Source organism: Condylura cristata, unplaced genomic scaffold (assembly GCF_000260355.1).
Source record: "Condylura cristata isolate star-nosed mole 26May11 unplaced genomic scaffold, ConCri1.0 scaffold00005, whole genome shotgun sequence".
Lineage (NCBI taxonomy): Eukaryota > Metazoa > Chordata > Mammalia > Eulipotyphla > Talpidae > Condylura > Condylura cristata.
In genome coordinates, this window is record NW_004567106.1 from 16,634,219 (window position 1) to 16,778,397 (window position 144,179).

At 37.4% G+C, this 144,179-nt stretch overlaps 2 protein-coding genes across 5 annotated transcripts; both read left to right on the forward strand.

Moving 5' to 3' along the window:
* The first annotated feature begins 24,864 nt into the window (after positions 1 to 24,864).
* SCIN (scinderin) lies at positions 24,865 to 88,869 on the forward strand. The gene is made up of 16 exons (XM_004676726.2): positions 24,865 to 25,232; positions 30,713 to 30,867; positions 33,401 to 33,562; positions 47,085 to 47,234; positions 62,661 to 62,753; positions 64,705 to 64,834; positions 65,264 to 65,352; positions 66,157 to 66,372; positions 69,378 to 69,499; positions 75,262 to 75,352; positions 77,215 to 77,385; positions 80,785 to 80,962; positions 81,221 to 81,342; positions 85,388 to 85,465; positions 87,174 to 87,234; positions 88,120 to 88,869. Exons 1-16 carry the CDS (start codon positions 25,034 to 25,036, stop codon positions 88,245 to 88,247), a joined length of 2,145 nt encoding a protein of 714 aa, XP_004676783.1. The 5' UTR covers positions 24,865 to 25,033; the 3' UTR covers positions 88,248 to 88,869.
* A 17,650-nt stretch (positions 88,870 to 106,519) lies between these two features.
* On the forward strand, positions 106,520 to 108,813 carry ARL4A (ADP-ribosylation factor-like 4A). Of its 4 annotated transcripts, none has more exons than XM_012720728.1 (2): positions 106,520 to 106,675; positions 107,816 to 108,813. In XM_012720728.1, the coding sequence occupies exon 2, from the start codon at positions 107,905 to 107,907 to the stop codon at positions 108,505 to 108,507; it is 603 nt and encodes a 200-aa protein (XP_012576182.1). In that variant the 5' UTR covers positions 106,520 to 106,675; positions 107,816 to 107,904; the 3' UTR covers positions 108,508 to 108,813. The 4 variants fall into 4 exon arrangements, with proteins under 4 accessions (XP_012576182.1, XP_012576181.1, XP_004676784.1 ...); XM_012720727.1 differs by having other exon boundaries at positions 107,819 to 108,813; XM_004676727.2 differs by lacking the exon at positions 106,520 to 106,675 and adding an exon at positions 107,197 to 107,383.
* Positions 108,814 to 144,179: the final 35,366 nt, after the last annotated feature.

Below are 144,179 nucleotides of genomic sequence, written 5' to 3' on the forward strand. Positions count from 1 at the left end.
TGTTGGACACTTTCATTAACTCTTTAGAATTCCTGCTCGAAGGCCAGGAATAATATGTCAATAATATGTTCTTTACCTTATTGAATCTCTACTATCACAGGAACAATATTTGTCTGCTGTGCTCAAACCAGGTTAGGTGGCATCTGAAAGAAGTCAGTCCCTGATCAAATAGCTACTAGCTAGGTTTCAGTGGAATCCTGCAAAACTACCAGTAATGATATCATAATTTCATATTTTAGAGATACTCTTTGCGCCACTTTTTCTCCCTTATCATTCAAGCGCATTTCTGCATGAATTCCGGCAGCCAGTTTCTGCATGTCTGAGGGTTCCTGGTCCTTCGCTGTTGCAGCTGCCAACCAGGTTAACAGAGCTGAGGGGTTCTGTCTCTCAATAGCTGCTCTAAGCAATGACAGAGGTGACTGTTTTGTGTTGCTCCCACAATCCTCAAGGGAATTAAATCCCAGTTGCCCCAGTAGTGACTCATAATGTATTAGCTTACATTGCTTTCCTTTTTCATTTACCCACATTCACAGCTTGGTTTTGGGGATCACCTCTAGTTTCATTCAAATTTTGTTCCATGATGACTTCTGGAGTGGCCTCAATCAAGAAGCAGTACAAAGTTCCTAGAGGGCAGAAAATCCTGCCTTGTAAGGCTCTTAGGCAGATTACTTAACTACACTCCTTCAGGTCTTCACCTGGAAGACAGGGATCATGTTAATATCTTCACTTACAGGTGAGGGGCTGGGTCTGTGTAACATTATGCCTTACAACTTCTCTTTGTTCACTTGCCCAAGTCATCTACAGGAAAGGTGTGGAAGGACAGATTAACATAATGCATAGAGTTTAGATTCTGAGCTTGGTTAAAATAGCTTTAAATTCTAGTTGGATTGCTTATAATTGTGTAATCTTAGATATCATGCTTAAATATTCTTTTTTTAATATTTATTTATTTATGCATATAGAATTGGGGTACAGGCCAGAGGTGCAGAACTGGGGGACAGGCCAGAGGTGTGGTGAGTGAGAGGATTCACCAGAGACAGAGTGGGGAGCTGAGCAGAGAGATTGACAAAGTACACTGCTGAGGGGAACAGTGAGTAGTACAGGAGAGGTCTGCTGTGCCATGCTACACCTCCAGAGCCGGGGATCAATCTTGCACTGAAGCGGCTAGCTTCACAGTGCTGTGCTTTAAATCACTGTACCACTTGGGAGGGCCTGCTTAAATTTTCTCAAGCCATTTTTTCTTAAGTTTTAAGAGAATTGATTAAGATAACATATCTGGGCTCTCCCTTGTGGTCCAACAGATTAAAGTACCTCACTATGAAGCTTTCAGAAGCTGCTGCCGCATGAGTTCAATCCCCAGCCAGGGAGCTGACCCACATGGTGCGGCAGGCCTCTCCTGACCTGCCCACTGCTCCCCTCACAGTGTATTTCAGTAGATCTGCCTGTTCTGCTCCCCACTCTGTCTATGGTAAATCCTCTCACCCACCACACCTCTGGCCTGTATCCCAGTTCTGTAAGCATAAGTAAATAAATCGTTAAAAAAAAAAAAAAAAAGATAACATATCTAAGCTGCTGGCATAGGACCTCATCTACTGGACTGACCTATTATTTAAAGGTAACATAGAGATATGTCTTCACATGATCATGGGCAATCTATTTAATTGTCTTTTATTCAGTTTACTTATAATAATCAAAATTAATTTCATAAAGTTGTGAAAAGTCGAGAATTTGAAATTTTAAAACAGTTGTAATATAGCACATGATACATAGTAATTCTATATGAATATTTTGTGAACAAAAATTGACACAAGCTATGCAATGTCTATAGTCTGCAACGTCTATCGTCTGACAGATTCCGGGTAGATCGGGATAAGCTCTGAAAAATCAGACTTTCCACTGCTAATTTATGTTATGACCTCCCTTTTTTGTATAATCATAATATCAAATATTCTGAGCAACATTCAGTTTACAACCGGATTGTCTTAGCCACACAGGCAGCTGGGCTGCCTGGTTCAGGCAAGCTGCCCCACGAGGAGAAATTCCTCTGTCTCCTGAGACAAAAGGCAAGCCCCAGGAGAAATAAGACCCCAGGACATAAAAACTCCTGGGAAGCTTCCTTGGTTTCTTTGAATAAAAAGCAAACCTTAGATAAGGCTCCCAGGGCATAAGGACTCATGGACAAATTTTAACCTTGACTACGCAGGTGTTGTTTGATACACAACTGTACAACTTTCTCTTAATTTTTAAAACAAGCACTAACTACTCTCTGCTAGCTTTAAATTAGCCATTAGCTTTTCTTTAGACAATCACTGATAACACTGCTAACACAATTTATTACTATCCCAAGACCCCTAACAACCTTTTGCTAACAAGCTCACCCTTTCCCAGACCCCTCTTCCTTTGAGTGATAACTAGACAGCTGTATACATGATAACTATCACAAAAACATATAATCTAGCATACCATAAATTATTAAAAGAAGAATGGTTTTTCCCCTTGTCCTTGAGAATGGTCTATGGTGATATCTCATTAACTCACCCTATGCATTATTACAATTAACTACTTGCTACACAGTATAAATAAAGACCTGCTGAAGGAATGGCAGGAAGACTTCCACCCAGTCCTGACTCCTGCATCTTTCTCGCACTCGCTCCTCTCTCCCTTTTTGGAATCTCCGCTTGCCTACGCCTTCCCATCTTAGGATCCTGCCTGTGCTGCCTCCAGACACCTGAAAAGTTGGAGCTGGTCTCCAACAAAAAATTTTTGAATATGCACATTGTGTGTATACTGTAAAAGCTATTGTATGTCCAATGACCAGAAATGTCAAAAGTTGGCTGAAAGATGAGAGGGGGGAGAGAGGCTATTACTAAATAAGATTAATTTATGGACTTAAATAAATCAGGGGAATCTAGAGAGTAAAGCTGCTATAGGTTTGGGTGAGGAGCACCCCAGAACCACCAGATCTTCTTTTCTATATAGGTTCTGCCATCTACCATATCAAGACAGATATACTCTAGTATTTAAGACCTTTAATGGAAAGGAACATTAATGCAATTAGTGTGCAAAGAATATAGTTCCCAAATCAAGAACTCGAAGTTACCCATCCACTTGTGGGCAAATGCCCAACCAAACAGGGTTGGCTCAAAGCAGGACCACTGGAGCCCTGCTACAATTCTAAAGCACCTTCTGGTGGGGATTTATAAGGAAGTGGTCTAGAACATCTGCGATAAAGAAACAAAATCAATGTAAAAGTTGCCATTGTTAATCTCTCCCATGGGCCTCTCACCCACATGTATTTCAGCTAGTCCAGGACCAAGAAGCAAGTGTCTCTCTGCTCCATGAGTCTCCTCAGGGTCTCCTTGGCTCTCCATCCATTTTCTTTCTTCAATCTCCTTTCCAGATTTGTTTCCTACCCCCTGCTTGGCTTCACCTTTCCTTGAGTGGGCAAAGGAGCCTGAGATCTGCCCTACCCTAGGGACCCCCTTGTTATAAAGAGTTAGCAGACAGCTGTCTCTAAAAAGACAAGCTTATAGGTGAATATAAGGAAAGAGATGGCCAAAAAATAATCTTCAAATACTTCAAAAACTCAAATACTCATTTTGTATTTATGCGTATTGATGTGAAGTCACTCATCATAGAGTGTAGATTCACTTTTTACAAAGTTTTAAAATGGTTATTTCAAATTACAAAGATCCTGCTATACACATGTTAAATTTCTGTTTGCATACCTTATCTGTAAGGTACTTATATTTAATTTAGACCTCCCTTTATCTGCTCTCTTGCAACTAACCATTAATTCCAACCACAAAGGAAATCACATGGTGGTTCATCAGCACTGACTGAACCAGTGACAAGCAGCCTTATAGATTACTGCTAACTTTAGCTCTGTGAGTTCAGGGTTCTAGCCTCAACTAAAAACCTCACCCTTTCTTGCTGTCCCTGCTTTTTTTTAAGATTCATTTATTTGTGCATACAGAACTGAGGTACAGGCCAGAGGCTCAGGGGCAGAGAGAGGCTTCACCAGAGACAGAATGGAGCACAGAACAGGCAGATCGACGAAGTACACTGCTGAGGGGAGCAGCAGGCAAATCAGGAGAGGTCTGCCACACCATGTGGTCACCTCTGGGGCAGGTGGGAATCGAACTCATGTGGAAGTGGCTTTAGCTTCTTACTGCTGTGCTTTAACCCGCTGTGCCACCAGGGAGGGCCAGTCCCTGCTTTTGAGTAACATCAAGAGCAGATCTATCTCCGTACCCCACAGGTTTCATAAAGTAAACATGTTATAGTGTGTACACAGTTTTCTTTTAACAATATTGTACTGACTTAGTGAATTAAGCATTGTGAAGGTTTGAACAAAATGGCTTTATTTTTCTTGAGCCATGACTGCTAAGTTGGTTCTCCCTCCCCATCGCCTGAGAACACCTTTGCAAGACCACAGCTTTGCGGTATTATTTCTATCACCTAAACTCAGGATTGGTTATAGAAAACCTCAGAGACAGAATATTGTCTCGCATTGTATAAAGAAATTAACTAACATAGATTGTAGAGCTACATCTGAAAGAGGAAAAAAAAATAAAGCTCCTAGAATAAATTTGGAAAATCAAATGACAATTTAAACAGAACTTGGCCCAAATGGTATCTATATATATAGAAAAAAAAAGTTATAAAGTGCTTTACTTAAGAATTAAAAATCCAGGCCTCCCTAGTTACACAGGTTTGGGCTCAGTACTGTGCAGCTGTCTGCAGCCGCTGCAGCATGAGGTCAATCATAGGCCAGAGAACTGACCCACATGGTACAGCAGACCTCTTCTGTCTTGCCAGCTGCTCCCTTCAGGAGTGTATTTCAGTCAATCTGCTTGCTCTGCTCCCCACTCTTCTCTGGTGAATCCTCTCATTCCCCACACCTCTGGTCTGCACCCCAGCTCTCATATGCATAAACAAATAAAAATAATAAATCTTTAAAAAATTAGAAATCCAGTGTCTTTTTAAAGTGTCTTCCCAAGACACTTTAAAAAGTGAAAAAGGTAGATAAAAAGTTCAGAGAAATTATTGCTACTTCATATCACAACAAAAAGGTTTTTACTAATGGTTTATAAAGTACTCATGCAAATAAATGTGAGATGCACCAGGACTCGATAAAGCATAACAGATTCCACACAAGAGGATATCTAAATAATACAACTTATGAAAGTGTGTTCATCTTCATAAGCTGTCAGATACACAGTGGATTGCCACTACCCTCAGAGTAGCTAAATGACAAAAGATGAGAAATGGGAAGCATTGGCGGAGGCATGAAGCAGCTTGAACTCCCATATACTGCTTGAGGAAGTATAACTTGGACAAGTACCTTAGAAAACCAGTTGGCAATATAGTCTATTCTACAGTTGAGTGTACAATGTAATTTATGATACATAATTCCATGCTTAAGTTTCTTTATTAAAAAATATGTAGTATAGGGCCCTCCCTGGTGAAGCAACGGGTTAGGATGCAGCACTGCAAGCTAGCCGCAGCCGCTTCAGTGTGAGTTGGATCTCAGCTCTGGAGGTGATCCACATGGCTTAGCAGACCTCTCCTGACCCGCCCACTGCTCCCCTGGCAGTGTGCTTTGTTGGTCTTCCTTTTCTGCTCCCCAGTTCTCCTCTGGCTTATACCCAAGTTCTGTAAGAATAAATAAATAAATAAATAAATAAATCTTAAATATGTGTGTGTATGTGTAGTGTATTGTAGTGTAGTGTATAGGGGCTCTCCCTTGTGGCACAACGGGTTGAAGCTCTTCGAAGCCCCTGCAGCACAAGTTCAACCCCAGGCCAGGGAGCTGACCCACCTGGCATGGCAGATCTCTTCTGACCTGCCAGTTGCTCCCCTCAGCAGTGTACTTTGTCAATCTGCCTGTTCTGCTCCCCACTCTGTCTCTGGTGAATCTTCTCACTACCCCTGCACCTCTGGCCTATACCCCAGTCTCTGTAAGCATAAATAAATAAATCTCTAAAAAAAAATAATAAATCTCTAAATATAAATAAGTAAATCTCTACTATTGCCTGGGGCAACCTTCAAAGCCCCAGGCAATAACTAGTGGAATGAATGAATAAAGTGTGGTGACTTTACACAGTGGGCTACTATAAAGCAGAGAAAATGAACAAGTGTTATTAAAAGAGAAAACATGGATGAGTTTCACAACTGTTCTGATGAGTAAAATTTAAAAAGATGTAATGAATGGATATAGTATTCATTTATATAGATGAAAACATGTGTCCTGTGTAAGATTCAGGAGGCTGGCTTCCTTCAGCTTGAAGAGGCATATAGCAAGGACCTTCTGGGTCCTGAAATGCAGTATTTCCTTACCTTCTTCCCTGACAGGTGGCAGTTATACTGACGCATTGCCTGGGAACGCTGCATAGAAATACTGACTTAATATCTGCATACTGTACTGCATAAATGTAAAACTTTAAAACAATTTTTTTAACTTTAAAATTTTTAACAGCTGTAAGCTTTCTTGGAATTGCCTAAATTCTACAAATAAATGAATAAATAATAAAGTCTCACCTGTTCTAAATTAATACTTTTACAACTTATTTGCCCTTCTCAACAGGCCAGCTTGCACCTCAGGAATTTACAGTGGGGAAAGGAACATTTTCTCTTTTTCTTTCTGCTGCTTCTCCTCACCATATCCTATGCAGCTTTGGCCTGCCTTTTATCTCCACAATGTTGGTACCCAGAGGAAAAATAGCAAGAACACCAGGAGCAATCTAGCTAAAAGCAGAGGGATGCCACTCTGTCCTACCCAGGGGTCTTCTTTCTACACAGGCCCTTGTTATAAGGACTAAACCCAAACAATTTGCCCTCAGGCCGACTTCAGCATTGATCCCACTGTAACCTACAGGGAGATCTGAGTCTCTTGGGGGTTACTCACCAAGTACCCACCAAGAAGGCTACCTCTTGAGTAGCAGAGCCCTACAATCTCATCAACCCACAATCCACTGTGTTCTCAAAACACTCTCTATGGCCTGCAGTATTGAGAGTGACTATAGGAGAGTTCATATTAGCCTTTCTGTTTTTGACATTTGAGTCACCTCGCTTTTAATCGCGGGTAAAGAATTAGGGGCCATTCTCTAGAATTAAAAGCACAACTGAAACCACTTGGGGGATCTATGAAACCCCTGTCCATAGGAATTCCCACAGGACCTTGTGCTGGGGGATACTGTAGGGGCCTTTGTATTTTTGCAGCTCAGAAGGAATTCACCCAGGGGCCCCTTTTGGTGGTGCAGTGGGTTAAAGCACAGCACTGTGAAGCTATCTGCAGCCACTGCAGATCTATAGCAGTATATTTCACTTGATCTGCCTGTCCTGTCCCCACTCTGTCTCTGGTGAATCCTCTCACCCCCCCCCCCCGAATCCTTGGTCTGTACTCCAGTTCCTGTATGCATAAATAAATAAATCTTTTTAAAAATTCACCAAGGTTTACTTTCCAGTTTCTTACACTTTTAGGCACCCTGATCTCTGTTCTGATGAATGCTCATTCTGAGCACTTCAGAACTGTCTTTCTAGGGTTCAGTCATCTTTCCTTCCTCACAGGAATCAGAATGGGAATTTTGCAGCACTTCCTCTTCCCAAGGAAAAGACACTTAAAAAAAAAAAGCAAAACCAAACAGAAAACTGCCGACTTCAGAGTTTCATTTTCTTCATTTGTCTGGAATAGATAGCATGACTTTTTAGAAGGCCCTGTAGGGATTGAAGCTTCTCTGTGGAGTAAAGAAGTATTTGTCTTATATTTTCATTTTTAGGGCTTTACTTCATATCAAGACAAGAAACGTCCATTTCCACATCCTCTTACTATGTGTTCCTTGGGTAGTGAACTCTTACCTTCTCCCTCACACCCTCACAAGTGAGAAGCCTGGGTACAGTCCTAACTTCTCATATGTCTTCATCCATTTCCTGGGAGACTCTCCTCCTATATCCCTACTCAAGCATTCCCTCCCCACCAGTCATATTCAAACACCCCTATTCATTTAGGAACCAACACTACCAAAGCATACCTCTAGCAGAGTTTTTACTATATGCTTAAAGGTGAGGTATTGCTCTTTTTCCCCAGTGGGTAATAAAACATTTCAGTATTGCTTGTTTTTATTTGGTAGATGAGTACTTTACTTAATGAATGAGTACATGAATGAATAGAAGTAACTATTAAGATTCATTGTAATGGTTTGAGATAGATGACAAAAAATTGAACATCAAATGGTCCATTGTAACAGTTCTCACACTCTTCCACCCCACTGTTACGGACTGAAGAGATATCCACCTGTTTGAAATGGAATATATTTAAGTGTCCTTGATTTTTGCATCCTTTAGTCATCTTTTACAAACTAAATTCAGCAATCTAGAATCACTTTCATAAGCGTAACTTCACTCATTTCCAAAGGATGCACTGTTTAGTCAAGTATTATTCTTACCATCATTATTATTCAGTTTTATAAACTAGAAAGGTGAAATCCTCATTAAGAGAGTAATAGTCACAACATTTCTCCATGATGCTCTGAAATATAGCATGTTGTAACACACAACAGCATATGCATATCTTGATAAATAACCAAAATAATTTTGATTCTTTAGTTACTGAATATGTGGCAAATCTTATTCTGTATCATAAGTATAGTCATACGCAACTATTCCTGTTTGTTATCTTGTTTAGTTTAGGTGGTGATTTTTATAATGATACAAGAGGGCTAAGCAGATGACTCCTAATATTTGCAGTCAATTTTCTATTCCTGGGAATGAAGCATCAAGTTTCACCTTTCATAGAAACTCATTCAGGCAATCTGGCCTCACACATGTGTTTTTTTGTTCATTTAGGTAGGTGACAGACCAAAACAACCTAAGAATCTCTCCCAAATGTCCATTTTCTGTATGTTTACTTACCCAAGCATTTGGCATCATACTGGATTCTATGGATATATGATTCTCCTAGCGGCATAAGAAGTTCTCAAACTCCAAATTTTTAAAACTAAGTGGTTGAACCTGTAATTTTCTTAATAGAAGAGAGATAAGAATGCTGTCATGGGCTTATGATTTTTTGAAAATAGGATCTTGCAAGTACAACTGAAAATGCTGATACAGTTTGTGGTTTCTATGAATATTCAGCATTAAAGAGATGCTCTAGTCTCAGCTAAGAAGAAAAAAATAAGATTAATGCTTACTAATTTGATCACTAAGTTTGTCTAAGGTATACATTGTAAGTTTTGTAATCACCCTTCATAGTAATAAGAATTCCCTATATGTTGCATCCTCTTACAGGATGAATTGGAGTATACAGTGGTTAAAAGTAAAAAACTTTAGGCCCTCCCGGGTGGCACAGTGGGTTAAAGTGCAGCACTGAGAAGCTAAAGCCACTTCCACAAGAGTTCGATTCCCTCCTGCCCCGGAGGTGACCACATGGCGTGGCAGACCTCTCCTGACCTGCACGCTGCTCCCCTTAGCATTGTACTTCGTCCATCTGCCTGTTCTGCTCCCCACTCTGTCTCTGGTGAAGCCTCTCACCACCCCTGAGCCTCTGGCTTGTACCCCAGTTCTGTATGTACAAATAAATAAATCTTAAAAAAAAACATTAATTAGAAAAATATAACAGAGCTCAAGAAGCTTACAGGCAAATATGGCACTATTCCACAAAGATATTTTTCAAAATAGGAAAATTTAATTTGTACTAGAGTAAAAACTTAAACTTTTTTCCAAAAAATTAAGTTTTTGGAAACCTCCCTGGTGGCTTAAGTTTTAAGCCTGAGTTTGATCCTGGCCATGGAGCTGACTCACATGGTGCAGCAAACCTCTTTTATCTCACCCGCTGCTCCCCTCAGCAGTATATTTCAGTAGATCTGCCTGTTCTGCTCCCCTCCTCTGTTCTCCTACGTTTATGTTAACCAGACAGTCTTTTTTTGGTTAATTATCAGAGATGAGGACCAATAACTGAGGCATTCCATGTGTTCTACTCACATGGCTTGAATAAATTTACCTGTCTTATGACTAATCTAGTATTTACAACAAATATTGTCACAAAGAATGTACTTCCTTCTCGTGGATCACCTGCTACAATTCCAAGGAACTTGAACAATGCAACATCTTCTTGGGGAAATGAGCTAATCATTGTATCATCTTTCCACTTCATGTTGCTTTTGTAAGCATAACTATTAAACCCTTACTTGACTTTATTCCAATTACCTTTCATAGTGAAATTAGGTTGTTCCATACCTTGATTATTATTAATAATGCTGCAGTGAATACTAGGGTGCATAGTACATTTTCCAGTTAGCATTCTTGTGTTCTTTGAATATATGCTCATAAGTCAAATAGCTGAACCTTATGATTTTTCTTTTTTTTTAAGGATTAATTTATTTATGCATACAGAACTGGGATACAGGCCAGAGGTGCAGGGGCAGTGAAAGGATTTACTAGAGACAGAGCGGGGAGCAGAACAGGCAGATCAAGGAAGTACACTGCTGAGGGGAGCAGCAGGCAGGTCAGGAGAGGTCTGCCACACCACGTGGATCAACCCCAGAGCGGGGATCAAATTCATGCTGAGGTGGCTTTAGCTTCTTAGTGCTGTACTTTAACCCGTTGTGCCATCAGGGAGGGCCACCTTATGATATTTCTAATCTTAATTTTCTGAGGAATCTCCTTGCTGTTTTCCATAGTAACTGCACCAATTTATATTCCCAGTAACAGTGTATGACGTTTCTTTTTTCTCAGCATACTCACCAGTACTAGTTTCTTCTCTTTTTGACAATAGCCATTAATTGTAAAACAAAACACTTGTATGGAAAAACTGACAGTGTACCAATGTAATAATATAATCAAGAATAGAATCAGGGGCTTCCCTGGTAGCCTAGGGGTTAAATATCAGTGTTATCACCACAACAGCCTAAGTTGGATCCCCATTCTCAGCCAGGGAGCTATACCCACATATGGCACAACAGACCTCTTCTGTCTCACCCGCTGTCCCCTCAGCTGTGTATTTCACAGCTGTTCTGCTCCCCACTGTCTCTGGTGAAACCTCTCACCCTTTAACCCCCACACCTCTGCCCTATACCCCATGTCCTCTATGCAAAAATAAAATAAAGAAAATCTTAAAAAAAAATAGAATCAATACTGTGTGCTTTAAGACTGCAATATGTTAGTGGCATATATATACATGTACTTTCTTGAACCCTTAGTAAGTAAAAATTGCAAATAAAACAAAGCCATATCATTTTCATGAATAAATGCACATTGTATTTATGTATGTATGTGCGTGCATGTGTACATATATGCATTTATATATAGTTGTTATATTTCATGTAGTCAGTGTTAATAGGAATAGTTAATATTTACTGGATCCTTATTTTGTGGTAGACAGTGTCCCTTAAAATAAGTGATTCATAATCCCTGACAAGGATGTCGTTTTTTTTTTTTTTATTGTCACTTGATTGCTCAAAGCTTTCACAAAGAGAGATACAAAAAGCAGATTGTATCTGGCCTTCACCAATTGTTAATGAAATGATTTGACCCCTAAGAATGTGAACTATTTTTACCTTACCCAGATTGTACAACCTTACATTGAATTACTCTACAAAGCCTCAAAACAATCCTATGAGCTAGATTAATATTCTCATGTTTGTTTTTAAGGATTTATTTGTTTATTCATGCAGAACTGGGGTAAAGCCAGAGGTGCAGGGATGGTGAGAGGCTTCGCCAGAGACAGAGTGAGGAGCAATACAGGCAGATTGAGGAAGTACATGGCTGAGGGGAGCAGCGAGCAGGTAAGGAGAGGTCTGCCACTCCATGTGGGTCACCTCCAGGGTGGGGATTGAAATGATGCTGAAGTGGCTTTAGCTTCTTAGTGTTGTGCTTTAACCCGCTGCACCATCAGAGAGGGCCAGTATTCTCACTTTTTAAAGAAACCACGAATGTCTTGTTCAGGTTATACAGTAGTTGATAGAGCTGGAATGCATTTCATGCTGGTTGCTAGAATATACCTTTTAAAACTTCCATTAAAAATTCTCAGAGGTGGGGCCCTCTCTGGTGGCACAGTGGTTTAAAGCACAACACTAAGAAGCCAAAGCCACCTCAGTATGAGTCGAACCCCACCTGCCCCTGAGGTAATCCACGTGGCACAACAGACCTCTCCTGTCTTTCCCGCTGCCCCCCCTCAGCAGTGTAATTCATCGATCTGCCTGTTCTGCTCCCCACTCTGTCTCTGGTGAAGCCTCTCACTTTCCCTGCACCTCTGGCCTGTACCCCAGCTCTGTATGCACAAATAAATAAATTAAAAAAAAAATTCTAAACATGTCCAGCCTGAAGCAGAACAGCGGTTCACATGGTCTGTGGACAAATTTTCAAAATATATAAATAATAGACATTTTTCCAAATCATCCATGAACATTTTGAGAGTTCTTGCACAACTTGTTAATGCTTGGATTCCTTTTCCTCTCCAGTAATAGATAGTGGAATTCTATTTTCAACCTCTCAATTGATACCTCTATGGATTAAAATGAATGGTCAGTGAAATTTATATGTATTAAAGTCTTATTAGATAAGAAATAACTTTATAGAAAAATTTATTTATTTATTAATATAAGAACTAGGATATCAGGCCAGAGGTGTGGGGGGTGAATGGATTCACCAAGACAGAGTGGGGATCAGAACAGGTATATCTGCTGAAATACACTGCTGAGAGGAGCAGTGGGTGAGACAGGAGAGGTCTGCTGTGCCATGTGGGTCAGCTCCCTCTCCAAGGATGGAACTGGTGCTACAGTGGCTGTGGGTAGCTTCAGAGTGCTGTGCTTGAACCTATTGTGCCACCAGGGAGACCCAAGAATTAACTTTTGGAGAAAATATTGGCACTTTACCAATTTGAATTGAAACTTTTTATAAGAGCCATAATAATGACTCAATTCCAGGGTTAGTGAAAATATTGATAATTTAGAATTTGAAAGTGCACAAGAAAACTTTTCTGTATTTGCATAAGGTTATACAATTTGGGTAAAGTAAAAGTAGTTCACATTCTTAGGGTCAAATCATTTCATTAACATTTGGTGAAGGCCAGATATGATCTGCTATTTGTATTTCTCTTTGTGAAAGTTTTGAGCAATCAAGTGACTATAAAAAAATAAAATGGCATCCTTGTCAGGGATTATGAATCACTTAATTTAGAGGGGAAAAAAAGGAATGATATCCAAGATCCAAGGAGTATTCAAATCTGATGCAATTTAAAATTCTAACAAAGTAGTTTCCCAATGAGACAACTTTCATATCATCACGTGGTGCAGGTCCACAGTGCTTTCTACCACATCCTTACAATATAACTTCTTTTCCAAACTATTATTTTCCAGTCATACATATTCATTGCTATGGGTTTTAAATTAAATGCAAATGCGGTTGTTATTTACTACCTTTTTATTTTTGTATATTAATAAACATTTTTGCTGAGCATATTTTCTAAGTGTTCTAGTGGGTATGTACTTTTTATTTATGTACAGAATAACTTTCATCACAAGTTGTTCATATTTTAATATACATGTGTTCAGATTACATTCAGTTTGTATTTCTCATTACCATTTTATGGATAGGAAGGTTGAGGGGGTTACTAATATCTTTCATACAGCTTACAAATGGTACAACTGAAAAATCAAACAAAATTTTTTTTAGGCGAGTGTCCAGTTTCCTAACTACTGTACTTATGCCTCTAGAGTTACAAGGAAAAAGCAGGATACAGGTTTTACATGTTTTCATATTTAATTTTTTTTTGAAAACCAATCTGCTAAACTGCATCTCCTAAACTACTAAGCATTTAGCTTATTCACTTGTCTGCAATACTTGATGCCCAAAAAGAAGGCATTTTATTCTGAGTGGGAAAAAATGTCTTCTCTATGTTTTCTAGGATAGAAAATAATCTTAAAGCAATAATATCTGTCCTACTTTTAATTACTATATATGTATGTTCCATATTTTCCACTGGAAAAGTACTCAAATTTCATTCTGTATTTTCTTTCATTGAGGTAGAGTTTTAAACTATTTTTGTATTTTCAATTTTATTATAAAACTTAATTTTTTTAAGAGGAAGGACAGAGCATTTTCCATAGAAAAGATTCAGTCTATCTCAAGAGGGAAAGAACAAGGTTATATAAATTGAAAATTTGCCCTGTTCCTCCAAATGACAAAAGAAAGTTAACCTCCTGATAATGTTTTGAAAGAATTTCACCATTCTCTGGTGAATGGGCTTAATTTAATTTACTTGATATGACTAGGCAAGAAGCAAGAGAGCTATATCGTCATCTTTGAAAGCCACTTGGCAAAGACCTCCAGAGTTGTGCTCATTGGCTTTTCAACACTCTTCCTCAGATTTTAGTACTCACAACTTATTTATTTTTGAAGATTTTATTTATTTATGCGTACAGAACCAGGGTAAAAGCCAGAGGTGCAGGAGTAGTGGGAGGAGTAGTGGGAGGATTCACTGGAGTGGGGAGCAGAACAGGCAGATTGATAAAGTACACCACTGAGGGGTGCAGCAGGCGAGGCAGGCGAGGTCTACTATGCCATGTGGGCCAGCTCCCTGGCCAGGGATCAGACTTGCTCTGAAACAGCTGCAGCTAGCTTCTCAGTGTTGTGCTTCAACCTGCTCTACCACCAGGGAGGGCCCCCCAAATACTCATTATTTTAAAAGAGTTAAATTATTTCAAATTAAATGCTACTAATATCCAACTATGCTTACATTATGGAAAACTCTCCGTAAAACAAATTACTCATTTGTTTAAATTCTGCTGGTAACATTAACCAGTTTCATTCACTTACTTCCTTTTGGGTAATTCTCTCTACTGATTTTTGAATAGAAAAAGTATACTTCTTTCTCTTCCTTCACAATGTTACTTGATTATAATACATATCCACTACTTAACAGCATAATTTTGAAATTACCCTATGAGAGGGAAAGTAATACTGCCGTCAGGAGCTTCCTCACACAAAAAGGATATTTGTCAAAGATCATCACATGTGTAGACAAGCAGCCCATACTAACCATTTGTTTTTATTGGAGGTGTTTACATGTGTTAAGCCCTACTTCTTCCTGAATGTGACTAGCCTTTGGAATTGGCATCATAAACTCTACCAAATGTATTGAACTATGTATTCTGAGAGCTTTATTTATATTTAATATTTATAAATATTACAGAAGGCAACTATAAAAAATGATTTTTCAAACCACACAAAGCTCAAGTTGGTGATTTTTTAAGAAAAACATCTTATGATGGAGAATTTTAATCTTATACAGAAGTTGGCATTCAGACCTATATCCCTGTCACTCAAAATCAACAACCATCACTCTGCCAGTTTTATCTATTACTCCCAATTATTTTCGTAGGATATTTCAAAGTAGATCCCATTTTATTCACAAATATTTTACTGTACCTCTAAATAAAAACAAGTTATTTTTATCTTTTTTAATCTCTGCTTTCAAGGAATGCAGTTTTTGGTCATTGTTTAAATAATTAAATATTGCTAGCCTGAAAGGAAGGCTGTAAAGGAATTGAGTCTAATTCTGTATTAAGGATTCTTTTTCCCTATTTCAGTAGCTTTCATAAGTAAAATATGCTTTTGATTGCTTACAAAAGTTACAAATGTAAGATGATAGTAATTAAGATCATTGGGAATAATACAGCTGGAAGAGAAGAAACATTTAGCCCGTTTCTGCCTCCTCTTACTATAAATACTCAACAAGCTGTTTCCTCCTTGTTGCTGTCTTGATTCAATAAATAAATATGTTGGCTTATTATAAGCTTTGAATCTAGACAATAGAAAGACCAACATAAATCAATATAACAAGCATTTGAATGCTTTTGTGATTATCATTTGCGAGGTTACATGAGTTCAGATCAGAAAAACAAGTGATTTTCTACACATTCTAAAACCAGTCAGCAATCAAAAAGTAAATTAGTAATCAGGTTTTATAGTTCATGTGATACACTTCCTGAGAGTTTTTTTTTTTTTTTTCGGTCACACAGCTAAAAGAATATACAGAAAAAGAGGAAATTAGAACTACTGAATTCCCCAGTAATTCTTATTGTGCTGTCCTTTAGGTCCTAAGTTGCTTTAAATCCTTACATAGTGTTAATTATAATAACTAAGTTTTATATGTTGTTATGCCATCATTGAAAATTTTTATCACTTAAAGGCAGACAATTAGATGATAGATAGATAGATAGATAGATAGATAGATAGATAGATAGATTTAATTAGGCTGTGGGGTTGTAGATCTAAGGTGTACAAATTGAATTGACTGAGTTCCTTGGTTCATGGTAAACTTTTATTATTATCCAGAGCATGTCCCCCTTCTGTGTTTTGTCATGATTTTCCCATTCATCCAACAGTCCCTTTCCCATCCCTACAAAAAGTCAATCACTTGCAGTTATATTCTTTCAATCCACATCCTGCGTGGTTCATGGTCATTTGTAAATATATGTATCCATGAAATGTGTGTTTATTTATACAAGTATATGCTTTTAATGGCAAAAATAATACTACATTCTGTTTCTTAGTATTTTTTTTTTTTAAAGATTTATTTATTTATCCATACAGAATTGGGGTACAGGCCAGAGATGCGGAGGGTGAGAGGATTCACCAGAGACAGAGTGGGAAGCAGAACAGGCAGATCGACAGAAGTACACTGCTGAGGGGAGCAGCGGGCGGGTCAGGAGAGGTCTGCCGTGCCATGTGGTCTCCTCCAGGGCAGGCGGGAATTGAACTCATGCGGAAGTGACTTTAGCTTCTCAGTGCTGTGCTTTAACCCGCTGCACCACCAGGGAGGGCCCTGTTTCTTAGTATTTTTACAATAAAATGCTTTGTAGTTTTGAAATCTGTCCACACCGTTGTTTCTCCCAAGCTGTATTCATTGGTTCTCACACTGCACATACCTCTCATACGTGTCCGCAGACCGGATTTTGCTCATACAATGACCTATTTTTGAACTCTTGGGTTGCCTTCACCTTCTATCACGATATATGTAAGGTGGGCATCACTGTAAGTGTGTCCTAATGTATCTGTGTAGACATGTGCCTATAATTTTTACTAAAATCTGCCAGATTCTTCTCCAAATGGCTACATTGTGCTGGGTTATTTCTCTCAATAGTAGATCTTTGTCACTTCCATACATCTTTATCAAGTATTGATGTTACTTCTCTAATTGTTAGCCTGACATCTAGAAAATGGTGTAATAGAAGCAGTAGAGTTGTAGTAGAGTGGTTGTAGTATTTATATGCAGGCACTCAAAATCACCTCTCCTGACTTTAAATTCTGTTCCCGTTTCTTAATCTGTAAAATTAGATAGTAGTGGCAATAATAATAATAATAATAATAATAATGACTAGTTTGTAGAGTTACTGTAAGGATCAGTATTTTAAATGCATCTAGAATAGTGCCAAACCATAGCATGCACTCGTGTGTTGGCTTTTGAGGTAATTTCTCCAATTAATAGTAAAACCCAAATTAATGAGCATATCTCATATTTTAGTGACCACTAAGTCTTCTCAACATCTTTAAATTACCTTTTCATATATTACTTTGACTTTATTCCTGATAAGCCCTCTTTACTAAGCTATCCTTTGCTTAGAAATGAAAAAGATATTCATACATTCTACCTCCCATCATTTAATCTTCATTTGTTGTTCTAATGCTGAAGTCACAACTTTACTTCAGTGTAATCAAAGCTATCAGGTTTCCCCTTTACACTTTAGCCACAGGTCCATACTTAGAAAAATAACATCAAAGCCTGGTGAGGATATAGAGAAGTCAGAAAGCTAAAAAAAAATAGAGGACGCTCCCTGGTGGTGCAGCAGGTTGGAACTCAGCACTGCAAAGCTGGCCGAGGCCAGAGTTCAATCCCTGGCCTTGAAGGTGATCCACATGTTGCGGTATACCACTCTTGACTCACCCACTGCTCCCCTCAGCAATGTACTTTGTCAATCTGCCTGTCCTTCTCCCCACTCTGTCTCTGGTGAATTCTCTCATAGTCCCTGTACCCAGTTCTGTATGAATAAATAAATAAAATCTTTTAAAAAAGGAAGAAAAATTATGCAAGAATGTGTATATATCAAATGAAAATTTGAAAGGATTTGTATCAAATATTAAAATGTTATAACCTCTAAAAGGTAGATATTAACAAACCAAGAATGGTCACTCATATCTTCAATAATATATTTGCCAACATAGAAAGAGTTCAAAAGATCATGGGCAAGTAAAGTTCGTATAATTGTTTTTAAAGATTTTATTTATTTTTGCCTAGAAGAACTGGGGTGTAGTCCAGAGGTGTAGGGAGATGAGAGGATTCACCAGAGGCAGAATAAGAAGCAGAACAGCAAATCTACTGAAATACGCTGCTGAGGGGAGCAGTGGGTGAGACAGAAGAGGTCTGCTGTGCCAGGTTCAGAATATAGCACTTTCTGAAATATGTAAAATAGATCTTCAAAAAATTATTTTAATCAGAATATTTCATAAAAGTCGATCTGGGAAACCTCAAAATATGAAGTGAAAGGGAAGCCAGGAGTAAAAGAAGAACCATACTAAAAGTTTCATTTAAAAAAAAAAGACGTTGACTCAAGAAGAATTAGCTAAAGGAAGTGATTTCTGGTCAGTGAGTGAAAATCTTCAATTGTTGATTCTCTTAAACAATCTACCATTTGGTTTAAGTGAAATAACAAACCTTATTTTTGTATTTGTATAATATGTTGACCTGATCATAACTAATTTCCATCATTGTTTATTATCACACAGTCTGCCATTCAAAATTTCGTATATCCCTTGAAAATCTGAAGCTATTTCTCATGGATTGGTAAATAAGTGCTACAAACAAATAAGCAAAACCAAATAAAATGTTAACTGTGACAATTAGAAATTAGAAAAAAATGTCCAAAATGTTGTTCAATTTAATCATAATTTTAAATCATATTTAGCTTCAGAAATTCCTTTGCATAAACATAAGCTAGAAGCAAAAATATTTTAAATCATAAACCTCCTTGAGACCTTGAGTCTTCAATCCTCTTTCATCATAAATGTTCTCTAAAATGTAAACTATTAATTATTATAATCTCAATAATATCATAAAGGTTAGTTATTTCCTATTTAATAATAAATAATGTTATATATAATAAAAACATTGAGAAGAAAAACTGAATGAGCTTGCTGTAGTATAGGTTTACATAAATTATAACAGCAAGAATTTAAGAATAAAACCTTCACCTTAGTATTGAGTCATGAACTAGTTTTAAAACAATTAGTGAAAGAAAAGTTCTTAGGTCCTAGCAGAAGCTTTTTTTAAAAAAAAAAAAGATGGGTGACAACTGAGAAGTCCTATTTTGTCTAGGATAGGAGGATTGAAATTATACTTCCCTAGAATGTGTTTTCACTTTTAATAGCCACATAATTTTGTTATGTGCTAAGACTAAAAGCCCATGCTGATTGTTAATTATATTTATTTATTATCTTCTCTGGGCTTTGACACACATTAGCCCTCTTAATCTTCACAACATTCAAGTGTTCTTGGTATACCAGCCCAAATGAACTTCACCCATTAATGTTTTATGGACTATATCTTCACATCCATGCCAGAGAAATCCCAGGCTCTGAGCAACACAATTCCCATCATGCCTTGAATCTGACATGACTTCTTGATTTCTTGAAGAAGGGGAAGAAGACCAGGGAGAGAAGACTTGAGGAGGCACATGAAGCAGAGAGATATGTGAAGAAGCAGCTGCACTTTCTCCTTGACCTTGGACTTGTACCGGGGACCTGAGAGATATGAAAGGAGTCACTTGAAAAAGACAGAGATGTGGGTGAGATACCTGAGAGGGGACAGGTAATGGCAGCCTTTGTTTGGCCTGTATTTTGATTTTATTCTTTTCCTTCCAGACTTGCCTGGCCCCTCTACCCTTTTCATATTACTCCCCACTATAAAGTGCATTATATTTGTGTCAAACTTCAGGACTCAGTGGTCCAACCTTGGTTCTGACTGGATATTTACCCACAAGGGGACAGATAATTTTGGTTATTTGATGGGGAAACCATTTTAACTGTATTTTTTCTCTTCTCTCTATTGCACACAATTTGTATTAAAGTTCTTTTCTAATGAAGATTTCATACACTAACAGTATGTTTTGTCTTTAAGTAGCGGATAGTAGAATCCCTTTAGGTCAGGCAGGTTTGTCTATGAGGGACCCTCGTTCACCCACCAACATTCTGACTCCTGGTTCTACACTTTAGCTCTCAGATCATTTGTTCAAATTAAAAGGTTTTCTTAATTAGCAGAACTTCTGGTCCAATGAATGTATGTTTCATTCCATTCTCTCATTATTTATAATCAAAGGAAGGCACACTTGGAGTGTTTTCCTTTCCTGAGAAAAAAGTGCACTTGCTATCTTTTGCATATTTAATTTCAACAATTCTGTGCAAAAATAGAAATGAATAAAATGCCTCTCAGCTAGGAGATGTTATGACTTGGGAAATGAAGATCACTTAAAACTAACTGGGTTGTTGGTGGGGAGAAATACTAGAATTAGGTTGGAGGTATGGGTGTGAAAGAATTTCACCTGAGACAGAGTACAGAACAGAAAAGGTGGCTTACTTGAAATGCACTGCTAATAGAAACAGTGGGTAAGACAGGAGAGACCTGTTGCACAAAAAAGGATTTGGGGCTCCCTTTTATGAGCTTTCATGAGCTTTTCATGATGGGGGAAGTCAGCTAGGGCCAGTTAGTGCTGAAATGTCTGGTCTGTTGATTTCTGACACAAAATGTATTCTGGTCAAACTTCTGCATCCTTGGTCAAAGTGACCAACCTTATGGCTTGGTTCCCATAGCAACTTTATCAACTTCCTTTATCTACTCAAATCTGTCAAACTTTCCTGCTGGGTGAAGGGTGGAGTCTTAGTTTTTAACCTTATTAAAAGAGACGGAGACAGGATGCTTTTGTGTTCCAGCCCATGTTAGTGAATAACACAATGAATCAATTAAGTTATTTAGCACTGTTATTTATTTTAAGGATTAAAGTATACAACATTTCCCCTTTGGGCGTTAACAATCTAAAACACTTACCTTGAATTCAACACAACTCAAACCTTGTGACTGTTGATAAAAGACTCAAGCACTTTGACTTTTTCTTCCCGCATTTCAAGAGAATGGGTAAAGTGACATTTAGAAATATAATTTAATCCAAGACTACCTATTTTAACTACACTTTTTAACAAATATCACCATATGACCAGGGAATAAAATTGTGAGACATAATTCTGAGACAGACTGCAATCTCATGAGAGAAAAGGCTCTTCAGAGTGTGGTAAACACAACCATGAAGGAGAAAATAGCCTTTAGAGAATACTTAAATTCAGTGGATCCAGGGGAATAATGGTGATGAAAATATGTATTTTTATTTAAAACCTTAGAGAACTGGTAAAACTTCGACATGAAAGTATGATAATAACATGAAGAACATAAAGGATAGAAAATCTACTTTATTAGAGCCTTATTAAAAACCAGGGAATATGTTTTTGGTGTCTGGAAAGGAAAATGTCAAGCAGAGTGTGAGTCAGAGCAAAATGTTTATTAATGTATAACTTAAACTGCAAACCATCTAAAGAATGCCAGTTGCTTTGCTTCATGCTCCCTTTCCGGTTGAGTTATTTTCTGCCCTTTCATTTGTTCATTGACATCATCTACCTCATTTGTGTGGGCTTGAGAAACATTTTGGACACTCCAGTTAACTGAATGTCTAAACAGAGTGAGAGTGTTGAGAAAAGCAAATCATGCTGTTAATGAATTCGAAATAATAGAAGTATGTTTGGAGGAACTGATCAGATTGTTTTGAATTTGATGAAATTTGACCTTGAAAGGATCGATTAGGTAGCTATATCTAGCAGGAAGTTACACGGTTGAGTCTGGAGGTCCTTAGGACAGAAGTATTGTGATAGAGTGAGACATTTACCTCATGCACAAAATTTAAGAGGGATAGCAAATAAAATAATACAGAACACAATGCGACATAAAAATCAAGTCAAAATAATATTTAATGCACTACTTTTTAAAATACCAAATTTAATGCAAAAAAAGATGAATCAAATATCAAAGTGTTAAGTAAAAGAAGATAAGTCTTCATTGGCCCCAGCCTCTGATCTGCATGATGAACAATCCTGCATGATGAACAATCCTGCCTTTCAGTGAAGCATTGATATTTTTCATCATGATTTTTACATTCACTTTAAGTTTTTAACACACCACCTTGATCTTTATTCCTGAGATTTTTTTGTTGTCCCTCTTCACGTTGCATTACAGGAATATGTCTCACTTTGTCACAGGGCATCCCAATGTGAATTGGGTTGTCTGTCTGTGGGTTCTCACTAGCACCCTTAAGATTCAGTCATACTGTGGACACACACAAAAAGTTCAATAATGGATTTATTTACAAGGAGAAAGGAAAAAGGACCAATGCAGGTAAAAAGAGAGAAATACAACTAGAATATCCTACCAGTTCTGCTGACTTGGACTCCAATAACACACTGAAAACTGATCAAGAGCCAAACAACCAGCAGTGAACCACCAGGCCAAGAGACCCCCAGAGCCCAAATGTCTGGTTTTATCCTAACCTGGCTGCTCAGCTCCACCCTCAAGTACCAGTGTGCTTCTCATTGGTATTGATGGGATTTGTAGTTCCGGTATCTGGAGGGGGGGGCAGAGTCCATGAAACCTGTATCTGTTGCAGCTTCTCTTACCTCACCCTAGTTCTAGAAGGGACATTTACCCTAGTTCTAAGTGGGACATTTCCCTATACTAAAGTTCTTTTATTTCTTCGCCTCAATTAATTATTTCCACTTATTTTTTATTTCTTCACTAAAAGGAAAGACATTGTCATTAAAACTAAAGCTGAACTCTAGTTTTTAAGTTTCCTCCAGATCTCATATATGTTTCCTGGAGAAAGAGAAAAAAAAATGACTTCTACTTTACAGGTAAGAAAACCAAGATATGTTACTCAGTGACAGCATTAAAATTAAATTCTTGGTGCTGCAGGGGAGACACTAGCTTTGTAGCTTCTCTAGGGACATGTTGGAAAAATACGAAAATTAAAAGTATACTTAAGAGAACAAACAGTGGCCAGGTAATTGGGACTGAAAGAGTAAGATTTGGGGCATTTTTTTCCCCCTAAGAACTTGAGCTTTCACATTGGAAATTTGAATTGCTCTTTGATGCTCACCTACTGGGTGACTTTTGGCAAGATTCAAAATCTGTGTCTTTATCTGTAAAATAAGCCTAATATCTACATTTAATTGGGGCTTAAGGGTAAGACAGGAGACTGTAGCTAGTATTTATCAAGCAGAATTTCTTTTAAGATTTATTTTATTTATACATACAGAACTGGGGTATAGGCCAGAGGTGTAGTGGTGGTGAGAGGATTCACCAGAGACAGAGTGGGAAGCAGAACAGGCAGATTGACAAAGTACACTACTCAGGGGAGCAGCTGGAGGGCTAGGAGAGGTCTGTGGCACCATGTGAATCACCTGGGGGGTGGGGGTGTTGAGCAGGAGATGGAACTCGACTGAAGCTGTGGCTGCTGCTGGCTTGCAGTGTTGTGCCCAAACGCACTGCACCGTGGGGGAAGGCCTTATCAATCAGGATTTCACACCTATAACAGATGACACACAAACAGGAAAATTCCCAGGATTTTAAAGAATGGGCTATATATGAAAGTAAAGACAAAAAGAAAACAAAAGGGACTGCCCATGTGAGAGGACCCCAAAGAAGAGAAGTCACATAATTTGTCTTTAAGGTACAGATAACTGGTGTACCTTGGTGGAGAACACAAGGAAATAAATATTCTGACCCCACTTCCTCCCTCTGGTTTCCAGTCAAACCGCAAGTGTTACAGTATGGATGCCCAGTTGTTTTAGTTCCTGCAGGTGGGCTTTAAGGGAAGATGGCAGATGCAGAAGGATGGCAGAGGGTTGCCAGGGAGCTAAAGGAAGTTCAGGCTGCATAGTGGTAGCTCATACTTGTTGAGCATTTTCTATCTAACGATACAAATATTTATCTAGCTTCCTCTCATTTAATCCAAACATCCTTTTCAGTGAATACTGCTGCTTTTCCATTTTATAGATGAGGAAACTAAGCTTGCTGTGGTAAGTAATTTGCCAAAGCCTCACAACTAAGAGATGGAGCCTGGAATTAAATCAAGACAATATTGCCATAGCTCTACACTGCAGAACAATAAATGATAGTGACTAGTTTCATAAATAATAATCATCAAAGCCATTTAATTACTTCCAACCAACCCATTAATTTTATTTCTAGTAATTTATTTCACAATTATTGCCATGCATATGCATAGGGAAATATGTTCAAAATGTGGTTTGCAGTATTGAATGAGCAAAATACAGAGTTTAAAAGCAGACAAATTTGGGCACATGTAAATCTGGAGATTTACAGAACTCAGTCTCCCAAGAGTTCAGTCTTCCAAGTTCAGTCTTTCCCGTCCTTTTAACCTGACATTACTGTTTTTCATAGCATTTTCAAATGGAGAAGCTCAAGACAGAAACTTGAGTCATCAGGAAAGGGAAGAATAGCCACTAAAATGATGGAGTTGATGATTAGGGAGATTGTTACCTGAAATTCGTCAACCAAAGTTTTAACTGTTAATCTCTCCAATTGTGCCAGAAAAAAAAAATTGCCCTTCCTTGGAGGAAGTATATCTCCAGGAGTTTAAATTCCCGCCCACTCTCAAGATTTCAGAGAATTCCCCTGGTGCAGGGAAGAAGGGCGTAAACTCTAGTTACTAGGCGGGGCAGGAGGATTGGGAAGGAACGGTTGCTCCGAAGCAACCACCTCCTGGGTACTTAGCCCCTCCCGATTCCCGGTGCCGCCTCCTCCTTGATTGAACGCTATAAAATTGCTGGTCGCGAAGAACTGGGTTCCTGCAGTCTTGCTGCAACCGTTCTCGTAGGTCTGCGAGGGCTAGCGCCCCCCAGAGCGTCGCACACAGGAGCCATGGCCCAGGAGCTGTACCACCCGGAGTTCGCCCGAGCTGGCAAGCAGGCGGGGCTGCAGGTGTGGAGGATCGAGAAATTGGAGTTGGTGCCTGTGCCGCAGAGTGCTCTCGGCGATTTCTACGTCGGGGATGCCTACCTGGTGCTGCACACGACCGAGGGGAAACGGGGTTTCACCTACCGCCTGCACTTCTGGCTCGGTAAGGGACAACAGCTAGCGGGACCCCAACACATCGAGGTCGGGGTGGGCGGGATCGCGGGGAGCTGAATCTGCAGGTTTGGGGTCTGGGGGCGCACGCGGATGCGCGTGGGACACCGTCTCACCCCTGCGTAGTGCCCGGTGCTACCATCTTCTCTCTTTGTCAGAGTCAGCTCTTTCAAACCCGATTACAAACGCTGGGCTGAATCTTTGGGGTTGGTTTCTCTAGCTTCTTTTCCCGCTCACCTTCATGTCTCCAAACCCCACTCCCGCCCTGGACGGCTGCTGAGCGATCTCTGGAGCTGGCCAAATCCAGCTTACCTTCAGACAAGTTCAGTCCTGGTTTCCTTGTTCTAGAAAGATGAAGTCAAACAAGTTTGTGGCATCCGATGCAGCTGGCGAGGAGTTCTTTAAAAAAAAAAAAAAATAGAAAAGAAAATTAACTTTTGGCTCTTGCGCACCAGCTTGCATTTATCTACTAATTGCAGCGATTAGCCACTTTAAAACAGGATCTTGCCCTGCACGACACTGCTCAGCTGCTCAGCTGGTGAACAGAACCTCTAGACTTTCAGGATGGGAGCAGAAAAAAATATATTATTCTCATAAATAGTTTTGTGTGACGTTTTTATATAGATGACCTGCTTTATTATATTTTAATAAAATAATAATTAAAAAATATTTATTTAGTTCTACGCAGTGGAACTAAATAGCTCCTTCAACAGGAGTGGTTATTTTGGTCTGCACTCAAGCCAGGTCTTCAGACACTAGGTCTTGTGTGTTCTACTTTTTCCACCTTCTACTTTTACTTGTAAACATCCTGAATGAATGTCCAGACTCTTTTCAGAGATCCTGTGCCATGGGGCACACCCCAGCTAACAAAATGCTGATTCTTTAAGCCTAATTGCCATCTTTTAAAATTAGCTTGCCTCCCCTTGACATGTTTCTTTATTTTTAGTTTTATTTCTGACCTTATGGGGAAAACATAAAACCACACACATGCATATTTTGAAGTCCCTGAATACCAATATCTTTGTTTTTAACATTTGTAGATTTTAAGAAACAAAGTCAACATTGAAAAGTAATGTTCTCACTACTAGTAAACACCTAGAGCAGACTTTTGAAATAAGAAATACATAAGAGGAGGAAGAGGTTTTTGTGGCTGTCAGTATTAAAATTTTGTGCTTGCTAAGAAAGCTGAAGCTGAGTTCCAAACACATTTTGGTTTCCCAATGTAATGTCACTGTTCCTGTTAAATGAGACAGTGACCTATGTATTATTTATACCAAGAAAACCCTGGAACCTTAATCTCCAACCTATGTTCATCATCCCAGCTGAGGTGGCAATGTACGTTATATCTTTCGTCAACAACAGTTCAATTTTACTTTGTCAGAAGACTACAAGTGGGCTTTGTACTCAATTTAATTCCATCATTTTTTTTAATAATATAATATTTTTACATCATTTTGTGCCTTTTTCCATCTCAGTTGTAATCACCTGTGTGCTATCATCATAGTCCAGTGCATTTCCCTCCCCCTCCCCCATTTTTGATCCTAATCCCCACTCCACCCCCATAAAATATCTTTGGTACATAGTTGTTCATTATTATTATTATTTTCTCTCCTGGTCCTTTATACTCCTGCTATGAGTGAAACCATCCAGTATTTTTCCTTTTCTTTCATTCCATCATTTCTTATCCAACTAACTTTCCAAAGAACTATGTTTTATAAGGTTTATAGATTCAAGTTAACTTTCAATTATTTATTTCATGTTTACCAATTTTGAAAAATGCATTAAAATGCTTTGGTAAGAAACATTTTATGATTTTTTAAAAAAGATTGATTTATTTATGCATACAGAACTGGGGTACAGGCCAGAGGTGCAGGGGCAGTGAGAGGATTCACCAGAGGCAGAGTGGGAAGCAGAAGAGGCAGATCAGTGAAATATACTTCTGAGGGGAGCAGCGGGTGGGCTAGGAGAGGTCTGCCAAGCCACATGGGTCACCTCCTGGGCGGGGACTGAACTCATGCTGAGGTGGCTTTAGCTTCTCAGTGTTGTGCTTTAAACCACTGTGCCACCAGGGAGGGCCTGAAACATTTTATGATCTTAAAGATATGCTAGATGTAAAGTTAGTAACATGCTAATAACAAGCTAATTTGTTCAGTAATTATTCAGTACAACACTGTGCACAGCTTTTTATTCATATGAATAATTTACGAAACTTCCCTGAAAGTTTGTGCTCTCAAGGGTACAATATGACAGGTAAAATGTGAAGCATTGTGAAGGAACATGAAGTGTTTAGGTTACAAGGAAGCAGCAGAAGAGCCTTGAGAATAAAAAGTGAGCTAAAGGTAATTGGGAATGTTCATGTCAGAGAAAATAATGGAGAACTTGGAGAAGTTTAGAGTAAAATAATCAATAGAACCTATAATCCATAGAACCTATAGTTAGAATTGTTCACCAGTAACTCCTATTTCAGTTCCCTAAATGATAAGGGGGATTTCATTCAAAATATTCTACTCCAGACTTAAATTCAGATGAATTTCATGATAATCAATGGAGGGACAAAGTGAAAGTTTTAAGAGAGAACTCAAAGGTCAGGGAAAAAAGCAAGTTTGGCTAAAAGAACACATCTAGTAGGAAGATGAAAGAGTATGGAGTTAAAAATAGACTGGGGTGGGAAAGGTATATGGCCTAGAAATGAAGATAAGAGAGCAAGAAAGGGAAGCTGGGAAGATGAGCAAAGACTAGGGTAAGAGTCACCCATTCCAGTTCTTTTACTGAGTCTTCCCAAAATACCCTCGGGTGCCTCACTTTATCTTTTTAATTTACTTTACAAAGGAGGAATTGGTTACAATAACTTAAAATGTTTTTTGCAGTTTTAGCAATCTGAATGCATCCTCTTTTTGTCTGGGGTAACTTACCACATCAGTCTCAGAACAGAGCTGGTCTCTGTCACATGATATATGTTTCAGACACCCATCCTCACATTTGTCCCTGGCATGTTTACATAAGTATATTTGAAAGCCACAGACATTTGTGGCATCGCCAGTTTGTGCTCGGCCCTGTGCAAAGCCCTGGAACCCAAAGAATGTGCAGTATACAATATGAGAAATTAGAATGTGCAATATACAATATGAGAAAACTACACAAAGACCTGAAAAGGATGCTGAGAAACTGGATCTTTTGTGAATTGCTTAGTGAGGGAAAAGGAACAGGGGGCCAGGAGAAATGTAAAATGGTACCTCCACATTGCCAAAGAAAGTTTGACAGCTTCTCACAAAATCAAATATGTGGCTGCCATATGACGGAGTGCTTTCATTCTTGGGCATTTATTCCACAGTAATGAAATTGATGTGCATGCAAAAACCTATCCACAAGTGTTCTAGTAACTTTGTTTGAATAGCCAAAACTTTATTAACAGATGGTGGGTAAACAAATAGTGACACATCTATACCAAGGGATACTGTTCAGCAATTAAAAGACCAAACTATTGACACATGCACACCATGGATGAATCCCAGGAAATTAGAGTGAGTGGGAAAAAATTACCAAAAATTTCCATAGTATATGATTCCATTGATACAACATTTTTGAAATAACAAAATTTTAGATTTGTTAGCACTAATGTTTAGAAATAGAGTAAGAAAGGGTGGTGCTGCCAGGGAGATGGGTGTCATTGTAAAAGGACAGCGTGACAGGTATTTTGGAGATGGGAAAGCCATATTTGTTTGTCACCAGAGAAATTATTTATGTGTGTGTGTGTGTGTGTGTGTGTGTGTGTATATATATATATATATATATACACACACATATATATGTGTGTATATACATATATATGTATGTATATATACATATATGTGTATATATATAAATTTTTGTGGTGGTAACATTATTTTTTTATTGTGGTAACAGTGATTTACAACCCCATGACCCCACACCTTCAGATATTTATTGCCACACCACCCCCCATAGTCCTCTACCATAGTCCATTATATCTCCTCCACACTTTGCTTTTCCTCTTCTCTTCTTCCTGCTCTGGTGCCTTAAGGCCACAGTCAGATTTGTAGGCTTTGTTACTGGTTTGAGTTTATCTGACCTTTTGTTTTGCTTCTTATATTCTAGATATAAATGAAACTATCCAGTATCTGTCTTTCTCCTTCTGAGTTATTTAATCTAGGTTTATCCCCTCCAGTTCCAACTATTAAATCACAAAAGGCAAGAATAGTAGTATACAATATTTTTCTAATCCCACCTACCAGTTTTTGAGCAAATAGGTTGTTTCCTTAACTTGACTATGGACAATGAAAATAGGTGCTTATATCCCTTTCAAATCCGTGATTATGTGTCAAATATCTACAGAGGGAAATAACACAAAATTTTACTGCAAGTGAAAAGAGGGGGTTGGGGAGGAAGCTACTAGCATTGTAGTTTCTAAGAGTCTGCTTGAGCATCACTAAAAGCTACCTGTGGGACTATTTTCCCAAAGGCCAGCTCTATATCACTTTGCTGTTACTCACCTTCTCTAAACCAGTTTCCTCGCATGCAGCATGCTGGGTAATAGTTTCCATATCAAGCTGCTGTTGGAACAGTGCAAACATGCATATAAACCACTAGCTCAGTGTCTAGTTCACGGGGGGAGGGCCAGTATACATGCATAAACACAAGCTGTTATTATCTCTGGAACCACTTATGATTTTTCACATAGATCAGATGTGTATGAGCTTTGAAGTGTTTTTTATAGAAATTAGAGTTCTCCTTAGGACTGTCCTGAATCTGATCTTCATGCCCACTGAAGAATTATTATTATGACCTCAGTGCTATAGCCTGGATGGATCCTATATGAGGACTGGGAATATTAAATATTTCTTCAATTTTTGAAACAAATGACATACATTAACATTCAGTAAATTTATTAGCATACTAGATCCTTTTCTCTGTCTTTCCTCCAGAATATTGTTTCATACCAGTGAGATTGTAAAGCGTGGTTACTGCAACTCAAAATAGGGATAAGATCACTCACATCATTTTGCCCATTCTCAACCAACTTACTTTCCTAAAGTTGTTTAATTGTGTCTTATGATGGCAGTACTCCTTATGAATATTGACATACTGGCATTTGGAAGCCTGCTGATTGGTGCTAATAAGACTAACTCAATCATGAAGGGTTTTTGTAGCCTGCTCCTGTTGAGAACAAAATGAATGGTTATCTGCTGGAACATATAATTATACCTTCCTGAATCTATTCATTGAAATTTTATTGAAAAGATTTTGAAAATAATTCAAAAGTAAGAACAAAATTCTTAGGATTATTAGCAAAATATTTTATAGTATACCATTTTTGCTAAAAGATAGTAGTGTTGAAATTTTTTGGATATACTGAAATAGAATTAAAGGGAAATTGATCATTTTTTTCCACACCAGAAATTCTGCCTTAATCCTTTTCTCTGCTTGGTAAGTGAGGTATATCATTTGCTTTTTCAGGAAAGGAGTGCACGCAGGATGAAAGCACTGCAGCTGCCATCTTTACTGTTCAAATGGATGACTATTTGGGTGGCAAGCCGGTACAGCACCGAGAAATGCAAGGCTACGAGTCTACTGATTTTGTTGGCTATTTCAAAGGAGGCCTGAAGTATAAGGTAATCAATCAGCTGCCTCAAAGTTTCACTTTTCTTCTTTAACCAGCCACACACCTTGTTTTCATAAAATGAGAGGTCACCTAGGGCAGGATTGTTTGTTTTGTTCTTTTGTTTTGTTTTGACTTTTTTTAGTCACGTTTTGTTCACTGACATATTCCCAGTGTCTGCTGGACACACAGTAGTTGCCCTGTAAATGTTTGTGGAATGTATCATGGAATAGGTGAAATACAGTGACTTGATTTCATAGAAGTTAATTTTTAGTGAAGTTAAGAGCTGTCAGTTCTATCTTTACAAGAAAGCTCTGTAATATCTTGTGAAGTTACTTCAATATTAAATATTAATACCTTGGTAGTAACAGTTTTCAACTTTGTTATTCTAGAAAATCTTGAATTTGCTGCAAATAACCCAAGATAGAATCTCAGTTGTTTTAGAATATCATGATACAATGTTTGTAGCAACTACAACTTCAGTTAACACAAATAACCACACACACAGTTCCCAAATAGTATGGTTTGGTCTGAGAAATAATACAAATGAAATCACTGAATTGAATATATATGTGTTTCAGTCTCACAAACTCAAATACACATCTATTGCCCCACACACACACACAAACACATAGGCATATAGATTATGTGTATTGGCCTGAAACACTAATCGTCAGGGTGTTTAGACTGCTCCTTTTCATTTCTGAAAATTAAAAAATAACAATAAATGGTTTTGTAACTTTAAAGGATATATTTATTTTCTGGAACTATCTATTCTTCACCAATCCCATTACCCCTAGAATGGTTAGTTAAAATATGAAAAATGCCCTCTTTAGACAAGCATTGCAGAACAATTATTTTCAAAATCAAACATGCCCCAACAGATATTCTGCAGACCCCATCATTCCACCCCTAGTTTATTAACCTCATAAAAATCTGAGGTGTTAGAGCTCATCTACATTTCTGAATATATACTAAGGTAGCTTACTAATTCTACATTACCTGATCAGACCCTTAGTTGAATATTTTCTATAACATTGAGATCAGGATAAAAACACAAGTTTTCTTTACCTTTCTTAAAGTCATTTTATTCTCACTCTGGACCCTAAGTATAGAATTGTTGACTCTCATTTTATTTAATTCACTTGGATTCCTATAGTTTATGTCAAATGATCCTAAAGTTTCCTTTGTGTCACTAACCCCAATATTTTAAATAAGCTGGTTTTTGTAGTTACTCAAAGTAGTTACTCAAAGTTACTCAAAGCCTGGTTGTGAGCCTGTTTCTGTCATATCTGAATTATTTACTTCAAGACAGGGACCTGAGCTTTCTATGTTCATTTTCCTCACATGTACAATGGGGATAATAACAACTTCCTCATGCAGGTGTTATAAAGATTAAGCGAAATAATAAAATACATTTATAGTACAAATGCAATCAGTGAGGATTTATGTTATTATTAATCCTGACAGCATCAGCAAGAAAATCAAACTTCTGGAAACATATTTGAATATATTAAAAGTAACTTGATTAAAGTAAATTTATAGTTGTATGATTATCTCCTCATATTCAACATCATCACTAACAGAGATATCATTTTCTTTTAGACAAAAGAAGTTATAAATGTAGTTCGGGCTTACTAGCAAAAAGAATCATTTCATTATCAGTGGCACTGAACAGATGGCAGTGTGTGCAACTGAAGCAGTATTTGGTAGGAAAGGTGCAAACAAAGATAATTTGCCACTAGATATCAAAGCCTACTCTGTTATACTTAATTTCCTACTTATAGGGTTGTACTAAGAAGGTTATATCATCACATCTAATCCAAGCAACAGCCTGATGGTTATAGGTGCTTCCTGTCACTATCACCTTATTAAAATAAGTAAACAGGAGCCCAGAGAAACTGTAATTTGCCAAGATCTAATAGCTGGTATCTGACAGTGTGATAATCTTATTCCAGTGTCTAACCTGGAAATCACTAACCTAGGATGCTTTCAACATAAATAAATGGTCAAATGACAATCATTTGTCAAATATAATGTAAAGATTCAGTTGGGGAAATTAAGAACATCTTCCCATGTCACTTAAATGATTTGAAATTTATTTTTAAGAGATAGGAGGTTTCATAGAGGACTGTTATTACTAGTTCTTTATTTAAGTCACTGGGGAGTAATAATCTAAAAACAGGGATCATAAATAGGATTCACCCATCCCTGGCTAGTTCTCAATTTCCCCATCTCTGTCCAGAACTATGATAGTGGGAATTTGGGGGTGCTTAGTTTCTGGGTGCTCCTTATCTATTCTTGTTATCTTTAACTCACCTACAACCCCTGTTGCTTTGTCTGCCTTTCTCCTCAATGATTGAAGAGAAGCTACAACTTCTGTCTGTTAATGGAACAGGTTTTATCCACTGCAGTTTCTCTGTAACAATATTAAATTTTATTTTGACCTGACAAGCAAAAATACTTGTGGCTTTGAACTGTGCCTGTGTCTACTTAGATACCTCATCTGCTTTGTTTGGTTTTCTCTGGTTCCTCTGACTGGTCAGGCTGGAGGTGTGGCATCTGGACTAAATCATGTTATCACAAATGACCTGACCGCCCAGCGGCTCCTGCATGTGAAGGGGAGGAGAGTGGTCAGGGCCACGGAAGTCCCCCTAAGCTGGGCCAGTTTCAACAAGGGTGACTGCTTCATCGTTGACCTTGGCACTGTAAGTCTCATATACATGTAAGCGTCTAAAGGGAAGTAAGTTGTCCTCATATCAAATCAGATGAACTAGAAAGAGGTTATGTTTATGTGCAATACAATCATTTGTGAGTAATTGACAAGTTTTCAAATGACACATGAAGTGGGACTTCAAACCTTATATTTTCTTTGACAATTTTAAAATGGAATAGTGATTTAGTTCTACCAGTGACCAGAAATTGGATACTATACAATATATTTCCCTTTCTCTCTGGGCAGAGTTTCCTCTTACTATTTGTGTTCCCATGTGTGGGAAAACATTGCTTGAGGGGGAAATTGATTCCCCCTGGAAGCCAAGTTTCTAGAATTTTAAATGGATGTAGAATGAGTTAACAGCCTGTCTGAAGAGTTTGGGAACAATATATTATCACATACTCCGTAAATCTCTTACATACAAACAAACGATACATTCCATACTATTTTAAGCTTTTAAAATATCCCAAGTTTATTAGAAGAAAAAGCATAAGTACAATTACCAAGTATAATTTAATAGGGTGGGCAATATCAACTTGTATTTTTTTCCCAAGTAAGGAGGCCCTCTAATAACAGTTTTATTCATTCAGCATTATCATGACAAAGTTGCTTTATTGTGAGGTATTGTGCTAGTAGGTAGGATTTAAATTGTGTTTTTTATTAAAGCTGTGTGAGATTTTAAAAGTAGATATTAATGACATCCCCTGCCATTGAAAACCATGTGACCAGACAAATTACAGAATACAATTATGATATCTGTTTTGTGATCATCGTTTTCATCACTCCTCATATATTAGCCTTCTAATCATCATCCCTAATCATCGTCTGTAACATGTCTGGGCCAAGCATTATATAGAGACTTGATCTGACCTGCATCGCTTAGGTTAGCAAGACACTTGGACTGGCTATGGAACTTGCTGAAGTGGGTAAGATGTAATTTGCACATTGCAGTAAATAAGTGGTAAAGCCAGGGTAGACCCTACTTATATATGATTCTCACCCAAGAATTTTGTTATATGGACTCTTCTTGGGCAGTATTTTGGGGCAAAAAGCATCATTTAGAAGCCCAAAGAGTTTATTTCATGTGCATATGTAAGAACCTAAGTATTTTGAAAATAAAGCTGCACCATTCGATTTCTGATTAAGCAATATTAATTTGGCTACAGTGAAGAGGTTAATTTTTTTAAGGTTATAAGTAGTTTGGGAAATGAGCCTAAGTTATCAACTTTGTTGGTTTCTTTATGCAAAGTAACTGCTGATATATAATATAATCTGACTCTTTTTGGTTCACACCAGTTAATACTACTATCTCAGATTATTGAGATAATAATGCTATGTTCAATGTACATTGCTTAGTGTCAGAGTTAGATATCTGTGCTTCAAAGTACAGTACCCTTGCTCTGAATCTCAGTGAATTTCATGAAGAAGTCCTTTTAAAATTAAGATACCAACCTAGTCCCCTAACTAGGATGAAACTCTAGTCCTTGGAACTAGGTAGAAAACATGTTTTAGGGGTCTCTCTAGTGGTGCAAGGGATTAAGTCTCAGTACTATGAATCTATCTACAGACACTGCAGCCCCAGTTTGATTTCCCGCCAGGGAGCTGACCCACATGTTGCAGCAAACCTCTCCTGTCTTCCCTACTGCTCCCCTCAGCAGAGTATTTCAATAGATCTGTCTGTTCTGCTCCCCCCCTGTCTCTGGTGACTGCTCTCACCCCCTGCACCTCTGTCCTGTACCCCTAAATCTTAAATATATATATATACACATTCAATTTCACACCTCTATTCTCCTGCAACCAAAGCCATCACTTATGCAAATATAGACTAACCTGTATGATCAAGTCACTTAGTTCCAAAACAGTTCCAACATTCAGCAGCTCCCAAAGGTTATGCACAATAATGGCCTAGTTCAGCTTTAAATCTCTTACAATTTATAGTTCTTTATTCCTTTACAATTTATAAAGTATTTTTACATAGGAGGATATTTTTTCATAGAAAAAGGAAACTTCAGTTTTTATCCACATTTGCTTTAATCTCAGAGGTTCTCACCTATAAAAATTGGGTATTTGGTTAAATGTTTTCTGGGACTTCTAAATAAGAAAGATGCTTCTCGTTACTATTATAATAAATCACTGACATTGCTTGAAAATACTCACTTCCTAAAAAGTTCTTCTGTTTAACATAGTTGCTTCACAAATGTGTTGCTCCACAACAATGTCTTTAATTGCCATGAATCATTTTTAAGTCAGTATCCCAATTACCTACATTTTGTTTGTAGAACAAGTCATTAACCTTTTTTAACCATAACTTCCTCACTTCCCCCCCCCCCATTTGACTCTTATTTCTGATGATGCTAGTAATCCTAACTGACTTTGATTCAGAATCATCTGACACATCGTCACATCCAGAAAAGGTAGTCATCATATTGGTTTCACAAGAGTGTGAGAAAGTCACTTGCTTTAATACAGGTTAAGAGGAGACCTGGGCTAGGAACTGGGTTTTTCTATTCTGCATTCAAATTTCATTACACTTGTCATTATACTAAGCTATTTTAGTTGTATATAAGATGAGATGACCTATCATACAGTATCTGCTAATAGTTTCAGAATCTGTGAATTCAGTATTGTTTTGTTGTGCAAGCATTATTTGAATTTCCACAGGGAATTGGGTGCTGTGTAGACTGTAGTTCTAGTGATTTATGCTTTCTTCCCATAGACAACATTTACCTGTGGAAGTATCACCCAGGACTTTATGTGAGGACAGAGTCTCTGATTTGCAAAGACTTTCTTCTATTCAATAGTAAATAGTTGATTATATTTAAATAACTTTCACCTTATCTCCTGCTCTTATGCCTGGTTAGAGACATTTAGAACAGACATATTATAAAGGAACAAGGTTTGACTATCTCTTACATTGTAAAAGTGTCCAACACCCCAAAGAAATACTTTAGTGGGAATCAAGCTTTAGATTTCTATATTCACTGCAACAAATGCTCACATGATCTGTGTTTAAGTTAGTAATAACCAGTTGATATATTGCCAAACATTCCTAAATGGTAGCAAGATCTTCCAGTTAATCTGGGGGCTTAACTTTTGGGGTGTGTTAACAGTAAACAAATAAGGATGTGGGACCAAAATTTTCTCTACTGTAATATTTTAATATCAGCATTAGAGATAATTATTTCATTGTCACCTTCTGCATTAGAAGGCCCAAAAAGAAGCCAGTGTGTTTCTTCAAGTTTGTTTTATTACCCTGAGGTGAAAATAGCTGTCAGCCTGTTAACTGGCCAATCATAAGATTAAAGATAAAATATGAACTATATATGAATGTACATATCATAAATTGCATATTTTCATTGTATTTGAGGAAAGTCAGTTTTAAAAATAAGCAATCTCTGTTACTAATATGATATGGATATACCATGGAAATATTTGCTGATGTGATATGATTTCAGACTACAGTAAATATTCCCTAGGTGTACAATATAACTCAAAAACCTTAAAGTGGGGCTTTCCCTGGTGGCGCAGCAGGTTAAAGCACAGCTCTAAGAAGCTAAAGCCACTTCAGCATGAGTTCAGTCCCTGCCCCAGAGGTGACCCACATGTCATGGCATACCTCTCCTGACCCGCCCGCTGCTCCCCTCAGCAGTGTGCTTCATCAGTTGGCCTGTTCTGCTCTGTCTCTGGTGAATCCTCTCACCAATCCTGCACCTCTGGCCTGTACCCCAGTTCTGTATGCATAAATAAATAAATCATTAACAACAACAAAAAAAAAACCTTAAAGTGTAAGGCTATAAATTATCTGTATAATCAGTTTGAAAGCTAAGATAACCATTAAAATTCAGAGGGTGATAAATAAGTAGTTTCATAGCATATTTTCAGGAAATAATATGGAATATGGTTAGATTGATCAATTTGGAATTATTAAATAGGGGCTTCTGTGGTGAGTTAGCTGATCATGACATCTGTGTGTACTGTTTCCTTGTTATCTTGTTTGTTCAGATATACAGCTTTGCCCTGTTCCTCTTGCCACTTATAATCTATTACCTCCCTCTTTGTTCAGTCACACAGCTTTGAAAAAGTAGTCTGTACTTCCTTATTTACCCAGTGGTCATCAACCCACATGTCGGACTTCCACTCCTGCTTAAAATTCTTCCTCTAAGCAACAGTGTCTACTGCTCGGTCCAGTGACATGCTAATCATGATCCACATGACCCCAGTGCTGCAGTTCACACTATGAGCTGTTCCCATCTTCACCTCGCTCCTTCCCTGGTTCCCTGCTCCTTCTCATCTAGGTCATTCTTTCTCATTCTCTTTCACATCATGATCTGCCAACTCCCTTAAGGGTTTTGTTTGTTTGTTTGTTTGTTTGTTTGTTTGTTTGTTTGTTTTTTTAAGGCTTCCACTTTTGATCTTTGTGTTTTCTTTATACATTCTTCCTGAGCAAATTTACCCAAACCTCCAGTTACTACCCACTAGTAAATCTGTTTTATAGTCTAGCTCAGATCTGTTGATGGAGCTCTATGTGTGTTTCACACTGTCTCCCAGACATTGCAGCTTGTGTGTATCATGAGAATCTCAAACTCAGCAAATCTAAAAACTTGATATCTCCACTTCACTGTCTCATTCTAAAATGATATTTCCTTTTATCTTCTTTTTCTTAAAGATTCATTTATTCATACAAGAACTGGAGTACAGTCCAGAGGTGTGGGGGTGAGAGGATCACCAGCAAAAGATTGGGGAGCAGAACAGGCAGATCTTCTGGAATATACTGCTGAGGGGAGCAGCGGGCAGATCAGGAGAGGTCCGCCACGCCATGTGGCTCACCTCCCTAGCCAGGGTTTGAATTTGTGCTGCAGTGGCTGCAGATAGCTCAGAGCTCTGCACTTCAACCCATTGCACCACCAGGGAGGCCTCCTTTTACACTCTTATCTTGGAAAGTCTGCTGCCACGCAGGACCTCAAACCCCGAGCCCAGGGCCATCCTGACATTTTCCCCCCAGTGCTGCACATTTAGTCAGCTGCTACTCCTGGTGTTTCCACTGCCTAAGTTTCTCCAGATTCTTTCCCCTCCTTTCCACCCATGATACTGCCTCAGTTTCCTGCATGTGACATTTGCCCCAAGTGGCCATCTTTGATTGGTGAGTATTGTTTCCCTTGCCAAAAGTTCTCTTTATCTGCTCTCACCTTTCTGGCAAGCATCCAATATCATCTCATCTTCAAATTCTCAACTCATATACCACCATCTCTTATGTTCCCCGACCCCTTCCTCTTCTTCCCCCATGTCATACCCCCACAGTTAGGTACATTTTAGCTTTCCCTTTCACTTTGCTGAGTTTGGCCTCAGTCCTTTTCACATCATCTGTCCACTCACTGACTAGCCTCACTCACTCACTTTGTTCCTAGTATAAGCCCAGAACACTCACTCAACAAGGGTTTTGACAAAGGTGTATTCACTCAACAGAACAAGGACAGCCTTATGTATTCATGGATATAAAGGTGTAATTACCTTTTTTCATCTATAATTTAACCTGACTTTATTATCAAGCTTCTATTTCTACAGGAAGGTTAAAAATAAAATAATCTTCCCTTATTAGGTAAGTTTGCTTATCATTAAAGCAGGGCAAACTTTTCTCACCCATTCCTTTTTTCCTCCCTCAGTTGGAATGCATGTGTAATATTATGGCTCTGGGATGGTGCTTGGTCAGGTTTGAGAATGGAAGGATGAGTCTGGTTTGCATCTTTAACCCTCACTCCTACTTCTATTGAGGTATACCCATTTCATCTCGTTTTCTACCCCTTCAACCAGAAAAATTAGTCTTACTGTTTCACATTTAACACTGGTGTCTACTTTATGGTTCCTGAAATATACTCTAGCTCCTGAGGCTAAGACTCTGATTCTTGATATGAAAAACCAACTTTCTAAGTGTATCCTTATTCCTCCTACCTCTCAAAAAACCTTTAGGCTAGGAAATCAAGGTGGTTTTTTTTTTTTCTATTTAAACTATATTGGCCTTCAAACCTAGGCCTCTGCTGTTGTTCAGGATACTTATTTTTAAATCTAAAACTAAACAAAATTTTTGTGCTGGATAAATGTGTCCTTATTCCACAGTAATGTGGCCCACTGGATGTAGAAAAGAAGCTTGAAGAAACAAGAAAAGATAATAGGAAAGATACATTTCATTTTAAATAGCTAAAATTCTCCTGACAATAAAAGATATTTAGTGTGTGCTTCAGGTACCTAAAGACTTTATGAGAGAGGAAACCAGACAGTCTTTGATCTCTAGGTGCTTGCAAAAGGTGAGAAACCTAGACAGCAACATAAGCCAGAGTGTGACAAGGTATAATGTAATGAGTACTAGAATAGAGGTACATATGTCATTCCTTTTTTGAGAATGGGTAAGGGAATGAGAAATGACTTCCTAGGGTTTATACTTCAATTTTCAGTCATGGTTTCACCTTTCAGTTACGTGGAGGTTTTAAAATTTTTGGTGCCTATAATTTGAATTCCCAAACTCTGATCTTAAAGTTTAGAATGGCATTTAAGCTCTATCCCCAGGTTCTTATAATGTAAGGTGGACTTTGAGGACCATTTCAACAGAGGAAATGGCTAAATATGCTGGAAAATTCTGGATCATGTTACTTAAGAGTTAGTAGTTTCATTTAAAAGAATAGTCACTAACTCATGTGACTGAAAGGAATGACTTTTGATAAAATGTGACTATAAAACTTCTTTGGTTTACAAGTCCTTCAGATAAAGATTATAATTTCACCTCCTACTGTCACTATAAAAAAAAAAAAAAACTCCAAGAGCTGTCCCTAGACAGTGCTATCACCACCTCAACCAAGCTAAAATTGTTCAAGTCATTTTCCCCTTTTGCTGTTCTCTAACAAACATTCAAAGGACATAGTTTTGTGCTGACATTCTATCTAGCTCTTATTTCTCCTCCTCTCACTTCATTGCCTTTTTTTGAAAGATTTTATTTAGTTATGCATACAGAACTGGGGTACAGGCCAGAGGTGCAGGAGCAGTGAGAGGATTCACCAGAGACAGAGTGGGGAGAAGAACAGGCTGACTAAGGAAGTACTGAGGGGAGCAGTGGGTGAGTCAGGAGAGGTCTACCGCACCATGTAGATCACCTGCAGGGCGGGGATCGAACTCATGTTCAAGTGGCTTTAGCTTCTTAGTGCTGTGCTTTAACCTGCTGCACCACCAGGGAGGACCATGCTCCCTTATTTTTCATACAGTTGCTGCTGCTCTGGTCAGTCTTAGTGACACTGTGTATTCCCTCCAATCATCTTCCATGTTCAATTGGTATTTTTAAAAACATAATTAAGTCCATCTTTAATATCACCAGTAGCTCTTAGAAACTGTTATATTACACAAAAACAATATATAAAGAAACCAATTTTACCATATATTCATTGATATAATTAAGAGCTAAGTTCCTGTAGCTCAAAAACATAAACAGATTTCAAAACACTTCTAATAAATAGTTTGTATTCATTCATTCAGTTATTGCTAATCTGATCATTTCAGGTCAGGGTTAAGAGTGGCTGGAGCCTACCCCAGCCCCCAGGGTGATCAGGGGAAGCTGCTTCTGGAGAGGATGACCTGCCATCTGTAAGATGCACTCACACACCCACACTCACTCAGACTGGGACTGCTTAGACTCATCAGTGAACCCAACATGCATGTCTTTGGGATGTGGGAGGAAACCAGAGTAGTGGAGAAAATCCACACAGATGTGGGGAGAACATTTGGACTGTACCCCAGCTGGAACTCTTTTTTATTCTTCAAGTCATACTTAAATGACATTATTTGAGAACCTGTTTTAGGTATATCATTGAAAGATACTGAACTGACTTCTCTACAGTATACTCATATAGGATATAAACACTTCTTTATTTCCCAAGCAAAAGAATGATGTTTAAAGTTTTGAAATAAAAAAGGTAGATTCCTGGAATTTCACAGGTCATCACCATTTTTTAAGCTATGAGAACTTTTGGGGATATCTGAGTGCACATCTGTATTTAACTCTGTCTAAGGGAGAACCTAAGTACAGTAAAAGTAAGGCCCTTGGAAGCAAGGAAGAGAACAGATCTGGGCTCCCTTCTTTTATAAAATTTAAAAGCATTTGCAGTAAAGAAGTTAGAAAGGGACAAAAGAGAGCCTCCTTGGAGGCACAAGGGGCTAAGTCTCCATGCGCAGTCAAGCTGTCCACAGCCATGCATCTCTGGCCTGTACCCCTGCTCTTGTATGGATAAATAAATCACTTTTTTTTTTTTTTGAAAAGGGGGGAGCAAAAGAATGCGGAATTCTCTGCACATGTTGAGTCAACATCACATGGGTAGTTTTGAGTTCTCCTTTAACTCAGCTTCTAAAATATTGCTTCCCTTCAAGGGCATCATTAAGCATTGTTTTTATTTCTGCTTTTATTTCCTGTACCAAGAAAAGTCCTGGCTGAACTTTGATGTTTAATTTTATAGGAAATTTTCAAAACCTCTCATTTTCCCGCAATGTGGTCATTTCTAGAAATACCACTAACTTGCTTTTATTTCTTGCTGTTCGTGCACCAGACTGATTGCCAGTAATAGACTGTTTTTATTCCCTATTTCCTCCTTTCCATTTATCCAGAGTATTTTGTTTTAGTTTAATAGTCTGTATACTTAGAATTAATAATAGTTCACATACTCTAGAGTATGTTAAGAGTGTTCACAGGCAATATGTCTATTAATATGTACAATTTTGACCAAAATTTAAGTGAACTTCACTCTGTATTAGATGTTTCCATCTTTACAGGCAGATTTTATGCCCTCCTCCAACAAAAATAAAAGATGTATTACTCAATTGTTAAATTCCTTGAGATCTTAGAGAATAAAATAGTTGCCTCTAAAACCAGGTTTGCTTTATAATTTACATTTATCAATTTTGTCACCATCAAAATCCCATCAATGTATTATAAGTAAAACAATTTGAAGTACAGTAGAAGATTTTCTGTTGTAAAGTGCACATCAACCTACCACAGCAATTCAGAGATCTTTAGCTTCATAGAGATTTCCTTTTTTTTCATCCCACTCCCTGGAAAGGCAGGATAAGTTGCATTAGAGGAGTTTTTCTAGCACAGTGCCAATTGAGTGTGTTTTCCTGTGCAGATTAGTGAAGTAGTCTTAACCAACTACCTCTGAACAGAGTTGACAGCACAGCTTGTTAGTAGCACTATACACATTCTCATAGTTTAGCACAGTAGAACTCTGTTAAAATGAGTTGTTCTAAAATTATCACCCCACATAGTAACCTATAAATTAGTCAAATTTAATAAATTACTAAAATTCTGTTTAAAACTTTACGACATAGTTTAATGTACTGTGCTGTGGTCTTAGTCAAACTAATGACTTTTGCATAAACTATTCATTATGAATAGTTCATTAATATTCATTAATATGTTCAGTATGAACTGAACATATTAATTAGCATTTCATTAATATGACTGAATGATTCTGCTTTTAAAAAACATAATTAAAATCTGTTATTTCATTTCTTATCTGACTTAGCCATTGGAAATGAAGTCTAGTAAATAAGGTGTTACTTTAATAAAAATAGCAGCATAAAATAACTTGAAAAGAATAAAAAGTAAAGCATAACACAAACATTCATGTTCATGTTCAGTAGGGCTTTTTCTGTAACCTTTCTTAGCGATTGGGTCATTTTTAAGTTAAAAGGCCAGCTTATTTTTAAAATCTTTATTTTTTTTTTCTGATTATTTCCTAGAGATATTTTTGTTATTTTAAAGGTAGAAACTGTGTTTTCTATGCATTGGCAAATAATATTTTCTACAACTAAATTTATTTGTGAATTAGTAAAACACATAAAATGTCCCAACCCAAAGTAATATTATAAAGAAATATTTTGGGATCCAGAGAATATTGTAAAATTATATGTTAAATAATGTTTTTTTGAAATTATTACCTATATATATATGTATATGTATATATATATATATGTATCTTTAATTTACCAGGCTTCCATAATGTTTTATAGATGCTAGTAAAATTTACTGTGATTTTGTGTAATCTCTTTGAAGTAGATGAGAGGTCATTTCTATCACTACTTAGGGAGAGCATAAATATATGTTAGATGATTATATAAATACAGAGGAAGACAGTAATGAAAGTTGCTGATACATCTGCAAAATCTAGATAACAAATGGTTGTTTATCTACTTCCTATATTTCACTGTAGCATGAATATTAGATGTTCGCTTTCTCAGACCTACAGAAAAAGAATCATTTGCAACATTTTATGGAATCAAGTAGGTAAGGAATCAGAGCTAAGAGTCTTTGACATGCTCTGCAGCTACCTGGTTGGCACATTGGATAAATTAATGGTACAGATTCCCTGTAATATCTGTAATATCCCTATAGGATCCACTCAGCTAAGGTCTCAGTCCTTTTTAAATGCTGGAACCATCCAGGAAGCTTGCAATAAGCACCAGAGTTGCTCCCCGTAACACCTGGAGTATGACCCTAAGGGATGGGATTGGATGTCTGTATTTTTAGAAATCATCTTCCTATTCCACTATCTGATTTTCTAGTTCCGTGATTAAATTTAGGCTTTGATCCTTAAGAACTGTTTGTTTTCTCTCTTGTAAATACTAATCTGAGCCATGGTAATCAAACTCCTTTTAAAAGTGAGATTCGTGCAGATGCAGGAAAGAAGAGAGAAGGCAATAAAAGTGCTGAATTCGCTTAAAAACAAAAGAAATAGTCTTCCACCTTGTTGAATAGTGAGCAGATTCTAAAGTAATAGGAATCACAAATCTTAGTCCGTTTTACTTTTGCTACTTACAAACACTTAAATCCCTAAAATGTATATTCTTTGTCTTGTGATGATGTGTGGCAACCAAATGAAAAAGGATTACTCTGAGTCCATGTGCAGCGTACAGAACAATGAGAAGTCGACAGGAACAGCACCAAGAAAGTACAGTCCAGTTACAAGAGCAGTCTCGTTTTTATTTAGAATCAGACCGAAAATAAGAAGATCAAAGAAGCAAACAGGCAAACGGGGAAAGCACAAGTGTGTGCAGTCACCAGCTGGCCCAGCCAAGCCAGGGATATAGGGACAAAGTCCAGGAAGGTCTCAGTATTTTGCCACTCTAACCATAACCCCTGTTGCTGTTTCTCCATCTGCTGTTTTCATTATGTATAGATCCTCATGCCAGGACTTTTGCCCTTAAAGGTTCTTTTTCAGCCTTCCCTGTTTTGCACAGTGAGAGGCACAGAACAGTCAAAGCAAGGAAGAATTAAGACAAGCCCAAAAATCCAAATTCCCGCAATTCTTTTTTTTTTTTTTTTTCCCCAGCAATTCTTAAAGAGGAATGTGGTATCGGTCCATCAGAAACATGGTGGGGTTGTTGCTCATAGAGACTTGCAGGCCCACATTCTTTGAGGCTGTTCCCTCCAGGGCTTGCAAGAAAGCCAGCCTCATTTTAGACAGCCAGGCAACTACAAATGAATGAAGAAATTACTCTGGACTCAAATGTCTTCCAATCAGAGATAGAGCCAGTCTCTGAATCATTGGACACTCTGTTACCTTGTTATTAATTTACTTGTTCTTTTCAAACATTGCAAACATCAGGCTATATAGCCAATGAGTGACTGCTGGAGTCTATTTCCTTTACACTTAAATACTGCAACCTTTTCTACAAAACTGACCAAAGGATATTTGGAAATATAATTTGAAACACAAATCTATGATGAGCATTAGTGGTTTACAAATTATCTGCTTCCTAGTTTTCTCTTACACATTTTTCGATACCTAGCAACTAGTTCACGATATGGAACTAATAAAAATCAGTGAAATACCAAAAGAAAAACAATAGTAACTTAGATAACAGTAACAATGGAAGGCTTTTGTTCTGCATATACATGCTCTGGCTTTCACTTAACTTGTATCTTTAAAAATATTTGTCTTCAAACAGAATGGGATGTATGTTTTCATTTCTACCTAAATGGAACTATATTGTTCTGACTTTTTTATTCTTGATAATGTAACTTGGATACGTTTTTAGACAGGTGTTTAACATTATCTTCAATTTGTCACCATGGAAGAATTGTTAACATTTAATATCCTTCTGGTTATTGACACACATTTGTTGTTTTGTTTTCATTGACAGTGACATTGTTATTCTTACATTTGTCTCTGCATACCTCTAAAATATTTTTTTAAGATTTATTTTTTATTTATTTATGCATAGAAGTACTGGGATGTAGGCCAGATGTTAAAGGGGTGAGAGGATTCACCAGAGACAAAGTGGGGAACAGAACAGTCAGATCTATACATACTGAGGGGAGCAGTAGGTGATACAGGAGAGGTCTGCTGCACCATTTGGATCAACTGCCTGTCCTGGAACTAGTGACAGCTTTATAGTGCTGAGACTTTGACCCCTCTGCCACCAGGGAGCCCCCACCTCTAAAATATTTTTTTAATCTAAATAGCAGTTATTGTAATCTACTTGTTTTACAATGTAAACTGTCCTTCCTAAATTTTTATATTAAAGTAAGACTTTGAGGGCCCTCCCTGGTGGCGCAGCGGATTAAAGCACAGCACTCCGAAACTAGCTGAAGCGGCTTCAGCACAAATTTGATCCCAGCCAGGGAGATGACCCACATCACGCAGCAGACTTCTGTCCCTCCCACTACTCCCCTCAGCAGTATATTTCATCAGTCTGCCTGTTCTGCTCCCCACTCTGTCTTTGTTGAATCCTCTCACCACTTGTACCTCTGACCTGTATCCCTGGCCTGTACCCTAGTTCTGAATGCATAAATAAATAAATCTTTAAAAAAAGAAAATTCATTATAAGAAATAATAAAGTAAAACTTTGATATTTAAGTATCTGCTTTTTCCTTTATGCCTTAATTTATGTAGCAATTATCCTATCATTGAACATTTAATGTCTTATGTTAATGCCTCATTAATATAATCACACAGTAATAAAAACCCTTGTTCATATGGGTTTTTTTTCCTTCTCTTTATAAGAAACTTATTAAAATAAATACCAGACAGTGATATTTCAAGGTCGGTGGTTTTTAATTTTTTAAATGATTTTTGTTAAGACTGTTAAATTGCTTTCTCTAAGTTCTGTATCAGTTTTTATGATCACCAAGAGTATCTCATTGACAACGTTAATGAAATGTGGTTTCCTTATTTTATTTTGGGTTAAGTTTATTTTAAATTTAAGAAACACATAAAAGTTTACTTTCATAAATTGTAATTATTAGACTATAATACACAAAGAGTGGTGAGATAGTATTTGTACTGTCCATGTTTCAACACTGACTTTATAATAATAGAATAGAGAATGTGATATAAGTGAAATATAAAATCACATATACATCAGCAATAACTTTATTTTTCATAGCTTTTTTCTCCCCAATAAATCCAAATGAGTATTACAATAGGATGGAATATTGTCCACATATTCCCGGGGTCATTCAAAACATCTGTCTCTTGTAGGACATTTACCTGTGGTATGGTTCCTCGTGCAACAAATACGAGCGTCTGAAAGCAAGTCAGGTTGCCATTGGCATTCGGGACAATGAGAGGAAAGGAAGAGCTCAACTAATTGTGGTGGAAGAAGGAAGTGAACCATCAGAACTTATGAAGGTACTGTGACTTGTGTTTTTTCTGAAATAGTTTCTGTCCTAAAGTATGGATAGATGTGCATATGTCAGTTTTAACACATTTTCTAATACTCTGGCTAAGATTAGGTGAGAGGAAATACTAGGGTGATCTCTGTCCTGGTAAGGATCCAATGGAACATCAGGACTCCTCTTACCAATTGCATGACTATGAAATCTTGACTCCCTGTTTCCTGTGGTGCATAGGGACAAAGTGGCTGGGTAACACTTTTAAGACTGATTATAGGAATATGCTTTGGCTGGAAAACAACAGTTTATTCATCTGGGCTTCTAAACAATTTTTTGAAAAATGCATTCAATTTAAAAATAAGCATTTAATTAAAACAATGAACTAAATCTTGCACTAAGAGATTAAATACACCAGTATTTGAAGGTAAGCATCATAGGTACAACACTTGTGATTTTTTTTAATAGCATAATAGTTTTTTACATCATTTGTGCCTTTTTCCATCTCAGCTGTAATCCGAATGGGCTTCCCAACACCAAATCACCCGTGTGCCATCACCATAGTCCAGTGCACTTCCCCCAACCCCATTTTTGATCCCATGCCCCACTGCACCCCCATAAAATGTCTCTGGTATATAGTTGCTCATTATTATTCCCCCACCTCCTCGGTCCTTTGTACTCCTGCTATGAGTGAAGTTATCGGTATTTTTCTTTTTCTTTCTGGCTATTTTCACTATTTTCATGATCCCTTCCAGCTCCATCCAAGTTGCTGTAAAAGGCATGTGTTTATCTTTTTTGATTGATGAATAATATTCCATTTTGTATATGTTCCATATATTTTTAATCCAATCATCTACTTTTGGGCATTTGGGTTGATCCCATGTATTTCCTATTGTAAATAAAGCAGCAATAAACCAGGGGTGCAGGTGTTTTATTTAATCAGTGTTTTTGACAACACTTTTGATGTTTAATGTAGTTGTTAGATTAATTGTAAAATTGACTTAGTGACTCTTTATACCCACATCATTTATGTGACCATTAGTTTTGAATATTTATTGAATATATTGACCAATTTTTCACCACTAAGAAAACTGCAGTGAGTATGTACAATGTATATTCTCTTAAGGCTGTCAGTCAAAGAGTACAATCATATTTAAGTATCTTGTTATGTGTTAGTAAATTGATTTCCATTTATTCACTTAACATGTATGTATGAACTTCTGTGTTGTGTTAATAATTGTATGTTTGTATCTATCACTACATTCTTTACACAAGTAATATTTCATTGTGACTTAACAAGGTCTGTAAAGATTTTACTTTGCAATACTTTTATGAATCTTCCCAATTTTGATAGTATCTCTTTGAATTTTAATTTCTAATTTCAAGGAATATTACACATTTTCCCTCAATGACTTTAGCCATTTGTCTTTATAATTTTCAAATTACTAACTTGTAAATATTTTTAAATGATTCTTATTTTAAACAGTTTTAGACACTGGAATTACCAGGTCAGTGAAAACCTGCATAAGCCAGTGATAAAAAACTATATAATGAGATAATTGTATTGTAAGACATTTAAAGTTTATTACTGAATAACTACCAAAGATTTTTATATTAATAACATGTTGTAAATTATTTTAATTTAGTGGGAAGATACACATGGTATAGCACCAAGAAAAAATGCAGGATATCCATTTCATACACAATACTATCTTCATGTATAAGCTTATATGCACATAGTTAGACATTCACATATATGGAAAAAATATACTGAACTACTTCCAATATTATCTTGGACTCTGGGGGTACAGCTATTTGTTGTTTTCCTCTTCATTTCTACATATTTATGTGTGTGTGCATGTGTATTCATTTTAGAATATTAAAAAAACAGACTATTAAATAAGTTAGAGATATCTAAACTTTAGTCTTCAGTGGTCATAATCCATTGCTAATAAATTAGACTCTGAAAACTATTCAAAACAAATTTTTTATCTTTTGATCTTCATTCAGAACATCTGTTCTCACTTCTGTCTTTCATATTTGAAAATAAAAAGCTATAAGTAAGATGTATTTCTCATTGACTATAATGTTTTGTTTCAATAATTATCTTTTGATAGCAGCAGAACCAGCAACAGGAATTGCCCTGTAGGGTGGTGGGGAAGGTGGCCTTATATTAACCAGACAGGGACTAGCTTGTCTCTGTCATCGTAAGTCCCAAATTAGTCCTTGAACCTTTCATTGTCTTTGGTTCCTCTATATTATAAGGGGTTAGACAAAGTGGCTTCTCTGGTCCCTTTAAGTCCTGATGATCTGTGTCTCCTAAGCAATTACTGTGCATAATTGTCAATCACTGACAGTCTGTTCCAGGGAATAAATCCACTGAGGTAGGTACCTTGACTGTTCATGTACACATTTGGTGTCCTTGCAGATTGGATTTTGTTCAAGGTTTTACAGAAGAATGGTTTGACTGACTGATTAATACAGTATATTGTTAAATTAAGAAAATGAAAACCTGATGAAAAACAATTTGTAAAGATAAAACTTTGATTTTAAACATTAGTAATAAGGGACATGTTTAATATAAAATGTTCTGTCTGTCTAAGGGCTTTTGTTTTTCTGTTCTTTTTTTTTTTTAATACCTCTGTTTCCATGTAATACATGCAGTGTATACTGCATTGTACTTGGGAGTTCTCACTCATATAATGAATTGAACTGATTTTTCAGTGAAACCTTTCATTAAAAAAAAGGGAAAAGGCATTTTGTGGGCTTTTTATTTTTTTCATAAATATTATTTTGTAGCCTGATTATTAGAGTAAGTACTTGTTCAATGAGTTAATTATGTACCTATGCTATGGTAGTTTGACATACAGGTTTTCTTTTTTTTTTTTTTAAGGATTTATTTATTTATGCATACAGAACTGGTATCAGGCCAAAGGTGTGGAGGGTGAGAGGATTCACCAGAGACAGAGTGGGGAGCAGAACAGGCAGACTGACATATACTGCTGAGGGGAGCAGCGGGCAGGTCAGGAGGGGTCTGCCACGCCATGTGGATCAGCTACAGGGCAGACAGGGATCGAACTCATGCCGAAGTGGCTTTAGCTTCTTAGTGCTGTGCTTTAACCTGCTGCACCACCAGGGAGTTCCAACAAACAGGTTTTCTTAATGTTGCGCTTGTAAGGATAGGATTCAAAGAGGTCATAAATATGGTTCAGAAAAAAATAAATAAATAAAAACCCCGCAACTTTATTTTTACTAAACTCTTAATAAAAACTGTGACTCTTTAGATCCTCTTGCATATAATCTCGAGATAGTAATGTTCTTCACTTGGTAATTGTGATAGTTGCTCAACCTGTCACTCAGTAATATCTTTTAATGAATTAATGTAGAAGCTCCATATTTTGCTTGTTGCATTTTAATTAAATGTAACTTTTATTAGAATACCTTGTAAATTTATTTATGCCTTTATAACATATTTTTCTTAGGAGAAGCCTATTGACTTCACAGATGATCCAGAGTGTGCCATAGCACACAGGCAAAATAGATTTCTATTTTTAGAAACTGGAGGGTTATTTATTTTCTAAGACTAGTAAAACTTGAGTTTTGCTAGAGAAGAATTATGTAAATCTAATAGTCTTTCAAAACAGCTTTTAAAGAGGACTATTTTTGTGACTTAAGTTTTTATATTTGTAACTATTTAAATTGAGGTAACATTAGACCCCCTGCCCCAATCAGGTATCACCACTGTAGTGCACCCACCACAGAATCACCCATTTTCCAAAGTTTAGTCTGTTGTGCTTACTTTCCTTTGTTTCTTTCCTTCCCTTGTCCCTTCCCTTCCTTGGTGCTTCAGTTTTGTTGTTAGCATTCAAGAGTCAATTTTTTTTTTTAATATTTATTTATTCGTACAGAACTGGGGAACAGGCCAGAGATGCGGAGGGTGAGAGGATTCACCAGAAACAGAGTGGGGTGTAGAACAGACAGATCGATGAAATACACTGCTGAGGGTAGCAGTGGGTGGGTCAGGAGAGGTCTGCCACATCATGTGGTCACCTCTGGGGCAGGCGGGAATCGAACTCATGAGGAAGTGGCTTTAGCTTCTCAGTGCTGTGCTTTAACCTGCTGCGCCACCAGGGAGGGCCTCAAGAGTCAATTTTTAAGCTTGTTTTCATCTGACTCTGAGTTTGATTTATCTATACCCTGCATTAGTGACACCATCTGGCTGTTTTTTCCCATACATTATTCTTTCCAATTCTATCCCTGTTGCCACAGATAGCATGCGTTTATCTTTTTGATCTCTGTGTGTGTTTGATCTGTTCATCTGTTTGGGGATACCTAGGTTGTTTCCATAAATCACAATGCAAATAATAAGGAAGTGCTAGTCTCCTTTTGAATTAGTGTTTTTCAATTTTTTTAGTAGATGCCTAGAGGGAAGAATTGCTGGTTGTATGCAGAATCATTTTAATTTTTTCAGACACCTCCACACTGCTTATCATAAAGGTTAGACCAATCTGCCTTCTCATCAACAGTGTAGAACCCAAAGAAAGGATCTTTTTACTTCACACCCTTGCCAGGACCTGTTGTTTCTGGTCTTCTCTGTGTGGGTAATACTCAGTGGTGTGAAGTGATATATCTATGTGGATTTGATTTAAATCTCCCTGACGATATGCGGTGATGGAACTGGTTGCTATTTGTATGCCTTTGGAGCAGATGGCGACTTCTTTTTAATGAGATTCTTTTAAGATTATTTATATTTAAAAACTTCAAAAGGCTTTCTATGAAGTTAATAATGACTTAAAATCAAGGATTTTTCAACCAATTAAATGATCCTATCTCATTATTTCATATTCAGTGCTGAAGTTTTAAAACATGTATTTCTAACATACATGTTAAAATGCTTAACAATTATAACATTAAAAAATGATTTTTCTCAGCTTTTAAAAATATTTTTTATTCTGAGAAATTTCAAAATCTTTTGAGTCTATTGTTATGTTCACACAAGCTTAATATGGGCTATTTCTAAGATGAGCACATATTTATCCTTCAGACAAAACACATTAAAGAGTAATAGAGGGTACTATCCAGCCAGGACATAAAAACAACAAGCAGGGTATGTGGTCAGCCTCTTAATTGTATCTTTAGTATTTTAAAAAAGGTCATATGCCTAAATTTGAAAATAATCCTACACATGGAAAGAACAGAAACCTGCAACTAATGTCAATTTTACTCTGTGCTTGTTTTGTCATCATATTCAGCAGATTTACTATGAAAAGTTGCATAAATTATGCAAAGCACTTTTGATCTGTCTTTTCATACTTATATTGAATAATTAATGAATGTGCAGGGAAATTATATACTAACTCTCAGGTCCCAAACTTTATTGGCTCTATTGATTCTCTAAACATTAGGAGGGAAGTAAAGAAAATGGCTTTAGGAAACACTGCTAACGTAGCAATTTATCAATCCCTTCTATAGGTTTGATTTTTTTTTTTTTTAAAAAAAAAACAGCACCTAGTAGATATCAAGAAGAGAGTGAAGACAGAGTAGGTGGTTTGAAATGGTAAGAGAAAACAACTTTTTCTGGCTTAGAAAGACTTTTCCTATATAATTTAATGAACTTGTTAAGTTTATAATCATTGCAAGTACCAGTGGCAAAATGCTGGCAGTAAATATACTACAGGGAGTTTATAAGCAGATGCTCTCTTGCTGGACTGCTTTGTTTCTTGTTTTAGAAACACACCAGGACTCCTTGGAATGACATATGCACAATCATTGTTTTGAGATTCGAGGCCCAAGAAAAGAAAAGTGGAGGGCAAATCAACTGTCATATTATGTCTCTGTTAATCTGTATTTATTGAGCACAAGGCTGGTTTCCAATAAAGCTAAAAGATTGTTACTTGATTGTCTGAGAAGATAAGCATGTTACATTAAAACAGTCAGAAGAGGAACAGATTATGCACATCCTGAAACACCAGTGAACTGGGTCTGAACTGTACCTCCATTATTAGGGATATAGTCTAGAGAGAAGCATTGGAGATACTAGCAAATCGAACAAGTTTTCAGCAGTCTACATTGTAATTGCAGCACTTCCTCCATTTCTCTTTATACCAATGATATGTGGTATACATCTTCAAATGCAAAAAATATATAAAATAATGCATGTTATAAGGTTATGATACTTTCTGGAGCACAAGAGTTGGTACATAGCTATTTTTATAAGCCACTTATATTGATAGCTTTCGATGTGCCAAACAATGTTCAAAGCATCATTCATTTGTTGTAATTTGTTTAAATGAGTCTTTTATTTGGATTTGTACAGTTTAATTCACATAATCATTTTGTTCCTCTCCAGTTCATCCAGTGGATGAAATTGAAACATTTACAGCAAATAAATAGAATAACAGCATAGTTGAACACATGCTGCAATAAAATACTTCAGATAATTTTCTCCTTTTCCACATCAAAGTTCAACATAAACATTTGTGCCTTACTGGTAGGTGTCAGTTTTTATAAGCAACTCAAATTAAAACCACTTAGTAATCATTTTTGAATGAGGTCATTTTCCTGTTTGTTTGCAAGTGAGGTAGGGAAACTATGATAAAACCTATAAATGGGACGATTAATTCTAAGACAAATGGACTGCTTGAAGGATAGATCTGTGTCCACAAAGTCTGGATCTGATGTATTTAACACAAATCTTAAATTTGAATGGCAGGTTTCTATTCTGTTTTATATTGTACTGTGTATTGTAGTAGTGGTAATATATAATTAAAAGCTAACAGTAAGACCATACTTCCTTTAGTAATTTTAGATCAGCTTCTACTCTCTTAATAGTTAGTGATTCACAATTGTTTGACATTCATTTTGTAAGAAAAAGTTTTTGATAATAGAATAATAGTTAACAGTAATTAATTTCATATCAGCTTCTTTTTACATCTTATGTTAATAACTAGACCAGCTCAAATATTAAAAAGTTGACTCTTCAAGGTTCACCAATTCACAATTTGTTACTGTTTATTTTGTAATCAGTGTTTGCTTAACATCATAGGGAGGTATGTTCACATACTGGAAAATACTCCCTAAAACAAAGACCTTCTGGATTATGAGCCCAGGTCTCTTTTTTCCAGAGCCAAGAGTCATGCTGTGATGAAATTGGGTTTATATTGACAAATGGCAATTGTATAAATGAAAAGCCAACGTTGTTATTATTAGAATTGCTAGTACATTTGTAAAGATATCTGTGTATCACAATTTCAGATATATTATTGTGTATAATTTTAAACTTGTTAGGAAAGCATAATTTGTTCATGTAAATATAATATGCTCTCAGTAGGAAATCCTTAGTTTAGATATTTCATAACATTCTACTAATCATAAAAAAAGATACTAACATTACTGAAAAGAAAATATATTAGTGTCTGTATATTAAAAGCAAAAGGCTTACAAATACACTGGAGGCCCCTCCCTGGTGGCACAATGGGTTAGGGCGCAGCCTTCCCTAGTGGCCAACTGGTTACCTGTAGCTGCTTCAGTGCCAGTTCTATCCCTGTCTCTGGAGGTGATCCACATGGCATGGCAGACCTCCCGAACCCGCCTGCTGCTCCCCTCAGCAGTGTATTTTGTCGATCTGCCTGCTCTGCTCCCCACTCTGTGTCTGGTGAATCCTCTCACTGCCCCTGTACCTCTGGCTTTTACCCCAGTTCTGCATGCTTAGATAAATAAATCTTTAAAAAAAAAAAAAAACCCTGGGAAATAACACAACCAAAGCATTAAATACCAAGGCTTTACTAAATTTAGCAAAACAAAATTGAAAATAAATTGTATTGAATTCTGATAGAATACACTAGCAAGAGAATACTGGTAATATAAAGAAAGAATACCACACAATAATTGCTTTTCTTCTTTGGAAGTTTCTCCACAGTTTTGGTATATATGATATCATTAGTCATTAGTTAGAAAAGGAAATCTCTGATCTCATGTAGTTCAGTCATATCTTGCCATTTATTGTTCTGATCTCATTTTGCTAACGCAAGAAATATGAGCTACATATGTTTTATTTGTAGAGTGTCTAAAATATAGCAGCACCTTACTGATTGCTTCAAAAGCTTTTATTCAACTCACTTGTCTTGCCCACATACAAGACAAGTAATTTCTTTATAAATGCAAAGGGCACTATTCTCTAGATTGGCTTAAAAGTGATATATGGAGTTGTCTTCCATTTGTAGTATTAAATCAGTTTGTAGTTTAAATAAGACTTTGACATGGGCATACTCTCAAGGCATAGAAACATATCATAGGTGATCGCATCTTTAGATCAAAGCTTGAACAAAAAGTGTAAGTCTACAGGGAGATGTGTGGCGACATTTTCTGTGGCAAAATCATGCAAAGAATCAGCGCAGTGATATGCTGGATCATTTCAAGGAGAGAGAATGACTTTTTTATCAATACAGGATTTGACTTTACCTGTATAAGAATGAAGAAATGATGAAAGATACAACTTTCCCTGACTTGTCACTTACCTGCCAGGTGTAGTCACAATCACTTCACTACATTATGTAACTTAATCATCATAATTGGGAGTGGATGATTATCTCATTTCAACTGTGGAAACAAGGTCACAGAGTCAGTAACTGTCTGAACAGATTATATTGATCCTGCTCAGTGAAGAAATTCTAAAAAAAATGGGAGAAGCATCAAAAATTAGGATCCCTGAAGGCAAATGAAGAAAGTATTTATACAAGCACTGATCAGGTAGAAATGTCCAAATGGATTTGGGGATTTTACCTAAATGTCTTAATGATCCCCAGAAAGGGAAGATGACCTAAAATCTTAACTTGATTTTCCCTGAGGCAGGTTCCAGATACCAGGCTGTGATCATTTGCACAGAGAAGTTCCCTGAGAAGCTGACATGAATATTAGAAGTGCTAAGCAGACCTATCCTGATGGTTGAGATGTGTGAAACAGACTAGCAAAGCTGCTGCCACTGAACACTCAAATATATCACCAGAACAAGTGCAGAGGGCACTAAATACACAATGCCAGGGCTTCCCATTTGAGTCTCTGGGGCTCGCCTCAGAATTGGCATTCTTGTCATAATTTCTCAGACATTCTAGTATACAGCCAGTGAAAACAAATACTGTAGTTACTTAGCAGGCACTCTTGCTATATATTTTAGTAACTTTTTAATTAGCTTTTTATATTATAGTCCCTTATGAATTACCTTTCCATGTTATAGTAATGTATGAGTTACCTACTTCCTAGGTTCAAAATCTGACATTTCATAGGTTGATGTCACAGTAACACTGAGGGTTAAACCTGCATGTTGGTGAGTTCTCCAAGGCCACAGCCTTCCCTGAGTCATCAGTACAGCATCCATGACAAATGTGGCTATTTAGGTTTCAGTTTAAATTAATTAAAAGTAAATATTATTTAAATGTCAGATACTGAATTGCAGTAGTCAAATTTCAGATGCTAATGCTCAAATGACTAAGACTGTGCAGTCTTCAGTCATTTGCAGAAATTCTGTTGGGCAGCACTGAGATAATTGTCTTACAGATACTCTGTTTACTTTGGCTTTTACCTAAATATCTATTTCAAATGCTTTCCCTTTGTCTAAAATGGCTATCCCACTCTTTGATGTATTAAATGCCCCTTTAGTTGGTATATCACTAAATGGAGAAGCATATTTTAGAGGTAGGGCAGCATATCACTGAGCAAGAAGAGGAAAGCAAATGTTGAATTTTCATATCTGGTTTAGGTGGAGCTGATTAAATGAGGTTGAAGCTTTTCTCAGAATTGCCTTCATTTTTATCTCTGTATCTTCCCTATTATCAAATATTTGTCTTACCTGAGGGATAAAATGCCACCATAATGACAAAGCTATATTTCACTTTTACAGTTTGCTTTTATTCACCATACACTGGTTTTACCACCATTTAAGGAGAAGGAAATAGCACAAAAATTACTAACTCAAATGTTAGATCTTAAAACCTGGAACTTAAACTTGTCTTTAGTGAAAATTGGAGCAGAGTTGCTCACACTGCAGTGATTAGAATTGCTCAAACTACAGTGATTAGAGTTGCTCATCACTACAGTAAGAAGAATGTGATGTCCTACTATCTATATAGATTATTGCAAAGGCTGAGGTTTACATCATGCTTCTGTATTTCTATTTTGGGCATAAGACAAAGTTTCTAAATTCTCTCAGCCTCGTTTTCTTACTCTGTCAAGTTGAAATCAGAGTTTTAGAAGTACCTAAGACCCTCTATGTTAAAGGTTAAATTTTATGACTTGATACCAACTTGGAATATTTTCATCCAAAGTAATCTGGAGTTTTGAGTTATGTTTTGGCCTTTCTCTAGGCTGCATATTATCCCCTCTTTTTCTGTTATTTATTTCAAATGCTTACTGTAAAGTATCCAAATAACTTGACATTTTTAGAAAGATGTATTTGTGCATTCAGAGCTGGGGTACAGGCCAGTGGTGTGGAGGGTAAGAGGATTCACCTGAGACAGAGTAGGGTACAGAATAGGTGGATCTACTGAAATACACTGCTAAAGGGAGCAGCAGGCAAGACAGGAGAGGTCTGCCAGGCCATGTGGGTCACCTCCCTGGCTGGGGGTTGAACTCATGCTGAAGTGGCTATGATAGCTTCATAGGGGTTTGCTTTAACCCAATGCACCAGTAGGGAGGGCCCTTTTCTTTTTTAAATAAAAACAAAGGGGGGCCCTCCCTGGTGGCGCAGCGGGTTAAAGCACAGCACTAAGAAGCTAAAGCCACTTCCGCATGAGTTCGATCCCCGCCTGCCCTGGAGGTGACCACATGGCGCGGCAGACCTCTCCTGACCCGCCCGCTGCTCCCCTCAGCAGTGTACTTCGTCTATCTGCCTGTTCTGCTCCCCGCTCTGTCTCTGGTGAAGCCTCTCACCCTCCACATCTCTGGCCTGTACCCCAGTTCTGTATGAATAAATAAAAAAAAATTAAAAAAAAAAAAACAAAGGGGGTGGGGAGAATGCATTTTGAGTGAAGAAGATTGTAAAACATTGGAATTTCATATTTTCCTTTCCCCTTGTAAATAAACCCATTATTGACCTTTTTTGTGTGTGCCTCCAGTATAATTGAATTTTAAGTGTGCAGGTGAAGACCCACAGGCAGGCAGCCCAGTTCACATTGGGTTGCCCTGTAACAGGAACGGCCATTTTTTTTTTTAATAAAGACACAGTGGGGTTGTTTTTTTTTTGACTGAGAAAGGTTGTAAAACATTGGAATCTCATATCAAAATGGGAGAGTTTGACAAAGAAGTTCAAATTAAAGACAGATACAAATCCAAAAATTTAGTAAAGACTGGGGATACTGCAAATTTCTTCACTACCTAGTCCTTCTTTTTGAAACACATGTTTACCCTTAGGCCTAATTGTATTTTGAAAGAAAATACACTTGGTCATAAGCAGAAACAAACGCAAAGGATAGTCTTGACACAGGTTAAAAGAACCTGGAACTTCTGGAGCTAAGGGATTATAATTCTAAAGCAAACTAGATTGTCTCTTTTGTCTCTTTGCTTTAATGACTTATTATAAAATGCTTCTGACTTACTTTGATTTGAACTGTTGAAAAAATACCATAAGAGCTCTGTGCAGACAAAATTGTACTACCACAAATTTCCAGCCTCAGTATAGTTGAAATAGTTGCTAAATATCTCTACAATGTCACTAAAAAGTGGAGAGGAAAAGATACAACTCTTTTCATTTTTCTGTTTGTGTATTTATCAAGACAGCTGTGATCTTTAAAACAACTTGTTTCCTAGCTACAATTCACTGGGCCCTTCTTGGTCTTTACATTAACAAATAGCTCTTTGATCAAGAATGTCTAGAACAGGTGTCAGTGGCAGTATGGAGCCAGGCTCACCTCCTCCACATATTTGTAATCATCTTACACCTAAACATTGACTGTGATCTTCGAATGGTGAATGAATGATTATTGTATGCATCAGGACTGATGGCAGGCAGAATGGGGAAGGGAAGCTGATGAGATTGTCTTTGAGCAATACTAGGGCAGTCTAATCCATGCTTTTAAAGTTTCTGTTACCTCCTGCTAATCATTTTCAAGACTTTTCTTTCTCACCAGACACTGAATAGTAGAGTAATGGATCTTCTCCATTACTGGATTATCAGTTTTTTCTCTTAACCTTTGACAATTTCTTGAATAAAGAAATACTTTCTATTTGACATTTTTGGTAGCTCTTTGGTGGAACATCCTTAAAGAACTATTTCTTCACACAATACTGCTCTGATGAAAGAATTCTTCCCTCTCAACCTTTAATGCCCATGGTATAAGGCAGAGCCCCAAAGAAAGAGTAGAAAGTGAGGATTTGGAGAAAGATAAAAATGGAGCTCTCACCATAGCAAATGTATCAGTGCTGGTCCTATCAGAGTGAGAACAGTAATCTCAGCATGTTCTCTGCTTGAAGCAGTTTCTGCTTTATCTCCAGAGACAAGGCCAACACAATTAAATGAAGACCTTCGAAATATCTATAAGAGGCAGCATAGCGTAGTACTTAAGAACACACTCTAAAGCGAGAGTTCAAATCCTGAATTTGTCCCTTACTAGGTGTGCATGAATTTGTACAAATAAATTGGCTTGTTTTTACAGGTATAAAATGAGATCACAACAATGCCAGCTCATAGGGTTGTTATAAAGATAAATGACTTAAATATGAAATCAAATGATATCTCACTTTTTGAACCGTCTGTTAAAAAAATGTTTCAAGTATGCGATGTGGCACATAATGACTCTTTTCAACTCTTGACCCCTGTGAACATCAGTGACATTTTCCCTATATTATAATACTCTCTAGCACATGGGCTCTTATAAGAATGATACGATGTATCTAAAACTCCTGATACAGTATATGACTCAAGTAGAAATTCAGTAAGTGTAACTGTCCTGCACTGCTTATAATTAGCTCAGCTGACTAAAGACTTAATTGCTCAGTTTTTCCTGTCACTTCCAGTCAACCATTAAGTAAAACCTTTGGGGAGGGAAGGTGCATGGTTCCCAGTGGGGACACCAAACCATCAGTCTGTTTAGAGAATAATATTTGGTAGAAAATGCTGAGAAACAGTGTGATGGGTAATGTCTAGAAACTTCGGAATCCATACAGAAGATTTTGAATCCTGTACAGGAAGCACCTGAATCAGGATAATCAGAATAATCTAGAATATAGCTCCCTGGGTCATACTCCAAACCTTTTGGCTTTATAACTGAAGTTGGATATCTCTATTTTATGAAATTGCTCAGAGTTGTTTAAGTACATTGAACTTAAGTTCAGATTGAAGTTTATAAACCAATGCTACAGATAAAAGATGTAAATCTGAACTCTCTCTGGTGGCACAATGGGTCAAAGTATTGCATTAAGAAGCTCTCCAAAGCCACTGCAGCATGAATTCGATGCCCACCCCAGAGATGACCCACATGGTGCGGCAGACCTCTCCTGGCCTGCTGCACTCCTCAGCAGTGTACTTCGTGGATCTGCCTGTTCTGCTCCCCACTCTGTCTCTGGTGAATACTCTTATCCACCACACCCCTGGCCTGTACCCCAGTTCTGTAAGCATAGATAACTACATCTTTTTGAAAAATCTAAATCTTTTTCCAGAGTCTTATTCTTCAAACATGAATGAAGTGAAATAAGGGACTTTCCAGCCATTGTTCAGAGCAACTATTTAGATGAAAAGAGGAGCCGAGACTGAAGGCAGGAGGGAATTGACAGCAGTAGGACTAGACCATGACTAGAGCTTTGAGGGTCTTCGAGACGGTGTGAATAAAATAAGCATCAATCAGCGACTCAAGCTTTATCATAAGGAAATAAAATTTAATGATTAAATGGGTGGGCATTTCAAAATGGAGAAATATTCAAAACTGACCACCTGATTTTAAGTTCAGGTGCCTAGGAGAAAAGAGCAATTGAACAATTGAGAATGGCCAGTCAGGTGGAAAGAGAAGAAGATATTTCAAGGGGAAGCTTGCTGAAAGTAATTGAAGGAAAGGAACAGTCCACTCTTGAATCTTGGAGAACAAGTGATAGTTTTATGGATCACCCTCAGATAAGTCTTCTCTGTTGCACTTCCTTTTGAAATTATCAAAATTTGTTATTCTACACCAAAAAGGTTTAGATGCACTAAAGTCTGGTCACTCAGGAGCCTAAAGTAATGTTTTAAATTTAGGCATCATCCTAAAAAAAAACTGTATTTACAAATCAAAATGCATGGCATACTTGATACATGTTTCATTATTTTCCTTTTGGGGGGAAGGATATAAATTCCTTTAGACTAAGCAAGGTGCTTGGAAACCCACTTTATACCTCAGTGAAGATTTGGTCAATGCTTAGTTGTTGAACTGAATTTTAAAAGGATCTTAGAGATACCTGAAAATATGTAGCATCCTTGTATCACTTGCATTAAACCTGTTTCTTAGAAACCCTCTGGGTTCAGTTTCCAACAGTACTGTATTCCTTTGGGAGGCTAATTAAAATCTGTAGCCAATATGGGAATAATCTGAAAATTAGAAGTTTCCCTAAGCCCCAGACATCCCAAACCCCAGACTTGCTTGGCTTACCAGAGTTCCTACTGTTAGATATGTCCTTAACATTATCTGCTGATGTCAGGTTCTACTGTCTTGATTGCAGTAATTACAAAGTGTAAATGAGGGGAACCTGCACTTTAGCCAATCATATGTCAATAGTGAAATAGAAACCCACCTGCTAATAGTGATTTTGATCTTCGCTTTTGTATTAATAAATTGATAGTTTATAGGTTTGTTCTTTAAGTAGAGACCCACAGAAGAAATTATGTTACAGACCTGGACTTAAAACTTATATTCCCTCATATTCTATTCATTACTGTTACTTTAAAAAAAATTATTTATGCATACAAAACTGGGGTACAAGCCAGAGGTGCAGGGGTTGCGAGAGGACTCACCAGAGACAGAGTAGGGAGCAGAACAGGCAGATCTACAAAGTACACTGCTGAGGGGAGCAGCAGGCTGGTCAGGAGAGGCTTGCCCACTCCATGTGGTCACCTCCAGGGCGGGGGCTCAAAGTCTCAGTGAAGTGGCTGCAGCTAGTTTGCAGTGCTGTGTCCTAACCCATTGTGCCACCAGGGAGGGCCTACGGCTGCTTTTCAATAAATGGACTCCTAAGCTTTCAAGTTTAATGTTTTACTTTCTTGGAAGTTAGTGTCACCCATAAACTCAATGTTTATTTACCGCCGTTAATTTAACATGTGGGAAAAGGCCAATGTAGTATGAATTGGTGAGAAAAGCTTCAACCTGGTTATTTTTAATTGCAAACATTTTATAGCTTATGTATTTCGAATTGTAACATGGCTTGCTTTTTTTGTCTGTTTGCCAGAAAAAAGAGGTCATTATCTTTCATCTGTTGTTCACTTTTCTCCCAGGTTTTGGGAAAGAAGCCAGAACTTAGGGATGGAGATGATGATGATGACATCATAGCTGACATAAATAACAGGAAAATCGCCAAACTCTACATGGTGAGTTCACCGTTTGAGAGTTTTGTTATTTTTACTAGCCTGTATGTAACTGGGGAGACCACAACTGGAAGAGAATCTCTTTGCTATAGTTGTTAAATCTTATTACCCACAAAGAGAAAAGTTTGACCATAACCCATTCTTTGCTCTACTATGATTGTTAAAATTACTCTTTCTATTATTTGAGCTATTTTTATTAACAAGTAAGTGAAATGATTGCTTCAAAAAAAAAAAAACCTAGATGTTGCTGCTTTACAAGCTTGCAACAGTACCTTCTGATGTTACATTCAATAAATTGTTTTTTTAGATAGCAAAAATAAATTTTGTAAGTTTCTTTCTTGTGAAATCCTGAAGTCTTTTAAAACCTTCCTTTTATTTAAAATAGTTTATTTAGCCATAATGAAGCCTTTTTTTCACAGGAGGGCAAATCTATCAAAACAGAGGGAAGTAGGGTGAAACAGCCTTGCCTTGGGCATTGGCCAATCTAGTTCCATAGCAACCCTGAGTGTGTCCTGAGCCGGAAGGACATAGCCACTTTGGATCTTAGTTTTCTTATCTGAAATAAGAAAAAAAAGAGTACATTAGGTCGTTTCAGGTCCCTCCTGATTCTACAATTTTGTGATTTTACTGCTAGTGAAGGAAACAAAAACCAGAAGATACATCAGCCAAAGAGACTGCTTGGATGGGATCCTTCAAGCATTCTTCCCTCTTCTAATTTTCCAAACTCATTGTTTGGAATATGTGGCGATCTCCTAGCAGAACTGAATTGTGTTCTCATCTGTTACAGGATGGGCATAATATTTGCTGTTTTTTAAGGGACTGTCTGTCTAGCCTATAAACTCTGTGATTTTTAGTGAAGATTAAATTGCTAACTTGTACAGTAGAACCTTTTTACAAAGGGGAAGTGAATTCCTTTCTTCCTAGTTGGCAAAGGAAAATGTGGTTAACTTGTTGCTAAACTATTAATAAACTGTTACTGAGACTTCAAGGCTGATTTTTTTTTTCCAATACTCTAAAACCTATTTTTGAAACAGCTTAACAAAGATCATTTGTGTTATATCATTCACCAAAACTATTCTCCTGGACTAAGGAAAGATTTCAGGGTATAAATGTTAATCCTGAACCATCTTTCCGTCTAGTGGACCTGTGATGTATTGCACAAACAACGTAAAGCATTAAAGCCCTTTTGAAAATGAACAAGTGCTCTGGTTATTATGTTGTGACCTGTAAGCTGGCCTCTGAGAAATGTTTCACTCTAAACTTGTGCATTAAAAGCATTTTTAATTTTGTAAGACCGCTTACAACTTTTTTTAAAAGTTCTGTAGTCATTTCCAACCCCCAAGCATCTAGATAAATAGTTATTTGTGACAGATGAAATTTACTTCGATAATATATACAAATTGTATACCTAAACTGCAGGACCTGCACTGAAAAATATCCTATAAGCATAAACCACAATGTGTCTTTGCCTTAGCACAGTGCCTGACAGAAGGTGGGCATTCAGTAAATGAAACCGAATGAAATGTTTGAGCTTTAATTTTGTGTGTGTGCATTCAGTGAGTGTAAGATTATTACCTATTTGAAGAGATTGCTGTAAAACAGGAGAAATAGTCATAAATTTTATTGCGTGGGAAATAATCGTATACATTTTATTGTTTGTGAGGTTCTCATTGAGCTATCATTATTATTAGCACTATTATTTGCTGATATTTTAGGCACCGTGTCAAACTTAACCTTATTAGCTCCAAACGACTTAGGCTTGTGAATTTCTTGTTTATTTTCTTTGAAACAGTTTTGTTGCGATACAATTAAAATGCCACAGTTTACACATTTAAAGGGTAAAATTTAAAGGGTAAAATTCAGTGGTTTTTATAACACACACAGAGTTGGGCAACCATCACTGTTATCTAATTTTAGAAGATCTTTATCCCCAAACTCATGAGTTTTCTGTTAGGTATCAGATGCCAGTGGATCCATGAAAGTGACTGTGGTGGCAGAAGAAAACCCCTTCTCCATGGCAATGCTGCTTTCTGAAGAATGTTTTATTTTGGACCATGGTCCAAAACAAATTTTTGTATGGAAAGGTAAAGTATGTCACTGAAATTCTTGCTATACTTCAGATTTTTAGATATATCTCTAGAAGGTAAATAAAATTCCTTTGTGATTTGCAAAATACCTTCCTTTCTGAGACTTGATCTGTAAATAGCCCATATAAAATGCTGACATTGAAACCATATTTTTTCTTATTAATATCATTTTCCAGGGATTTGTGCATTAAGAAAGTATTTGGATACTATAAAAAAGAATCTTTTAAAGACAGATATGTTTATTATATATATATATAATACACATATATATTTACACCTATTACGATAGCATATATTACAGCTTATTAAATATATTTAAATGTTAGGAAATGTTTGTAATTCAACATTTTGATATGCATGTATCTTTTAATCATTTCTCTTCCCTCTCTGAAGTTTTGTTTCTCTCAAATTTAACTTGTATTTTAGGTAAAGATGCTAATCCCCAAGAGAGAAAGGCTGCAATGAAGACAGCTGAAGAATTCCTCCAGCAAATGAATTATACCTCCAGTACCCAAGTATGTGCGGAAATGAAATGACTAGAAAAAAAATTAAGCAGGAGAGCTCATGACTTCCCCATAAAGAATTTGATATGTATGAATATGAAGTCATTCTTCACTGGGGTGTGTTATATTGTGTCATATGTCCCTGAAACTAGCATGGAAATTTGCAGAAGCAAAGAAATCATCTTACCGCGGGGCTGCCAGATGAGAATAAGAGCTCATCCTCTTTCCCCCATTGCCTTTAAAAAAAATAACCCATCATCTTATTCTACTTCCAACATTCAAATTCAGTGGCAATTACTTTAGCTATAAGAAAAAGTGGGGTTAAACACCTCCCTGGTGCTGCAAAGGCTTAACTTAGCACTGTGAAGCAATAGATAGCCACTGCAGCATGAACTCGATCCCTGGCCAGGGAGCTGACCCACATGGCATAGCAGACCTCTCCTGTCTTGCCCGCTGCTTCCTTCAGCAGTATATTTGGGTCAATCTGCCATTCTGCTCCCTATTCTGTTCTGGTGAATCCTCTCAACCCCCAGCCCCTCTGCCCTGTACCCCAGTTCTTGTATGCATAAATAAATAAATCTTTAAAAAAAAAAAGAAAGAAAAAAGCAGAGTTAGGTTGTTTTAACATCATATTTAATAACTTTCTCTTTGAAATTTCCTTAAGGATCCCAGCTTCTAAGTTTACACTTATTAGCATGGAAACCAGAAAGTTTTTTTTTTTAATTATTTTATTGTTTTTTTTCCCTCTACTACAAAACTATTCTCTTTGTCTGTTATTTTCTTGTTTGTAATAATAATTATTTTTTTAAATTTCAGATTCAAGTTCTTCCAGAAGGAGGTGAAACCCCAGTATTCAAACAGTTTTTTAAGGACTGGAGAGACAAAGATCAGAGTGATGGCTTTGGGAAGGTGCATGTCACAGAGAAAGTGGCTCAGATACAACAAATTCCATTTGATGCCTCACAATTACACACCTCCCCACAGATGGCTGCCCAGCACCACATGGTGGATGACGGTTCTGGAAAAGTGGAGGTAGGGACTGTTTTCTTTGTTTTTGTCAAGCCCATTCATGACAGTATATGTGGAAATAGGATTCAGGAAATTACAATTTTTGTAATGTGAATTTTACTTAATTTAAAAAATTGCCCCATCTTCAATATACAGGGATACTAAGTCAGGGAATTTTAAGCTAGAAGGTGTTTTCAGTTCTCATCTCACAAATGTGTCTGATGAGATTCTAAGAAGTTAGGTGATTTGTGGCCAGATCACCTGGTTATAATTTTAGAGACAGAATGTGGAGTCCAGCCACTTTTCTTGGGCCAAAACTTCTGCTCTCTGAACTGGGATTTTCTAGAGACAGTGTTCTCAAAATACCCTTCCCATTATCAGGCAAATTATTATTGCTCCAGTGTTTTGATAAAAGAAAAAAAAAAACTCTACTGCAAAACAGCTGGCAAAGTGACAAGATAAACTCAATTTTGCTTCCTTGATTAAGAAAGGGCGTGAAGCTCTATCGGCTTTGGGGATCAAAGTGGATAGCAACGGATTTAACATTTTACTGGGCTAGGTGTGGGCTAAGGACGAAGAAACATGGGCTTGAAGGAAGTTCCTTGCTAACTACAGGGCAGCTCATCCAAGAAGTAGGAACAAGTTTTTCTTCAGAAGCTGAGTTTTGAATTGTGGACCTCACTTCTGGGCTGGCAGTTTCTTGGCTCAAGCCAATCTAGGACTCAGCTCAAAGTTGGTCATTTCTACTAGCTCAGAATGGGCCATCTGCAAATAAACTGCCATTTGTGAATACAAACCTTAAAAAAAAAAATCCCCCCCTTCTTATTTATGTGCTCTAGAGTTTAAAAGCAATTTTAAATCATTTATCCACAGTTTCACATCTACCCTAGAGTCATTCAGAAAGCAAATTGGCCATGCATTATGTGTTATAAAATTTTTTGTTACTCCTTTTATTGTCAGTAATTACTAAAGCCTGCCCCATCATCCTTCTCCACTAAAATCTCATCTTAATTTACCAAACTTGAAGAGATTTGGGGGATGTTACTTCATTTCAGAAATGGTTAAATGGGTCCCCTCAGACTTCCATAGAACATCCTCATTCAGCTGGGCACCCAGGCCTTCTGTGCTGTGATCCTCATTCTCCTGGGGGCATCACCCTTTCACAGCCTAGAAGGGTCATCTCCACCTTCTAAACTTCCCTGTCCTCATTTGTAGTTTGAGTCATACACTGTGACCTCTAAAACACCTTCCCTCCACACTGAAATCACTGTTCTCTGTGATCAAACAAAAAGTAATATTTTTCATTGAACTTACATATGTATCACAGAATCATTCATTACTTAAAAATTCTTCCTCCTTGCCCTCCCTGGTAAGGACGCAACATGCAAGCTAGCAGCAGCCGCTTCAGTGTGAGTTGGATTCCCCCACCCCAGAGGTGACCCACATGGTGTGGCAGACCTTTCCTGACCTGCCCACTGCTCCCCTCAGCAATGTACTTCGTCCATCTGCCTGTTATGCTCCCCACTGTCTCTGGTGATTCCTCTCACTGCCCCTGCACCTCTAGCTTGTACCTTATGTTTATGTTCTGTATACATAATTTTTTTTAAAAAAATCTTCCTCCTAGGCTTCCTTTTAATTTTTTGAACATAGGAATTGAGTCCCAGGGCTTGGCACAGTGCTTACAACAAGAAATTTAGGAAGTAATTTTTTTTTTAAGATAGGCAGTATAAATCCAAGCTGTGCAGGGGTTTGGGAACTGCACAGGGAGAAGGTTTAGATGTCCTGCATGGCCTTTGTGAGGGGGTATTGATTGCTGTGTCTGAGTCTGTCTTCTGGGGGGACATCCTTCTCCAGCTCTGCAGAACCACAATGCCCTTGTAGCAGGTCTGAGTCTTCAGCCTCACTGTGTCTCGGCTGCAGTCGCCATTTCCAGCCACAGTCCCTTTGAGATATCCTCTAGGGCCTCCCCAGCACTGCTGGAATCTCTCCAGACTCCTTGGTTTGTGTTGTTCTTTCTTCTGCTCACCCAGCGAATGTGGAAACAGTTCCCTCTAGAAGGTTCACACTGCTCTTCTCCACTTAGTCTCCAGATTTCAAACAAAGCATCTCGTAACCTAGACAGGTGTGTGAATGTTTACAGTGCCTGGTGTAGGTATCTGTAATCTGCCCAGGGCATGCTCAAAAATATTTTTAAATATTTAGAGGTCTTCTGTTACTATTAAAAGATAATCACTCAGGACATGGACAAATATTTAAAGTCTTATGGATATTTAAAATTCTTTAATAATTTTTTTTAGTATTATCTGACTGCCAATACATAGCCTGTAGTATATGAGTTCAAAATAAAGTGTAATATTTGGAACAAATAAATATACTGCCCAGGGGAGTGTGTATGTGTGTACATTGCCTGAGGGGTGTGTGTGTGTATACAGCGTATGGCAGTCTCTCACTCATATGTTACTCTCCTGTTTCATCTGCAGTTCTCATCTCTCCAACTTGAAGTATCTTTAATTTGTAATAAGAATGAGAAAGTAGGAAAAAACTAGTTTTCCCTTCTTATGTCAGTCTTACCTCTAGATGGTACCTTTTGAAAGTAAAAGTCACTCAATTTGCATCTATATATTTGGTCACCATCTATGAATACTTGCCTATGAAATGAATAATTTAATGCTTTAAAGCATAGGGGGGAAAATTTTACCTCCCAACTAATGAGAATTTTTATGTAAATAAAGAGGTATGCTTCTGAGTTAAATATTTTACTGTTATTCCAATAGTTGTACTTTTCATTTATTAATTAAACAATATTTATTTTGTAATCAAAGGTTAGAACTGAACTAAGTTCTGTGGAGGATGCAAAGTCAATAAACAAATTGCCAAACTTGGTAAAGTTGTTTCCTGTTGCTTGATTTGTAAACTGCTTAGAAAGTTAATTTAAAAGGTGTTTAATGTGTCTAAAACAAATTTTAAAGGCCTGTGTGAAGTATTAGCAAGAAAATTTTAATATAGTATACTTATTGCATTTCTTTCAGATTTGGCGTGTAGAAAACAATGGTAGGGTCCCAATTGACCAAAACTCATACGGCGAATTCTATGGGGGTGACTGCTACATTATACTGTACACTTATTCCATAGGACAGATTATCTACACCTGGTAAGTTTTCCTCTTTGAAAGGTCTTAGGGACCAAATTCTACTCCAAAATTAAATTCAGTTAAATTCCATGTGTTATAGGGTAGAATCCTACACTGGGTTATATAGTATTTGCGAATATAGTAAATAGGGGTATATGGTTTTGCATGCATGTATTATTTCCTTTTGCTTTGACTTAATTGTATTCTGCAGCTTCTGTCCATAAGCAGGAAGGATTAAATAAAGATCTTGTTTTCGGGTCTAGAAAAATTGTTCAAATAGCCTAAACAATAGTTTTCTCAGTGAATATGTTCAATGCATCATCTCCTATGCAAGCTGCAAATGTCTAGCTTAGGGTGTGATGCTGACTGACTGTTAAAATTGACAAAAAGGTATAAAACAAATGAACAAACAAAGTAAAACTAGACTAGATAATGAAAACAAAATGGTCATCATCAGAAAAGAAGGGGTAGGGAGAACAAAGGTGTGCAAATCTCGTAAGGGTATGTTGGTTGTGTGGTGGTAGATAGAAACTCAACTTTTGGTAAGGATCACAATGTAGAATGTACAAAGGTTGGGCTATGGGTTTGGTTCCTGGATTTTGGCACCAAGATGAAAGGTTCAGAGCAGTTAAGTGATAAAGTTTCTAAAAAGCAGGTGGCCTTCACCTTGGAGCACAATATAGTTTCTGCCTGTTATATCACTTAACTGCGCCGAACCTTTCAACTAGGTGAAGCAAAAAAATAATAAAGCAATGGAAACAGAGTGTAATATTAAATAGGCATGGGAGTAATAAATATGTTCTAAAACTGAATGACTGAATAAATAAGTAAATGAAATGAAGTTCACAAAAGCTCATTTTGATTGGAGCAGCAAAGTTGCAGTAAGACAAGCCTATATGGAGGGAATTTGGGATTCTGCTTCCTACTATTGAGACTTCTTGATACATCTTTATTCTTTGTCCCCATGAAATTCATACTGCTAGTGCAGAAAAAAAAAATGGCCAATATGTCCACACCTTTTGTGGATTTTGCATACTGACTTGATTTTGTTATACTGACTTGATTTTGTGGATTTTGTTATATGCTTCGAGTCAGTGCCAAACTCTTCTCATCCATGAATATCCAACCCAGTAAGATTAAGTACATACTGAGCTATTCCGAAAGGATAGGAATTCTGAAAAATTATAAAACATGAGGTTCTTTGAATTTTTATTGAGTGAAATCAGGTAAAATGGAATATTTTAGAAGACTTTTCTAGAAGGGTGGGGAAAAAAGAAAACAATTTTCCGAAATGATGTTAAAGCTAATGATGTTATAGGTAGGAGGTACAAGGTCAGAGCAGGGTCCTACTTTGCCTACATGGTGATGGCAGCCTGAAAATGGGTCTAATACTACCTTACATTCTACCACATAACAGAGCCACCTTGGTCCCCCAGTGTGACTGTTTACTGTGAGCAATGACCAGTGTTTTGAACCCAAATTCAGGAGATGGGATGATTATCCCTACCGCATATGCTTTTACCACCTAACGTGGTGGCAAAAGCCTCAACATCACCTAGAAATGGGTTAAAATGTAGACTCTCAAGCCTTACCTTTGACCCACTAAAGCAGAGCCTGAATTTTAACAAGATCTCTAGGTGATTCACAAGCAAGGTAATGATTGACAGGCATCGCTTTGGGTAATGGTTCCAGACACTAGCTGCACATAATAAACTGGACAGTTTTCACAAATTCAAATGCCAGGCCCTCACCCCACATCAAAATAAATCAGACTCTGGGGTGAGATTTTAATGTATACCGAGTCTTAATGAGAGCTGCTCTACCAGGGGTATTCCTGATCTCACAGTCACACCATAGCCATTCAAAGATTACTCTCTCTAGCTGCTAAGCTCTGTGTTTAAAATTCTGTCTTCGTAGCAAACATTTTTGAGTGACATGTTTATGCCAGCAAAGTACTCAGCAAAGTACTCAGTGTTTCCGTATATTATCTCTCCTCACAGCTAGGATATAAAAAATAATAATAATGAAGGAAAGGGACTATTAGAGTAAGTAAGTTAAGCCCGTCACAACTCTTGTAACTGGTGAAGCAGTATTTAAATGTGGTTCTGAAGCTCTTTTTAGCTTTGAGTTCTGAGAACATCTCTACCATGATTTCAGGTATGATGTTCTCATTTTGCAATTTCTGTCTGTAAAACATTTAGGTCAGAAAAGTGTGCAAGGCATGGTATATATAGGGATAAGTTTATTATTTCCAGTTTGTTCTTTTACATTTTATTTCAAGCTCTTCCTCTTTTTTTTTTCAATAATAGTTTGTTTTTACATCATTTTGTGCCTTTTTCCATCTCAGTTGTAATCCCCATGGGCTCCCCATCACCAAATCACCCATGTGCCATCACCATAGTCCAGTGCACTTCCCTCCCCCCACTATTTTTGATTCCATTCCCCATTCCACCCCTGTAAAATGTCTCTGGTATGTAGTTGTTCATTACTATTATTTTTTCCTCCCTGGTCCTTTATACTCCTGCTATGAGTGAAACCATCTGGTATTTTTCTTTTCTTTCTGCAAGCTCTTCCTCTTAATGCTCTTGTGTACAAAAATTTTGATTGTGGCACTTAAATCAAACAGAAACCAAACAACTGAAAGAATTCTTTGAGGAATTAATAAATATGGAATCAACATAATAACTCTATGGAAGTGAATAAGACAGACTACATTATGGTATGTTTTAAATGCTATAGCCAGGCCTTTTTGGTGGCCCAGGGGTTAAAGTCTCAGCGCTGTCAAGCTGTCCCTAGGCAGACTGGCATGAATTTGGTCTTTCCAGGCTAGTGATCTGGCCCACATGGGGCAGAAGACCTCTCTTGTCTTGCCTGCTGCTCCCCTCAGCAGTGAATTTCAATAGATCTTCTTGTTCTACTCCCCACCCTGTCTCTGGTGAATCCTCTCACCCCCACACTTCTGGCATACACGAGTTCTTGTATGCTAAATACAGTAAATCTTTTTTTAAAAATAAATCATTAAATCATTTGAAAGTATTTATTGAGCACTTTCTATGTACAAACACTGCTCAGTGCTAGAAATACAGTAGTGATGATATATGTAGTGATCATATAACCTGTGATCCAATAACTTATAAAGGGAAGCAAGTGATTAACAGGCATTTCAATGACATATGAACAATTTAAGATTTATTCAAGCTTGGTAATCATTGTATGGACACCCAAGCCCACTTTTGGCTTTTGGTGAAGGACTCCTAAAAGTGACATCTACATGAAAAAAAAAGTAGAAACTAGCCAGATGAACTAATATATAAGCTGTTTCAAGCAATGCAAAAAAAAAAAAAGTGTGTTCTAATCCTATCTATTGGTAATGATATAATAAAGTTAGGGGAACAAAAGACAAACTCAGAAATTAAAAGCAAAATTGGAAATTGCAAACCATGCTGAGGATAGCCTTTATTTGCAGGACATCTGAAACCAGTGAGAGTTTGCACAGTGGACTGATATTTTCATTAGAAAATTATTACTGTTTATAGAGTTGGTGGAAGCAGGTGGATGGCCAGGAGGCCAGTGGGAATTTGTTGCAGTAATCCAACTGAATGACAATAGGAACACAACTCAGTGTAAGGGAAACAAGACAATGTAAGGGAAAAAAGAATGAGACAAATTTGTAAGGAATTAAAGAGCTGAGATCTGAAAAACTGGTTCTGCAGAGCAGAGAAGATGGTCAAATCAATAATAATCCCCAAATTTCTGGTCTGTGTACAAGCGGGTAGAGTTTCATTTGCTACCAGAAGGAACTCATTTGCTTTTGTGTGGCCCATTTACTTCTGGAAACTGTTGAATTTGGTGTCATAAAAAGTTGTCAACTAAATACTTTGCAGGCTTTTCCTGCCTCTGAATTTTTATCTTTGGCATAAGAACTGCTTAAGTAGCAGATTATATTTATACATTAATATATTTACGTCTGTGATCTTTAATCCGCAAATGGTTCAAGTTCCACTTCAACTAAATTTTGTTCAACAAGTTAAAAAATAAAAGATAGGGAACTCAGATTGGTGCTCATACTAGAGAAATTCAAAAGGAGAAAGAAGATAAAAATATGCTACATTGTTAGTGTTCCTTTATTTGGGATGGAGCTGGGAATGGGGTTATTTCATTTTCTTCTTTCCAATTTGATTTGTTCCAAGTTTTCTATAAAAAATGTATGTTTTTTTAAGATGTCAATATATAAGTTAGATGTTTGAGTCCTTTGCATTTCTATTTCCATTTAATATCACAGATCTTAGATATGTAAATCTGTTAGTGTTAATGTAGTTTGGAGACTTCCAAAACTTCATAAAGTTAGTGAAGAAGCACTCAGAAAAGCACACTTCTTGAAGACTGACTTTCAAATTAAGTTGCTTTTTTGCTTATGTGAAATTTCAGTACAAGAATGTAAATAGGTTAAATCCAAGAGGCAGTGCTCAAAGTGAAAGACTAGAATTCAATCAATACTGAATACCCAAATTTGTCTTTTTATTTCTGAAGCAGTTTTATTGATTGGAGACAAATCATTTCAGTGTGATATTTCTCTGAAATGCCAGGTTAATGAAACTGAACAGTGAACAGTGATAAGGATGACTCTCTTGAAATAGTAAATTCCATTCTCAGGCTGCTTTGTTTGTTTTCAAGATGTATTTATTTATTCATGCAAGAGCTGGGGTACAGGCCATGGGTACAGGGTGGCTAAGAGGCTTTGCCAGAGACAGTATGGGCAGGAGAACAGGCAGAGCTACTGAAATACACTGCTGGAACTCGTGCTGCAGTGGCTGGCAATAGCTTGATAGCACTGTCTTTAAACCCTGTGCCATCAGGGAGGCCCTTCCTTCTGATTTATTTCATCTAGTATTATCCCTTCTAGCTCCCTCTATGTTGCTGCAAATGGCATGAGTCTATATTTTTTAATCACTGAGTAACATTCCATTTTCCACAGCTTCTTGATCCACTCATCTGTTTGGGGGAACTTAGGTTGTTTTGTTGTTTCAACAGCTTGGCTTTTCTTTTTTAAAAGATGTATTTATGCATATAAAAACGGGGTACAGGCCAGAGGTTCAGGCTACAGTAAGGAGTGTTGCAATAAACATAAGAGTGCAAGTTTCCTTTCAAATTAATGTTTTTGTGTTTGTCAGGGGAATAAAAGCAAAGTAGAGCCCAGCAGTGGGGATGTTGTCAGTAGTTGGTTGAATAGGAAACTGCTGGCTGTGGGGTGAAGGAAGGACAGAAGACCCTGCTTTGTGTTTCTCCCCAGCAGGAATCCTGGTGGCTTCCAGATGTGTTTGTTAGCAGCATAGGTGCATCTCAAATTTTGATGACTAATATATGGGTGCTTTATGAGGGAAAACATTTTTTACTCTCATTTGTGTGCCTCACATGACATGTTCTTTCATTTTATTGTTACACTCCTCTGTGGAACATGCTTATATGAATCAATTATGTTAATGCAATGAAATATTCTGAGATCAATAAGACCCAGGATTTAGGCATGCGCACACGTGTGTGTGTGTGTGTTTGCCAGGATAAAGATTACTGTTCATTTGTTCTAGGTATGGAATAGGTAGATTGTTCTCAAGGTTTCAAAACCCAATTCCAGGATCTGTGGTCTTCTTCCTACTCCCAGTCGAATAGAGAGGAGAAAATTGGCAAAATTCAATGGTCAATGTTTTAGATTGCTACCCCCAAGGAGCCCTAGAAGGTCTTGAAACCTAAATGAAAGCTAATTTATCTTACTTTGATCCTTCTAGGCAAGGGGCACAAGCCACTCGCGATGAGCTGACAGCATCTGCGTTCCTGACTGTCCAGTTGGATCGATCCCTTGGCGGGCAGGCTGTACAGGTTGGAAAATTTTAACCGTCAGAGTCACACAAGTTAATTTTCAGCTAGTCCAGTTTCTAGTTAAAGTTCTCCCAAGTATGGATGGAATTTGCTACCTTTTAGATGTTACCCTTTTTTTCATTTGGGAATGCAAATATTCCTACTTTCATACCATACCAGTTCTCTCAGATTCTAAACCAGAGGTGAAGAAACAAAATAACAAAAACAATAAACTATTAACAGATTTAAGAGCCCAAAAGAATTTTTCCTTCAGAATCACATATATCAGTGACTGTCACTTGACATTAAAACTGTGCTCCCTGAGTTACCACCTCAAGCTATTGTTAAACAGGTATGTAAGATTATTTCCCTATTCCCATCTCTGCAAAGTAGTCTCATCTTGTGAATAAGCTATGTTGTAAAACAAAGGGAAATTAAGATTTGGGCTAGAAATAAGGCTTCTGACGAGCAGTTTTTAAAACAAGCAGATTTTCAAGAATTATGGATGCAGTGGAAGGATGTTTATAAGTAGAACAGAAAGACAAGCAGAGCTAGCTGATCTCCTTTCCATCTTGGTATTTTTCTATATGTATTATAAATGTAAAGGTATATCTTATTGAATTATTTGATGCCTATTACCCCCCAAAAAGAAATTACATCAATTTCTTAAATGAACTAACATTATCTATGTGTCTTAATTTTTTAAAAGTATTCCTTAGCAGAATATACTTGAAGATAGGCATTTTACATTCTAAATTCAAAATTTTGTTGTTAACCATTTGCTATTCCCAATAAATGAATTCCCGGAATTAGTAGCCATTTGAACCTAAATTGACCATGAAATGTTAATGCTTACTTTCACCACTAGGTGGCAGTAGTTTCAAACAATTCTTAAAGATTTTTATTCCTGTTTTAAACATTTCCTTTATGGAGCATATTATCAGTATTGAAAAATTGTTCAATTTACCATTTCTTTCTCTTATTCTCATTTAACAGTACAGGAAGGGTCTTAAAAGTGACCTTCTTTCTCTTACATTGGCAATTGATGTTTTCTGAATGCTATGGGAAACACAAGGCAGTAACAGTTTTAAGTACTCCCAGCTAACCTCACCTCAAGCCTTAGAGCTGTGACTCAAAAGGCATTTTGACTTACTAGGTGTTAAGCTATTAAAGTGACATTAAATACCTTATCATTTGTTTTCTTCAGTTTCCTTATCCTACAGTCTTTTATTTATTAAAAGTGCTTATATTATTTAGCAAACCGACTACAATTTCTACAGGCAAAATAAAAGGTAAATTCCATTTATTCTTGCCAGTTTTTGATGTTTAGATTGAACTCTTTTATCCATCCCCAGATGAATTTATGATTATTTCTTCACCTAACATTTCTAGGGATATAAAACAAATATGCTTTTGTATTATCTTATTTTTGGAAGCATTTGAATGCACATCTTTTAATCTTCTGAATAAGATCTAATACACATGAGAAGCAAGTACCCCTTAAATATATGTAAAGTGTTGGTGCTCTTGACAAAAGACTGATTTTAATAGAAGATGGCATACATCAGCACTGCTGTCCTTACGTTTGGAGATATAAGTGAGCAGACTTATATCTTTAATGCTTTCTGAAAGCAGAAAGTGATTCAGGATGGTGTGGAGTTTCCCTCTGCTCAGAGGGTGCTGTGTCTAGAGTAATAAATGAGTCTTAAGCCATGAGAAAACTGAGCTTGACCATCATTAACCTCTATTTTTCTCTTGCTCATCATTTCTCCTGCCCTTCACTTTTTGTTTTGTTTTCAAAAGGAGAAATATGAACATTCTCAGAAATACAACTGTCTTTCATCATGCTCTTTATTAAATTTCATTTATCCTGCTTCTCACAGGTCCGAGTTTCCCAAGGCAAGGAACCAGTTCACTTGCTGAGTTTGTTCAAAAACAAGCCCCTCATTATTTACAAGAATGGAACATCAAAGAAATTTGGTCAGGCCCCTGCTGCCCCTACACGCCTCTTTCAAGTCCGGCGAAATCTGGCATCCATCACCAGAATCGTGGAGGTAATCTCATGCATTTCATAAAACATGCCCTGTTTATGGCTTCCCAGTGGACCTGGGCCACCAGCAAATGCTAGTCTTTTAAAATATGGCAAGCAGCTTGCCTCCCTTTCTGTAATTAAGGCAGTGTTCATAACAGAAACACTAACAGCAGGAGAATCAAGTAAAAAGTTAATGCCAGATACTAGGCCTCATCCATTTTTTTATGTGTTTTTATGTGCATAGTATAAAATAGAATATATTTTAAGGATAATATGACAAATCAAGCTGGCAGGGACATGAGGTGGCTCGAACACAGCCTTGTAAGTCCTGCAGGAAGACGGATGACAGGCGATGGTCAGTGCAGCCCTGGCGCCCTGGGAGCGGGAAGGCCATTGTTTGTGCAGGTGTAACAGATGTGGGAAGCAACCTTCGCCACACTGGGCCAGAACCACATCTCAGCTGGCCAAACAAGCTGCCTGACAGCAACTGTGAAAAGAATCAAACCCCTTATCACCGTTTCTAAGACAGGAAAACCTTCAGGAGTGGAGTAGGCAGGCTGACCTGCCGCCTCTAGACCACCTCCTGAGCGCTTCTACCACTAGAACACACCTCTTATTCTTGTCCCCTGAGTCACCATTGAAATTTAAATTTCCAAAAACATTCCTAAACTGTCCTGTTTACCTTCTGTACAGCCCCAAACATCTCTTCTCTTCTCTCCCATTAACATTTGCTATAGTCTGGCCTGTTCTTTTTCTTTTTTTTTCAAAGTAGGCTTTTGAAATACCACACTCATCAGAATTCTCAGAATAATACCACACTTATCAGAATTCGTTTCACCCTTCTAGAGGTACTCTTGTAGGGGCAGTTTTTTGGGTCATCCTGCATGTCCTTGAGCAGCTGAGGCTCCCAGGATCAGCCTCAGCACTCTTGATAGAGACCTCATTCACTTAAGTACTGCCACCTTCATTGGTGTCAGCCAGAACACTGCAGATTCTTCTGTGTTTAACTATTACTAATTTCTTTAGTCCATCAGACTGACAGTTAAGTCCCCATCGACAAGTACTTTCAGTTGATTTCAGATAGAGGAGACAGAATTGTTACCTTCCTGATCTCTTCCCCCTTGGGCACATCTTTATGAGACTTAAGAAACTTGTGATCATTGTCTTCATTTCCTTGAAGGTTCTCCAGGTGGTCCTCTCATTTCTAGTCTAATTCAAATGCATTAGTCAAAACCACTGTTTATAAATCTGTCCATTTTTCTCTCCCAGGAAGCTAATGCTTTATAATGTTGTTTTGGGACTGTACCCTTTATCCCATTCCAGGCTGGGTAGAGGGGAAATTTCACTCTAGTCCTCATAGTTGAGTACTCAAAATAGCATCAGACAGGGGCTCCCTGGTGGCACAAAGGGTGAAGTCTCAGCACTATAAAGCTGTCACCAGCCACTGCAGCACAAGTTCAGTCCCTGGGAGTTGACCCACATGATGCAGCAGACCTCACCTGTCTCACATATTGCTCCCCTCAGTAGTATATTTCAGTCTACCTTTTCTGCTTCCTATCTATCTCTAGTGAATCCTCTTACTGCCCCGCCCCCATTCCAGGTACCTCTGGTCTATACCTTCCAGCTTTTTCATGCATGCATAAATATTTTAAAAATAGCATCAAACCAATTAGAAAAGGAAAGACCAAATTAATTATGAACATACAGGGAATCTATATAGAAATAAGTATTACAACTTCATTGAGGAAAATAGGGTATCTGTCCTGGGATAGCAACTTGGGCCTTCAAGCAGAGGAGAAAAAGGACTCACATGAAAAGGAGAAAGACTAGATGTTCTATAATTTGATGTTTGTCGTGACATTAGATTGTTTTCTCCAATGAGAAGTTTATTTCTAATCAAAAATCCTAAGGCTGGTTAATACCTCCAATGTTTATTCTAATAAATAGTTAAAAAAAAAAAAGTGGTAAAATTTCTTGTGAGCCTGTAAGACCTAGAGTGCCCTTAGCTTATAATCCACAGGCCCAAGGACAGATTATCAGGGCCTGTTCTGGACATCTTGGTATGGCTTCTCCTTCAAGGGCATAGAATGCTTGTCACCTGCCTCCCCATCATCCACATTCTCTCCTCCATATGATAACCAGATTCCTGTACGTACCTGTCATCACATCTGGTGGATTCCTTTGAGTTTGCTCAGTGGGGCCTCACTTTACCTGACAGGATAAGAACTACTTTCCTGAATGTGACCAACTCCTTCAGCATGTATCTTTAAAACTTACAGCAGCTGTTCCTTCCTCCTCTCCATCCCTCTTGGGGACAGAGTTCTGATGGTCCAGGTGAAGGCCAGCTGTCCACGGAGCAGCACCTTCGTTTGGCAGTTCCATGTGGCCGGGCAAGCAACATCTTTTGTTACAGCTGATCTTCACCTTCTTGAAACCTACTCTTCACGTAACCCCACATAGATCACATGCTCTAGTCTCCTATTTTCTTCTCTCACAGCTGTTCTGTTCAGTCTGCTTTACTTGTTCGTCCCTATCTCCCTGTTACCACTTCTCACAACAAGGCCCACGGTTATGCAGAAAATCAAACATATTGACACAGTCACTCACACCCATAAGACCACAGACACAGGTTCTCAAGAAGAAACCAATGTAGACACAAAAGCCAGGCACAAGATACAACCCCACCCCAGTGTCATCAGACTTGCTTCCAAGTCTATGACTGCACCTGCCTGTCCCTCAGTTTCTACCTCTAGCCTCTCTTAGAGCCAGAGCCTGGACCCAGCCAGATCCCTGTGACTCCTCTGTGGCCCCATGGACAAGCACTGTCTGCCTGGCTGAATCTAGACTGTCTCCACTGTGAAGACTGAAAGGAAGGGTGAATTCAGAGCCATGTCTTTAATGCCCTTTGGATATCTTTTGTAATTTGAGCCATAATTTATCAGAGGCTGGGGAACCCTCTGGCGAATGTATATAATTATCTCTATGCCTTGTGAAGTCCCAGCCTCTGTTTTTGAGGTGCTTCTTTGATTATTTAACTTGATCTTTAGTGAGGTGAGAAAGGCTGAATATCTTTACTTTGTGTAGGTCATTTGTGAATATTACACCTTCTTTCCATTAATTATTTAAAGTCCCTCCTTGTACTCTGATCTCTTTGAGCATTATCTCTGATACTTACTCTGAAATCTGCCTATTTTATGCTCAGCGCTTTGTGCTACCATGAGTGAGTAGTTGAGCACTCAGTGGATAAAGTGTGCTCCTGTTCTACATTTCCTTGTGCACAGTGGTGTCCCAGGCTATCCTGAATTAATTTCTTGGAAGAAGGGCTGAAGATGGATTTTTCACTGTCACAGCTTCTGTCACATGCGTATTGACTTAGGAGCAATGCATTTCAATTATTGTTTTGTTTTTATTCATATTCCAGGTAGATGTTGATGCAATTTCGTTGAATTCCAATGATGCTTTTGTCCTGAAAAGTCAACAAAACAATGGCTACATCTGGATGGGAAAGGGTGCTAGCCAGGAGGAGGAGAAAGGAGCAGAGTATGTGGCAAATGTCCTTAAATGTAAAACCACAAAGATTCGGGAAGGCGAGGAACCAGGTGTGTACTGTGCGGCCCAGCACACTAACCAGAACTTACATGTGGTATGATTACTAATAAAGCGATTCATGTTTTCCATAAATGGTAACTTTGTAATGGTTGGAATTTTTGCATTTGTTGTGAAAATGGGTGAGGGCACTTTATTTAAGTAATTTCTTAAAATGAAAGTCAAGGTGAGATGATGTGATTTGTAAATGTAAAGCAATACCAACTTCTATGCTCCTGAAGGCATCAGGTAACTCCATGTGTTTTCCACAGAGGAGTTCTGGAATTCTCTTGGAGGGAAAAAACAATACCAGACCTCTCCACTGCTAGAAACCCAGATTGAAGACCACCCACCTCGGCTGTATGGCTGTTCTAACAAAACTGGAAGATTCATTGTAAGTGTCATGCAAAACACTGGGCCCAGTTGAGAGCAATGAAGGAAGCTTTTCCATGTTGTCTCTGCCACCTTCCAGCCATGTCACTGCTCCAATTCTGGTTGTTGTTGCTTTTCATTTTTTTTAAATAAATGTTTTATTCATGCATACAGAAATGGGGTACAGGCCAGAGGTGCAGGAGAGGCAATCTGGGGAGCAGAACAGGCAGATCTACGAAGTACACTGCTGAGTGGAGCAGCAGGAAAGACAGGAAAGGTCTGCTGTGTCATGTGGTCACCTCTGGGGCCAGGATCGAACTCGCACTGAAGCAGGCTGGTCTTGGCTTAGCTTTGTATTGCAGTGTGCTCCAACCCACTGCGCCACCAGAAATGGCCCCCAATTCTCCTTTTTAACTTGCCTATCAGACACCGATGATAGTCTTTGCTCAACACAAGTTTGTTTCATGAATCAGTGATATAACGGCTGAGAATGCAGAGAAATACTCCAATATACTCTATAAATCAAACTATATTTGGCATCCACTATCAGCATATAGTAGTTGCTGTAAAATCATGTATGTAGTGAAACTAGCTAATGAAATAACTTTATACTTTTTTGTGGGCAACCTTAAGATGTTTCTAGTCTAAAACTGTAAATTTTGTATTTCAATTTCCTGAAGTACAGTTGAAGTAGAAATTAAAGACCTTCATCTTATTGACTGAAGAAAAAAAATATGGGAATACTATGATCATGGACAAAATCAGAGTTTTATGTGTACCTGCAAATTAACTGACATCAGCAGCAGTGTTTTACTTCATTTATTCACAGATTGAATTTTAGACATTTCAAAGTATAAGTATTTGTGTAAATGAAATTTTGTACAGGGTTGTGAAATGCCTGGGCTGCAGCTCCCATAAAATAATCTGTTTTCTATATTTGACATGCTAGAATTCTGTGTAAATTTTACATTTAAAAAACAAATTTCCTTTCTATATAAAATTCAATTTAAAGTGTTGGTTATTATGTCCTGGTGAATACAAACTTTATTTTTTGATACACACACATAAAATGTGCAAAGTATTTTGCCAGGATACACTGCCTTTTAGAAACAGAGTGCTTTGAAGAACAAACTGCTTTATACCAACCACACATGTGGCTTATCAGTGATTTTAACTAAAAACTTGAGATTTGAGGGCCTTCCTGATGGCACATGGAGTTAAGTCTCAGCACTATGAAGGTATCTGCAACCACTGCAGCATGAGTTCAAACCCTGGCCAGGGAGGTGACCCACATGGTGCAGCAGACCTCTTGCCCACTGCTCCCCTCATCAGTGTGTTTTAGAAGATCCACCTGTTCTCATCCTACTCTGTCTCTTGTGAATCCTCTCAACCTCCCCTATCTCTGGCCTACACTCAGCTCTTGTATGCATAAATAAATAAAATAGAAATCTTCCCAAAATAAAAAACTAAAGATTTGAATAGTGGATTCTGATAGGTATCTGGTTGTTGAGCATTATAATTACTTGTTTTACAGGAAATCCCTATATTTATAAGCTTGTAGAAATACCTATTGTTTTGTACTTTCACTGTTTGATATTGTATCCAAATACTTACTCTTCAGCATATAATCCTGTTTTCTAAAGTCCTTATTTTAAAATCATTGTTGCGTTAAACTATACATTTATTTCCAGTGAGGATATATTTTACAAAAATGAGTACCTAGGTTTTGTTTTCAGTAAGGCTTAAAAAAAAAAAACTTTGTCTTTTATCATGCACATATTTTTCTTTGAACCTACTGTTTTGTTGTTTGTTTTGAACTCCTTTTGTTCATTTCACAGTTTAAGGAGAAGTAGCATCACTAACAGGTGCTTGATCTTGCAAGTAGGCTTTAGATATGCAGATTCTAAGGAGAGCAAAGCCTCGTGATTAAAAGTGCAGTTTTGAGAACCAATGTGCCTATGTGAAATTACTTACATGGTGGTATTATTTACTTGCTCTGTGGTTTCAATCTGGTTATTCATCTATGCTATACTTTTCTCATTTGAAATGGGAAAAATTCTAAAACTACTTCATCAGGTTGTGGTGAAGATTAAATTAGTTATAAATAAGGAATTAGAATAGTGCCTGGCACACACTAAGTGATTTTTTTTTCAAATCATTATGTAATTAGAAACATGATCTGTAAGAAAGTAATATAAATCCAACTCTTTGTTATCTAAAGATTAACTTTTATTTTTCATTTTTAATAACTTTCTTAGCTCTCATTACAAAAGTTGAAACATAAAGTGTTTACCAAGGAAAAATTAATAGCGCCTTACACACTTCCTCCTCCTTAATCATACTCCTAACAGCTTGGTATATAACTCTCCTAATGATTGACTTTTATTTTTTATATGACAATTTCAGACTCTCCTAGATCACATCAAGTAAGTATTATGATGCCCTTAGGGCTACTGGTTTGCCTAGACTGAGCTCAGCTGGGAGGTTCTCCTGTGGGCTACAGGTTGGAAGAACCCAGGACACAAGAAGGTTCCTGCTGAATCACATTTTGCTGTTATTACCTAGCCAAATAAACCCCACTACAAAAGTCACATGGCAGAGAGAGGAAGTGGAGAAATCAGAATGGGATAATCTAACTCACCACATCTTTGTAGGATCAAGACATTGTCATCCAGGACACTTAAAAAGATTGGAATTTAGATTAATGCATGCCAACTGGTATTGGCTTCATTAAGCCAAACCTCTCCATTACTCTTTATTTTATTTATTTATTTATTTATTTTTTAAAGATTTATTTATTCATACAGAACTGGGGTATAGGCCAGAGATGCGGAGGGTGAGAGGCTTCACAAGAGACAGAGCAGGGAGCAGAACAGGCAGATAGACGAAGTACACTGCTGAGGGGAGCAGCGGGCGGGTCAGGAGAGGTCTGGCTCGCCATGTGGTCTCCTCCGGGGCAGGCGGCAGGCGGGAATCGAACTCATGCGGAAGTGGCTTCAGATTCTCAGTGCTGTGCTTTAACCCGCTGCGCCACCAGGGAGGGCCTATTTATTTATTTTTAAAGATTTATTTATTTATTCGTACAGAACTGGGGTATAGGCCAGAGATGCGGAGGGTGAGAGGCTTCACAAGAGACAGAGCAGGGAGCAGAACAGGCAGATAGACGAAGTACACTGCTGAGGGCAGCAGCGGGCAGGTCAGGGGAGGTCTGCCTCACTATGTGGTCACCTCCTGGGCAGGCGGGGATCGAACTCATGAGGAAGTGGCTTAAGCTTCTTTGTGCTGTGCTTTAACCCGCTGTGCCACCAGGGAGGGCCCACCAATTCTCTTTATAATGTTAACTATAGAGAATGCAATTTACCCATTAAAAATAACATAATTTTACATATGTAACATTATACTATAATGTTAGATTACTGAAAATGATTGACTTATTACAATGACTGTTTAATAATATGACTAAATTTTGTTCAAATAACATTCACCTACAAAGTAAGAGAAATTTTAGTATCTAGATCATAAATTCAAATATCTCTAGCAACCAATATGATAATTTTTCATAAAGATTTGGAATTAAAGAGAATGGTCAAATTGACTATGTGTGACCTACCTGTGACATTCACATTTTTTTAAAGATTATTTATTTATGCATACAAGAACTGGAGTACAGACCTGAGGTGTGAGGAGTGAGTGAGAGGATTCACCAGAGACAGAGTGCGGGTTGACTGAAATACATTGCTGAAGGGAGCAGTGGGCAAGACAGGAGAGGTCTGCTGTGCCATGTGGGTTGACTCTCAGGCAGGAAGATGGAACTCATGCTTCAGTGGCTGAGGATAGCTTCCTAGTGCTGAAACTTAACCCCTACATCACCAGGGAGACCTGCAAATGTTTTTATTAAGTTCTTTCATCACTAAATAAGGTACTATCAGTTTGTGATACTTAAACAGATGAACAATTATTTAAGTCAATGACTACCAAATTTTATTTTTGCTCTACTCCAAAAAATACAAGGCATTTTTATCGTAAATATCTGCTGTTTGGTCATAAACCTTTTTTATACATTTCAGATTGAAGAGGTTCCTGGAGAGTTCACGCAGGAAGATTTAGCCGAAGACGATGTTATGTTACTAGATGTTTGGGAACAGGTAAAACCATACTTTGTTCCTAACAAGAGAGTGTGCTTATATTTAGGAGCTGAAGAAGATGCTTTGAGAAGCAATAAATCTAATAATAAATGGACTTAGAGACTTAGGTTGTATTAAGAGACTCAATGCAGTGTGGCAAAAATAATAATAATAATAATAAAAATCAATATATGTGACAACTTCATTTCTTAATGTGGAAGTAATTCCTCAGCCACCCCTATCATATTTAACTATAGTTTTAGGTCAAAAAAGATACCCTTTTATTTTTCATTTATTTGTAATTTCACTCCAGCTTTATTATTATATATACCTAGTTATGTAACTAATAAATACATTAATTAAGGTATCATGCCATGGGGAGACCAAAATATTCCAAATTTCTCTTAAAATTTGACAAGAAGTCATGGAAGACACCTCCCCTGCTAAAGATACAAATACAGAATAGTTTTGAAACTAAATATGTTATCATTATATAATATTTATTTTTATTTTGATGAAGATTAATACTGATTATTAGACATTCAGCATCTGAAAATTTGTGTTTTTTAAACCTCTGCATAACCTGACAGTAGAGAAAGGTAGAAATAAATATGTTAAGAATTTAATTATAAAGCACACTTCCAAAATGCTTGTATGATTTAGACCTAGTCTTAGAATGAGCCACACAAATTGTTACTTATATATCAGTTCCTATCTGGAAAGTTATTTGGTTACATTACACCACTGTTTCTTGGTTTAGAATTACCATGTTTGAATTTAATATCTAGTTCCAGATTCTGTTCTAAATGAATAGATCACACCTTGCTAGCAGTGAAATTTAAAACCTCATATAAATAAAATGACTGTATATATTTTAAAGTCATAAAAAATTGTATTTCCTTATTTAGAAATATTCGATTATGCCAACTTAAAGGCCACTCTATTGATGGGTGGTCATAGATGCATTAAAATATTTCCCATACGATTTCATTTTTTAAAAATCACATTTTTCATTTACATTACTATTCTATCATAGTTCACTCTGTGTTCTGCAAGCAAATATTAAAATATTCCACCACTTTCACTATGATTTAGAATACAATCAAAGCTAATTTGATCAAAATTTCTCTGCCAACAGGCGCTATTAAAGTGATTCAAATATAAGACAATTCAGGAGAATTAATGAGCATTCAAGTATCCAATACACATTTGACAAGGAGAAGGACATATTTTATCTGGCTTTTTTTTAATCAAAGCATTATAGAACTTTCAACAAAATGTTACAGAACACTAGGCATCATTTAGAGGCTCCTAAAGAGGTTCTGGGGTACCCTCAATCTAGAGTTCTGTGTCCAGACTGTGGTCACCTAGCTGAGATCCACGTCTTGCAAATGGCAATTGTGACTGACTTAAACACTCCAGAAGCCAGGGCAAAAAAAAACCCAGCAAATATGTTAATTTTGTGAGAGTAAATAGCAAAAAGTACTATACACCCATAAAAGGTCAAAATGTGAAAGCTGGAATCAACTGACTGGACATAGATGTAAGCATCTCCTCCTAAGTGTAAGTATAAGGAGAGTGACTGAACTGCCCTGCACCTCCATTTCCACATCCCTGACTTATGAGGTGGTTGTAAAGATTATATGAATACAGTGTGAAAGAACTTTGTATAGCACCTGACTCTGAGGCCCAACTCCCCAATATTACTTACCATTGTTTTATTTTTCAGATTTTTATTTGGATTGGTAAGGATGCCAATGAAACTGAGAAAACAGAATCCATAAAGTCTGGTAAGCTCCACCTCATGGTTGCTAGTGACTCTGGTGGTTATTTCCAAGTTCCTGACTGCTTATTATCACCACACCCTCCAAAAATATGCATCAGAGGGGCCTCCCTGGTGGCCTACAGGTTAAGTCTCAGCACTGTCACACTGCAGCCTGAGTTCAATCCCTGGCCAGGGAGGTGACCCACATGGCACAGCAGACCTCTCCTGTCTACCTGCTGCTGCGCTCAGCAGTGTATTTCAGTAATCTGCCTGTTCTGATCCACACTCTGCCTCTGGTGAATCTTCTCCTTCCCCATGCTCCTATCACCTGCATCTCTGGCCTATACCCCAGTTCTACACAAAAGTAAAACAAACAAACAAAAAACTGTCATCAGAGCTGAGACTACTCTTAACTCTCATCTTCAGAACTAAAGAGAAATTGTTTTTCTTTTTTTTTTTTTTAATGAGGGAGGAATTTCAGGATAGCAACAAATAAAATATGTGTTGTTACATAATTTAGAATATAATTGTATCATGTCCTTCTGGAGAATTTAAATCCACTTAAGTGCTTGTTTTGTTAGAGAAATAGTACTGCCTTCTTACCTGTGATAACCTAGATGCTTATTTCAATTCTTTTTGAGTAATATTGTTCTTTCTGGCATCTTTCTTTCTTTTTTTGAAAATTGTAAGAATTATGTCGTTGAATTTGGAATTTTTTCAGTCAATAATGAAACTCCTCAAGAACATTTCTATGGGAGACCCCACTAAGAAATTGTCTTTATGAATAGTATTTGACTATTTGTGGGCAAGGAAAATATGATTTATTGTTTTCATTGAAAGACTTTATATTACTTTATTTGCATAAAAACTAACTTAATTTATATGTCTTTGCAACTTTTTTTTTTTATAGCTAAAAAATACCTTGAGACAGACCCTTCTGGAAGAGATAAGAGGACACCAATTGTCATCATAAAACAGGGCTATGAGCCACCCACATTCACAGGCTGGTTCTTGGGCTGGAATTCCAGCAAGTGGTAAACTGATTTTTAGGAAAAAAATAAAGATTTTAAGACAATTTTTTCATTGCTGTTTGGGGAAGAGAATTTTATTTGTTTGACTTTAGAAAATTACCCTCAACCATATGGCTAAATTTTTATGCCTAGTGTTAGTTTGAAATCATTTTTAAACTCAGTTTTTCTGATTTACTATCTTAAAATAACCTAAACCAAGGTTTTGTTATATACCAATATTAGCTATCTAGAAAGTGATGTGTAGCTTTTCATGACCTTTTAAAAGTGAAAAAGTTATTGCACGATCAAGGGGAATTCATCAGGAAATTTTATAATTGTGGACACAGGAGCCAAACTTGTTCTTTAAAATGCCAGTGAAGAATGCCATAGTCCCTTCAAGGCTATTCTCTTTTCTAGGAATTGTATTCAAAAGAACTATATCTTAGCTGTAAGATTTCATTGCTTGGTTTTAAAAGTGTGCTGTTGTTTTCCTTCTTTAACAAATGTGACTTTAATGCCATTAACCTCTAAATGCCATTTTCTTAAAGAGACTTTGCCTTTTTGCCAAAGAAACTTTCAAAAGCATTTAAGTAACAGGATAATCTGTGTTCTTATCCACTTAGTATATACATTTGACAATACATGTTTATATAACAAAAGATATGTACCAAAATTTCGCTATTGCTCTTTTATCATTAAAATAGACCTTTTTAGAAAAGCTTTGTGTTGTAATATGTTATCATTCTGTTGGGGCAAATTTGATGAGTTAATTATGCTTTCAATTTTAAGTTTGTAGTGTTTTTTAAAAAATTTATTTATATATTTATATATACAGAACTGGGGTACAGGTCATAGGTGCAGGGGTAGTGAGAGGATTTACCAGAGAGAGTGGAGAGCATAACAGGCAGATTGAAGAAGTACACTGCTGAGGGGAGCAGTGGGTGCCCATAGCAGTGGGTAACACAGTCTGCTGCGCTATGTGGGTCACCTAGGGGCTGGGGATCGAACTTGCACTGAGCTGCTGAGGCTAGCTTACAGTGTTGCATCCTAACCCGCTGCACCATCAGGGAGGGCCTTATTAACTCATCAAAATTAAACAATTTTTCCAGGGCTACATACTTACAAAAAGACTTAAAACATTGTCTAGGGAATATAAAAGAAACATTGGGGGAATATATAATAAATGATAAACTTAGGCATGTTAAAATTTTTAAAAGTATATTTGAGGCCCTCTCTGGTGGCACAGCGGGTTAAAGCACTGCACTAAGAAGCTTAAGTCACTTCCACAAGAGTTCGATCCCTGCCCAAGAGGAGCCCCACATGGTGTGGCAGACCTCTCCTGACCCCCCACTGCTCCCCTCAGTGGTGTGCTTCGTTGATCTGCCTGTTCTGCTCCCCACTCTGTCCCTGGTGAATCCTCCCACCCTCCGTATCTCTGGCCTGTACCCCAGTTCTGTATGAATAAATAAATAAAATCTAAAAAAAAGTATTTAAAAAAAATCCCATTTTAATTGGATAACAGTAGTTAGGAGCATCTTGGGGTCAGAAGTGACTTTTAAAGGAGAAAAGGTGAACGTGTCACAGGACAATACCAATGTGAAATAGATTGGCCTGTCTGTGGGTCTTACCCATGTACTTAAAAGGCACTTATATTGAGATTCAACCACAGGTGCACACAAAAGGTATTAGAGGGTTTATTTACAAAATGGGGAAATGAATAATTCAGGAAGAAAGAGAAATTGGTGAATGGGGCCTACCAGTTCCACTGATCTGGAACCCCAGTGGCACGATGAAAATGAGAAAAAAACAAAGACACCCTCCACAAAGCCCCACATGTCTGGCTATGTACGGAACCTGGCTGCTTAACTACATCCTCAGGGCCCAACAATCCTCCCTTTGGTGGTGATAACATTATGGGTTTTGTTGTCATTGGTGTCTTGGGTCTTTTTGGTCTGGGAAGAGGGTGAGGTCATAAAATCTATTTGTGGGGTTTGTTCAGGACATCCTTTCCCCCCAACAAAAGGAGATAACTTGAAAGAGACAGAGATATGGGTGAGAGACCTGTGGGAAAGCCAACAATGGCAGCCTTTGTATCTTGACTTGTATTTTATTTTAATTTTGCTCTTTTTCCTTCCAGGCGCGCCTGGCCCCTTCTGCCCTTTCCATATGGGTCCCCACCATTAGGTGCTTTAGACATGTGACAAGTTTTTGGGCTTCATTGTCCCTACTTTGGGTAACTTTGAATGTTTCATGGGAAAACATTTAACTATATTCTTTCTCTGTTGCACACTAATCATATTAAAGTTATTTTATATTGAAGGTCTTAACACACTAAGAATATGTCTTTATACTTAACACACTTAGAGCATGTAGGTTTGCAAGTCCCAAGGTCCCTCTCACCTTGCTCACTTGTAGTTATCAAATAAAGCAAGGATAAAGACCTACCAAAGCCTATTGCAAATCAAATACACTTCTCTTTACTTCCAGACCCAGCTTCAACAGCTAGGGGGCATTATTGATTTTTTTTTTTATCTGCAGGAACAACAAAACCATAAGTATTTCTCTTCCAAACACAGTATTAGATAACTGACAATATCCATTTGACTTAAAGCCCAAACCTCTGTTTCAAATCAAATTGGGAACAGTAAATATTCTTTTTATTTTTTAATAATATAATAATTTATTTTTACACCATTTTGGTGCATTATTCCATCTCAGTTGCAATCCCCTTGAGCTTCCCATCACCAAATCACCCATGTGCCATCACCATAGTCCAGTGCATTTCCCTCCCCCCACTGTTTTTGATCCCATTCCCCACTCCACCCCCACAAAATGTCTCTGGTATATAGCTGTTCATCATTATCATTATTTTCTTGCCTGTTCTATTCCTGCTATGAGAGAAACTATCCGTTATTTTTCCTTTTCTTTCTGGCTTATTTCACTAAGCATGATCTTTTCCAGGGGAGCAGTAAATATTCTTTTTTTTTTAAAATCTATACAAGTCTACAACATAAAACTTACTTTCTACAACATAAAACTTACTTTAGAAATAGATTTTCATTGTAAATGTTTAAGGGTGGAAGTTATCAGTATGTCTCCTCATATTCAGTAATAATAGTGTTTTGTCACATTAAGCATTCAGAACTTAGACCAAAAAAGCTCGGTAGAGGGCACTCTTTGTCTATGTAAAGAAAGACTGCTAGTTCCTGAAAATTCTTGAGAAGTAGAATCATATTGACTTACACTTTAGATTGGAAAGGAATAGTGCTGTGTTCTATGAACACAGTAAGTGTGAACACAGCAAGTGTGACTGTGATCCTAGTCTAAGAACAGTTTATATTGCTTTCTGATTTTAGATTCAGTTGAGCAAAATCATACGTCTACCACATACCAGGCTACTCTGGGTACCTTTGATGCCACCCACAGAGAGCAGAGTTAAGGTAACCTGCCCTCATGGCGGGACGGTTGAGTTGATAGAGACAGAAAAAAAAATACTTGGACCCTCCCTGGTGGCTCAGCAGGTTAAGACACAGCACTGAAAGCTAACCACAGTGGCTTCACTGGGAGTTCTATCCCCAGCTCTGGAGGTGACCCACGTGGAGCAGCAGACCTCTCCTGTCTCACCCGCTGGGCCCCTCAGTGGTGTACTTTCTGGATCTGCCTACTCTGCTCCCCACTCTGTCTCTGGTGAATCCTCTCACTACCACTGCATCTCTGGCCTGTACTCCAGTTCTGTATGCATACATAAAGAAATCTTTATGTATACATAAAAAAAGAAAAGAAAGAAAGAAATACTCAATGTGTGTTCTGCCATTCAGCAGTAAACAGTAAGAAAAATAAGGTGAGAAAGAGGGAACTAGATTGTGAACTGAGGAAATTTGAGTGTGAACAAGGAAGGCTGATCTGAGATGATATTTGGAAAGAGACCTGAAAAAAGTAAGAGTGACTATATGATAGTTAATTTTGTGTGTCACCATGACAGCCCATCAATTGAGTGTGTACATAGAACAAAAAGGTGGACTAAAGTTCAACTGACTTCCTTTATACAAGCTCAGTCTTCAGTCTCCTCTTGCCCTTAGCCAGGTGCAGATGCTGTCAGTGCTTCTGGCTTTCAGGCCTTTGGACAAGAACTTACACCAACGATTTCTGTGAATCTCCAACTTGCAGGTGGAATGTCATGGAACGTCTTAGTCTCCATGATCATGTAAATCAATTTCTTACAATCTTAAAATTAGTCAGCCCTACATCTCTATTCTGATCCTTGCAAAGTTACTGTTCTTATTCCAATCTGACAATCTTTTAAACAGGGGCAGAAAGAATTTTTCATACTGGGCACATATAAAGAGTCACACTCTGTATGATTTTAATTACATGCACTTTTTAAAAAAATAATATAATAGTTTATTTTTACATCATTTTGTGCCTTTTTCTATCTCAGTTGTAATCCCCATTGGCTTCCCATCACCAAATCACCCATGTGCCATCATCATAGTCCAGTGCATTTCCCTCCCCCCACTGTTTTTGATCCCATTCCCCATTCCACCCCCATTAAATGTCTCTGATATATAGTTGTTCCTTATTATTATTATTTTCTCGCCTCATCCTTTATACTCCTGCAATGAGTGAAACCATCCTGTATTTTTCCTTTTCTTTCTGGCTTATTTCACTAAGCATTAATTACATGTACTTTTAAAACAAAATCATATGTGGGACAATTATGGAGATGAGGGAGTTATAGGGCTTCTCAGTTGAGTTTAACCAAAAACAAAACATTTAAATAAGCTGGAGATCTAATTTAATAAAATAATCTCATATTTTGGTTTTTGAGAGAAGTTTCTGTTTTTGGTCACAGGATATCTGTGAATCATGTGTTTGAAGATCCAGTAGGGACATTGTTGGAACGATAACATTCTCAGGGAAGTAGGTTAGCCAACAGACTTCTAAGTGGTTCAAAATATTCAATCCAGCTTTAAACAAGAAGAATCATTGAGATTTTTACTTCTGAATATAAAGATGCTTCCCCCCAATAAAACACAGCTTTATGTGAACTTTTATTGAGAACACCAGAGATAACATTTTTTTTCAATACTTTAAACAGCTGCTCATCTGTGTGTGCATTTTTCTTTTTCCTTTGTAATGTTCCAGCCTCCAAGAGGTCATTAGTTATTCAAAACAGAAAAAGAAAAAGAAATGAGAACCTGAATAGCTGCGTTGGGCCCAGAGATTGAAGCCATAAGTAGCAACAGGAGGTAGTGATAGAGGAAAAGAATAGAAAAGTTGGAAAGGAGGTACCACAAGACCAGAAACCTGGCTCACATCATGCCAGGAGCTGGAGGTGGGGGTAGATGTGATGAACATGGTCACTAAACCAGCTAGAGATGTGAAAAATCCTTAGACACTATAGGGCAGACCTACAAAGGCATCACAGGGCTGTTAGATTGGAGGTGAGGATCCAGAGATTGAGGGCCATTGTAGAATCTATGGTCCTTTTCAAATTCTAAAGTTATTCAAAAATCAACAAAAGATGAACCACTCCCCAAAGGAATGAGCCCTGCCACAGAGAAAGAAACTATCAGGGCAGTCTCTGCATGGGCACGGGGCAGCATTTCTGCCCACTTGTGACTATGCAGCTGCATCTTGCAGCCAGCTCCATCTCTTTGTAGGGCAGCAGCTTCCTGCCGACCTCTGACCTGTGGCCTTGTTGGTGATTCTCCACTAACATTTTGTAAGGCAGCGAAGCAGTCACAGCTGCCCACCTGTAACTAGGCAGGCCTCTCTTTTAGCAAACTTTCTCATTTTGGGGGGCAGCTCTTTCTGCCTGCTTGTATCTATACAAGTGACCTTTTACTTTCTCTTCCTTCTTCATAATAAAACTGCCCATTTGGATAACTAATGTCTCTGTCTTATGGAGGCCCTCTCCTGAGAAACTCACCAGTGTTTGCTGAAAGAAGTGTTGAAACTTTTCCCAGAGTTAAACTAAGGACCCCACTTTCCAAATCCAACATCTCCAAAAATGACTTCAGTAGAATATCCCTATTCTGACTAGGTGAGTTTATCTTAATACTGGCAGATCATTAGAAAGATCATAGTTGAGCCACTGTATTTTGGAATCCCTTTAAAAAAAAAAGATTTTATTTATTCATACAGAACTGGGGTACAGGCCAGAGATGCGGAGCGTGAGAGGATTCACCAGGGACAAAGTGGGGAGCAGAACAGGCAGATCATCAAAGTACACTGCTGAGGGGAGCAGCGGGCGGGTCAGGAGAGGTCTGCCAGGCCATGTGGTCACCTCCGGGGCAGGCAGGGATCAAACTCATCTAAGTGGCTTAAGCTTCTTAGTGCAGTGCTTTAACCCCGCTGCGCCACCAGGGAGGGCCTGGAATCCCTTTTTACAACAGTTCAACCTTTACCCTAATGAATATAAAACAGGTATCAGATATGGAATTTCACTCTACATATTTCCTAATTATGTGTGGCCTTGCCTTAATTGTAGATGTGCCAACAATAAGTAAAGATATTGCAGGCTGAGAAGCAAGAAATTCTTCTCATGGTAAAATTTTTAATAAATTGATTATCAGCCATAATGAAGAAGGCAGATTATACCAAGCCTTTGCCTCCTGAAAAGGGCTTAGGAAATTTCAGAATATTAACGTAAATGGGTGTTTCCTTGCAGCTTGTAGCAATGCACTATAAGAGATGAAGTTAGGCAGAATTAATCATTTTAAAGCAGAGATGAAGAGGTATATAACTCTGCTCTATTCTCAGCAGGTGGCCCTTAATCTAAATTGACGGAGGATTACTCACTTGGAAAAGCTAACTGCTCCCATAAACAAAATCACAGTCAAGTTGTCATTCAGGACCTCGCTCAAGGGCTTTCCCTTAAGAGTTCTCAAATAGGATATAAGCCAATTCCAATACAAAATCAGATTTAGTTTTCCCTCCCAAGGTAGCTACTAATTCAAGGGAGGGAAGAATGAGCTTTGCCAGGGTCTCATCCAGGTAAAGCGTCCATCTGTGGACTCTCATAACTGCCTGGAGCCACACAGACAAAGTCAACTATGTTTTCAAGCAAATTATATTGCCAAAGAACTTGTGAAAATCTACCTTACAAAGGTCGTGCTTGTTTGACTATAAAGCCTAAAATGAGTTTGTTGCACAAAATTTTAACCCCTCCAGGAGGACAGTGACGAAAACACAGCTTTCTGAATGTATAAAAGAAAAAATATGATCTATTTACTGCATGAAATATAAGACATAGGTAGGGCCAAACAGATAAGAAACTTAGAAATTGAGATGCAATATATACAGCTAATAAAGTTATATGGACACTCATTTCTTCTACTGAAAGGAATGCTGACAAATCAGGGAAGAGAAGAAACAACCTAACAGAAAATATTCAAAAAACGTAAGAGGACAGACCACAGAAATGAAAGAAAATAACCAACCAATGTTGAGAAGCTACCCTATGATTTTTCTAAGGAAATAAGTTCATAATAAAGCAGAAAAACTATATTTTTATCTAACTACCAAATTGACAAGTGTTAAAATATGAAACTATTAATGGTCATCAGAATGTAGGGACAAATACTGTCAAAGGGTAGATAAATTAGTTAAACTTTCTGATCTGTAACACAGGATTTTTGTTAAAAGTTACACACATATTTATCAAATCTAAAGATATTAGACCAGGTACCATAAAAGAGAAAGATGTATGTGTTCCCAAACAAGCTAGTATGTTTGTATCCCTTCTAGTAATCCCAATATTCTAGTAATCCTAATATTCTGGAATGTTATCTAATATTTAAACCAATGAAAAAAAGACAGAAAGGCCCTATCTATTTGCAATGCTCAGCCTCATTTCTCCACTGACGCCATCACTGCATATTCCTCTCAGTCCACCAGTTACTCTCTGCCTTGAAGATGACATAAGTTTACTCAGGCATAACGCGGTATTTTTATCTCCTATCAAATAATTTGTCGCGCAGACTACAGTAAAGAGAATTGCCCCACTTTGTATTTTAAGTATTACAGGGCCTCCATTAATGGCTAGGATTTAAACATTAAACACTATAGATTTAAGTATTCAGTATCTGTTCACCTCACTCATCATTCAGTTATGCAGTGTGTTTCATACCCATCGACTTCCAGGCTACACACTGTAAATATATATTCTTGTATAGAGACACTGACCTTCTACAGAAAAAAAAAAAAAAAGTTTAGGTTTACTTTGAATTACAAGGGAAAAAAATTATTTTTAAACCTTATGCATTGGAACTGGGCTTGAATTTAAAAGCCTGTGTATACCCAACTGTGGGAAATGACAATTCTTTCCACTTTGCTGTCATCCTTGGGTAAGACAAATAACTCGAGAGGAAAAAAAAAAAACTGTCCTTCACAAAAAATGATCTTAAAAAAAACTATTAAACCTGTAAAAAGTGACTCAACTTAAGAATTCACTTATAAATGGCTACAATCAAATACTTTACTTAATACCAAAGAAAATACTTGTGAGGATAAAATGCCACTGGCACTCTCACTGACTGTGTGGCCAAGTATGACATGTACCCAAGAGAAATGCACACAAAGTGTACTAAAGGATGTAACTGAATTTTTAAGTGTTAACATTTTTTTTTACATTGCTAAAGAAATGAAGACACTAATTAACAATTTCTTTGTATAATGCAATCAGTGAAAGACAAACTGGAGGTATTATTTTCCCTTGTGCTTTGCAACCTGTGTGTCTTTCTTTCATACTAATGTGAAACGCAGAAGACTGTTATTTGATAACATCACGACCCTATTACGATATCATTTCCACTATATAATTGACTATGTTATTTGCATGCACTTGCGTCAGATCCCTATCACCTTAGAATAATTATTTCTAATACATTTCTGCTAATGCAGCAATAAAAATTCACTAGTCAAAATGTTTCCTGTGAAAAAAGTGGGTGTGTTTTTTTATTAGCTTAGTTAGCATGACAAAATCCATCATGTTTAGAGGGATTGTTTTTAATGTTATAATAATAAAATCATAATTTATTAAAAACGCTTGATCGGGCCCTCCCTGGTGGGGCAGCGGGTTAAAGCACTGCACTAAGAAACTAAAGCCACTTCCGCATGAGTTCGATTCCCGCCTGCCCCGAGGCAGACCTCTCCTAACCTGCCCACTGCTCCCCTCAGCAGTGTACTTCGTGGATCTGCCTGTCCTGCTTCCCGCTCTGTCTCTGGTGAATCCTCTCACCCTTCATATCTCTGGCCTGTACCCCAGTTCTGTATGAATAAATAAATAAATCTTAAAAAAAAAAAAAACAAAAAAAAGCTTGATCATAAAATGCATTTCCATTATTTCTATACTGACTGCAAATAGTCATGAATCAAAATGTAATTCTTACAAATTTACTATGACTCCATCTAAGATTTTAATAATTCTTGAACTAAGATTACTGTTGATGTTATCAAATGGTTCTGCCTAATGTGAACTCCTTGATAAACAGGTAAGCAAGAATGAGCTTATTTCATTTTCCTAATTATCTGGCATTGACGCTATTGGTGTTAGATCTTTAGTTGGAATACATTTTGTCAGATCTTTCTTCAAAATGTAATCTTGAAAAGTATTTAGCCAAGTAGAAACTGATGAACCCTGAATGGAATAGGATTTAGAGGGACAAAGGATGGGCCTTAATTCCCTAGAATGGTCAGAGGTGAATAAAGATCAGATTTTGCTAAAGATGCCATGGAGGGAGGTAATTTCTTCTGACCTAACCCCTTTCCAATAAGCTAGGAATAGCTGAGTATGGTGTCCTCCATAACACAATACTTTCTCAAACCTATCTTACTCTCCATTTATATAGAAAAGAACTCATGACAGAGAATTCAGGGGGTAAAATGAAACAAGGAAGGGAGTCAGCTGACCAACTGACATAAGTTTGATTTTCTCTGTCAATTGAAACAGTGCCAGACTGTAATATAAACAAGAGTATTTATTCAAGAACAAGGATACTAGTCTGGATCCACTTCCCAGAAGCAGTCACAGAGTGTCTACAAGGGTCAGAGAGTAGGGAAATTTTAGAGTCAAGCTTAGATGTTTCACAACTTTTTTTTTTTAAAGATTTATTCGTTTATGCATACAGAGCTGGGGTACAGGCCAGAGGTGCAGGGGTGGTGAGAGGCTGCACCAGAGACAGAGTGGAGAGCAGAACAGGCCGACTGACAAGTACACTGCTGAGGGGAGAAGGAGCGGTCTGCCCCGCCATGTGGATCACCTGCGGGTGGCTTTAGCTTCTCAGTGCTGTGCTTTAACCCACTGCGCCACCAGGAAGGGCTCACAACTTTCTTTCTTTCTTTTTTTCTTTCTTTTTAAGATTTATTTATCTATAGAGAACTGGGGTACTGGCCAGAGGTGCAGGGGCGGTGAGAGGACTTACCAGAGACAGAGTGGGCGCAGAACAGGAAGTTCGACACTGCAAAGGGGAGCAGTAGGTGAGACAGGAGAGGTCTGTTGTGCCATGTGGATCACCTCCGGAGCCAGGGATTGAACTGGCCCTGAAATGGGCTGCCGCTGACTTGCAGTGCTGTACTTTAACCCACTGTGCCACAGGGAGGACCCTGTGAAAGGCTGTCAAGAGTCTTCAGACTGAACGTTGCATTGTAACAATCAGCAGGTAATTTCCTGTGTCTTTCCTCTTCACTGAAAAGAAGAAAGCAGGGTGTTAATGTTCTTTTCTAGTTGCTGATAGAGAAAAGAGGAAGTTGAGCTAAGTTACACTCACCCAGAATTCTCATCATAGCAATTTAATACGGGAATAAGTTTGATTTAAAATAGGCTCCACATGATCATCATTTTAAATGTACCAGGTGTTTGGAAAGCGTATTACAAGGTGATGCTGAGACTCACCTGTGTGATCTCTTCCTAACTAGGCCCTATTCCACATCCTTTACCTGCCAGAAAGAGTTCTAGAGTTATTTATATCTGTCATTTCTTTTAGGTATAGGCATAGATCTCCCTGAGGCTATGGGCCTCCATTGTTGGGTGAGTTGCACTTGGGGTAGGGTATTGGTTCTATTTCATCCCCTGGGCTAGAGGTGCCTCCCTTCCAGGGGAAGTTTCTCTTGTGTCAGGGTGGTGCATGATATGAACACACCAAGGAATTTCCCCCTTGGGCCAGGTTTATTGTTACTAATATGAACCCTGGCCTCAATTGCCTTGTGGATACCATACTGGGCCAAGGTTAATTTCATGATATTAAAATCCCTCCTTCCATGTCATCAGGCCTGTGTTGTCTAGCAGAGTCATTACTTGGCCTAGTGGGCTTCATAAGGTGAACCCCATTGTGTCCATGTGTCTACCCTTGCTTAGGGAGACCTCATTTAACTTCAGTGGGTTTAGTGTATTGATATAATAATACACTTGGCCAGTGTAGATTCCCATCCCAAGTGGTCCCCTTTGATCTAGGTGGATTAATGTATAAACCCCAATGGGTCAGTATAACTCCTTGCTTAGGGGGACCCCACCTGGGGTAGGGTAGGTTCATAATAAGAATCGTACTGAGCCTGAGTGGTCTCCCCACCTAAGGAAAAGTATCCTCCAATATCTTATAGTTTACTTGATTTGACTTAAGTAAATAGAACTACTTTCAATTGTTTATAGGGAAGAGCTCTTAATCCTACACAGAGGCTGGAGTATGGGAGGGAAGGGTTTCATTATGTGAGGAATGAGCCTGTGGGCAACTGTGGAAGGTGCTCTGCTGGTGCCTCTGGTGTTATGCTTGTGAAGAGGTATGATCCTATACTCAGTGTTTTTTTGTTTTTTGCATAGAAGGATTGGGGTATAGGCCAGAAGTGCAGGGATTGAGTGGATTCACTAGAGACAGCATGGGGAGCAGAACAGGCAGAGCTACTGAAATATACTGCTGAGGGCAAGACAGGAGAGGTCTGCTGTGCTATGTGGGTCAGCTCCCTGGCTGGGATCTAACTTGTGCTGCAGTAGCTGCAGATAACTTCATAGTGCTGAGACTTAACTCCTTATACCTCCAGGGAGGCCCCTCTTTTTCTTGTTTTTATAAATAGGAATGACCATGCATTTTCAATTCCCTAGAGCTTAGTACAGTGCTGTGAGAAGGCAGGCTCTAAATATTGCACATAGCTACCCATGAAAGCCAGCGTTACGTAAATGCTTGTTTAATCTCCAAGACATAAATATCAGCCTGCAAAAAACCCAAATACATAACACTGTTTATACCAAAATTTTACCAGACACATGAATGTTCAACTTGGTGGGGCCAGAATGTTCAGCCTGGATGAAAATGTGTACACAGAGCTGCCAAATCCATGATTTGTGTCGCCATCCACTGGCGCAGTGGACTGCCAAATACTTTTACTTAATTTTCATTTAGTTCTCTTTGATGTTGTAGCAGTGTAATTTTTTTTTTTTTTTTACTTTGAAATGGAGTATCTGTTAGATAAAAACACAGAATGATGCAGTGTAACTGGAGAGAGTCTGTAAGTACATGCTAATTGTTTTCTGGTCGGCTCATGATTCATCAGATGACCAAATTTTAACATAAAAGCATACAAGTCTTTTTAAAAAATAAACATGACTTATTTAGACAAACTGATTAATTTTTTTATTTTTTTTAAGATTTATTTATTTGTGCATACAAAACTGGGGTATAGGCCAGAGGCTCAGGGGCGGTGAGAGGCTTCACCAGAAACAGAGCGGGGAGCAGAACAGGCAGATTGACGAAGTACACTGCTGAGGGGAGCAGCAGGCGGGTCAGGAGAGGTCTGCCACGCCATATGGTCACCTCCGGGACAGGCAGGAATCGAACTCATGCGGAAGTAGCTTTAGCTTTTCAGTGCTGTGCTTTAACCCGCTGTGCCACCAGGGAGGGCCCAAACTGATTAATTTTAAGCATACTGATTTTTGCTATATTTGGTATAACCATCATCAAAATCAATTTTAGGATATTTTTAGCACCCTAACATGGAGAGCCTTACCTATTAACAGTCATTTTACATTTTTTCCCAATCCTTCCTTTCCTCTTCACAGCTGTAAGCAACTGCCACTACACTTTCTGTCTCCATAAACTTGTCTATACTGGACCTTTCACATAAAGAGTCACACAATATATGGCCCTTTTTTTTCTTACTCTGCATAGTGGTTTTAAAGTTAGATTTGTGCAATAACATGTGTTTATATTTCTCTTATTCTTATTGCCAAAGAATTCTTTGTATGAATACACCACATATTGTTTGTCCATTTTTCAGTTGGACATTTGAGTTGGTTCCTCTTTTTTGGTCATTAAGACTAATACTGCTAAACATTCAGATAAAAATTTTATGTTAAGATGAATTTTCATTTTTCATTGTCTACATATCTAAGAATGAAAGTGTTGGCTTATGTGATAATTCTAGGTTCATTTAATTTTTTTTGAAAGATTTATTTATTTAAGCATCCAAGAACTGGAGTGTAGGCCAGAAGTGTGTGTGGGGGGGGGGGGGGGGGGGAATAACCAGAGACAGAGGGGGGAGCAGGGCAGGCAGATTTACTGAAATACACTGCTGAGGGGAGCAGCAGGTGAGACAGGAGAGGTCTGCTGCACCATGTGGGTCACCTCACCCTCTGGGGATAGAACTCTGGCTGCAGTGGCTCTAATAGCTTCATAGTGTTGTGCTTTAACATGTTGCACCACCAGAGAGGATTTACATAAGTTTTTAAACTGTAGCTGCTCCTTATTCCTTTATTTAACAAATGTTTATTTTTATAAAAATACAGAATGTTATCAAATGTCAAATGTTTAGTTATTTAATATTTGTTAAGAAGAAAGAAAAACAATCCAGCAATTTTACCATTATTTCCCTATAGGTCAAAAATTGTGCTACCCTAAACATTATACTTATTTATATGTATTCCAAAACCTTTAGCAACTTAAAATTTTAAATCCTAATTATTTATCACTAAAATTCTGTGATCTCAAGAAGTTAAAACATAAAGGTAATTATACCAGCACAGTACTCTTTTATCTAACAATTATTGGTGTTATGCACAGAGTATTTCATTCAATGCCCCACAAAACAACACAATGAGGAAATGAGGCACAAAGATTCCAAGACACACTAAATTTGTTCATTTATTCATTCTACAAATATTTTCTAAATACTTATCAATTACCTAGAGCCAACCTTGAGAAGTAAGGTTCTATTAAGTTTTCCTTTGACCTCGTTCTATCTGCAGGGGGCGCTATGCCCACAGTTATTTCAGATCTTTCTGCAGCAATTGGGCGGCAGAAGGGTTGGCCTTCTGCCAGGGTGACCTACATTTCCCTCATAGTGAAAGGAAGACCCATGTATTCAGTCACTACATAGTACTGATTCCGTGTAGCTAAACAGTAGTACCTCCTTCCTCACCCTCTGGGAAAATCCTCTATTGGCTCTGTAGCATAGATTGTAATATTAGTAACAACTAGCCTGGATCGTGTGCTTAGTAAAGTTAACAGTTTGCCCTGCCAGAGCAAACACACCTTTTCTTCTGATCCCGACCTCTTTTGATCTCCCACAGCTGAAGAGATGTACAAAGTAATGCTATTTTAAAAATTCCTCTGAAAGTGATAATACAGGTGTTCCTCCAACTTTCTGCCCCACCCCCCATCCCTTTCTCTGGTAACTCTACTATCCTACATCTTTCCAAAAACTCTGGAAATTTGTATTGTATTAACTTTTGTTCTTAACTTCAGTCAATGATTTCTTGCTACTTCTTGTTCCAGAAGTTTCTAAAGATCTTATCCCTAGGTAATCTAATTCAATAGCTCTGGGTGAGAAAACTAACATTTTAAGCATTTATAGAATTATTTTCTGAAGAGACCACACACTATCGCAAACAGATACTAAATATGTTTCAGTGATAAATGAAAAGAACTGGAGGTGATATGCTTTTTCTATACCTATTGTGATCACATAAGATTTATTCTTCATGCTATTAATGTATATAGTATATCATATTCATTGAGTTGCATGTTTTGAACCATCCTTGCATCCCAGAGATAACTCCCATTTGATTATAGTGTATGATCCTTTTAATCAATGATTCATTTTAATGTATAGAATTATTTGCTAATAGTTTGTTGATAATTTTTGTACTTCTGTTCATCAGGGATACTGGCCTCAAATTTTTTTTCCTTGTACTATCCTTCTCCGGCTGTGGCATAAGGATAATGATGGCCCCTTAAAATAAGTTTGGATGTGTGCCTTCCTCTTCAAATTTTGGGAAGAGCTTGAGAAAGATTGGTATTAATTATTTAAATGTTTGGTAGAATTACTATTAAAATCATCTGGTCCTAGGGTTTTGATAGGAATATTTTGTTTCAAACTCCTTATTCATTATTGGTTTGCCATATTTTGTATTTCTTTTTGATTCATTCTTGGCAGATTATGCATTCTAGGCATTTATCCTTTTCTTTTTGATGGAGCAGTTCATTATCATGTAATTGTTTCTTACCATCCCTTGTATTGATTTAGTATCCATTTCAGTATTCCATCTTTCATTCATAATTTTGAGCGCTTTCTCATTCACTTTTTTTTGGGGGGGGGGGAAGGTGGATGTAGCCTGGCTAAGGGTTTATCAGTTTTATTTATTGTTGAATAAAAAACTGTTAGTTTGCTGATCTATTATATTTCTATTTGATTTCTTTAGCATTAATCCTTATTATTTCCTTTTCTGCTATCTTTGGGCTTAGTTTGTCCTTTTTCCACTTATTTGAGTTGTGAGTTTAGATTATTTTAGACATTTCATTTTTCTTAATATAAGCATTAAAAACTATAAAATTTTCTCTTAGAACTAATTTTAAAATGGTTGCACCTATAGATTTTGGTATGTGTTTTTCCATTTTCTTTTGTCTCAGGTTATTTTTTTCCCATTTTGATTTTTGTGTTGATCCACTTGTTATTTAGGATTGCATTTTTTTAGTTGTCAGTTGTTTAATTTCCATGTATTTGTGAATTTTCCTCCTGTTTCTGACTTACATTTTCCTATTATTGTGACTAGATAGTTGATACAATTTTAATTTTTTGGAACTTGTTGATATTTGTTTTGTGGCTTACTATATGATTTTTCCTAGATAATGTCACATATGCATTAAGTGGTAGGTTCCATATGGTTTTGAGAAGTATGAGATGATATTTTCCATGTGGGTATTCTGTTCTCCTACCCAATATCTGGTTTGGTTAAAATTTAGTTTGAAAATTACAATTTTCTGTTAAGCTACCCTGACTTCTGATCATTTGTAAGGCACAGTTCTTGATAATAACTTTTATTTTATTACTTAGAAGTCCCGTTGAGTATCATAGCAATTATGTGCTTATGTAATCTGTACTCTTTTTTTTTTTTTAAAGATTTATTAATTTGTGCATACAGAACTGGGGTACAGGCCAGAGGCTCAGGGGCGGTGAAAGGCTTCACCAGAGACAGAGTGGGGAACAGAACAGGCAGATCAACGAAGTACACTGCTGAGGGGAGCAGCAGGAGGGTCAAGAGAGGTCTGCCACGCCATGTGGTCACCTCCCGGGCAGGTGGGAATCGAACTCATGAGGAAGTGGCTTTAGATTCTCAGTGCTGTGCTTTAACCCGCTGCGCCACCAGGGAGGGCCCTGTAATCTGTACTCTTATGCACTAATTACTTTAGACAGAGATCATGTCTTCTGTTTATTCAGACCTTCAAACTTGGGAGATCCAATAAATATGTACTGAAACTAATCATGTAAAGTATCCCGGAAGAGAAAGCATTCCATAAAAGTGAAACGATGAAAGTGAGCAGTGGCAAAGATCAGAAAGGACATTAATTGCAGTACCAGATACTTTACTTAAGTATATCATAGAAAGTCAGATTACACAAGAAAGACTAGGGTTTAGTAAACACTTAAGATTAGTAATTTCCCCTGAATGTCTGTTAATTAACTGAGATGCATGTTGAAAATGCACATTAATGCCTTCCTTGATGGGGAACAGAAATCTATAATAGTTTTACAAGGACTACTCCCCTACCTCTGGCCTACACCCCAGATCTTGTATACATAAATAAATAAATCTTTAAAGAACCCAAAAAAGTGTGTATACACATACACACATATACACACACACATATACACACACAGACATACATATATAAAATTCCAGTTAAATTCCCAAGAAAAAAATACTAATCATTTCAGTCAGCTCTTTATCACTTGCTAATTAATGTAAAGAGCAAGACTGAATGAGATTCCACAATTATAGGGCAAGTTTCACCTTACACTAGAATCAGTAAGCAAGAAGGCAGAATATATCATCTAAGGAACTTGGTCAAAACTGTTTATTGTTATTTTAGTGAATTAGTTTTATTATTAGTTTTATTTTTTAAATTACTATTGTTTTCCTGAAAATATGCTTAGTGTTCAGTTCTTAGGCCTAAACTTGGCTTTTATTATTATTTTTTAAACCTCATGTGTTCTTATGTTAGAAAGGAGAAATACATCATAAAGGAGAAGAGTATCATTAGCAGCAACAGCATTGAGAAAAATCATCAGATTTCTTGAGGAAACGTAATCCTATTTAAAAAGTGAATATTTTTGGAAAAAGGTGCACTGTAGAGATGCTTCCAGTTCACATACTGCAATTAATTTATTCCTGTGGCAATTTGGTTACTTCCCCCTTTTCCCCAAGTAACGCCAATCTTCCAGACACACAGAACTGTGCTTACTGCCTATTACGTGGTCAATAAATATTTGCAAATGTATAGAACAAACACACAATTACTGTATTGAGAGTCATTTAGAATAACTCAGGGCCACCACTGAGTGAGCAAGTGAGAGAAAGTGCACGAGATCGAGCAATTTGCTTTGCAAAAGAAAGGTATGTTACAGACTCCAGGGTGCCTCTGACCACTCAGGGCAGCTACTGAAGCACGACACGTCATTCTGTTATATAAGTGGCCCATCCGTCTAGTGTTCCCTGGCCCTGCGTCACTGGTTGACGCCCCAGGACGCCCTAGGTGCCCTGAGGATGGGCGGTGTCAGCACGAGTGGGACCCGCCCGAAGCTAGTTCCCGGGTGGTAGAAAGCGTCCCAGACAGCAAACGTGTCCCCAGGCCCAGGCCGGAAGCCCCGCCCTATCCAGCTCGCCGCAGCCTTGGTTCGGCTGGTTCAAACGTGACCTTGTTTTTGCGTTGCTAGGAGACCGGCTCTCGCGCGCCCCGCACTGGACAGCGCGGGAGCCAGTGCTGGAAAGGGGCGGGGCCGCGGCTGGCGCCGGGAGCTGTCGTCCGAGCACCGTTAGGGCGGCTTGGCGCTGGGCGCCCACCCGGCGCCTCATGGAGTGGCGTTTTGTCCAATGCCACTGCCCAGGCCTCGCTGGTGCTCTCCGGCAGCTATGGGCGCGCTCCTGAGCGACTGAAAGCGACGCCGAGTCTGTATCAGAACAGTGAGGTGAGCCGCGGCTGGGAAGGCAGCTGGCGCGGCCGCGCCCTACAGAGAGAGACGTGCTGGCCGGGTGCGGAGGGCGGGTTGAGGCGAGGTGAGGGAGTCAGACTGCGGGGACGCGGGCCAGCCAGGGTGAGTCCCGCAGATCGCGTCAGACACGCCCGGGAGATGGCGCGGCCACACCGAGCACCCTTGACCAGCGGAGGAAGGGTTAATGTGCCGGTGGTGACCACGGGCCCCGGAAGTGAGAGCCGCGAAGCTGAGTCCGTGGGCTGTGCGGCAGGTGCACCCCGCGGGCGGAGCGGGAGGGCTGGCGTGCTGGCGACGACGCGACCGGCGGGTCGAAGCTCTCACTCCCCTGCAGGGGCCGCTCGGCTCCGCCGCGGGCGCCTGGTTTTCTAACTTGCGGGCAACAGGTGGTGCCTGTGGACCGAGAGAGTCCTGCTCTGCTGCACTGGGAGCGGCAGTTGCGCTAGCCAATGAGGGCGTGGGGGCGGGCGTAGCGTGGACGCGCCGACTCTAGTGACCAATGGCATTGGGACTCAAGGGTGGGCCCTGAGGAGTGGGCTTGGTCGGAGACCGAATCCCAGTCTTCTAGAGCAGCAACTGCCAGAGCTGCGTGGAGAGTTGAGCCGGGCAGACGTGGGGTTCTTACCCCCGCGGAGAACCAGCTATCGATGCTTTCTCGTTTGGACCCAGACTCCAGTTCAGGAGGTGAGAGCTTTGGGGTGTCTTCTAGGGGAAAGGGTAATCGTGGTGATTTAGGTACGCGGCCTCGCTTGTGGGTTAGATCGCCAAAATAGGATGATGTGTTAGGAATTTTCTGCCAAAAAGGGCACCTACGTGGTTACTGCGAATTGTAGGAATACTGGTGATTAGGGTTGTCTTGGGAATGAGTTCTTTGAGGTTTAGGGGCCGAGGGAGTAAAGTATGTACTCGCAACTTTCGTCAACATTAAAGAATTTTAATCAAAACGATGATTTTGTCATTTGCCTTGTCATTTGTGTACGTTTCATATCATATCTCATTTTGTTTGTCTATTAAAACACTTCTTTAAAATGATATCCTCATGTTGCTTATCTCAGCAGAGAGAAAAACAATTGTAGTACATTATTTCACAAGAGTAACTTATTCATTTTCCCTCAGCAGTCTTGTAGCTGGATCCCTTAGGAAGAAAAGTTCTAAAGCTGTAAGAAGAAAGCTTTTCAACTTGGAACACTTATTTACAGCTGGAAATGGGGAATGGACTGTCAGACCAGACTTCTATACTGTCCAGCCTGCCTTCATTTCAGTCCTTCCACATTGTTATTCTGGGTTTGGACTGTGCTGGAAAGACAACTGTATTATACAGGCTGCAGTTCAATGAATTTGTAAATACCGTGCCTACCAAAGGATTTAACACTGAAAAAATTAAGGTGACCTTGGGAAATTCTAAAACAGTCACTTTTCACTTCTGGGATGTAGGTGGTCAGGAAAAACTACGGCCACTGTGGAAGTCCTATACCAGATGCACCGATGGCATTGTGTTTGTTGTGGACTCTGTTGATGTTGAAAGAATGGAAGAAGCCAAAACCGAACTTCATAAAATAACTAGGATATCAGAAAACCAAGGAGTCCCTGTACTTATAGTTGCTAACAAACAAGATCTGAGGAACTCACTGTCCCTCACAGAAATTGAGAAATTATTAGCAATGGGGGAACTGAGCTCGTCAACTCCCTGGCATTTGCAGCCTACCTGTGCAATCATAGGAGATGGGCTAAAGGAAGGACTTGAGAAACTACATGATATGATTATTAAAAGAAGAAAAATGTTGCGACAACAAAAAAAGAAAAGATGAATGGGAATAACATCTGTGTGGAGTAGGTTTTCTCTGGCCTCATTTTGGCAAGTGAAGAGTGTCTACAGCCTGGTTTGCCTGCCTGCTGCCCTGGATGTGTTAAAGCTTTGTTTTGTTGAACAATCAGATACCCAACTCTATTGCCTTGTGGAAGATGAGTAAATGCAGTGCTTCTTAAAATGGTCTCTTCCTACCCCACAAATCTTTTGGTACTACCATTTTGGGAAGCCAAGCAAGGATAGTAAATTGACCAGAAACAGTTGTGGAATTTGACTTGAAGTTAGTGAAATAAAACTTTGAAGACTGTCTGCCTAGTGTTTTGTGCTTATATCTTTTGGGGGGGAGATTTTGCAAGGTAATTGCATACAAGGCTTTGTATGTTAAGGTAAACTGCTAATGAATGGATATGTTAAGATAGATTAATATGTATATTCAGTTATAATGATCACATTGGTCCAACCAGTAAGGGAAAGAAGGAAGTATTTGGTCTTTTTTAAGTTTTGGCCAAATAATTTTTGCCTTTTTCTGGAATCAAGTAATGTAATGATATATCTTAGTTCTAGACACTGTTTAGTTAAGTTGGTCTCATTTAATAGAAATAAGGTATTTGGGGTATATTCAAATGCATGGATTAGTTTTCCCAACAAGGCATGTTTTGGTGTGTAGTCTTTTCATTTTTAGAAATAGCTATGCATCTTTCTACACGGTCAGATTTAAACTCCTTTGGGATTTAGGGCTGTTAGAGAAATAGTTTATTGTCAGAAGCACTTTCACTGGAGGAACCTTAAGTAAATTACATAACTCTTTATATAGTCAATTTGGGCATGTAGACCTATTATAAATGCATATGCTTGATATATGTATGAATATATGAAGAAAGGAATTGATAAATGCAGTCAAGAAGGTATAATTCCTATACATGGCCTCTATAAAGTATTCCAGTTATAAAATACATGTTTTACTAATATTTGCTGGCTGAACACAGATGTGGTTTTTCATATATTTTTGTAATGTTTTGAGAGGAACAAAAGCTTTATAAACAACACTGATGCACTGTGGAGTGAAAATGTAAGATATCCTGTATGTGCTCTGAACTTTACTTTTTTTGTTTACAAACTGAGCATTGTTACAGGGGCAGTCAGTTCTGATTATAAGTTAGAAAGAAATGATACAGTATTGGAGATAAGAATTACAATTATAGAAAATGAAGGGGAAAATAGCAAAAGCTGTGTTTTGTGAAAATTCCCTGGTGCTGTTTACTTTGGAATAAAAAACAAGCCTACTAAATTTAAAGGGAAACATCTTTCCCTAATTTTTATCTACAGGCAAAGACTTACTTCCAGTGATCATAAATGAACAAATCAACATAACTTCTCTGTGTAAAGCCAACAACTGTTTCTTCAGAAGTTAAGCAAAAGAAATGCACTTTGCTGGCAGGGTGTTTTTTTTTTTTTAGTGGCACAACACAACTGAAATTTTGGAACCTTGATTCTGTTACACACAAAACGAAGTAGCTTCCTGTGGAGCTTCATATGTCAAATGTACCTGCACTAGTGACAGTCACTTAGAATGTTTATATTTATAGAAATGTGGATAATAACTACCAATAAACTACTTAAGGCACTAGGAGAACAGTGTTTGAGTTTTAATGTATTTCCTTTTGTTGAAGCCTTTAATTAGATGTATAAGAAGAGCACTTTGACAACTAGATTGCATTGCCTGCAGCATTATGATGCTGCTTAGGTGGGACAGAGGTTCACAGGCTCTTTTCTGGGAGGGTGTCTTTTTTGCCTTTCTCTGACTGATAAGAAATCATGGTGTACACTCCAAGCTTCACTGCATCCATGATGGTTAATAAAGCTGTCTTTAAAAAAAAAAATTTGATTCAGTTTAGCTATTCAGCCATCCTGTACATTTTATATTCTTGCTATGTATGAAAGTACTGTTTTGTCTTTAAAGTTTTTAAGCATGCTTGACCCATACTTAAGTTAGCCTAAGAATTTGATAACCAAAACTGTGTTATCTTGTTTTATTCCCCGACCCCACCCCCACTCCCATATTTAGTAACAGCAGCAAAAGGAGAAAATGGCTTTTCTGTTTTGGCTTTTCCTTATAAAATACATTTTTAACTGTGAAACTTGAAAGATTTTTCAGTTTGCTAAATTCAAGTTCCCCATTATCTTTTCTAGCTGCTGCTGTCATTAGATAGTAGGGTAATAAGGAGTTTCAAAATAAATCCTGGAAAGTTGAGTCAGTGCTTTTCCGTTGTTTTTTAACTGAGACAAACTTTTACAAAATATGCTTATTTACATCTAAAGTTAAAATGCTTATTTACATCTAAAGTTACTAGGTTTAGTACCAGATGTTAAAGACTGACAAATTACTGTTAGCAAATAAAGTTAAATTTAAAAAAAAATTACAATCTTTTTGATTCTTAAAAGAACTTACGTGTTCAGAGTTGTTCTAAAATGGATTGTAAACATTAAGAGGAACAAAGTGACGTACTTAAGCTAGCCAGCATAACTTCACTAAGAATCATAAAAAGAAGAAATCCTTATTGGAAGCCAAGGATAAAGTTATTAAGATAAATATATGTGTATATATTAATATAATTACTTGTATATAGAAGAATGTTAGTTTATGAGCAGAGAGGCATAGTGTGTTTTTTTTTGTACAAGGCAATTGACACTTAAAGAGTGTTTCGTTAACTATTCATGTTGACCTGGAAGGAGGTCTTTGGTAGAGTGTTTCAAAATCCTATTCAATACAACAATTTCGTTAGTGGCATAAATGCAGTAGTTTCTTCAGTGATAAAAATGACACAAAAAGCAGTTTCTTCAAAATTCCAGTACTGTAACACTCAACATTTAGATAAAATAACTGGGACTTGAGTCAAGATTGAATTTTACATTTAAGGTTTAAATTTAAAAGAACATTCTGTAAATGGATAGTGGTAAGACTTAGGCAACATTGCAAATGCATTTAATGCCACTGAGTTATACACATAAAAATAGCTAAAAAGACAAATTTTATGTATTTTAAGACAAAATTTTAGCAGAATATTAAGAATGTCCACTTAGATTCATAGAATGAGCTAAGAATAAAATTGAGGGCAAACATTTAGAGATTAGGTTTAGTTACAAGTTTAATGTGGAAGCTTGAGTTAAATTTAAAACTTAGTCTGAAGCAATATAGCATACCAATCTAGTAGTAATAAAGCTAATACTAAAATATATTTCAATCAGATGTAATAGTTCGACAAATCACAGCTTAAGTGTCAACTTTTGTGCATGCAATTTGGAAATACAGGACTATTATATGGGAGTCTAGGTTAAGAGAATGTTAAGTGTACTAGCTAAAAACTGAATTTTGGAGCCTGATAGGGTTCAAATCCTGGCTCCCTTCTTTTGCCACATGTGACCTTTGGCAAGTAACTGAAAACTTATGTTGTGAATACTCTTTTAGTACAGTGAAGGCTGTCACATGGGATTTTGAGAGGATGTATGAAATAATGTAATGAACATAACAAACATTTGATAAATTCTCGAGAAATGGTGGCCATTAATGTCAACCAGAAGGAATCAATATGTGTTGAGCATATAAATATAAATAGCCATAAAAGTCGAGGTTGGGGCATTGGATTCACTACTTTTTAGTTCCACGTTGGCAAATTTATAAAACAAATTTTAGTCTTAATTTCTTCCTTGGTAAACTGAGCCTTACAGCTAACACTTGGGTTTCACTAGTTAAAAGAAGTAAATGAAACAATTATATTTAGCAAAATACCCAATACATGTAACATTTAAGGGACAGTTGCTAATAGAATATTTTCTGACAAAAACATTTACAGATTTCCTATTAGAGAGGATTATGACAGAAAACTCAATGTATAGCATAGCATAAAATGGTAGCTTGGTGGGACTTGGGAAAGAACAAACGTAACTGAATTAAGTTGAAATTGGATCGTTACCTTAACTTTCTAAAGCCTGATTTTTAAAAAAAAATATAATTTTTTCTCCTGTAAGAAACAAAATTTTAGATCATGGTGATTATCTGGTGTAGATATAAATTAGAATAGACAACTTCATGTTGCAGTAATTAAATATCCGAAATTGCACATTATGGTTCCTCAAAATGCCTGAAGACTGTAACCAGTCCATTCATAAATTTTATCTAATAAATAGGGATCTGTATGCTAACACTTCCATGGAAATTTATCAACATCTGTGGGCATATCTAGAGATATAATGGTCATTTCTCCTTAGAGGGCAGATATGTATGCTGTTTTATTTTCCAATTACAGTTTGGGGACTTGGTTTATATCTTCTGCTGATATTCAATATTTTCCTTTAATTGAGATTACCCATACTAGGCATGGGGTTATAAAAAAGTAGAGTTGACAATCCTGAATAGTGAGCCAAAAGTAAGCCCATTTTTTCTCTCTTGGGCTCTCTCTTTCCTGGCTCTGTAGTAAAGAAATAAAGGTGGTGCTACAATATATGTATTACTGGAGCAGCATCCCTCACCTCTTCCTTTTTTATTGAAGACTAAGTCAGGTAACTCAGTGTACAAAGATATTTTTATTACTTACTTTTAATGATTGGAACTGGTATGGATTATAAAATGGTTCATGAATTTGTTATGGACTAGAAGCATCAATTACTAAGTACTTTCTAGAAATGCATTAGGCTACATTCCAGACTAAGTGTGAAAGTGTAGAGTCCAGCAATCCCTGTTTTCATAAGCCCTCCAGGTATGATGTTTACAAAGTTGACGATTGAGTTAACAGAAAACTCAATAATTTGTCATAATTGAGATAAACTTAAATAATTCAAATACTTTGAAATTCGGGTCTTTTTTAAAAACTGCTGTTTTAAAAGCACAATATGTGCTTTATAGTAGGTATGTAGTAAATCCATGTTAATGAGCTTTTTTTGTTTTTAAAGATTATTTATGCATATAAAAACTGGGGTACAGGCCAGAAGCATGGAGGCTGAGAGGGGTGAGACGAGTCACCAGAGACAAAGTGGAGAGAACAGGCAGATTAAGGAAGTACACTGCTGAGGGGAGCAGCTGGTGGGTCAGGAGAGGTCTGCTGCACCATGTGGGTCACCTCCCTTGTGAGGAATTGAACTCTGTTGTAGTGACTGCTGACTGCAGCATAGCACTGTGCTTTTTTAACCTGTTGCGCCACCAGGGAGGGCCCTGAATGAACTTTTATTGATATCAGTAGAAACACTATTTTCTAAGTGTGACAGCCTATAAATTTATTTTGTATACATAAGCATACACAAATGAAGAGATGTTTGTGAACTATACTAACATATCAAGATTTGTAGCATTCTAAAAATGGGTGGTCGATGAGAGATGTTGCAAGTGATTCATTTCAGCGAAGTTCTTAACTTGAAATAAAAATCGTACTTTACAATTAATTCTACCTTTGTAACATAACAAACATCTAAGTGTTGGGTGTCTAGTCGCAGTTATCGTCAACTCGTGGTCAGTCTTAATTTCCTCTATGTATCCATCTATTTCCTTTGCTGCCACCTTCCTCTCCCCACCAGCCCCTTTGTTATTTTGAGGTTAAGCCTAGAAATTACATTTCATTAATATTTTGCTATGTGTTTCTAAAGGAGTGCACTCTTAAAAACAAATCTCATTTTTAAAATTTCAATACTTTAAAATAATTAAAATATCCATTCAGGCCCTCCCTGGTGGCGCAGTGGGTTAAAGCACAGCACTGAGAATCTAAAGCCGCTTCCACATGAGTTCGATTCCCGCCTGCCCCAGAGGTGACCACATGGCATGGCAGACCTCTCCTGACCCGCCCGCTGCTCCCCTCAGCAGTGTACTTCGTCAATCTGCCTGTTCTGTACCCCACTCTGTCTCTGGTGAAGCCTCTTACCGCCTCTGAGCCTCTGGCCTGTACCCCAGTTCTGTATGCACAAATAAATCTTTAAAAAAAAAAAATCCATTCAGTGTTTAGACTTCCCTGATAATTTTAAACTTTAAAGATTTTTGGCATTAAGATCCAACAGTCTATACATGTGATTGGGTGAGTTTTTATACACATCCTCTTTCTTGTAAATGTCTTGTTTTGACCTGCCATTTTTCTAGGATCATGGGATTCTTTAGTGGGGAATGGTATGTAGAGCCCTCAATTTAGACTACTACATCTGTCATTGTTTCTAGACATTTTCAGTGAATTGAAGTAGGACTTTTTTTTTTAAGACATCACTAATTTGCACTGATACCTATAACACCATTCAGAATGATAACGTTTTTTAGTAATCCTCAGTGATACTACTTATTATGTCTTTTCTCCTATGCCCCAAATCCTAGTTATCAATTACACATACTTGTTTCTTTGCTATATGCCACTCTAATCTTACTACAATCTCCAAACAATTACAACACTACTACCAAAAATATGTTAGTGATTTAAGAACAATTCCTGAAGTATCTTAAGTCATTCTTAAATTAAGTCACTCTTAATTTTTTTACATGTGGTTATGCCACCAACTAGTACTTATTGAGGTACATTTGTTTCACACAATGTTTTATTTGCATTATAGAAACTTTGATTCTAGCTTATGTAAGTATACATTTCTTCTAATATTTAAATTACTCAAAAAATTTTTATGAGCTACATGAATAATTCCTACAATCAAGAAGAAAATTTTTCTATGCAACGTCTCCTTTTTCTCCATTTTTTCAGTTTGAGACCTGCACTTTGTGGAAAAATTGTTTTGTGAAAGTTTAAGTTAGTATGTGTCAGAAGACCTTTTGATAGAGAATAGTTTCTAGTTATTAAAGGACTCTTACCTTCCCATTGCAACTTAATGTGATGTCAACAAAAGTATCAATAGTCATTTTCCCCTTTGTTTTAATGAAGAAACTAGATATCTAAATAGAAAGAGCTTAGAAACCATGGGCATCTTGTGAAACAAAGTATGTTCAAATATTAAAAAGAGAAGTACTTATTTCCCTTAGTTCCTCATATATCTGTAGATACTCTGAAACGACTTGGTGAATGAAACAATGGAGTTCCCTAAAACAACATTTTCTTAAACTAGTCATATTTCAGAAGAGCTTAAGGAGTTTTCTAAAATCCCAGAACTACACTTGGGGTTAAAGCTCTACTGAAGTGACTTAAGTCTGGGAGTTTAACATGGCTGCATCAGCGATGCTTTTTTGGATATGAAAGAGAGATGGTACTTTTAGTAACAGTAAACAAAACTGGTGAAAATTGACCCAGCTGTCTTGAAATCTTTTCTTCAGTATGTTGGGATTTTTTCATTGACTTGGCGCTGATGTCAAAATAATCCAACTGAGAACATTTTCTGATTCAGGGATGTCTCAGACCTGATAACTAGGGGAAACCTGAGACATTCCAGAGAAAGACATTATATTGTCCTTCTATCGACTGTGTGTATTTTATGTTTAAGAGAAATAAGGTGTTTCAGAGATTAGCAAGTAGCCCTACTTACCTCACAAAGGGTTTAGAGATGAATTACTAACAGTACTTACAGTATTACCTTTCTAAAACTCTCTTGGGTACTTTGTTACAGATTTCAGTGATCATGATCATAGCCAATTATTTTGGGACTAACAAGTATGATGAGGAGTAATCAAGTATGACAGTGATAGATCTGAAGAAAATGGTCAGTACCAAATGGTACTAGACTATATCCCTGACACATAAAACTAATGAAATAAATACATCAAAACTTTCAATTTTGTCAAAGCTAATCCTTGTTCCATTAATCTGTCCATGATAGCCTATGCTAAAAGCAGATGGTTGTTTTAAATTTTACAGATAGTTTAAGTTACGGTCCTGATATATCTGAGTTGTGTTGCTATGTGGAAGCTACTTAATTTCTCTGGTCTTTGGCTTTCTCACCTTAGAAAAGTGGTGCCATCTCTCCTAGAAGGATATGCAAGATTTGGAAGTTGTCTGGCACGGTTTCTAGTACATGGAGCTAATATTCACTCAAGAAGTATTTGAATGACTAATGCCTGATGTGTAGGCCAGTGCAGTAAGCCAAACAGAGATGAGTACTCTGTCTTTTGTACCAGAAAGTAATCTCCACCAGGGCAAGGACTTTAGCCATTGAGGTCACACTAGCTCTTAAAACACTGCATGGCCCAGGAACATATAAATACACAAAGTTACATAGTGAACAAGTGAATAAAGCTTATTCTAAAGGCAGAGTCAGGCAAGTCAGTAAATTAATTTTAAAATTTGAAAAGTACTATGAAAGAAAGGGCTAAGGATAGAGGTTGGAAAAGCAACAGGGATGAATTTCTTTTGATAAATATTTTTCTGATCCATTTAAAGAGCTATGGGAAGAATACAAGGGATGGGCATTTCAGGCAGAAGTTACATTATGGCAGCTTTGACTTGGAAAAATCATTTAATGAAGCTGGACCTGTGCATTTACTAAGCAAATGAAAGAATAACAGGATATGTTGAATGGAGTCCTTATGTATTTTAATTTCAAATTAGTTCAATTTGTGTTTAAATTGATCAGTGTTTTTTTCATCTGTTTGACTTCTTGTTTTTTAATGTCCCTTTTTCCATATTAAAGTTCTATTTTTCTCCTCTATTAACTCAAATTCTTCTGTTCTTTTTGTTGTAACCATAAGTATTACAGCATGCAAACTTGCTTTACTAAAGCCTAATATAAATGAATACTTTTGCCACCTCTACTTTTTAGACAATATAAAAACACAGAGCACTTTAAATGCATGTGTTGCTAAGTGCAAGCTACTGTGATATGTGGGCTATGTATGTTTTAGTTGTACACATAAAACATCTTCCAAGACATGATTACTTGTTACTTTTTTAATTTAATGCTTATTTGTCCTTTTTGAACTCTTATTTTACTTGCATTTCTTGAGGGATAATTTTCTATCTGTGTAAAGAACTTTCCTGATAGCGGAATAGTATTCTGTTGTGTGGATATACCACACAACGGATTCATTGGGCTCTTAGATTGCTTCCATGTCCTAGCTATTGCAAATAATGCTGCCATTACCATTGCAGAGCATGTTTTTTTTAATATTTTAAGTCACTTGTTTCATGTTCTTTGCAATGCCCAAAAGTTGGATTTCTGGGTTATGTCACATTTCCATAGTTTGTTTTTTTTTTTTAAGGTAGGTTCAGATCATCTTCCAAAATAGCTGTACTAGTTTACATTCATATCAACAATGCCATAAGATTTTTCATGCTTTACGTCCAACTTAGCCCTTGTTGTGAGTGGTCTTGTAATGTATACCATTTTCATGCATGTGAGATACTAACCCATTGTGATTTTGACCTGCAACTCCCCCATAAAAAAATGAAATTGAGTATTTTCCTTCTATCTATTGTTTTTCTGGGTATCATCATTAGAGAACTGTCAATTCAGACCTGCTGTCTATTTACTAATAGGATTTTGGTTGTTGTTGTGAAATTGAATCTTTTTAATTTTCAATTAAATGGATATTGATTCCTTGGCAGTGATGAATATATGAACGTTTTCTCCCATTCAGTATGATGTCTTTTAAATCTGTTTGTTTTCTTTCACTGTGGAAAAGCTTTCTAACTTGAGGTAATTCCAATTGTTTATTTTTGCTTTTCTTTCCCTTGCTGTAGGGATTGAATCTCCAAAAACACCTTTATCACTAATGTCTTGTAATGTATTATCAGAGTTTTCTATGTATTTTATTGTTGTGGGGTTTATTTCTAAGTCTTTAATCCATTTTGAGTTTATTTTTGTGAATAAATTTAGAGAGTGATTTAACTTCATTCTTTTACACATGTCTATCCAGTTTTACCAGTACCATTTGTTAAAGAGACTCTCCTTTCCCCATCATATAATCATGCAACCTATGTCATAAGTAGGTATTAATGTGTACATGGGTTTATTTCTGGCGTTTAAATCCTGTTTTGTTGTTCCATGTGTCATTATTATTCCAATTCCATATGTTTGAATTACTGCTGCTTTATAATGTAGTTTAAAATTGGGTAACATGATGACACCTTTTTTCTTTTTTATTTTCAGAATTGTTTTAGTTGTGTGAGCCTTTTCTGTTTTTATGTAAATTAAAAAAAATTGTTTTATTTATCTGAAATTTAATTTTAATTTGAAGTAAATCATTGGAATTTAATTGCATTAAATCTATATATTTCTTTCAGTAGAATAATCATTTTTACTATATTGATACTTTGCAACATGAACATAGAATATCTTTCCACATTTTTTGGCCTTATTCTATATCCTTTAGTAGAGTCTTGCAGTTTTGTATGAATCCTTCACTTATTTATTTATTTATTTATTTATTTTTAAAGATTTACTTATTTGTGCATACAGAACTGGGGTACAGGCCAGAGGCTCAGGGGCAGTGAGAGGCTTCACCAGAGATAGAGTGGGGAGCAGAACAGGCAGATCGATGAAGTACACTGCTGAGGGGAGCAGCCGGTGGGTCAGGAGAGGTCTGCCACACCATGTGGTCACCTCCAGGGCAGGCGGGAATCGAACTCATGAGGAAGTGGCCTTAGCTTCTCAGTGCTGTGCTTTAACCTGCTGTGCCACCAGGGAGGGCCAATTTTTAAGTATTTGATTCTTCTTGATGCAATTATGAATGGAATCAATATCTTAATTTTTCCTCTTGCACATTATTTATATATAAAAATGGAACAGATTTTTTTTTGTGTGTATGAATTTTTAGCCTGCCATTTGCTATATTCATTTATTCTTTCTAATAGCTTTTTGACAGTCTTTAAGGCTTTCTATATACAGTATCATATTGTATGTAAATAATGATAGCATCACTTCTTTTCCAGCCTGGATTTCTTTTCCGTCTTATTGTCTGATTGCTCTAGTTAAAACCCTGATACTAAGTTAAGTAGATATGGTGAAGGGGGTAACCTGATCTAAATGGAAAGGTTTCAGTTTTTTATGGTCACAAATTATATTGGCTGTAGGTTATGATATATAATGACCTTCATTATGTTGTGGTAAATTTATTCAGTTGCTGTCTTATTAAGAGTTTTTATCATAAATGGATGATATACCTTGTCAAATTGTTTCTCTACTTCTATTGATATTATCATGATTTTCATCCTTTACATGTTGTTGCAATGTTTTGCATTAACTGATTTATGTATAGTGTATTAAGGAATTCAATTTGCTAGTATTTTGTTGAAGATTTTCACATCAATATTTATCAGGGATATTAGTCTGTAATTTTCATTTTTGTGCTAAATTTGTGTGGTTTTGGAGCTAAGGTAATGTTGAAATCATACAATGTATTAGAAAGCATTTCCTTTATTTGGATTTTCACAAATAGTTTGAGTGATTTGGGCACAAGTTCTTTAAACATTTAATAAGTTTTGTTAGTAAAACTGTCTGGTCCTAGGCTTTCATTCTGGGGACATGTTTTTTTATGACATAATTTACATGAATGTGTTTATGCAACTTTACTTTTTCTGGTAAACTGTATTAACATAGAAATTCGTACATTTCTTCAAAGTTTTCAAATATGTTAGCATGTGGCTTTTCAGAGTAATTTCTTACTATCCTTTGTATTTCTGTGCTATCTATAGTCAGTTTTACTTTTTTAATTTTTTTTTCTGTTTTCTCTCTTCTTTGTTAACTAGCTAAAATTTTATTGATTTTACTTTCTCAAAGACTATCTGCTCTTAGTTTCATTTAATTTTTTGTCTAGTTTCTTTTAGTTGAAAGGTTGGCCTAAATCAAGTAAAACAAAAAATATCCTAAAATGAAAAGTAAAGTATTATAGAGTTTAATGGATTGACATAATCTGATTCCTGCTTTAAGATTACATTAAGTTATTTTTATCATCTCTTCCCTAACAATACCTCTGAAATTGTCACTCATCTCTGTTTCGACTATTATTCTGGCCCTAACTCTAATTACTAGCTTCAATTGTTCTTATCACTTTTTATATCTTCTGAAGATCGTCTTATTTTATATACACACACACACACACATTATCTATATATCATCTTATTTTTTATATATATATGTATACACACATCTATATACATATATATACACTATATAAAGTATATACATTATATTATGTATCAATGATAGAAATTCTTTCCCCTATTTTATTATTATTTTTTTGTGTGTGTGTGTGTCTAGATTTTGACCTTAACTGTGAAATCACTTTAAGTAACTGGTTTTGTTAGTCACAGATGTGCAAGTTAGCTTACAGAAGTACCAGTTAGCTTAGGTTGGAAAATTAAAATGATCACACAGAGAAAGCTACATTTTGTTATTTAGGCCTTGAATATCAGAACTTCTTGAATATCAGAAGATATGTCCTTTTTAATTTATATTTTTATTCACTTTAAATGCAGTAATATTTATATTCTGTTGTTACCAAAGCAGTTAAAATTTATATAACAAAACATTAAAAAATTTATCATTGTTCAGGCACACTGATATTAAAATTTTTGAATTGAAGTTTTTTCAGATATGTTCAGAGATATTTGACAATGGTCTATCAAATATACCATTTTAGAATATGATCCTCTCTTTTTATCTGTCTATACATAAACAGATTTAATAGCTACATACACACAAAACATACACACATTTATAAAAAGTTTAAAAATTGGTTAGAAAATGTAATATAGGGCTTTAAAAATTGGTTAGAAAATGTAACGTAAAGCCCTCATTATTTAATTTACACACACACATACATATATATATATTTAAAGGATCAGAGAAATTTATTTCCTGGACTATAAATTTGGTGTTTTCTAGGTACCAAGGTGTTTTTGGGGGGTGCTTTTATATACACTGATTACTTCAATAAGTTATTTCACAAGATACTGGGGTATATACATGCCTACAAACCTGATCATGGATTCAGGGGTGTAGGAAGGCAGAGTTCTTGTGTTTTTTTTTTTTTAAATAAACTGTTCCTGATGTTGTACCCATACATCTATGCCCTAATAGCTTTAATTTGTAGTTAAAGTTTCAGTTTCACTTCAAATACATGTTAATTCTTATTTTGCTTGAACCTCGGTAACACATTTTTTTTTTAAGATTTATTTATTTATTCATACAGAACTGGGGTACAGGCCAGCGATGCGGAGGGTGAGGATTCACCAGAGACAGAATGGGGAGCAGAACAGGCAGATCGACGAAGCACACTGCTGAGGGGAGCAGCGGGCAGGTCAGGAGAGGTCTGCCACGCTATGTGGATCTCCTCCGGGGCAGGCGGGGATCGAACTCATGCTGAAGTGGCTTTAGCTTCTTAGTGCTGTGCTTTAACCCGCTGCGCCACCCAGGAGGGCCCCGGTAACACATTTTTAACAATAACTGGATTTCCATATTTCCTGGAGTGACTTTGTACTTCTCTAGACTTGAAATACTAGACTTTCAGATCTGATAGATGAAGTTAGAAAATAGTGATAATGATGACTTGTAAAACCACCTACGAATTAGAATATTATTTTTAAATCCTGGCCTGAAAACAAAACTGGGTTCAAATACTGGTTTTATTACTTATCAGTTGTGTAACTTGGGTAGGTTATTTAATCTCTCTGAGCCACAATAGGTCATCTATTAAATGAAATAATATTTCATTTCAGAGTTATTATGAGGAAATACAAGCATCTATATACATTAAGCATTTAGAATCTTGTTTTGCCCTTATTCAGCATTTAATTTATTGCTATTATTATTTGGCTTAGCAATAGAATTTTCTCTGAAATGTCCAGATCTGTGCAGTCCCAGTCACTTGACATAATTTTCAGAGATTCATCAGAAGTTTAAATGAACTATGGCGCTCTTCAATATGATAATGTTTCTGTCAGTATCAATTGTACATATAGCAAATACTATTTAAAACTCAGTGTTAGAGATGAAAGGATTTTGATATAAACATGAGGGTATTAGATTTTTCAAGATGTCACACTAAAATCTTACTTTTTGGCTGCTGGGTAGAAAATTCAGAAAGCTGTGATTTGAAGGAGGTAGAACAGTCCATCATATGCCTTCCTTAGGTCAACTCTTTTTTGGATCCCTCTGAACCCCTTTTGTAACTGAAATTCAGTTGGACAAAGGACTTCTGCTGCAACTGGAAGGTCACAACTCTTTCTAAAAAGTAGTACTACTCTGATTACATAGCCTTGCCAGTGTTGATGGCTTAAGGTTTCACAGGTGTAGTGTAATACTAAATTGTCCATGACCACAAACAGGATGTCATTGACATTCCTTTCAAACTACAGAGCAGTAATTTGGTAATGTGTGCCTCCTTTAGCCCAGAGTAAGAAGGACAAGACTATCCTAAATCTAATTTTGTTTTTGTGAGATCAATCAGGCCCATGGTTCCCTATCTCTTTGTAAACATTTTATTTGGAGATATGCCTATGTATATGTTAGCTTTTATTTTTAAGTATAGCTCCTCAAGAGAGTGATTACTTTTGCTCTACTACTTACAGCAGTATGGGTGCTGTAATAACTACCAGTAATTGACAGGTGAGTCACTGGTGAGTCATGATTTTGTGTTCAGTGTTTAAACTTGACTATGCGAAATGTATCAGATGATTTTTTATATGGACTGGAATATTAGGATAGTCAAATACTGGAGTCAAACTCTAAGAATAGCACTTAATATTTTAATATTAAAAGTAAAAATATTAAAAATATTAAATACCAATATTAAATTAATATTAAAATATTTTAATTCCCCCCCCTCACTTTTAATTTTGAAACAATTTCAAAGTCAGAGAAAAGTTGCAAATGTAGCACTAACATTTCTGTAAAGTTCCTGGAGACATCATGCAAGCTTCACCAGTTGTTTCAAAAATGTCATTTATATACAAGGATATAATTCAGTGCTACCTGATTATCACATTTATTCTGAAATAGTTCCTCTTTTCCTTGAGTTTCTCAAGATGCCATTTCTTTTAAGATTACTAGCCAGTTATTTTGGAGATTGCTCCTCAGTTCGGTTTATTTAATGTTTCCTCATAATTATATCCAAGTTATACATTTCTAGGAAAAAGAATTCACAGAAGTAATACTTTGTTGTTTTCCTTGTGTCCTATCACACAGTACGTGGTATAAATTTTTTCCATCACTAGTAATGTCAACTTTGAATATTTAAATAAGATGGTGTCTATGAACTTCTGCTGATATAATCAAAGTGAAAGCACTTATTACCTTGGGGTTAGTAGTTATTTTGTGAGGAGAAATGAGACCGTAAGATCATGTTCTATAGCCCATATTCATCCATTCATTTAAAAATTCTGGGTTTTATTTTTTGCCTGATTATTACTATGTTGGTTGAGAAATACCAACATTCTAATTCCTTTACTCTTTTTTATATTACTTAGTAATACCCTGTATGGAAAAGCTACCTTTTCCAGTCTCATAAATTTCCCATTTTAGCCAATGAACTATAACTTAGGCCTATTGTTATTTATTTTTGATACTCAAATTGTTCCAGATGTGACAAGTAGGAACCCCTTCAGGCTGACTTCCATGTCCTCTAGACACATACCGTCATTCTTTGAGTCCTTCCTTACTTTCTGGCAAGTCAGATGATATAAGCTCATCTTATTCTTCCTATGTAGCAGTGCTGTGGTCAGCAATTTTGCCCTGAAGCCTTGTTTCTTTTAGTAAAGTGACTATCAAAAATTAAAGTCTGGGTATGAACTGTGCTCTTTGGTGGGATACTACTGCTTCTAGATCCTCAGTGAAAAAAAGAAATATATACACATATATACCACTTTCACTATTTCTTTCTTTCTCTTTTCATATATCAAGCTGTATAGACAGATGTATATATGTATATGTACATGTACACATATACCTACATATACACATTTATTTATATGTGTATACACATGTTTATATAAAAAGGGAAAGAGTCAAGGAGCAAGGGATAAAGGAAGGGAGCAAGAGAGGAATGGAGAAATCAAGAAGGAAGGGAATAGCACATTTTAATCTCTAAATGAAAATATAAAAATAGTTTTTTGCATATATTCATGTGTGTATCTGTTATAAAAAGTAAAATTCTGTGAATAAAGTTAAGGTTTTTCAGATTTTTGAATCTATTGCTAACATTTTGTCTTTATATATTCAATCATAGCACTTTATGGTTAATAGGCATTGCAAAGATGAATGAGAAATTGACTACAAAGAAACTAAGAGGTCAGACTTCCATAAAACAAGTAACTTTGTTAGCCCTTCCGGTAATAATGTAAGGGTTATGGAAAAGTAGAGAAGAACAATATAAAGCTTTCCGAGAGCACAAGCCGGAGAGCCACAGATTTTTGACAAAGGCAGCTGAATGCTTTTCTCCAGTAAGAATAGCGTCAACATAATGAAAAGTTAATTTCTAGTTGACCTTCTGAATTTTGACATTTTCTTAATACTTATTTTTGTATGCCCCAGCTGTTCTGCAGGACAGAAGAGGTTAGATGGGATAAAGTCTCCCTCCAGGTCACTTAGAATACTTAACCAAGCCATATAACACACATCTATCCCTGTCTTCCCATCCCCAAAGTTTGAGGCCTTGTCATATTTTGAATGAAGCTTCTGATTACAGTAGATTGGAATTTGCTCATATTTAATACCATACAAATATATATATATGTGTGTGTGTGTGTGTGTGTGTGTGTGTGTGTATATATATATATATATATATATATACATAGTTTCACTGAGTTTTTAAGGCCACTATTATAAGATTTTTTTATATTATCAAATAATGTCTACATCCTAGAATTTTCCAACAAATTAAATGCCATCATTATGATTACTGGACTTATAGGCAAATCACTTCAATATTTATTACTTTACTTAAAAGTATAAAATATACTTAAAACATATAGTTAAGACTCTCATCAATGTGGAAATATGGGTGGTTTTATTCCTCTCCAATTAAAATCATTACTTCCTGGCTTCCAGGGCAGGAAGTTAAGCCATGTGGAGAAATGGGTTCAAAATTACATGGTACAAGCAGGATAAATAAATCTCAACCTGTTTTATACCCCGAGTTATCTGAGAGCTAAATATATACCCAGCGCTTAAAACTGAGTCTCAGATTTTAGTAAGAATGCCATAGGACTTTCTTAACAAAATTTCCATTAAATCTACCTTCCACTATTCATTATAGAAACTGAGAACTCCTTACACATTATATTAAGTATATGACACCTCCATTATATATTTCACAGCATAATGATGCTCCTTAGGTGAGTACTAGCACTACTTGCAACATCTGTCATATTTCATATGAAACATGGATACTGGGTCACATCTTGACAAGGATCTTAGGCCTGTTGAAAGCTGGCTGAAAGTCAGGGTGGAGTCTGCATGAAAGGCCCATTATGGTTATGTCTTGGATACTTTCCTCATGGCTTAACAAGTTCATACAATTTAAAGGCAACTCTTAGAAACTCAAAATGCCTAAACAGCCATGTAAAAGATTATTTGTATCTTGGGGCAAGTAAGTCTCAAATCTATAACTCATCTCTGTTTATCTATAAACTGCCATAGTCATCACCTTAGAAGTTTGTCTTAGTGTAGGTATAACTAATTCTTGTTACTTAATTTGGGGGTTTAGATGATGTTTAAAGCCAGAAAGTCACTAAGTTCAGCATAATCATTTTGTTCATTCTTTCACAACTTTCTTCCCATTCCTTTTAGTTTCAATTACAACTGCTAACAAAGACAAATGTCATGTGAGTAGATAAGAATTTTTGAAAACCTGTTTTCAAAGCTGTTAAATGAAGATACTCTTCTGAGATTTCCCTTTTGAATTGCCTTATAGTGAGTCTCAGGAAATAGGTAATAAGTATTATTATTTTGTGTTTAGTGATAGAATCATTAAAGCTGGCAATAACAAATAATATAAAAATAATGATTAAGTTCCAGCTAGCCTTTTGGGAATCATTTGCTGCAAACACTTGAGAAAAAAGCAGCAGTAATGAATGATAGTGATAATAAAACATAGCAGGATAGACTTGCCTCTTGAATGTCATAGCTCTTGTGCTATGTGTAAGGTTAACAATGGTCGAAACCACTAGAAGTAGGAACCTTCTGTAACATGGTTCAGGGAGACCTTTGTTCTCAAATTACTATCTGGTGGTAATCTATAATGATTTGGTAAGTCATTGAATTCTATTGATTTTGAGAATTTTTTGGAAAACAAAAATACGAAGTCTGAAAGAGGACTTGAAGTACTTGGAGTTGGTAGCTTCTCTTTTAAACTCTTCATAGAATGCCTGAGCATATTTTCAACTTCCATGGAATGGTTAGAGTTTCTGTCTCTCAGCAGGTGAAATGAAACACTAAGGACAGGTTTTTATTTTTAAATGTGACAATTTTATAAGCCTATTGAAGTTACATTTATCATTAAGCTCATTATATCACTACTGGTAGAAATATTATTTAACAAAGTGATTATTTATAAGTGATCCATTCAATTGAATTTTTCAAAGATAAGAAATGCTATGCATTCTACATTTTTTCCCTGCGAATAAATAAGTTATTGTCTATCTGTAATTCATATTGGACTTGGCCTCCTATGTTTTTATTTGCTAAGCCTGGAAATCCTGCCATTAGTCACTTTCTAGTACAACAATGTGTTTTAATTTTCTCCTTGCATTTACTAGTAGGCAAAATAACTTAGCTGTTTGTTAATGACTGTCTTCTTCTGCCAGAAGGTAGAGTCCATCCATGAAAGCAGAATACCTGTCTGCCTTGTTTTCTCACTGTAGTCCAGAAACTAGGACACTGCCTGGTACATAAAATTCATTATACTTTTTTCAGGAGAAGAATACACACCTTCTAAAAACAAATGTTAATTCTCATGTGTGCTATATTTTTAAACTGAAATATTCTCTGACTGACTTGCCTTTTTTAACCTCATCTTTCGTGGAATTCTAATCACATAATTATTGACAGTGTAGTTTATCTTATATTGCTCCGAATTGTGCCATTCAGAACCTCTAGAATAAAAAAGAAGTCATGTAATCCAGTTGCAGAAGGAACATCTTTGAAAAAAACATATTTTTTTAAAAACCCACCCTAATACATTTAGTAATGATGGGAAGGGAGGTCAGCTATTTTACCAAGGATTTGTCTTAACCACTTTTAAAACTTTAATAGAAACAGTCATGAGGGTATCAATGTTTAGTTTACAGAAACCAGTCAACATGTTAGGTTGTCCTGGGGTTAACTTTAAATGACCTTTGGTAAAAATCTTACAGTAAAGCATCTTGTAATTATCTATACTTATTTTTAAACCTCTTTGTAATAATGGTATTATATGGATTAAAAACAAATTGTTTTTAGTTTAATAGGCTTTCTGGTAGTTTATGGGAAGATAACTTGATAAAATTCTTGTTTGGCCAGTACTTATTTTTTTTTAAGATTTATTTATTTATTCATTCAGAACTGGGGTTCAGGTCAGAGGTGCAGGGGCAGTGAGAGGATTCACCAGAGACAGAGCGGGGAGCAGAACAGGCTGACTGATAAAGTACAGCAGGCAGGCCAGAAGAGGTCTGCCCGCCATGGGGTCACCTGCCAGGCCTGGAATCGAACTCATGAGGAAGTGGCTTTAGCTTCTTAGTGTTGTGCTTTAAGCCGCTGAACCACCAGGGAGGGCCCCAGTACATAATTTTTTAAAAATATATTTCCTTGGATGTGAGTTCTATAGAGCATTAATATTAGTGATAGAATATAAAACTCTATGGTCTTTTTTGTAAGTTTCCATATCTTCTTGAGTGAGGTTGGCTAAGTGATCTTTAAACAAAATGATCTGAGTAAAGTTAAATGTTAAGCAATTATGAGGGGAGTCTTCTAATCAATGTGGACTGATTTTGCGTTAATTCAGGTTTTTGGTTTTGTTTTTTGTTTTTTGTTTTTTCTGTAATTCCAGGTATAGGGATCAGAGGATTTAAAATGACATAAGATTTTAAAATACTTTCTATTTATAGGAAGTTTAAGTGGATGGTGGCAGTGGAGTGTGCATGTTTATGTGTTTGTGTGTAGAAACTAAAACTAGAACATGATTGAAACCTTCGATAGATTTTAACTTCAGTTAATTTGCATCAATGAAATGTGTAACATAGCAATATTTTACTTTCAAAATACAGATCTCTGTTGGACAATGATAACAAAACATATCACAGTATTAAAAAATCTTCTCAAATGAACTTTTAGAGAGGGTCCTAAAGGTGTCTCAGAATATTTAGAGGGCCTCTCTCTTCCTCAGGCCTTGACAGCTACTTTTTGCTTGAAAGAAATAAGGAAAACAAGCCAGAGGTCATCAAGTGCAGGACGTGGACTCCTCCAGAGTTTCCCCTGGGCGTAGCTCATCCTCTCTTCTAGTGTGTGTGAGAAAGCACTGATGAAACCCCCTTCCTGTGGAGCTGGGACTGATCTACAGGGAAGGGTGTAGCTTTGGAGGGCTCTGAAATCTAAGAATGGGCTTCCTTTCCCACCATTTTCCGCTGAGTCAGTTCACTGCAGAGTGTTCTGTGGAGATCTAGGGGCCTTTGTGTTCAGATTATCTGACTAGCTGCAAAAGCCACACCCTTGTGCTACACAAACAGAACACTTTGTCCTTCCAGGAGGTCATACTTTGACCACAACCCAGGGATTTCAAAGCTGCCTCTCAGTGGCTTGTCTATTGTGATGTGAAGTGTTAGAGGAAAGCGATCTTCTCTTAGAAGGGAATCTTACAACTGCTAGCTGAGGGTTTTGAACACAGACAACCACTTAAAAGAGGTTCAGAAATCTATTTGTTTCCCATACACAGAAGAAAAATCCAGTGATAATAAGAAAGAAATGAAATAGTGTGTTTTGATTTAGAAAAAGCATGTCTTTATTTATTTTTTTTAAACTACATATGTTCAGTAAACAGCAACTACCCTGTTAGGATAACAAATGTGCTACTGGTCTACCCAAGACAGCTATGGGAAAAAACATACCTAAAAGAGAGATGAATTTGGAGACTGAGCTACAATTGATAGCTCAAATCTGCTTCCCAGCATTGATGTGGAGAGAAGAAAATTTTCCCTACACCTTTAGGCTGTGCTCAGGCTCGTTTAATAAGAAATAAATATTAGATAGATTAGTAGGAGAAAAAACTTAATTACCTAATGGAAGAATCCAAATAGACATGGATCCCATAAACAAGGAGGCAAAATGTGAACTTTATATTCTGAGATAAAGAACGCAATCGGGGGACCCTCCCTGTTGGGGCAACGGTTTAAGATGCAGCATTATGAAGCTCTCTACAGCCACTACAGAATGAGTTTGACCCCTAGCCAGGGAACTGACCCACATGGTGTGGCAGACCTCTCCTGTCTTGCTCACTGCTTCCCTCAGCAGTGTATTTCAGTAATCTGTTCTACTCCTCACTCTGTCTCTAGTGAATTCTCTTACCACCTGTACCTCTGGCCTGTACCCCAGTTCTTGTATGCATAAATAAATAAAATCTTTTTAAAAAAAACTTAAGAAAAAAAAATAAATGCAATAGGGGCCTGGGACTTTAAGGAGAAAGTAAGGGGACTCATTATCAAGAAAGGATCACTCATTTGAGGAAGCCTACATCCTCCGTAATAAGATGTTTACCTTACCACATTGATAGGTTTCTCCAATAGAAAGTTATTCCTGGAAATATCAATAGCTCTGATTCTGAGAAATACCTCCAGTTTTCGTTCTAGGTTGCTCAGGGTTGGTGAATATTTCTCATGAGCTAAAGGGCCTCAGATTGAGGTCAGACTGACCTCTTCATACTAAACTAACACATTATGGGAAGGACTGTTCTGAATACCTTGGCTGGAGAGACCTGTCCTTCGCTGATTAAGAAAGAATTTAGACTATATGATCTCCCAACACTCCTTGACATAGTTCTGTCTTTATGCTCAGCCCAGAAAATTTTGTTTGGATGTACAGGTCTAGTTTAAACTGCCATCTCTTGCCATGTTGGTCTTTGGGGGTAATCAAATGAGGTAGGAAATGTTGTGACTACAGATACAAATTCAACCAGTCTGCTGTAATTGATTTAACTATACCCTTTATAAATAATATGTTCTTGAGTAATTGGAGGCAAAACCTACAACTATAGTTATCTCAAAGAGTAGAGAGAAATAAAATGAAAGGGAGAAAAGAGAAGAAATACTCTTCACTTCAGCAATTCAATGGAAGTGTGAAGAATTTTGATCTTGGCCAGGATCTTGATCCATCCTAAGCTAGTGCATTACCTACCAGATCGTACATATTGATTTATTGTTCTGAAAAAGTGGCAACCTTGCCAGAAAAGGGAGCAGTGCCTCTTTCTTCTTGAATTAGAATTATTCATCTTATTTCTTACCTTATCAATCTCTCAGTTGTAATTTTCAAACGGAAGTCTACTGGGGTTTTCTGCTGGGATGGGCCTTCCTGTCTACTAGAGTAGCTATTTCCATCTCATAATTACAAAATTGTTATGGAAATTCCCTTTTTAAAAGCATTACTTAAGAAAATTATGTACCAACCCTCCCCAAACTTCTTAAAGAATACATATGCCACACCAAGAATAAATGATGTGAGATTGCCTTTCTATGACATTGTTGCTAATAGAAAGAAATTAAAACAATGTTTTGGTAGCCTAATACTTTGTAGAGCTAAGCTCACTCTTGTCATCCTTGTCTATTTGATGACAGAATTCTTCACAAAGTAGAAAAATTGCTTTGATTACTCAAACTGTCACAATATGAAAGACAGTATAACAATAAGTGCCTCACTTTTCCTACTTAGATCATCTAAATTATACACCAAAAATTGAGAAAAACAAGTCATTGGATATTGAAAAGATTCACAAACAAGTGAAAACTGGTGATAAAGAAAGAATGGATCATACTCCTAAATGATGTTTCCACTAATTTTCAAGCAAACTGACAGCTCTTTGGTAGGATAAAAAAGACAATAGAGAAAAGTCAGATAGAAGTCCCCTGACCTGTTTGTTCCTTGTTTTTATCCCAATGGCAATTTTTTTGATGAAAAACAGGAAAGAAAAGAGTCACTGGTAAAGTTTCAAAACTTTCCCAGAAGGCAAGTAGTATCAGACTCTCTTGAAAATGTTTTCTCTAGATAAAGCCCTCTGTGGGCCGCGTTTGAGGATATCCATCCCATCCCAGCCCAGCCACGGGAGTACATACACATACTCCCTGATTTCAGTAATGGTCCAGAGCTCTTTCGTAAAAACCAGTCCCATACTATCTTTATTACATGTTCTCCTGGAATATTCACAGTGACTTCAACCTCCGAAAGTGAACACATGCTTTGCTCTCTCCCTTTCTGCTTTCCTCTAATCATTTTCTGCCAGCTGTGGCCCAAGTAAGAAAACTGGAATTTACCCCACATCTCTTTTGTCACTCCCCTCCCTTGATCCAATTCCCTTCATTCCTTTTATTTCCTACCATACTAATTCCTTTGCTATACCCTCTACTCTTGTTTTAATTTTTTTTAATTGAAACAACACTGGCTTACAACTATATATAGATTTCAGCTACAAAACTAGTTCAACATCTACATATATAGATTACGATCTCTACCAAAGGTGTCACTTCTACCCACTATCCATCAATTCATCTCTTTTACATGATTTTCCAATGCTCACCCCATTCCTCCTGTGATTCCTTTTTTGGTCTCAATCAAGCCACTTTCTATGCTCTGTGATTAGTTGTTCTGTTTTCATTCTCCTCTTCTTCCTTTATTTCCTCCCTCATAATACCCCACAAATTTTTGACACAGATTTGTCCCTGTTGGTACCATAACACATTTAAATGGTCCTCTTTAAGATAAGGTTTCTACCTCTATTCTTACCCATTAGGTCCCCTATCTCTCTTACATGTGCTTCAGAAGTTGATTCTTTGTCAATAACTGACTACACTTAGAGTTTTGCCCAAATCACTCTTCTAACCATTGTTTATTGACCAATTTGTCCTCATTCAAGGTTTAGTTCATGTGTAACGATCCTTGACACCTTTGTTTCACCTTTCTGAATAACAGGCAACTCTTTTGTGTTTTAAAAAAACATCTAGTACATAGTTCTGTCATAACATTAAAGGCAGCATTACATCCAGAAACTCAGAAAGTATTGAGTACACTCACAGAACTGGGTTTTAATTATGTCTCTACCATTTATTAGATATGAACTCAGAAATACAGTTTATCATTACTATACCTCGAATTTTTTCTCTCTAATTAATTATAGTGATACTATTTGCCATATGGAATCTTTATAAGTTTTAAGTACAGCATTAAAACAAGGATAGGGCCTTGTATGATGGGTAGAGTCGTGTTCCTAGAAATTCATCACTAGGCAATTCTAGTATACAAATAAAATAGTGTTGTAGCCCACTACATAGCTAAACTGTATGGCAGTATAGACTATTCAGAACCACTGTGGTATATGCACAGTTCATTATTGACAAATGTTGCTTAGCATGACTGTGGTTGGATTGCCCCATAACCAGGGGTATATTGTGTTCAAATTGGGGTTCTCAGGACCAGGAACAGAATTAGTTCTCAGTTTTTCCTACTGTTACCAACTTCCTCCTTTTAAAATACATTTTGTTTGTTTGTTTGAAATTCCCTGACACAATTCTCTCCTATATCATTCTGGCTGCTCATTTTCCATATATTTGCTGGGAACTCTATAACAGTGTGGCCAAGGGTACTCCAAATTGTTAAAGGAGTGTGTACTTTGAAAGGGTTTGAGCATACTCAGGCACAAAAGTGAAGAAAGCAGACTCTTGCTATGGAAGATAACTAATTGGTGAGTGAGAGGGCGGGGATGGATTTCACATAATAGAATCCCAATGAAAATTCAGACTTCCTCTAAAAATTATCTATCCCCTTGTAGTAATGCTCTGCTGATGGGTTTTTCCCATAGTGGTAGTTGAATGGAAGAAGATGATGGTGGTGACTGATGGCTGAAAGCACCAGAACAAGTCGAAGGTACAGATTGCAGGAGCCATGAAAGGAGTTAGGCAGGTCCCAGTGAGCCGGGACAGAAGGAAAGATTTGACATTCAAAATGTATCATAAAATCTACCACAAGATCAAGATAGTGGCTCCCATTGTCTCAGTCAAGGATAAAGAGCAGTCTCCGCATATGACTCTCATCCATGTGACTCTTCTCCAATTGTCTCTCCTCCTCATATTTCCTTTTCATGTGCCTTTTCTCTTCCTCCTGCATTCTTCTTCATTTTAAATTTATGCATATAAGAACTGGGGTCTAAGCCAGAGGTGTGCGGTGGGGATGGTGTAAGAAGATTCACCAGAGACAGAGTGGGGAGCAGAACAGGCACAGGCAGATCTGCTAAAATATACTGCTGAGGGGAGCAGAGGGAGAGACAGGAGAGGTTTGTTGTCCCAAGGGAGTTAACTCCCTGGTCGGGGACTGAACTCATGCTGCAGTGGCTGGCAATAGCTTCATAGTGCTGTGACTTTAATCCCTTGCCCCCAGGGCGGCCTTACCTCCTTCATTCTACCTACATTTATTTATTCATCTCACTCCTTCCTGGCTGGCACCCATTCAGAAAGTCCCCTTCATGGCATGCTGAAAGTTGTAGTTCAAGGTAGCTGCATTAAGGAAGGATGGGGAAAATATCACCTGTTCACTGTGCTGCCATGTTCCTCTCCCTTTCGTGCATTCTTTAAAGTTCTTCATCTGTGGAGGGAAGGAAAACTTCCACTATCCACTTAGATTTAGTTTCAGAACTGCACAAATTAAATTGGCCAAAAAAATAGATTCATAGAAGAAAAGGCATAAGATTTTATTTTTAATTTTATATACATCCATTGAAAAGCAGTGAAAACCAAGTTTAAGCAGTTTAACTTGGGATTTTTGTATACCACTTTAACAAAGGGTGATAAAGTCTGGGAAGTTGACTGGAAAGTGTATGGTGTGTAGGATTCCTTAGAGAACTTATTATACAGCCTCATCTTTGTGCTACCTCAGAGAGGAAAGTACTTTTACTTACGGAATTTTCTGTCACTATTACAAAGGCACATTTGTGTCCTACTTTTAGAGAGAAAGGGGAAGGCAAAGAACTTCCATGTGTTTTCTGTTTTTCGGTTGTTTTCAGTTTGAATCATCTTATGCCAGTGTGGCATACTTTGTGGCTACATACTCCATTCTCTTCACACTTCAGCATTCATCAGTCCTCTTATAATCACCCCATTTCTTACCTTAATCTCTCCCTTTCCCAGAGTTTCCCAAAGCTTAATTAGCCAACTGTATAAGAATCATCTGCTTTACTTTTCTGTCTTTATGCAGAGAAGAGTCTAAGGTGCTGGAGGAAGGTGGGATCTTAGAAATGTATGTTTTTATAAGTTCGTCAGGTGAGTCTTCACCAAATTCCCTTGAACATTTTGGCCTTAGGAATTTCATCCTATCCTGTGGGTTCAATTACCACACAATTTCTAAAGATTTTCAAATTTATTTTTCTATCCCATACCTTACTTTTGGACTGCAACCCAGCAACACTTTTGGCAGTTCCCTTTGGAAACTTCTAAGGCAACATATTCAAAAGTTAAATTTTCATGGTCTTTCTTTGTTTTCCTTATCTAAAAGGAAGCAATCGCTACCCAAATGCTCAAGAATGGACAATAGAAAGATAATTAGGCCTCAGTCTTAAAGATATGGTATTTCTCAATTTTGGTAAAAGCAATCTTGAATTCTGGAAAAGTGGAATTGCATTCTCATTTTTGCCTATTGATTTTTTTTCTGTCCCATAGAAATAAAAATTTTCATCTTAAAATACTTTTCAAGGCCTATCTATATCTTGGAGAGAAATTGCTAGGTTGATTGCTCCAAAGTCCCTTTTAATCTGGTATAGGAATTTTCTGGAAGCATGCAGAACATATAACTAGCCTCACTGGAACTGTTGCAGGGCAGGGAGAGAGGGGCACCACTGAAACCCCCAAACCTGCCTGCTCTAAATAGGTTCTGCCATCCACTGTATCAAGACAAGACATATAAGACTTTTAATGGAAAGGACTTTAATACAATTAGTGTGCCATACAAAAGAGACAAAGAATATACTTTTTTTTAAAAAAAGATTTATTTATTTCTGCATACAGAACTAGGGTACAAGCCAGAGGTGCATGGGTAGTGAGAGGATTCACTAGAGACATAAAGAGGGTAGAAGGACAGGCAGACAAAGTACACAGCTGAGGGGAGCAGTGGGTAGGTCAGGAGAGGTCTGCTGTACCATGTGGATCACCTCCTGGGCCGGGGATTGAACTTGCACTGATGTGGCTGCAGCTAGCTTGCAGTGCTGTGTCCTAATCCAGTGTGCCACTATGGAGGGCCCTGAACATACTTTCTAAATCAAACAACTGAAGTTACCAGTCCCCTAGTTGGTAAAATTCCATCCAAAAGGAATTGGCCCAAAGCAAGGCCTGACAGCCCGCCACAAGTCTAAAGCACCTTTTGGTGGGGACCCATAGTAAAGGGTAAGAAATAGCCACACAAGTCTGGGAGGAACAGAACAAAATCAAAATCAAGTTAATCACTGCCGTAGTCAACCTCCCCATGGGACTCTCACCCACAACTGTTTCACCCAATCCAGGACCAAGACACAATTGCAGTTACTTCACCTGTCTCTCTGCTCCCTGTGCCTCCCTCAGGTCTCCTTCTGGCTCTCCATCCTGCTTCCTTCCACCTCAGTCTCTTCTCCAGATTCTTCTCCTCATGGCTCAGCTCCATCCTCCTTCTGGGGTAGGGTGAAGGGATCCTGGAACCTCCCCTGTTCCTGGGGACCACCCTATTACAGAACTGAGCATTTGCCAGGATGAAACTCATTTTTCTCCCTTTCTAGGGTCACATGGTCTCGTGTTATAGCCTCTTTATGGGAGTCAGCTGTCCATTTTGGTCTCTGGAAACTAAATTCCTGTAAACATTTCCAGAATTTCTATTTAGGATGGGTTAGGAGCTACAGTTTTGGTGGCTGTGGTGGGAGTTTTATGAAACTTGTACAGAAGCCACAAACTGTTTTAAATTAGACTGCTTATTAAGTTTGGGTGGGATTATGGGGACCTTAAGTCACCCACTGGCATATTATCATGCATCTGCCTGTACTTGACATGTCTGTGAGTATTCTGGCATATGACTCAATGAGACCTTCCAAAATTTGCTTCAAAATTTCTTAGCCAGAGACTATAGTTTTCCCAGCTTCTGTTCCTCTTGGTACCAAACATCTATGCTTACCCGGTTGTTATTGTTTTCCTCCTTTTTCTGTGTATGTTTCAGCACAAATCAAGACTGTGTGGGGCCCTCCCTTGTTGCACAAGGGGTTAAAGCATAGTACTATGAAGCTATTGCACAAGTTTCATCTCTGGCTAGGGAGGTGACCCACATGGCACAGCAGACCTGTCCTGTCTCACCGACTGGTCCCTTCAGCCATGTACTTCAGTCAGTTCCCCTGTTCTGCTCCCCACTCTGTCTCTGGTGATCCTCTCACCCCACCCCCCCAACACCTCTGGCCTGTATCCCAGTTTTGGTATGCATAAATAAATAAATCTTAAAAACAAAACAGAAAAACTGTATGAAACTGCAAATGAACAGCTTTCTTGAACAGAGAAAAGCTGGGGTTTTATATAGTCTCAGATGTTATCTTATCACCTTGCTATTACTTTTTTGTATAGGTAGAAGACAAAGCATGGATCCTGACTTAACATGAAAAACAAAACCAAAACATCAGTTGGTAAAAGCCTTTTTCAAATCCCCTGACCCAGACATCTCCCATTTCCTTTACTTAAGCTCATTTCCTGACAGCCAGCCTTATGCCTTTCTGAACTCTTATTGTAGTTTACTAAAACACAAGTAGGTCTGTAGATGGCTTCTTTGCTTGCTGAATCATCTTGGAAATTCTGTGATGTGATTAAATTTTACACACACGCATGTATTTCCTTTCAAGAGTAACTTCATTAATACATTAAAACATTTAGAAAACACAGTTATTGGCAAAATTGTATACCTTTTATTTTTAGATTTTATTCTTAAATGACAACAACAAAAACAACACAGTAAATTCTTGCACACTTAAGGAAATGTCTTCCCTTTGGAGTTTCTGGAAGGAGAGCAGGTGGTTCAGTTTTGATTCTTTCAAATTTGTGTCAGTGCATAAAGTTTGGATATCTATTGGTGACATTTCTGATAATTTCTTCCAGTGAGGTGTGACAGGCTTGATTCCTTAACTTTTACTTTCTTCCTTTGACATGCTTTTCTATTTCCATCAGTTACCTAAATTTGTTTCTTAATACATTAGATAACTGCATCTACAATTAAATTTTCTGATCTTTCCCATCAAAATAAACTGATTCCTCCCTTGTCTACTATCTTCAGTTTGAACCCAAATATGTGTGATCTTTAAAAACAAAACAAACCTGAACCACACACAGGCTACAACCCTGGCGGGCTTCCAGTATTCCATTAGCCAGACAATGGGTGGCTCCAGCTCACAGCAGGGGGTGGGAGGAAGCCTATCTTGCCCTCTGGAGTTGTGGGGACCCCGAGCCAGGTCAACAACAGGTTGAGGCTAGGAATGAGGTAGACTTGTTTTGTAAATGAATGGTGATGAATTTCTGACATACTTGTTTTGTTTATACTTGCATTAAAAATCAATTTAATTTGGTAGTGTATATTTAAAAATCCGTTTTACAAGTTTATTTTTTCTCTCTCTCTTAGAACAGTTCAAATAAAACTGTGACCAATTTTGGAATAACTGCAGCAGAGCAAGAAATGGCTTAGTGGAAAGCTAAAAATAGATGTCTTCCTTTTGATTTTTTTTGTTGTTTATTTCCAAAAGACTTGCCAGTATAGTTGGGATTATAGTTTAAAGATGAAAGTAGTAAAATAAAATAATGGAAAATGCAAGTACAAGCAATTTATTGCATAAAAAACCATTGCTGCCTTCCATTTTTGGATTTTTGAGTTCTTATAGTTTCTCAACAATTTTTCATTTATTTTTGCAAGACATTGCCAAATATAAAGAGGACTAACATGTGAGAAATACACAGTTCTAAAATTAAATGTTTGAAGGGACATATAGGTTTAAAAAACAGCTATCACATGTAAAACAAAACGTTCCAAGTGTTTTGACATGTTATTTCAGTTAACCCTTCTAATTACCCCTGCAGTTCCTAGAATGTTCCATTCTTAAGGTAAGGCCCTCAGATTACTGATCATCCTATCTACAGACCTCTGGGGAAGACTGGATTCCTAGCACTGATAGGGACATCCCTCGGAGCCATAAAGGAAGAAAAAACAACCCTTTCACTGAAATATAATTAATTATAAATAATTATAAATAAAATTGTGTGCTGGTATTAATTATAAATAAAATTGCACTTTCCTCCCGCCTCCCATCAGTCTCTCCTCATCCTAGTTTGGGAAACAGTATCACATTTTGCAGATGAACAAACTGAGGATACACTAGCATCTCCCCTTTTTAAGATTTTTTTTTTCTTATTAACTTTATCCCTTCCTACCACAAAAATTACATTTTTGATCTGTGGTATCTCTCCACAGAAAAGGTTTCCAGGCACAGTCCTCTTTTACCAATATTAGCTTGGGTGCATGTGTGTGTGTGTGTTACTGCTGTAAATGCTAGAGAATTGGGAGACATCCTGAGACTGGGCTGGAAGAAGGCTGGACAGTAAAAGTTTAGGTTTCACCTAGAGAGATCTGGCCAGGACCTGGGAAGAGAACTCACACCCCTCCTAGTAAAATTAAGAGGGCTAGGAAACAGCAGCTGTTCTCCCAAATACTGTGGTTAGTGCGAGGTGGGCAAACAGGTTCCAGCTTTGCAGGCCCCCTGTGTCTTTGCTGCCCCCATCATTCTTTTCCTGTAGGGGAAACACTCGTTCTTCTGTCAACCCCCACCTCTTTTCTTTCTCTTCTCACTTAAAAAGTGTTTACCTCTGTCATTCAAATTAAGCTAGGACCGGTGACTTGAGCCTTAGATGCTGGAGCTTGAGGGGAGAATTTCCAGGTTTCTTGATTCAATAGCTTGCACTGACTGGGATACCTGAGCTTTAGTTTTAGGGTGTCCTGTTAGCTTTATAAAAACACCCATTCTAGGCTATTTTTATCAGAGGCCTGCTGATACATGGAAGGAAAAAAACACCACAGGAGTGAGGCAAACTGTTTTCTGTTAGTAAATAGGGGGATGGATGACTTGAAAAACGATGAAAATTTTAGACACATCTTTTGGTAAGTTTTGAACTTATAGGACAAAACTTGAGACTGAATTCTAAAAGGGACAAATAGGAACACTCTTCTATCTGGTTTTATTTGTTACTGGAGTTCAACTAGATAAAACACTGTGTTCAGACATTTCTGTTTTAAAGGAAAGATCTTGAAAAATATCAAAGCCTTACGATGCACTCATTTTTCATTTTTTCCTATTTTGTTTTTCTTTCTTTCTTCCTTTTTTTTTTTTTAAAGATTTATTTATTTACGCATACAGAACTGGGATACAGGCCAGAGGTGCAAGGGCCGTGAGAGGATTCACCAGAGACAGGGTGGGGAGCAGAACAGGCAGATCTATGAAGTACACTGCGGAGGGGAGCAACGAGCAGGTCAGGAGAGGTCTGTCACGCCATGTGGTCACCTCAAGGGCTGGGGATCAACTCATGCTGAAGTGACTTTAGCTTCTTAGTGCTGTGCTTTAACCTGCTGCGCCACCATGGAGGGCCCTGTTTTTCTTCTATAGTTTAACACATTTCATTCTGAATACAAATTTGATCTAAAATATTGATCATTTTGATTTTCTGTTTTGAATTTAAGAGAAACTACCTAATACTAACTGAATTCACAGAGACTTTTTAATAAACATAAGAAAGTGAGAAAGAAATGTTTGTTTTTGGCCCTCACCTAGAACACACTTTTTTTTTTTTTTATCTAAGGATGACAGGTTTTCTAGAAACACCCAGCAAGCAGCAAGTCTCTAAAAACACTGATAAAGCTGTTGCTGCAAACACAATCTTAGGTTACAGGAAGTCAGCACCATTACCAGTTTTAGAAACCAGTAATTTATTTTTTAAAATATACTTACTTTAAATGCAGATCTAACAAAACATTAGAAAATGTGTACATGTAATTTTATTGACATATAATTTTTTAAATTACCATATTGCTTAATTTTCTTTAATCAAGTGTTTTCTTCATTTTTTTTATTGGTTTTTCAGTCTGAACTCTCCAGAGACAAAACAAATATGAAATGTCTTTTTTCCCCTTCATTCCTTCCCTGTCTTCCATCCATCCATCCACCCAAAAATTCTTTTATTTTAAGGTTTACAGGGTTGTAGAGGCTGGCAAGTGTAAAATCTGCAGAATAGGTTGTGAGGCTGGAGACTCAGGGAAGAATTGCATGTGATCACAGTTTTGAGGGAGATTGCTCTCTGCTTTGGACGACCTCAGTTTATTTTCTTGAGGTATGCAACTGAATAGACAAGATCCAGCCACATCATGAGGGTAATGTGCTTTCCTCAAAGTCCACTGATTTAAATAGCAATCTTACCTAAAAAATGCCGTTACAGCTATATCCAGATTGATCCCCCACAAAATATGTAGGTAGCATTGCCTTACCCAAGTTGACATATAAAATTAACTATTACACTTATATAACCATATATTTACTTTTTGAAGTTAGAAACTCAGGTTAGAGACTCGGAGAAGCTAATGGATGAAGTATAAAGGAGACTAGAGAAAGTTTTCACGGGTTCTGACGCAGATATTACTGACTGTCTAATAGTTTCCACTTAGAGTTGTCCAATTTAGCAAATAACAATACAGAATGCCTAGTTAAATTTGAAGTGTAGGTAAACAATAAGTACTTTTTTCACTGTAAGTATGTCCAATATTGTATACTAGGCTTATTTACATTAAAAACTATGTCTGGGCCCTCCCTGGTGGCGTAGCGGGTTAAAGCACAGCACTAAGAAGCTAAAGCCACTTCCCCATGAGTTCGATTCCCGCTTGCCCTGGAGGTGACCACATGGTGTGGCAGACCTCTCCTGACCCGCCAGCTGCTCCCCTCAGCAGTGTACTTTGTAGATCTGCCTGTTCTGCTCCCCGCTCTGTCTATGGTGAAGTCTCTCGCCGCCCCTGAGCCTCTGGCCTGTACCCCAGTTCTGTATGCACAAATAAATAAATCTTAAAAAAAAAAAAAAAAGCTATGTCTGTCCCTTTACTTTTTATTTACTTATTTTTAGAAGATTTATTTTTATTTACTTATGCATAGAAGAACTGTTCAAATCAGAGGTGTGAAGGTGAGAGGATTTACCAGAGACAGAGTGGGGAGCAGAACAGGTGAATCTACTGAAATCCACAGCTGAGGGGGGGCAGTGGGAAAGACAGGAAGGTCTGCTGTGCCTTATAGGTCAGCTCCTGGAGAGGATGGGCGCTTGATAATGCTGGGACTTTAACTTCTGAGCTTCTGGAGGCCAATCCTCTCTTTTAAAAAAAACCCTTCACTAAAAGTAACCCTTCACTTCTAGTTTATATTTTTTCCCCTTTATGGTTTAGGGGAAGTATATGTCTTCTAGTTAATATTTTTTCCCCTTGATGGTTTAAAATTTTGTTAAAGACTTTTTCTTAGAGTAGTTTTAGGCTTAAGTGAAATTTGGAGGAAGTTACAGAGATTTCACATGTATCATCTGTCCTCACACATGGATAGCCTCCCTCAGTGTCAAATCACTCATCAGAATGGCACATATTTTACCAAGGATGAAGCTACATTGATCCATCATAATCACCGAAATCCATTGTTGATCTTACTGTTCCCTTGTGGTTACACATTCTGTGTACAAATGATTCTATGGCTTTGAACAAAAGTATAGTACCCATCATTATAATATACAGAATATTTTCATTTTCCTGAAAATTCTCTGTTCTGATTATTTATCCCTCATTTCACCCTAGCAACCACTGGTCTTTTATCATTATACTTTTTGCCCTTCCAGATAATCCTTTTTTTCCATCTTGTAACTTTACCCCTTATTAAGGACTACCAAATATTATTCAAAGAATGGGTGCATTTGCCCAATCTAAAGGAGTGTTCTAGACCCATATTGACTGGCTGTTGAATACATTATTTTGATCAATAAGATATAATTATATAGTCAAGTTACTGACATTCTCATTTTAGCTACTTGATCCTAGTGCTTTCTTCCTTCTTTCTTTTTTAAAGATTTATTTATTTATGCATACAATAGCTGGAGTGTAGGCCAGAGGTGTGTGTGTGTTGGGGGGGAGCGGGTGAGAGGATTCACCAGAGACAGAGTGGGGAGCAGAACAGGCAAATCTATATACTGCTGAGGGGAGCAATGGACAAGACAGGAAAGGTCTGCTGTGCTGCAGAGGCTGTGGAGAGGCTCATAGGGCTGTGCTTTAACCTCTTGACCACCAGGGAGGACCCATTTTCTTATTTCTTTATGTCCAAATGACAAAATGGTGTCTAGAGGAGGTGAGCCTGTCCTGCACCCATGAGAGGGAGAGGCTCACATCAAAAATGTAAGAGCAGGAAAGGAGTAGCCTGGCTAGTTGATGAGCTCCTTTGGGTGCTGCACAGGACTGCCTACTTGATGATTTCCTATTTTGTGAAAACATGACTATTTATTTGCTTATACCATTGTAGTTATGTTTCAGAAAGTACACAGAAACTAAAATTTATCGATTTCTGTGGGCCTTTTGAAAATAAATTCAGTGATTTAATTTACTTTAATTAAAGGTACACTGAGAATCATCTCTTTCAAATTCTTTTTCATCTACATATTCCTCTCTCCCTGTTCACTTGTGAGTTGCAGTTGTTGTGAGAAGAAAAGGATTATGTCTGGTCCTTTGAGAACATTTCAGAGGTTAACAATATCTTGTTTGATTTTTATATTATATAGGAAAATTGGAAATCACTATGTCATTTGTTTTTACTATAACCAAAGCCATACTATATATCTGAACTTTAATTTATGAGGATAAAAAATAAGGGCAGTTATAAAACTGTTCTGAGGAGTATTGAAATATTTAATAAGGAAAAAATTAATATTCTCTGTGTGGGAAAAATAGGTTTTTTTGTATATGGTGTCATGATTTTTTTCAGAATATAGGAAACCTATTTAATAACTACAATCTTAATAGACAAGAATCAGTGAATAGGTATGTGAATTCCATTGCTGCAAGGGTATTAAAAAAAAAAGACTGTTTTAGAAGCAATTTGTCTTTTAGGCAATGTATAGGGACTATTATTTTTAAAAAAAGAAAGGGATAAAAATCTACTCTGGTACTTCTGTTTATGACCTCACATTAAATTTAGTTTCTGATCTCTTGCCATTCCTTCAGGTTATGTCAGTGATTGTCATATGTACTTATATAGAGACATTTTATCAGATCAGATTAGTAGTTCCAACTATTGCTAAAAAGATGTACATGGATCTATATAGACTAGTTCGTCAACCACTCACTATCATTAAGGCAAAGAGGTCATTTTGGCATTTTCTTTCCTTTTTTGCACTGAAATTCATTCTGATATATGCTGATTTGAGTTGCCTTCTCCTGATAAAAGCCTGTCAGAGATATTAATTTTATCTGATTTTCCCTGTTATCTATACATGAAGGTGGGCCACAGTG

Coding starts and splice junctions, on each gene's coding strand:
- SCIN (XM_004676726.2), top strand. CDS start 25,034: ATGGCCCAGGAGCTGTACCACCCGGAGTTCGCCCGAGCTGGCAAGCAG. Junction 25,233..30,712: donor CCGCCTGCACTTCTGGCTCG/GTAAGGGACAAC, acceptor TTGCTTTTTCAG/GAAAGGAGTGCACGCAGGAT. Junction 64,835..65,263: donor ACAAATTTTTGTATGGAAAG/GTAAAGTATGTC, acceptor CTTGTATTTTAG/GTAAAGATGCTAATCCCCAA.
- ARL4A (XM_012720728.1), top strand. CDS start 107,905: ATGGGGAATGGACTGTCAGACCAGACTTCTATACTGTCCAGCCTGCCT.